The sequence below is a fragment of the Adiantum capillus-veneris genome, chromosome 18 (assembly GCF_014529385.1).
Source record: "Adiantum capillus-veneris isolate H3 chromosome 18, ASM1452938v2, whole genome shotgun sequence".
Taxonomy (NCBI): domain Eukaryota; kingdom Viridiplantae; phylum Streptophyta; class Polypodiopsida; order Polypodiales; family Pteridaceae; genus Adiantum; species Adiantum capillus-veneris.
Window position 1 is genome coordinate 118513362 of NC_140948.1, and position 144179 is coordinate 118657540.

The window sequence follows — 144179 nt, forward strand, 5'->3', positions numbered from 1 at the left end:
ACTTTGGCATGCACGTTTTGGGCTTCTGAATTTTTCTAGTTTGGTGCATTTCCAGAAATCTGAAATGGTTGCTGTTAAGTATGGAGCCTCCTTTACCCCTTGTATTTTTTTGTGGTAAAAACACACATCTGTAAGTCCCCCATTATGAGGAGAAGCCATCGTGCATGAAGAAAAATAACTCGTTGGAAAATAAAATCACTCACCGGAAACCAAAATTTTCACGGCCAATCTCGAGCAAAGCTCGAGATTGGCTTCGCCGGAATATTATGATCGGACGGCGGCCGAAAAGTGGTCGAAAAACGACTGGTCGATTGGCCGGTAGTCAATGGCCAGAGGCCGAATTCAAATGCGTACTTGTCTTCTCAAGGGCGGCCACACATGGGCGGATTGGAGGGTCCGATTTGGACTTATCTACACAAGGGTGGCTACACATGGTTGCCTCTCATGAGAGAGGCCATTTCTACACACATTTCTTAGTGTGAAGTTGAGAGTGAAGCAAGGTGGGAGCTCTATTAAGGGTAAAATCCCTTTGTAAACTACTTCTTGTTTTGAAGTACTAAAGCCATTGAGTGGCTGCTTTCCCGTGGACGTAGCCCACATTGGGTGAACCACGTATATCGTGTGTACTCTCTCTCTCTCTACTCTATAATCTCTTGTGTGTGAAATCTATCTCTCTCCATTAAGTAATCTACTCAAATATCTATTTAGCTACGTCTTATTTCCTAACAACTGGTATCAGAGCAAGGTTTGCTCATAGCTAAATTATCTTAAGGAAAGGATTCCTTGAAATGAGTGGGAGTTATGGTGGAGGAAGGGAAGCTCAAGATTGAGAAGTTCAATGGCAAAAACTACCCACATTAGAAGATGCAGATTGAAGACTATCTCTACCAGAAGGACCTGTATTTGACACTAGGCGGTCTTGCAAAGAAGCCCGCAACGATGGCAAATGAAGCATGGATTTTCCTTGATTGAAAGGCACTGGGAACAATCCGGTTAAGCTTAGCATCAACGGTGGCCTTCAACGTTTCAGTGATGAAGACCACGGAAGACTTGATGAAGTCACTTGATGACTTCTACGAGAAACCATCGGCATCCAATAAGGTATTTCTCATGAAGTGCTTGTTCAATCTAAAGATGGCAGAGAATGATTCTGTTGCAAAACACTTAATGACTTTAACACAAACATAAGTCAACTTCGATCGGTGAAAATCAATTTTGATGACGAAGTGCAAGCTCTCCTTATACTATCATCTCTACCGGATAGTTGTGACAGCCTTGTGATGGCTGTAAGTAATTCTATCTCTGGCACAAATACTCTTAAGTTTGATGATGTTGTGGGTATTCTCCTAAGCAAGGAAATGCAAAGGAGAAGCACAGGAGAATCATCAAGTGCTGCACTATCACTGGAAACAAGAGGAAGGTCTAAGGAGAGGTTCAAAAACCAAAAGGGTCGTGATCGCTCAAGGCGGAGCAAGTCACACACAAAGTCAGTTCTTGAATGTTGGAACTGCGGCAAGAAGGGCCGCGTCAAAAAGGATTGCTGGTCCAAGAAGAAGAAGGAGACAGAGTCTCAAGACAACAAGCCAAGATTGGACGCCAATGTGACAGGTAAAGTAGATCAAGATGCTCTAATTCTCTCATTAGAGAATGTGTCTAATTCCTGGATAGTAGATTCCGGGGCTTCATTCCATGTGACACCATGCAAGCAACATTTCCAAGATTACACCAAACGTAATTTTGGGTATGTATACTTGGGAGATGATGAAGCTTGTGAGATTGTCGGCAAAGGTACAGTTTCTGTCAAAACTGCTAATGGAAATGAATGGAAGCTTAAAGATGTTAGGCATGAATCCTTCTCTCCGTAAAAATTTGATCTCTACAGGACAATTAGACGATGAAGGTCACAACATTGCATTCGGAAACAAACGGTGGAAGATCTCAAAGGCATCTTTTGTGGTTGCCAAGGGAGAAAAGGTTAGTACACTTTACTTGTGTATTGCTAGCACACAACCTTCAGCTTGTGCAGCAACTACAAAAGTTGACAATACAGTGTGGCACTCCCGGCTTGGGCATATGAGTGCCAAAGGAATGCAAATCCTTCAAACAAAGAAGCTTCTACCAGGTTTGAAAGAAGTGGACTTAGAGTTCTGTGAAGATTGTGTTTATGGTAAACAAAAGAGGGTAAAATTTTAAAAATCAGGAAATGAAAGAAAAAATAAAAAACTTGAGTTGGTTCATTCTGATGTTTGGGGTCCTGCAATACACCATCACTTGGTGGCTCATTGTACTATGTAACATTCATAGACGATGCGACTAGAAAAACATGGGTTTATGTCATGAAGAATAAGTTCGATGTATTTTTCATATTTCAAAGGTGGAAAGCCTTTGTGGAAAATGAAACAAGTACCCATGTTAAATGCCTCAGATCCAACAATGGAGGTGAATATTGCAGCCAAGCTTTTGAAAGCTTTTGTGCTAGCAATGGCATTCGGAGGCAAAGGACAACCCCAAGGACACCTCAACAAAATGGGATTTTGGAAAGGATGAACAGGACAATCATGGAGCGAGCACAAAGCATGCGGCTACATGCAGGCCTAACGCTTGAGCTTTGGGCGAAAGCTGTAAGTACGTCTGTGTACTTAATCAACCAGTCACCCTCAACGGCATTGGATGGGGGAGTTCCAGTAGAGGCATGGACAGGTAAACCGGTGAATTATGCATTTCTCAAAGTGTTTGGGTGTGAGGCTTTCATGCACATAGATAGAAGCCTAAGATCAAAGCTAGATACAAAGTCCAACAAGTGTTTCTTCATTGGCTATCGAGAAGGTGACTTTGGGTATCGCCTATGGAATCCTGAAGATGGTAAAATCTTGAGTAGGGATGTAATTTTTAACGAAAAAAATATGTACAAAGATTACTTGGAAAGAAAACAAACAAAATAAATAGGTGATGAGTACATGGAGCTTGAGGACGGTGAAGACTCAAGGACTGCAAACGGTGACAATGTGCAACAACGTCAACCAAATGAGAAGCCTCAACCTATTCCCCGAAGATCTACAAGAGCAAGTAGACCTCCAGAAAGGTTTGTTCCTTCCTTCAACCATCTCTTGATCTCAGATTCTGGAGAGCCGGAATCATACGAAGAAGCTATGCAACATGAATCCAAAGAAGAATGGACGAAAAGCATGCAAGTGGAGATGGACTCACTACATCGCAACCAAACATGGGAGTTGGTTGAGTTGCCTAAAGGTAAGCGGGCACTTCAAAATAAATGGGTGTACAAGCTGAAGGAAGAAGAAGGTGGGAAGAAAAGGTACAAGTCTAAGCTTGTGGTAAAAGGGTTTTCTCAAAAGAAAGGTATTGACTTCAATGAAATATTTTTTCCTGTTGTAAAAATGAACGCAGTTAGGCTTGTCTTAAGACTTGTGGCTACTCATGATCTAAATCTCGAGCAAATGGGTGTAAACAGAGCATTCCCTCATGGTGACTCAGAGGAGGAAATGTACATGCTTCAATCAAAGGGGTATGAAGTAAAAGGTAAGAAGAAAATGGTTTGCAGATTAAAGAAGAGCTTGTATGGTTTAAAGCAAGCATCAAGACAATGGTACTTGAAGTTTGATCGATGGATGTTGGATCATGGATTCACAAGATGTAACTCGGATCACTGCGTCTACTCGAAGAATTTGAGAGATGGGAAATTCATCATCCTAATGTTGTATGTTGATGACATGTTGATTGCAAGTGCTAACATGCAGGACATCAAAGACCTAAAAGTGGAGCTATCTAAATATTTTTCAATGAAAGATTTAGGTGCTACAAAGAGGATACTTGGTATGAAAATATCAAGGGACAGGATGAAGAAGACAATAAAGCTATCTCAAGAGGATTACATCAAGAAGGTACTAGAAAGGTTTGCAATGAAAAATGCAAAACTAGTTTCTACACCTTTGGCTGGTCACTGTAAACTAACAAAGGATATGTGTCCAAAGACACAAGAGGAAATAGCCTATACGTCTAAAGTTCCATATGCTGCAGTGGTAGGTTCTCTAATGTATGCTATGGTCTGGACAAGGCCAGACATTGCACATGCAGTGGGAGTTGTGAGTAGGTTCATGGACAACCCAGGTAAAGATCATTGGCAAGATGTGAAGTGGATACTTAGGTATCTAAAAGGGACAACAACAAATGCTTTGTATTTTGGAGGAACTGATATTTTTCTTCAAAGGTATGCTGATGCAGATATGGCAGGTGACAAAGATACTCGAAGGAGCACTACGGGCTATGTCTTCACGGTTGGAGGCTCAACAGTAAGCTGGGCTTCAATGCTACAGAAAGTGGTCTCACTTTCTACCACGGAAGCAGAGTATGTAGCAATGATGGAGGCAAGCAAAGAAATTACGTGGCTTCAGATATTCTTAGAAGAGCTTGGATTCAAACAAGACAATTGTGTCTTGTACAGTGATAGCCAAAGTGCTATCCATCTTGCGAAGAACTCAGCCTTTCGTTCAAGAACAAAGCACATTGAGGTGAGATATCACTTCATACGCACTCTTTTGGAAGAGGGACAGCTAAAGTTAGGAAAGGTGCATACAAGTGAAAATCCTGCAGACATGTTTACAAAGGTGGTCAACAAGGAGAAGTTGAGCTTTTGATCATCTTCAATCGGCATTCAAGGATAAAAATCCAGGATGAAAAGCAGTCACAGGTTTGGTTTGGAGATCAGTCTCCAAGTGGGAGATTGTTAAGTATGGAGCCTGATTTACCCCTTGTAATTTTTTGTGGTAAAAACACACATTTATAAGGCCCCCATTATGAGGAGAAGCCATCGTGCATGAAGAAAACTAACTCGCCAAAAAATAAAATCACTCGCCGGAAACCAAAATTTTCACGGCCACCGAAATATTATGACCGGACGGCGGTCGAAAAGTGGTCGAAAAACGATCGGTCGGTTGGCCAGTGGTGGCCGGTAGTCAATGGTCAGTGGTCAGAAGTCAATGGCCAATGGCCGAATTCAAAAGCGGACTTGTCTTCTCAAGGATGGCTACACATGGGCGGATTGGAGGGTCCGATTTGGACTTATCTACACAAGGGCGGCTACACATGGTTGCCTCTCATGAGAGATGGCATCTCTTTTGGCCTATAAAAGGAGGCCATTTCTACACACATTTCATAGTGTGAAGTTGATGCAACAAGGTGAGTGTGAGGTGGTGAGAGTGAAGCAAGGAGGGAGCTCTATTAAGGGTATAATCCCTTTGTAAACTACTTCTTGTTTTGAAGTACTAAAGCCATTGAGTGGCTGCTTTCCGTGAACCACATTTATCGTGTGTACTCTCTCTCTCTCTCTCTCTCTCTCTCTCTCTCTCTCTCTCCTCTATAATCTCTTGTGTGTGAAATCTATCTCTCTCCATTAAGTAATCTACTCAAATATCTATTTAGCTACGTCTTATTTCCTAAAAGTTTCTTCTTTGCCACCTCTTGAAGCACCTATCAAACATGTTTGTGAAGGCTGTATTCTGGGTAAGATGCAACACTCAAAGTTTCCAAAGGATGGTTCAGTTAGGGCCACATGTAGGTTGGAGCTTGTGTATAGTGATGTTTGTGGACCCATGCAAACTCCGTCATTGGGCAATTACCTTTAAGTCGTGACTTTCATTGATGATTACTCCAGACATGCATGGGTGTATCCGCTTAAAGCGAAGCCCGAAGTGTTTATGTGCTTCAAATAATTTTTGGCTATGGCTGAAAATGTATCGAAATGTACTATGGGCACCCTCCATTCAGATTAAGGGGGTATATGTCTCATGAATTTAATGCATTTCTGGCTAGTCGGGATAAAAAACCCATGTGTAGTGCCTTATACGCCTCAACAAAATGGTTTTGTTGAGAGGAAAAATAGTTCACTTACAAAAGTGGCATGATGTATGGTCAAAAGTCAAGCTTTGCCGCATTTGTTTTGGCTTGAGGCCGAACAAAACTTTAACTAATGCACGGTTTGATGATTATCCATATCAAAAATCGAGGAACCAATGTCACTACAAGAAGAAAGTGCATCAAAAGTGGATTCCAAAATCCTTGATGGAAATGTAATCGCAACAAGCATCCTCATACGTGGCTCCCATACATGAAGAAAATAATCAGTCGAGAAGAACACAACCTTGTCAATGGGCTACCAACGCTCTAGTCAAGTGGATACCCAAGTCATCCCAAAAACAACAACCCAAGGGCAAAGAAACAGTAACTTTCCATAATCAGCAAAACCACAAAGGCAAAGTGCTAGAATGTTACCTTGTTGAGGATAGTAGCGACAGTGATGGTTCTTATGACATCCCCTACCAACAACTCAGATCATCATGATCACTAGCAGCTTCAATAACAACTAAGGACGGCCAAAAGAAAAGAACAACAAGTCAGAACCAAAAAGTTTGACAAATCTGGGTACCAAAGAGACAAATTGGCAAAAAGCAGGTATGGATCAAGAAGACGAGGATCTCTCATGAAAAATCACAAGATCCAATGCCAGGAGAACACCAGTCGAAGCCTGCAAGAACAACTAAGCAAATCCAAAAGTTGCAAGCTTCCGCAACTCAGATTTGGGTTTCAAAGAAGTTGATTCAAGCACAGAGAAGTCATGAGTTCATTTGGATTCCGAAATGATTAAAGTATCAACTAACAAAGCCTGAATTGCATCCTCAACCACGAGTACAAGAGCTGAAGCAAAGACCACTGAAGACTCACACAAAGACAAGGTGGATCCCAAAGAAGACCCTTCAAACACAAATGAAGCAAGGACAAGTATGGATTCCCAAACGAGCAGCATCACTGCAGTAGCCAGTAATCACAAAGAAGTGGGTCCCAAAGGAAATCAAAAACAGTGTCGTTACTGCACTGCCACTTGAATTCTTTCAATTCCTCCTACGATTACAGTACAGTTAGAAGACAACCAATCTTAGGAACAATGCCAAATCAACAACCAACCACAAGGCTAAAATGGATTCCAAAGAAAAATTGAACAGATAAGTAAGCCTTTGAAATACTCTACAACCTCCCATCAAGCGAACGACCCAGGAGCTTCAACAAAAACCACATTGCTTAGATAGGAAGTCTCATAAAAAAATGCCACTAAGAAAATTGCTTATACCCACATCTTGCACAACATAAATCTTTTCCATGCATTGATTGTGTATGCATAATAGGGCTACATTACAAGGCCTGCATAAGCACAATTTTTGATTGCCCAAGCACAACACATAACCTTGGTGATACCCTATCGTCAAAGAGGACTCCAAATAGGAGGGGGATAGACATTCTAAATGCGGACCTAATATATGAATATTAGAGGGCAATGTTGTAATGGAAATGGCCTATGAACTTTGAGAGTAGCGAAATTAGGAAATTAGATGAAGCATTTTTGTGAGATTACTTTGTGAGCATAGCGGGTGAACTTAATTGATGGTAGCAACATAAACATGGTACTTAGTTAACTTGGCATGAACAATAATTTTTCAAGAGAGAGAGTTTAGAGAACATGACAACAGTTGAGGACCGGATTCATACGGAGCCGGTCCCCCCTCCAATATGCATTTGTATTATAGTTTCTCCCATCAAGAGAGACTTGGTACAATACAATCTTTGTGTTCCTTGTGAGCTAGGTGATGCAATGAAGATGGAAAGCTTCACGCATCACAGACATAGCATAAACTTTGTAGAAAGCATTAACTATCCCAAGCCTCAGTCCCAAGGCCTCAAACACCTTCGAAGGTGGAGAGAGCTAGCGGGGAATGAGGGTAGGGAAGAGGAAGAAGAAACATTCCATAGGAGAAAGAAATAGTTCCTCACTTATCATCACTCTTCTTGCTAGCATACATAATAGCATAGTAATGAAGATGGAGAAGATGATAAGCTTAAGCATTGAAGCATGGCTCTTGGTTGGATTTGCATTCCATAGCCAAGAGTGTTGGTGCAGGCTCTCATTTTGCACAAGCTTGGAGAAGGAGGTGGAGTTCCTCTACTTTCACCAAGTGAGAATGAATCCACAAAATGAGTGTGTGAGAGGTGAATACCCCCCCACCACACCCCTTGCTTTCTTGGGGCGAGTTCTATTTTTTGCTCATGCCTCAAGCTCATTGGACCCCTCTCCCCCCTAGCGAATCGAATGCACCATGCATTTCAAGTACATGGGTAGTCTTTGGACAATTGTCCTCCTTGCCCCTTAGAAAGAGAGAGCTTGAAAATATGTAGATATTTTTTGAATGGAACTAGAAGCTCATTGGGCCCTTCTTTAGCCCAGCCAATAGCATTCAAGCACACCATGTGGCTAAGCATAGGGAGAGTGTGACATGTGTCCCATGTGTCCCTTGAGAAAAGGGTGCCCTTTGGGTGAGTGGGCGGTTAAGTCAAAGGTTCCCCTAGCTTTGGGGATTTCCCCCTCCTTTGTAGGGTCTCTTTTTGACTCAAGCACCTTATCCCCCATGCATAGGAAGCTTCTCAAGCACCTTCCTCATCAAGCATGACAAGCACCTCAAGCACCTTAGTCATCAAGCACGACAATCACCTCAAGCACCTTAGTCATCAAGCACGACAATCACCTCAAGCTTAGGTCGGGTTTCCACCTCAAGCTCAGCCCTAGCTTGCCTAAGGTCAAAGGACTTTTAACACTAACTATTGGAGGTCTTTAATGAAGCTACCCCTAATGTCTTTTAAGCTCCATTAGATGCACGTTGCTCTTCGATAGACTACCTCGTTTTGGACCTGTCTTGAGATGTAACCATCTCTTCTCTTGGTCCCCTGCTGAGATAAGTCTAGAAGCACTTATTGCACATTGCTCTTTGGTAGACCGCCGTCTCTTTTTGGACCCCCATTGAGATGTAACCATCTCTCCTTTTGGTCCCCTACTGAGATAGGTTTAGAAGCACTTATTACACATTGCTCTTTGGTAGAACATCTCCTTTTGGACCCGTATTGAGATGCAATCATCTCTCCTTTTGGTCCCCTGCTGAGATAGGTCTAGAAGCACATGTCTCTATTCTAACTCTTGTTCCCGTTTATTCTCCCACATTAAATGATCAGTTTAACATGAGAAAATCATTTGGGTTAGCTAGATATAAGATTTTATGACATTACCTCTCTCTTGAAATCATAGTCGTCCTCGACTATGAGGTACGGAAGATAAAGCCTAGTCATTATTCCATGTTTCTTAGTGGGTAGAGGATCCCTTTTTATCCTATGACATCATTCCAAGATGGATGACTAATCCATTTGGTGCTTGGGAGACGTGGCTGTCACAAGCATGAAAAATGTTTAGTCCATATCATACTTCCAAAGTAGAGTGACAAGTTCTACTTGGTGTTTAGGAGACGACGTCACCACAAACATGATTCTAAGCATGCATACTTCTTAAATTTGTGCACAATAAAAAGGGAACTAGTCTTTTAAGACAAAAACATTGTTCATTTAAAATTCAATTTAATATTCTTACTTTAAGGCATCATTGTAAGCATTGACAAGGTTCATATTATCCTTAAGCTAGATTCTTTGCATTCATTTAGCATCTTTAAAAGGATAATTCTTTAACTTGATAAGGTATCGTCAGATAATCTTACCATTTCTTTAATACCTTGTTTGCATGTCGTAGGATAGACTCAGATTGAAGTACTTCTTCTTGATCTTCGATTTTTGAAGGGTCTGCAACTATTGCATCTTTTGGTGGCGCTCCTTTGTAAGGCTTACATAGGCTTTTATGGAAACATTGTGCATGAGCCAAATGTTGGGCAACTTTAATTGATCAGCCATCTCATTGGTTGGCTTAAGAATTTAAAAAAGACCGTAGTATCTTTTTGCTACTTTAGCATAATACTCTTGGTGGCCCGTAGGATTCTTACCCGTAGTATGCCTTAGATGAGATTTGAGAAACTTTGGCAAGACCCAGTCATTTTCTTTAAAGACTAAGGCTCTTTTGTGCTTATTAGCAGCAGCAGGACTTTTTGCCTTTGTTGTGAGATGGATATAACCATTTTTAATCTTTGGAAAATATTCTTGTAAGTCTTGGTTATATTCATCAGTAGTAGCGAAGATCTTCCCATGTACTTTAAGTAGTAAGGGACTTTTGGATCTTCCCTCTTTAACCTTGAAAGGTGCTTTCCCCATAGAAGTATGTACAATGTTGTTGTACGCATACTCTATTAGAGGTGGGTACTTCTATCATTGAGAACATTGATCTACTTCCATGACATAGGCTTTTAGTAGATTCAGGAATCATTAGATTAGTTATTTCACTTTGGTCATTCATTTGTGGATGATAGGCTGAAAGAGAAATTTAATCTTCTTCCTAGATTCCAAAAGAGACCGTTCTAGAAATTATTGGTCATTCTAGGATCTTTGTCTGACACTATGGATGTTGGAAATCCATGATGCTTGAAAATTTGAGATCTGAAGAGGGTTACCATTTGATGTGTCTTAATAGTCTTTTTGATTGGCATAGAGTGTTTTTTCTTGTTAAGCCTGTCAGCTGAAACAATCCAAGTTGCTTCCCTCGATCAAATTTTAACTTTTGGTATACCACACATTTTGAAACATACTCTTGTATGTTTACTTTTCATGGTAGACCAACTGAAATACATTTCTACTCCTCGAAGAGTAAACTATGGAATCCCTCTTTGCCCCGCATAAGCAGAAGTATGGGATTCATACATGACTTTCTTATTGTATGGGTGATTAACACATAGCCTATTGCCGTTTGGAAGATAACCATCCTTCAAGGTGAATGGTTCTTTTTTCTTCCCTATTGCAAAGGTTGTAATTACGTACAAGTTTAAAGTCTTGGTCAGTAGCATACTCATCTATCATAAAAGATAGATCATTGTGAGATGCTATAGACATCACATTTACCCTTGGTTGTTGTGAAAGTACATCGACCACTTGATTGTGCTTGTTAGCAACATGAGCACTATGAAATTTAACTTAAAAAAGAAAATTTACCCACCTCATTTGTTTGTCGGAGAGCTTGGTTTGCATCATGAAGTTCTTGAGGCTTTGTGATCCATTCGTAGGATGAATGGAGTCCCCAAGAGATAGTGTTTCCACTTGTTTAGGGCATATAGAATAGCTAGTAGCTGTTTTTTGTATTTGCCCAATACTCACTTATTGAAGTTGAGTCTTTGACTCTCATATGCTATGCCATGCCCTTCTTGAAGCAAACTAGCTCCAAGGAAAACACCACAAGCATCACATTGGACCTTCAATGGCGTTGAGAGATCTATTAGTGTGAGCACACGTTGAGAGATAAGCTTCTCTTTAAGCTTATTCAAAAGCTTCTTGCACTTTTGCAGCCCATGAATACTTAACGTTATTTTTTGTTAAGTCATGTAATGGGATTGCTATTAGCGAGAATTCTTTTTATGAAGCATCTATAGTATGCACACATACCTATGAAGCTTTGTACCTCCTGTAGATTCCTTGGATTAGGCCATCCTTTTATTATCTCTAACTTTGTTGGCTCCATACCGGTGCCATCTTTAGAGATAATGTGACCTAAATATTGAATCTCTTGTAGGAAAGATTCACTTTTCTTTTTATTAATGAAAAGCTTATTCGCTCTCACAACTTGAAAGATTACCTGGAGGTGTCACTTGTACACATGCAAGAGGCATATCAAGCAACAAGGGTATCCTTGGGACAAGTGTCCCTCTTTCCCCTTTGAGAGAGAGGACTTGATAAATGCAAAAACAATTAACTAGATTAACTAATTTATCATCGGACCCCTTGGGAGGCCAACCAATAGGCTTTAGGCACACCATGAGGGCAGCATGGGTAGGGGCTTGACATGTGTCCTTTCCGCCTCTTGAGGCTTGGGCTTTCCTTGTGTGTGTGTGTGTGTGTTCTCTCTCATCCCCCTACCTTTAGGGCTCGCCCCCTCTTAAGTAGGGATTGGATTTGACTTTTTGAACACCTTACCCTCAAGCACCTTAGTCAGCAACTATGAGAAAGCACCTCAAGCTTGGGTAGTGTTCCCATAAGCACCTCAAGCTCCCTAGTCGGCAAGCACGACAAGCACCTCAAGCATCTTAGTCAGCAAGAACGACAAGCACCTCAAGCACCTTAGTCAGCAAGCATGACAAGCACATCAAACTTGGTCTGGGTTCGGTGATAGAACTAGGCTATTGAGAGTTGACATACTCGGCCATTCTTTGGGTAATCCAGCACATAATTGTTGCTTTTGCTCGGCAAAGTCTATCTTTTGAAAGACAATAGCATTGAGATATAAATGCCAAAACTTGGCCACATATTTGTGGATAGACTCATGAGTTCTAACTCCGCCATTCAGTAAGCACTTTGTCCTTTGCATCGTTTGCAAGGAATTGCTTCATGATGGAAACTTGTAGAGTTTTCCATGTATTTGGGGCTTCGTTGTTGCCACGAAGGCTAGCCCACCATTGACGAGCCAATTTTTAGAAGTGCATAGCTACATGGTGTAGCTTGCACGACTCCGTGAAGCCCTCGTCTCCAAAGGCTGCATCAAATTATTGGATGAAGGCCAATACTTTGTCAGTAGCACAAAAGGTGCCATCATAGGTGAGAAAAGAGATACTCTTTCCTCCCTCTTTGAACTTCTTGAGCTTTTGTGACCTTTGTCATGCACGATAAGATTTGTGGTGTCCTCCACTCTTGTATTCTCTAGGAGAATAACTATTGCTTTCGTCGGAAGAGGAGGAAGGTGAAGAAGAAGGAGAAGAGGGTAACCTCTTTCTTGTCCTTTTCTTTCTTTGTTTCCTCTCTTCCCTTTTTTAAGTGATGCGGAGAAGGACTATGGGTTGACCGTTTCCTGTTGAGAGGAGTTGGCGATTGTATAGTCCGCCATCTTCGTGGAGCCACATCTTTGAAGGAACTTAGGGATTCATTACTTTCTTGTTCTTTGGATTCCTCCTCTTGTGTTGGAGAGAGTCTTCTTTCGGGTGTCTCATCAAGAGGCCCCCTAAGCTCTCTCTCCTCTTGGAGAGGAAATGAAATCCCATAAGCAGCAAAAAGTTGTTGAGTAACTTGGGCTTGCAAAGAGGGGTTGCCCATAGCTTGTTGCAACCTAGTAACAAGATAATTAACAAACATGGGGGCATCATCATTAGCACCTTCATGTGCAAAATCAAAGTTGCCAATGTTTATTGGACTCTCTTAGTTATTGTCATCCATGTTAATTAAACTTATGTTTTTACTTCGTGTATGCTTTGGAAATTCAAAACCTTAGTTGCTACTCCTCTTAGCCTTGGAAAATAGGCACTTAAGTATCTACACCCACGGCTCGAATTGGTTAATTAAAGAAAGTAGTGGAGTGGGTCTAACATAGCAGAGTTGTCGAGGGATAGCTCCTTTCGGACTTCTTATGGTTCAATAATGGTAAAGCCGTAGGCAGACCTGAAAAGACTCCATTATTAAGACCAAAGCTCATCAGGTGTGCACCATATCCCACATAGTGGGCTCAACAAAACCGATAATAGATCCCAGTCCCACTTACCCTAATATAATTAACAAAATCAACCTTAATAGGCTTAAGGACCTCTCTTCTTAAGCAAGAAAAGAGAAACCAAATGCTCTGATACCAATGTAATGGAAATGGCCTATGAACTTTGAGAGTAGCGGAATTAGAAAATTAGATGAAGCACTTTTGTGAGATTACTTTGTGAGCATAGCGGGTGAGCTTGATTGATGGTAGCAACATAAACATGATACTTAGTTAACTTCGCATGAACAATACTTTTGAAAGAGAGAGAGTTAAGAGAACATGACAACAATTGAGGACCGGATTCATATGGAGCCAGTCCCCCCTCCGATAGACATTTGTATTATAGTTTCTCCCATCAAGAGAGACTTGATACAATACAATCTTTGTGTTCCTTGTGACCTAGGTGATGTAATGAAGATGGAAAGATTCATGCATCACAAACATAACATAAACTTTGTAGAAAGCATTAACTATCCCAAGCCTCAGTCCAAGGCCTCAAACACCTTCGAAGGTGGAGAGAGCTAGCGGGGAATGAGGGTAGGGAAGAGGAAGAATAAACATTCCATAGGAGAAAGAAATAGTTCCTCACTTATCATCACTCTTCCTGCTAGCATACATAATAGCATAGTAATGAAGATGGAGAAGATGGCAAGCTTAAGCATTGAAGCATGGCTCTTGGTTGGATTTGCATTCCATAGCCAAGAGTGTTGGTGTAGGCTCTCACTTCACACAAGCTTGGAGAAGGACATGGAGTTCCTCTACTTTCACCAAGTGAGAATGATCCACAAAATGAGTGTGTGAGGTGTGTATACCCCCCCAACACACCCCTTGCTTGCTTGGGGTGAGTTCTACTTTTTGCTCATGCCTCAAGCTCATTGGACCCCTCTCCCCCCTAGCCAATCATATGCACCATGCATTTCAAGTACATGGGTAGTCTTTGGATAAGTGTCCTCCTTACCCCTTAGAAAGAGAGAGCTTGAAAATATGTAGATATTTTTTGAATGGAACTAGAAGCTCATTGGGCCCTTCTTTAGCCCAGCCAATAGCATTCAAGCACACCATGTGGCTAAGCATAGGGAGAGTGTGACATGTGTCCCATGTGTCCCTTGAGAAAAGGGTGCCCTTTGGGTGAGTGGGAGGTTAAGTCAAAGATTCCTCTAGCTTTGGGGATTTCCCCCTCCTTTGTAGGGGATCTTTTTGACTCAAGCACCTTATCCCCCATGCATAGGAAGCTTCTCAAGCACCTTCCTCATCAAGCATGACAAGCACCTCAAGCACCTTAGTCATCAAGCATGACAAGCACCTCAAGCACCTTAGTCATCAAGCACGACAATCACCTCAAGCACCTCAGTCGGCAAGCACAACAAGCACCTCAAGCTTAGGTCAAGTTTCCACCTCAAGCTCAGCCCTAGCTTGCCTAAGGTCAAAGGACTTTTAACACTAACTATTGGAGGTCTTTAATGAAGCTAACCCTAATGTCTTTTAAGCTTCATTAGATGCACGAAACTCTTTGATAGACTACCTCTTTTTGGACCCGTATTGAGATGTAACCATCTCTTCTCTTGGTCCCCTGCTGAGATAAGTCTAGAAGCACTTATTGCACATTGCTCTTTGGTAGACCGCCGTCTCTTTTTGGACCCCCATTGAGATGCAGGAAGAAAGAGATCGCAAAAAGCAGCGAAGATAGAGCCCAATTCAAAGACCAACATAGGGACTAGTGACGATCCCGTATATATGAATGACGCTGAAGAGGATTCTGATTCAAGAGAAACCATGGAGACCTAAACGACCACTAAGATAGAAACCAACAAGGAAGATCTTCATGAGCCACAATGGTGAGGATCCAAGAAGAAGATAGGAACTTATCCAAACCTTACATAGGAAATTGAGCGAGTCAAGCAATTAAGGAGTTTGGTAGAAGATACCCAAAGGGATCTAGAACCAGCACCTAGGAAGATCCAGATTACAGACACCGTGTTTCCTACGCAACAACAACCTCACCAAGACCATAGACCCTTAGCCATACCTAGTGTCATCCAAGAAGAAAGTGACTTAAAGTCATGGGAAAGTGGACGTACTCACTTCTTGATGGAAAGAATGTTTACAGAGGGACTACTTGATCCTATCGAAGAAATGGAGATCCCATCTTCCCCACGTCAAGGGACTCAAGGCCAAAAGGTGCCATTAAACATTTCCAAATTGATGGATTTCATGTCTTCAGAAGTTAGAACCACCATCATGTCCAAACTATATAAAGACCCTGAGCTAGTCTCAGCTCTTCGAGCCTTTCTCAATGGAGAACTAAAGTTTGGGCGACCATAAGTTGCACAGATGGATGGAGCTGGGGAGATGCCAATGTAGGAGGAACACTTAGATCCACAACCCAACCTAGATAAGAACCTTGTTATAGAAATACATGTTAAAAAGTTGGGACAATACTTTGAGGGTGATGAATCCAATGCGACCATACCAATCACTACTAAGGGATTAACTATGAAGGGAATCCTTGATGGTGGCGTTGGGTTAGCATTGTGACTAAAAAATGCTGGGAAACTATGGGAAGACCTCACCTTGAGACCACAACCATAGTAGTGAAGATGGCCAATGGATCTATTGTTAAACCTATTGGGATGCTAGAAGATCTCAAGATCAAGTTCTTTGGACATAAAATAAGGATTACCTTCATTGTTATGGATTTCTCCAAACACACTATGGCATCGGAGATGATCTTAGGACGTCCTTTCATGAGGGAAGCAAAAATGGTGCATGACTAGTCTAAAAACCATGTCTACTTGCAGTTCCAAGATTCTGTCATTCGAGTGGATCTTGTAACTGGTCGATCACATCCTCTAGGAAACAGGTTTATAATTGATCATAGATCTGACACCACAGTTCACTCGGTCCCATTGCAGTATTGTTACACGTGTAAAGCGGACAGTGATGTTGGGGAAGATTCTCCTTATATGGATGTACTACCTGGAATGACTGAGTCTGACAATGTGGATTGGGTCCACCTAGCAGCAACCATAGACACTTGGGGAAATAGGGGGATAACCTGGGTAACACCTGAGGGGGATGAAATGCCACCACTCGTACCCTTAAATATGCTACAAGCAATGCATATAGCTTCTGACAAGAGTCATCCTAAGAAAACATACAAGTGGGTCCCTAAATCTTCTTTAGCGACCATGGTTGATGCTAAAAAACAGAAGCCCACATTTTTGGTGCCTTGTAAGAAACGTCCCACTCGCTCCAAGAAAAGTAAAAAAATGTGGCGTTGGATTCCTAAACGACTATTGGAAGCCCAAGGCTACTATCAAGGAAATGATCAAATCTGGGTGCCAAAATGTAGATTGTGTTCTTACCTGTCACCTGACCCATGTGAGCCCAATCTTGTAGCTCCAAAAAAAATTGACGATCATGGAAAGGAAAAAATCACAGAATGCTACACACCCGCTCCAGAGCTAGTTTGGGTATCGAAGAAAGAACGATTTGTTCTACCTAGCTCAGGAAGGGGGGAGTCCCATGAAGCTTCTAGCTCCTCATGTAGTGCATCCATAGAGGTAAAAGCTTCTTCACAGCCTCCACCTACAATAGTCGACCTCATAAAGCTACAAAGGAATCCACACACCTCCCAGTGTTCAAGAATTACCTGATGAACCACTTCAAGTTCTATCCTGGGAAAGTACCTTACCATCCTTGCAACTCGACGAGGCGCCTAAGATAATAGAAAACTACTGGCAAAAATCCTCACCTATTACCAACTGGAACAATTGGTTTCAAAGGGTGACGAGCACATTTCAAACGGTATGATCTACCCAAGGAAGGGGGGAGTGTTTGCTGACATCCATCATTCACTTGCTTCCCTCTCAACCTTCCTCCCTGACCTCTCAATCTCCCAATCTTAGGGAATGTATATATATAGCCTTATACTCACAAAAAACAAAAAATAATAAAGAGCAAGAGCAATTAGCAAACGAGTATGCACAATAAAAGTCAAAACATTGACCCAAACCTACACATTCACATCTCGTACACTGAAACAGAAACCTTTGTCATAAAACATCTTTGATCCTCATCACTCAAGTGATGGAGGGTAGGTAGGATTAATACAATAGGAGTGTTTCTGTTTTAGAGTTGAGTGATTAGCAAAGTTCTTTTTTCCCATTGATGTGCCTCCTAGAGGTATTCTTTGTGTTTCCTCGTGTGTACAGGAACGTGTTGTTGTGGTTAGGATTTGGACCTTCATGGAATCTTTCTCTCATCCACTTTTCAAATCAAGCGCGATCATCAACACAAACAAGTGTTTCTTGTCCATTAGCATTGCCCCTTATCTTTTTGCATCCATGTTTGTCTGCTTTAATTGTGATTGGTAGCATAATATTTAGTGCCTTTGTTTAACACCAAACATTAAATTCAATGGAATTTTTTTGTCATAATCACTTGTCTTACGGAAGCATAATTTGTAGCTCTAACGAAGGCCAACACAGAGATTATGTGGCTTCATAGATTCTTGGAGGAGCTTAGGTACAAACAACACAATTGTGTCTTGTATAGCGAGAGTCAAAGCGGATCCGGAAAGTCGATCAATAATCCGTAGCGGTGATGTTGTTTTTAATGAGACTAAGATGCATAGACATTCAGTGAAAGAGGTTGAATCCCGAAAAGTGACATTTTTTGACGTATTACCTCCTTTACAGACAACTCTAGAGTCAATTGCTACACCGACTAGTACGAGTTCTAATCATCTTAGGAGATCTCAAAGAGTCTCACATCTGCCATAACGATTTGTTCTAGGCGTGGATTTTGTTTTACTGACAGATAGTGGTAAGCCTTCTTGTTACAAAGAAGCCATGCTGGCTAATGATAAGGTTTAGTGGGAACATGCTATGAAGAGGAAGTTGTCTAGTATTCAAAAAAACAAAACTTGAGAATTGGTTCCATTGCCAAAAGGTAGGAAAGCACTGCCTTGTAAATGGGTTTACAAGATGTCAAGCAAAAATATGGTATAGATTTTCAAGAAATTTTTTTCTCCAGTGGTCAAGATGACGACACTGAGAATGTTGCTTGGTTTGGTTTCCACTTAAGATTTGGAGCTTGAGCAAATGGATGTCATTTCAGCTTTCTTACACGGAGATCTCGATGAGGAAATTTATATGTAGCAACCTGAAGGGTTTGTGTTGAAGGGCAAGGAACATTTAGTCTATAAGCTTCTGAAAAGTCTCTATGGCTTGAAGCAATCATCTAGACAATGATATCAAAAGTTTGATGCATCTATGTGTTCCCAAGGCTATAAGCGCAGTACTACGGATCCATGTCTTTATGTGAAAAGACAACCCAATGGAAAGCTAATTATGCTTATTCTTTATGTGGGTGACATGCTCATTGCTAGTCATTGGACATTGTTGAGCTCAAAATGCAGCTGAAGTGTCAGTTTGACATGAAAGATTTAGGAAATGCAAATCACATTTTGGGTATACGCATTACTCGAGACTGTAAGAAGAGATGTTATACTTATCTTAGAAGAATTATGTGCATAAAGCTCTTGAGCATTTCAACCTGCAGAAGAGGAAGGCATTGAGTACCCCATTGCTTGCATATTTGAAACTTAGCAAGAACTATTGTCCCAAATATGCTGAGGAAAAATCTACGATGTCTAAGGTTCCTTATGCTTCAGCTTGTGGTAGTCTCATGTATGCCATGGTGGCTACGAGATCTGACATTGTACATGCACTGGGAGTTGTCAGCAGATTTATTTCTAACCCTGGTAAAAAAGCATTGGGATGCTGTCAAGTCGATTCTCAGATACTTGAGTGGCACAATAGATAGACATTTATGCTATGGTTGTGGATATACAATCATTCCCCATATCACGTTGTGGTGCGACACTACTCGATATGGGGGGATGTCCATCGTAATCACCCCCTATATTGCGTTGTTACGTGACACTACAGTGTCACGCCACAATGAGATATGAAAGGACGTCCATTGTAATGACACTTCATATCGCGTTCTTGCGTGACATAAACCTCCACGTCGGACCACAATGCGATATCGAGGAACGTAGATAGTAGTCACATCTCCATATCGTGTAGTGGAGCAACAAAGTTATATGTCGCACCATAACGGGATATGCAGATGTGACTAGAAGCCTCTCACACTATTTGCGTTGTGGCACGACATAGGTAAATATTGCGACATAATGTGAGATGATAGGTGTGCTTTGTGAAGCCCGCCCCCCCCCCCCCCCCCCCCCCCCCTTGATCGCGTCGTGTTGCGACAAACACAAAATCACTCTTCCTCCCAATGTCACCTGCCATGTGTCACGCATGCGGTGACGCACACTTTCCAATGACAATGAACGAGGCAATCATTTGCAGGCCTTGCCATAATGAAAATTGCACGACTAGTAATGATAACGATGTCTACCTGAATATATAATATTCCTATTTACCATAGAGCCCACTCTTGTTTGAGCTCTCTCATCACCTCTAAGAGCCAACGTACCCAATTATCCTGTATGATTGCTCGTTCTTCTCCTTTTCCTGCAACCTTTCATTTTCCACAAGAAATTCAGGTTTTCATGGTTTGCACGAAGCAGACAGCTAGGAAGGTATACCTGCAAGGCAGCCAACCTTCAACTCCATGTGTTAGAAGGAAAACCTTGCCCAATTTATGGGCAACAATGCAGAGGCAAAGGTAATCTTGAATACAAACAGTTTAAGAGTTGCATCCATCTTTGAGAGAACATTCTTGCATTTACAAATTTAGTGTCCTTACTAGTTCTGGAAGAGAAGGAATTTGAAGAAGATTCCTTTACTTAGGAAAAAAATAATTTTGATTAGGTCTTCTTCAACAACAGAGAAAGAGAAAGAAGACGCGATACATGTCATGGAAGTCGTTGAGGAAAATGCAACCACTAAGCGCACAACATAATAATTTTCAGATAGTGAACACAGGTGTTCGAGAAAATTTTCGACGTAGAGGGAGCCAAAGAGATCATGGAAATGGCCAACATAACAATACAAGTCAACATGGGAATGTTGTATGCTAGAATTGTAGAAGACATGGTCACTTTGAATATGAATGTCTAGACATGAAACAATAAAATAATTATGCTACCACTAGTAAGAATGTAGATGAGTTTGAGAGGCTATTTGTGGTGAAAAACATGTTAAATATTATGTCTGTAAATCTAGAAAATCTGGTGATAATGTCTGGTATGTGGATTCAAGTATGTCAAATCACATGACCAGTCATAGTGAGTGGTTCAAGAAAATGTAAACTTTGCAAAGTCCTGGTTATGTAGAGATTGTGGATGATACTGCATCTTCCATTATGCATACAGAAAATGTATCATTGTCCATAAAATATGGCAAAGTAAAATACCTAGCTGATGTACTACATGTACCTAATATTACAAAGAATTTGGTTTTTATTGGTTAGATGTTTGAGTAGGGTTTGCAGAGCAGATTTAGTTATGATAGTCTCTATGTTGTCGCGTACAAAGAGAATAAAAATTTGGTTTCACAAAGAAAGAAAGAGAACAAAATAATTACTTTAGATGTAAATATGTATAAGGTGAATTGTGTCATGTTTGCATAAGGTGTAGAAGTTGTTGAAGATATAGAAATTTAGGACAATCAAATTGGTCATGTGAATTTACAACGATCGAAGACAATGCAAACTAAGACTGGTTTGCAAGCATTTAGAGTTGCTAAGAATGCAAAAAAAAATTGTGAAGCTTGTCAGTTTGGAAAGTAGGCAAAAAATTCATTTCCTTATGATAATATTGAGCAAGAGAACAAACACATAACAAAAATTGTTAGAGCAATGATGAATAAGAGGAACATGCCTCATTGTTATTGGGATAAGACTATTGCTACATACATTTATATTATGAGCAAGATCCCTACTACTGCTACATTGCATGATATGACAACTGAAGAGAAGTTCGGCGATGAAAATTTTGAGGTGTTAGGTTTCAAATTGTTTGGTTGTATTGCTTATGTGCATGTGCCAAATCAGTTAAGAAGCAAGCTTGATCTAAAGGGAGAATGTGTGTTCATAAGTTATTTCCTTGAGCAGAAAAGCTATAAGTGTTACAATCATGTCACCTCTAAAGTGAAGATGAGCGAAGATATTGTTTTTGATGAAATGGCAAGTTTGTATGCTGATGTGAAGGATGATTTAAGAGTTGATGTAAGAGAGAATGTGGCATAGAAAATACACTTTTGTAGTTATAGGTTATGAGTAGGTCGCAAGGGTCACTTAATGCAAGTTATGGTGAGAAGCCATGGAGTGGAAGGTTGAGTGAAAAACTGAGTCCTGCTAGCTCATCAGATGTATCAAGAAAAGAAAACAAAAAAGTTGATGATGTCCCTAAGCTACCAAATATGATTGCTGGTCATGGTGATAGTGGCAACAATGATTCTGGACAAATTTTAGATGCTTAGAATCATTGCACATCATGATGATGGTGACAACTATGGCTCAAAGGAGAGCTTAAATGCTTAAAATTTTGACATACCTTTTGTGAAGACTTTGGGTGTAAGAAGAATGCAAGCAGAGAATAAGGCACCTGAAAGTGATCCTAAACTACATAGATTTGAGATAGTGAGAAATCTTGTGCAGAGATACGTATAAAGCAAAGATTACATAGAAGGTAGAACCCACTTGTTTTGACAATGTTAAAAATGCAAAATGGGAGCAAGCTGTTGATGAGGAGATGGTTGTCCTTGATGCAAATGGAACATGGACGCTCGTATGTATGTGAGTGAGTACAAAATAAATCACAATTTTGATGGGCATTGTGAATAGATACAAAGCAAAGCTTATGGCCAAAGGTTATGCACAAATATATGGGATTAATTTTATCAAGAAATGTTCAATCCTATAGCCAAGATTACTAACGTTCGTGTATTTATTATAGTGGTTGCAGTTTTAAGATGGATGTTGAAACAAATGGACATAAAGAATGCTTTCTTGAATGGAGATTTGGATAAAGTTGTGTATATAATGTAACGACAAGGTGATATGAATATGACTCTATGTGACCTTGTATGTAGGTTAAAAAAAGAATATGAGTTTATGTGACCTTGTATGTAGGTTTAAAAAAACATTATATGGACTAAAACAAGCACCTAGAACTTGGTATAAAAAGATTGTGACATTCCTCATCTCTTTGGGCTTTTGGATTTCTGATGTAAATCATTATTTTTTTGTTAAAAAAGTGATGAAAGAATTGTGATTATTTGCATCTTTGTGGATGACTTGATTATTGGCAGGGATAATGTGGTTGAAGTAGAGAGTGTAAGCTTTACTTATGCAAGAATTTGAGATAAAAGAGCCGAGAGGTTTGCGTTACTTTTTGGACATTGATATTATTCACACAAAAGAGAGTATATAGTTGTCACAAAGATAATATGCTTTAAAAAAATTGACAAAGTAAGATGCGGTTGATTGTACACCTATTGCAATGCCCTTAGATCGGTATTTGAAGTTGGAAATGATACAAGCCAAGTACTTGAGAATGCTACCATGTACAAGAAGATTATGGATAGCTTGATCTATTGACTCTCACAATCATTAAGTTACACAGTTGGATTGGTGAGTCCATGGAGCAACATCTATATATCACATGGAGCAACAAGAAGCAACCTACGATTACTCTGTTGAGTGCAAAGACAATGTACGTGTTGCAATGGCGGCACGAGACTTTCTATTATATAAAAAAAGGTTGGTTCTTGTAATGATCACACTCCCACATGAGACAAAACCCGCCCATAATCTATATTAGCATAGTCATACACCTCTAACAAAATATACATGTGCATAAAACCAGGCATATTGACCATTCCTTTCAGTGACTTGAATATACACTTGACACAAACTAAAGGTGGGTTGCAAACTGACTCACTAAACCAAGTGAGTAGCTCAAATATCCCTTGATAATGGTGACATATATTAGGGCCACCCACAATCTTGTTCATTTGTGGATCCCAAGCTCATGCACATGTAGGCCACTACATTTTGAGAACTACCGTCTTGGTTACTTTTTTTCAGACATTGCAAATCATGCTGTCATTTCCCTTTTTGAGCATAATACTCAAGAGACTGGCAAGTAGAATATTCTTTGGAATATGAAGATTGGCAACCAGTGGCATGTATTATTGGGGATGTTTTATGCTTTCTACGCCTTGATAGGTGAGATTCTCTACAACACAAGCGCTAGAAGAGCACCAATTACAAGGAAAGTTGGAATTTAGTTGGCAATTTGAAATAAGAATTGTATGTATACACATTCAGAAAGGAAGGTGAATGCCAAAAAAGCGACTGGTTACCATTAATGCAAAAACCACTTTTACAAGGCCATGTTACGTGGTTCCTTTGGTCCCCAAATCATACAATCAGTGCCAATGGGCAGGTGATCGCTTGGATGGTTATAGTTTGGAAGCCCACCTTTGACATCTTCTGATTCTGCAAATGGGACTTCAAGAAGACTCACAGGTTTTAAAGTATCAAAGGACGAAAAAAATATGTAGTCCAATGTGCCAGTGAAGTCTGGGGTACAATTTGTAAAATGCGGTTCCTCCTTCATGGAAGCATACAAGCTATGGAGTGGCAGACAACCCTGGTCTGCCGATGATGCAGTTGCATCATCTAATACACTTTGATCAGCTGAAGTAAGGTAACTATAAACCTGCACAAAGTGAATGTGTTATCAGCATGCTTCACCTTTCCATAAGTAAATGTTGATACACGGCACAATAATCGAGTCATAATCTAGGCCCGTCTGTGAAAGAAAAATGTGCCCCCCCCCAACACGCAAATGCGCGCATGCACACACCTCACACACACACACACACACACACACACACACACACACACACACACACATTTTTTGTAAATCTGATTTGATTAATTTACAAGTGGGAAACCTCAAACTGAGGAAAACCCACGAAAAAGAAGAAATACAAAGAGCGGAGCACTATGAAACTCCGAGGGCTAGAAAGAGTCAAAGTAAATCCTGTATAAGCAAAATGCACACACACCTCTCTCTCTCTCTCTCTCTCTCTCTCACACACACACACACACACACACACACACACACGTGCATGCACACAATATAGTATCTCCATAGGTTAACCCTCTGAGCTCCATTGAGCCCTCAACATGAAACCCAATAGGTCTGAGCCTGACTGATCTTTACCCAGCCCTTGCCCAGATAGTGAACGCATGCACGCACCCACCCACGTGCACAAAACAAAGGAAAAGGAGAGAAGTCTCTCCCTAGCACTCAATGGCAAAGAGGTTGCATGCATACAGGTAACTAGCACTTACCAGAAAACTTGAACTGGTGCAATATATACCTGATCTCCAGGGGTAGAATTGAAATCGCCGCATATAACTACTGGTATCTTGATGCATAGCTTACTTGATAGCAAGCTCTGAAAACTGGAAACACGCGCTACAAGATGCTTTGCTTGTGCCAACTTGACATCTACCCAATCAGGATCCCTAGACAAAAACATCTTCAAGTAAGGAAAGACTATCCATGCTACATTTCCCGTAGCAATATATTGAAACCTCAATCAAGGCTTCAATAGTCTTAACATGATAATCGATACCGTTTACTTATAAGATAAACTCATTACCAAAGCCTCCAAAAACTACAATACCAGTAAATATGTGTGTTTGCAATTACGAATGTACTATCCAACGCGTGAGACACTCTAAAGGCTGCAATGATACCCACGCAATCCCTTTTCAGCCGTATTCTTGGATCATTTGGATCACCCCTGTCTATATCACAGCTATCAAAAAGAAAAATCAGGTTACTCTTCATTTCATTGAAAATATATTCTAATCTTAGGCGATATGATTCAAAGAAGGTATATCTTGCATGGACAGTGCAACCACCTGGGTCGTCTCCAGAAGAGTCGTCATTTGAGCTTGCAACAACCGCAAAAGTACTTGGATCCACATTAGATTCACCAGATTGAGGTACAAGATCATTATACTGGATAACTGCACTCTCTACCAGAGATAATCTGCCAAGAACGATGGAGCCAGCTTTAGCCACAATAGAAAACATTGTTCGGTTTTAGTCTTGAATGTAGAACCAACTAATTTGAATGATAGGCAAGCCAATGATATCTTGTTACATTACAGAAAGGTGCAAGGACCAACAGTGTCCACATTGTGAATTGGCTGTGTCCCAGTAACTTTTTGGCCATTAGCCCATGGAGATGCCTACATTCCGAGCCAAGAGATGGACACTTACACGTTGATATGTTCATTTTTTCACAATATTTGGCACGGCATGATCTCGTTTACAAGGATTGGGAGCCATTTCCATAATACGCTTCACGTTTCAAGCCATAGCTTTTGACACTGTCTTTTGGGCAGTTGGACTCTCATCAACTCTCATCCAACCCAAAGTGGTCCAACCCAAAGAGAAAGGTCTCTAACTGCTCCTCATCTGCCTTCCTTATATGCCCACCTGACCCTACACTCGGTTAGGATTACTATTTTCTCGCTCAAAAGGCTACGCTAGTACCTATATAAAGACTCTTTCGAGGGCATGTAAGGAGGAAAATTAATCATCAGTTTTTGGGCGATGTCTCTCTTTGAGCACTTATGAAGACAACGAAGGCTTTGAGCTTTCTTGAAGACGACGAAGGCTTGAGCACTTGTGAAGATCAAGAAGGCCTTGAGCACTTGCAACAACTTGTTGTATTGGCCATCTTTTGCAATATAAAAAAAATACCCTTCGGGTCTAGGGAAGGAATTTCGCCTTCCTGTGTCTCTTGTGTTTGGTTTCTCCCCCTCTATCTTTTCAAATAGAAATGTCTGCTATTGTGATTCACCATCTGTTCTTAACGTACAGAAAGGCTTCACTCAAACTCAAAAGTCCTTCACATTCACCACATGCAAAACATGCAACATATTATTCTTCAGGACAGGGTGCACGCACCTCTAATTTGAACAACAATGGTGGCACTAAGGCTAAAAGAGACAAGTGCTCAATTTCGTTTCCAGCACGACTTGACTCATTCCCGGGGAAGGCACTCTCAATCTCCTACTTTTCTTCCCATTTCCGAAGCCTGACAGACATTGATGGCAGTTTTTGGGTACCCTATATATCAGTTTTTGGGTACCCTATATATCAGTCTCTTGTAAGCCGGATGCAAGAGAGCCGCAAAGTAATGGATAGGTCTCTTCATCCAATCCCACCGCTTTGTGATTAGGAGGAGAATGTCGTCTCTCTTGGGAGAGTCCTCGAGGTAATCACTACAAGAAGAGAGAGGAAATGTACTAAGTAGAGAAACAAGCATGTAGAATTTAAATATATAGAGAATGACATATGTAATAATAAATATGTAGTTATACCGTGTTCCATCGGGAGCCCCATCTAGGATTGTAGACTTCTCAATCTCCTTGTAAGCTTCCTCCATGAAGTGCCATAGAAGCCCAATAGTTGCCCCTTCCATGTCGGTCATGCGGAGAGCCTTGTACAAGGGCAAGATCGCAACGACAAGACCCTTAATTTCTTGCCAAAACTCCTCCCGCAAGCAAAGCCGTTGGATGGCTTTTGCATCTTGTTGGGAAGCAGCGGACTCTCCATTCATCCACTCCTTAAACTCATCGGAGACCATGGTCTTTTGTATTTTGTTTTGCACATCATAGAGCCGCTCTAGAAGTAGCCACATGGCGGCAAAGCGAGTGGCCGATGGCTTCTTCAACTCAAGGTCGGAGTAGGTGCGGTAAATGGCAAGCACCCTCACTTTGCCGTTGATGAAATTGATGATAGAGAGTGCTTGGTTGAGGATATCTTTCACCCAACCTAGCTCCCCTATGTCTTCAAAGAGAAGGTCAAGGCAATGAGAGGCACATGGAGTCCATACTATGGATGGAAATTCCTTCTCTAGCCTCTTACTCATTGCCTTGCAATTTGAAGCATTGTCGGTAATCACTTGCACGACATGCTCCGCACCAACCTACACAAGAGGCATTTGTGACAAGAAGAGTTAAAACTTAAAAATTAAAACATAGGACTCATTGGCAATTGCTCAAGACATAAAGGCTCGATTTACGGTTTTACCTCAAGAATGGCTTGGCGGATGTGCTTCCAAATGAATGCCCCGGTCACTTTCTTCCCTCTCGAACCCGCATCCACCGCCCGTAAGAAGTACGTGCCAAGAGGACAAGAAACAAGAATGTTGATGATGCCCCTCTTCTTGCGGTCGCTCCATCCGTCGGAGAGGATAGAGCATCCATACTTTGCCCAACCCGCACGTACGGGCTCAAGTGACTTGTCAATCCTTGCCCTCTCTTCATCAAGCTTCTTTGTTCTCATGTCATGGTATGACACACCCGTCCACCCTTCGCATGGACCAACCGCCGCAATTGCTATGATCATCCTCTTCCATCGCTCCAACCGAAGAATGTTGAAGGAGAGATTGCATTCAATCACCGTGCGGGCAATCTCTATTTCCGCGATTCTTTGTCTCTCCTTGAGAAAAGACAAGGGGCCGGAGCATCCACCCACCGATTTCGCAAGAGAAGTTTGCTTTGCCATCTTCGGAGGCCGGCCACCATCACTTGAAGACCCCTTGGACTTCTTGGACTTCTTGGAGGAGGCACTACCATCACATGAGGCCGCGGTGGCACCGGTAGCCATGGACATAGTTGGAGAGGCCTCTTCCTCCGAATCGGAGCTATCAACATCCGGCGACACGAACTCATCCGAGGTGACTCTACCCTTGCGTGTCTTCAATGGAAGATACTTTCTCTTGCATTCCGCAAGGATATCTTCGGGGATATTAGGACATGGCCCCGCTTGTCCTCCCATCTTTGTCAAGTGGATGATGAGACGAGTGACGGAAGAGGTCATAGCTTTTGGGCAATATTTGCACCACCACTTGCAAGAGTTTTGCTTGCCCCCCACCCGCTCAAAATATCGGCAATGCTTCTCAAAGGCTTCATGAAGAGGAGGCAGCATTATGTAGTATGTAGCTAGTAGCTACTAGTATGATGTATGATGTATCAATAGATTAGAGAGAGAGAGAGAGAGAGAGAGAGAGAGAGAGAGAGAGAGAGAGAGAGGGAGAGAGAGAGACCCAAGGAAGCTTGAAGGAGAGACCCGTCACGGTGTCACCCAAGGGAGCTTGAAGGAGAGAGATGGTAGACCCAATGGAGACTCGAGAGCTTGAGAGCTTGAAGCTTCAATGGAAGCACATGGAGATGAGAGGGTAGAGCATTGAGAGGCTTAAGGCTAAAGCTTGTAGCTTGTAGTTGTAGGTTGTGTTGGATAACAAAGGGGAAGGGTTGCTTAAATAGGAGAGGAAGAGCATGTGAGGCTTGACATTTGAGCAATGGGCATTGGCCCTTGGGCAATAAGCATGGCAATGTGCCAATGGCCCATGCGCAATAAGCATGGCATTTGGCTTCAAAACTGCCCGCAAACGGCTCCAAAAGGCCTACAAACTGGACGTTGCAAAACGGTCAAAAAGCTGCCAACGGTCATAAACTGCCGAAAAAAGTCACCAGACGGAACGAACGGAACGCACGGGACGGGACGGGTCCGGCCGGACGGAACGAGAGGTTCCGTTCGACGTACGAAAACTACCTTGGTGGACAAGATTCTTTATCATGGTGCCCTCTGAGTCTAATCACTTCCGGCGAGGGATTGGACGGAAACACAAAGATAATTACAATCTGCAAAACTCTGGAACACTTTCACTTCAAAACATCTTGAATGAGAGAGAGAAAGAAAGAAAGAAAGAAAGATTTTTTAACGTCTATGTCAGGCCGAAATCGGCCTATGAGACAAAACAGATGTACATGGTGTGTATGTCATCCGTCTATCGGAAAGACAAATGAATGAAACAAAACTGATACAAAACTGAACTGAATGTAGGTAGTGGAGTATCTTAGGAGGGATGGAGCTCTATCTCTCTAGGGGTATATGCATGTCTATATGCTCAAGGTAGTACAATCATGAGAATGCATCAAGCTATCTAGCTCCATCCTGTACTAATGGGGGGATGTAAGATGTGGTACATGGGCGGGGCTGGTGCCAAGGCTACCCGGATGAAAGCTGTCGGGTCGGCCCTCATCTGAGCTACTCGCTCCTCAGTGGCACGGCGCTCCCGGGCTCGGATCTCCTCGATCTGTCGGTGGTGGGAGCTCGCGCCCCTGTAGCCTGTGACTCGTGGTCGTCGTCTAGCTTGGTTCACCTCCGCCTGTGGGAGTGTCACTCCCCTCTGAGTGTCTGGTGAGGGAGGGGCGGCAATCCTCTGAAAGAAGTCTGTGAGCTGCGACTGTCTCCCCTCTGTCTGTGTAGCTGTGTGTGGCTGTAGCAGTGTGTCCCGATGGCTCTGTATCTCTAGTAAGAAACGTCCGAGCTGTCTCTGATCTCGAGAGTCCATGATCTCTCGGAGAGTGGGCTGTCCTCTGAATAAGGACTCATACCTACCTCTGATCTCAGTGTATGCTCTGCATCTACATACAAAGTGCTCCTCACTCTCTACCTCCTCTGTGCAGGCCCTGCAGACTCGCTCCTCCCTGGGAACACCAGTGTGTCTCCCGATCTCAATCTCTAACCTGTGTGAAGCCACTCTCAGCTGACCAATCGCCACCCGTGAGCTATGTGGCATATATGTGTCCATATAGCGTGGTCTCTGTATGAACCCCCCAGACAATATGGTGAGAAACTGGTCTCTGTAATCTGACCAGTTTCTCACAGAGAGAGAGAGAGATGAAATGTAATGATATATTACGTCTTCAAAAGGCAAAAATGACCTATGAGACCATACCAATACAAATTAGTGAATCTGATACCATGTTTGGGTACAAAAAAGAGATGCTAAAAAATGAAACTGGAGTGCTACTAGCTGGTACTCTGTGGGACAAGTGTGATCACTGATACAATGGGTGCCTAGTACATGAGGGTAATATAATGGGTCATGAGTCTATCCTCATCTGTACTCTGGATGTCGAGATAGTATGGGTCAAATCCTCAGCTGCTTTTTCCGTCGATGTTGTGAAGCTCCTCTCCTTAGTTGCGGGGTACTTTGTGGGACATGTGTGATCATTGATACAATGGGTGCCTAGTACCAGAGGGTAATATAATGGGTCATGAGTCTATCCTCATCTGTACTCTGTATGTCGAGATAGTATGGCTCAAATCCTCAGCTGCTTTCTCCGTCGATGTTGTGAAGCTCCTCTCCTTAGTTGCGGGCGTCTTGATCTCCCTAGCTCCAGTGCTCGATCAATGAGGGTATTGCGAATGTGAGAATGAGCTGAGCTTTGCAGCGGTGGCTGCTATTGGTAATCTGTCTCTGGGATTGTCTCTCTTCATGTCTAAGCTGTCCCTGTGTCTGTGTACAAAGAGAGGGAATCCACGCGAGAGACAAGAGAGTGGCGGCGTTCCGACACTAGCCCCAAAGAGTGGCGTCCCTTTCGGTATTTCTTTATTATTGTTTTGTAAAGGTGCAACTTCCCAAGGGTCCAACTCTCCGAGACACTGCGTCTAGATGCTCTCAAAAGCGTGGCCCTTAAGATACTTATAAACTGTACAAGGGATGCCCAAAAGCAAAGCCCCAAAAGCACTAAGTACCAAAAGCATCTGCTTTATTTATGGTTTAGGCCCCTCGGCCAAGGTTTTGTAAGTTGGTTGTAACCCACTTTGTCTTTTAGGCCACTCGGCCGGTCTTCAATAAGTTGGCAAATCTTCTTGTTCTTCTGCTAGGGTTTAGGCCCCTTAGCCAGAATCTATTCCATTGGTTGGAACTTGGTGGTGCCACGTCATTGACTTGTCATGGGAAGTTACATTTGAGAGACGGTGTATTTGACGCAATGGTGAATTAGACTTGTCAGATTCCTTCTTCACTTTGAGGCCCCCAAATCCTTGGTCTTAATGTGCACTGTCATGGGGACGGGCACCACGTGCAACGGAAAAGAACAGACTTGGCGCCCCTTTCGGTATTTCTTTATATCGCTTCAACTCAGTACAAGCCAGTACTCCGCGCTCTGCACCTTCACCTACAAGCGTGCTAAAGACTGAGCCCTCTACACATATTTAAAGGCCCTTGGCCTATGAAAAGCAGTTACACAAAAAGCTTCAAACTCAAAAGCATTTGGTCCCAAAAAGCTGCCAATGCGTTTTGTGGAAATCCGTACAGCTGCCACGTGGCACTGTCAGCGCGAATCGCAGGACTGTCCTTACAACCTGCCACATCAATATGTCAGCGTGTTTTGCGGGGGTTCCGTACAGCAGCCACGTCATCAACTCTTTACGCTAGATCTTTTGGTGGGTTTTGCTCCTAGTTCCTTGGGCCCCATCGGACGGGGTTCCAGAAGTTGGTACGAACTTCTTCCGTTGCTTCTTCTTCTTCTTAGGGTTTAGGACCCTCGGCCGGGATATGCACGTTGGCTCCGTTCTTCAAGTGGCTTGACACATTAGCAATTTGCGACTCAAGTTAGCTAAAAACAACTCAAGTTAGCTAAAAAATTGCAAGACAAATGCTCACATATGCATGTTACAAGACATAGAAACATAAAGCCCCTAATGAATACTCCGCCTGCAAATAACCATCTGGGTCTACGCCATGAGCTATTTAACGACTCCCTCACTACTACTCCCGCAAATAACGTAAAAAGGTCTCGGCCATATGATATAGAGGCCTTTTACAACCAAACGCCCCCCACACCGTAGCCTGCGTCGTTTGGAGGTGCTAAGAGTAACCACTACTCAGACTTCTTAATACTCCCCCCGTAAATGACCACGGGCCATGAGTAACAACAACAATACTCCCCCCACAAATAAGTTATAACCACGAGGGTCCGGGCCATGAGTATGTGCAAGCATTCTTAAACATCATTTCTCACTACTCCACCCTTGAGTAAATCACCAAGCATTGAAACCAATATTAAAACTAGAGTCAAACAATTCAAATCGACACCAAGATAGGTTTAAAATAGATACCATCCATTTCAAACAAATTCAAAACAGGATCACCAAACAAATTCTTAAACAGAACTTAGAAAACTGCTAAATCAAATTGAAAAAGCATTCCCGACATTAGTCAAGCTCAAAAGTCGACAAGCCTTCCGCTTTGAAACCTGCACCAAAATTAGGGTTAGATTTCTTCCATAAGGTGGTAGCCAACCGTAGCATGGTCCATAAGCTCTTGAATAGTCGAAACAGGCCTCGACAGACAGTTTTCCTGTAGCGATGATGGTAGTCCCAAGACATACCAATCACGCTGGACCTCCGAGGCTATCAGCTTAAGAAGAGACACGTGTTACGAGATATCCAAAAATTTCAAGTTGTAATTTGCTAGGGTTTCTCTGGCAAGCCTTTCAGGATACCCCACTTTGCCAGAATCTGCACTCTGAAGGAAGACGCCACTTCAGGCAAAAATTTTCTTGAAAGCTTGCCAAGTCCTTGGAGTGTGCAGCTTGGTAGCTATAAACATCCACCAGTGCATGGCATTGCCGTTGAGAAAAACAGCGGCTTGAAAAAAAATCATTGACCCTTCTCTTGCAAGTGATCTTTATGACTTATGGCCTATAAGACCGAGCGGTGAAGAAGAGAGCGCGCGATGCGCGATGGAGTAAGGGTGGCAGTGGCTAATAAGCTTGGGGTCGGGACACGAAGATTCTTTATATACATTTAAAGATTCTTTATATAAATTTGGAAGAGCCAGTTTGCTCTGTCTGCTCTTTGGTAGGACCGATATGCTTTCAAAAAAGCACACGTCTGAAGCCCTGATACCACTGTCACAGGGACGGGCACCACGTGCCAACGGAAAAGAACAGACTTGACGTCCCTTTTAGTATTTCTTTAAATTGCTTCAACTTAGTACAAGCCTGTACTCCACCGCTCTGCACCTTCACTTGGAAGCGTCGCACAGATTGAGTCCTCTTCACATATTTAAAGACCCTTGGCCTATGAAAAGCAGTTACATGAAAAGCTTCAAACTCAAAAGCATTCGGTCTCAAAAAGTTGCCAATGCGTATCCGTACAGCTGCCACGTGGCACTGTCAGCGAGGATTGCAGGACTGTCCACAGCCTGCCACATCAGCATGTCACCGTGTTTTGCGGGGGTTTTGTACAACAGTCACATTGTCACTTTTTACGCCTGATTTTTTGGTGGGTTCTGCTTCTAGTTCCTTGGCCCCCATCCGGCAGGGTTCCATAAGTTGGTACAAACTTCTTCCGCTGCTACTGCTTCTTTTTTGTCGCTTCCTCTTCTGCTTCTTAGGGTTTAGGCCCCTCGGCCGGGATATGGAAGTTTGCTCCATTCTTCAGTGGCTTGACACGTCAGCAGTTTGTGACATGCACTCAAATTCTAAGAGGGGGTGTTAAAGAGTTTTTGAGGTCATCTCCTTGCTAGTTACTGTGGGCTTCTTTGTGATTGTACCCAAGCCTCACGAGGCTCTTCTGGTATCTTAGAGTTCTTGGGGGGATGTCCATATTTCATTTAGATAGGCCACAAAAGGGGCACTTGTGACTGGGCAGCTGCCTATTTCTACGGATGCCTCTTCATTTCTTTATTTGTGGGTCATGGGGTATTTATATAGGTCGATCATATCAAGATCATGAATAAATGACAATAGCATCATACTTACTAAATTGATGCAACCAAGAGTAAACAGGTGTCTGTCCCGGGACCGTGTATAAGGATGTTGCATATTGACCCCACATAAGGGGAAGTAATCATTGGGGGAAGGGAGTGCTCATGAAAGAAACGCCATGCCTCTCTTGAGTCCCTACTCAAGAACAACTGGTGTAAGTCTCGCTCCATGTGAGCGCGCTTTTTTTGTCGTAGCGTCGAAAGGCTATCCAAGATTGTCTGTGATTGATGACCCCTAGGAGAAGATCCCTCTTAAGCTATGCTCTTGTCTCCCTACACTCCTCATCATACCAATTGTTCTATGGCATACTCCCCAAATGGCATCTCTGATCAGGCTAAGTATGTGGATATGCCTCTGCTGCTACATCAAGCAATGTCGCACTCTGTAAATTGGTGATCTTCTCCACCGAGAGTCCTGGCTTGGATGTTCCCCGCAAATAACCATCTTGGTCCGGGCCATGAGCTGTTCAAAGACTCCCTCATCACTCCTCCCGCAAATAACCTAAAAAGGTCCGGGCCATGAGATATAGAGGCCTTTTACAGCCAAACACCCTCCAGACTGCAACCTACATCGATTGGAGGTTCAAGCATACAACCAAACGCTCCCAAGAAATCTCATCTGCGTCATTCCGAGGTTCACACAATACCAAAACAACATTTCTCACTACACCCAGGAGTAAATCACCAAGCATTGAAACCAGTATTAAAACCAGAGTCAAACAGTTCAAATCGACACCAAGACAGGTTTAAAACGAATACCATCCATTTCAAATAAATTCCAAACAAGATCACCCAACAAATTCTCAAACGAAATTCAAAAAACTGGTAATTCAAGCTGAAAAATCATTCTCGACATTGGTCGAGCTCGAAAGTCGACAGATCTTCTGTTCTGAAACCTGCACCAAAATAAGGGTTAGATTTCTTCCATAGGGTTGTAGCCGACCACTGCATGGTCCATTACCTCTTGAATAGTCAAAACAGGTCTCAGCAAACAGTGTTCCTCTGGCAATGATGGTAGTCCCAAGATTTAGCAATCACAGTGGACCTCCAAGGTTATCAGCTTGGGAAGAGACACCTATTGAAAGATGTCCCAAGATTGCAAGCTATAATCTGCTAGGGTTTCCGTGGCAAGCCTTTCACGATACCCCACTCTGCCAGAAGTTGCAAATCGAAGAAAGATGTCTCAACGCATGTAACTTTGGGGAAAAATTTTCTTGAAAGCTTGCCAAGTCCTTGGAGTGGGCGGCTTGGTATCTATAGGCATCCACCATTGCCTCTAAGAAATACAGCGGCTTGAAAAATCTTTGATCCGTCTCTTGCAAGTGATTTTTATGGCTTATGCCCTATAAGTCAGAGCGATGAAGACGGGAGCGCGACCGATGCGCGATGGAGTAAGGGTGGGAATGGCTAATAAGTCCGGGGTCGGAAATAAAGATTCTTCATAAAAATTTGCAAACGAAGATTCTTCATAAAAATTTGGAAGCACCGGTTTGCTCTGTCTGCTCTTTGGTAGGACCAGTATGCTTTCAGAAAAGCACACGGGTGAAGCTCTGATACCACTATCACGAGACGAGCACCACATGCCAACGAAAAAGATAAGACTAAATAACGTTAAGCACTTCACATAAAAACTAAATTGAAAGAGATGCACGACACACGAGACGAGGAGTGGTGGAGTTCCACCCCAAGACAGCATTGGCCCCAAACCTTGGTGCCCCTTTCGGTATTTCTTTATATTGTTTCAACAAGGAACGATGCCGGTACTCGCGCTCTGCACTATAGCGTGCCAAAGAATGAGCCCGTGGCACAAATTTAAAGGCCCTTCGCCTATGAAAAGCAGTTACATAAAAAGCTTCAATTCTAGAAGCATCCGGTCCCAAAAGCTGGCGCTCAAAAGCTGCCCTCGTAAATCACGGAAATCTGTACACCTACCACGTCAGCAACACAAACCGCGGAAGTCCATCTAGTCTGCCACGTGGCACTGTAACGCAAAACGCGGCATCCGTACAACTGCCACGTCATCAATTTTTACGCTATCTTTTGTGTGTGTGTGGGTCCAGCTTTATTTATTGTCTTTGTGTCACTTGGGCCCCATCGGACAAGATCCCATAAGTTGGCGGGAACTCCTCTTCAGAATAGGCCTCTCGGCAAGACTTTGCAAGTTGATAAAACTTTTTCGTTCTTCTTTTGCTGCTTCTTCACTTAGGGTTTAGGCCCCTCAGCCGGGATCTGCACAGTGGCTCTATTCTTCATCGGCTTGACACATCAACAGTTTGTGACAATGCGATGGAGTCTTGAACCTCTGTAGCTCGGAGATAGGGGGCGTCTCCTAGCTTTAACCGTCTCAGCGTGTTGAAGGGTGACCCCTCTGTGTGTCCGTGTGACAGGTGGAGGACAGGTGGCAATAGGGTTGTGATCCTCTAGTAGTCTGCAAACTGCAATTGTCTGCCCCCCTCTAGAGCTGCTACAAATGTCAGCAATGTCTCTCTATGTCTATGTATCTCCACTAGACAACGGCCTAGCTGGCGCTGATCTCTCGACTCCATGATCTGCCGTAGGGTGGCCTGTCCTTTGAAAAGAGCCTCATAGATGCTCTACATTTGCAGACAACGTGCTCCTTGACCTCAATCACCCTCTCTATGCAAAGCTGACAGAACTTCTCAGCTCGAGGGGTATGAGAAGCTCTTCCTCTCTCTATCTCTAGCTGGTGTGATTATACCCGAAGCTGACCAATGGCCACTTGTGAGCTATGTGGCATGTAAGTGTCCATGTAGTGTGGTCTCTAGAGGAAACCCTCATCTAGCCTGGTTAAGAAGTGCTCACTGCAATAAAGCATCTTCGAGGGAAGTGGCTGGCTAGGTGCCATCAATGTGTCTCTGATGTAGTGCTGCCATATATCCTGCCTGAGTACCATGTTCCTCTCACTGTGTGACAGCTAGATGAAGGGCGAGTCCGGGTCACACAGGGAGGGTGGTAATCTATCCATGTCTAGTCCATGTGCTCCAAATCACTCTCTCACCTACAAGTACCAAGCCTCCTGCGCGCCTAACTCTGAAAGCTGCTTGGGGGCCTCGAAGGCTCTGCGTGTGGATCTATCTGATGGCATCTTTTGCATCCTTTAAAAAAGGCTAATTGTGTGGGAAATAGCCTCGACTAGCATGGATGAGGTAGCTAACTCTGCTCCAATAATGTTGTGTGGTACTGAGGCCTTGATGGGGAACAAGCAAGATATCATACATAAATGCGGTCTCTCAGTCTGTGTCCATCAGGTGGCTGATAGTCCAAGAGCCCATACTACTACAGCATCCATCAAAGCTGAGGTGACCAAAGTGTCGAGGAGCCACCCCTTGGTGCGGAGCTCTTGACAGTGTGCCTGATGACATCTCTCTAGCATGGCCAAAGCCGCATATTCTCTAGTGAGTCTGTTAGAATCGCCTTTGCATGGTGAAGCGCCCCTGACAAAGGTGACTCCCAAGTATATATAAGACTCCACCTCTAGCTGTCCACCTGCAATCATAAAGGCTGTTGCACTCCTGATTGCCCTGGAAGTATGAAAGATCAAGACCTTGGTTTTCGCAAGATTCACTGTCAGCCCTCTCTGTGTACAAAAGTCGTCAAGAGCCTCGAGGTCTCACTGTAAACCCTCCTCTGACTCAAAAATAAAACAATGCCATCAACATAAAGCATGATATGTATTGGGGTACCTCCAAGGTCTGCACCCTCGAGAGAGAGTCAATCATAAACATCTTGGGCCTAAAGGACAAATCAATACATCAGTCTTGTTTATACCTTCCACTTCACGTGTGCCATAGATGGCACAAAAAATAACAATAATAATAACTACACCTCAAAGCTATCAAATAGGATGAGCTATATTTTACAAAATTCTCACGAGCCTCATAAATAAGAGAGATGATTGTAAAGCAAGCTGAAGTCTAGAATAAAAGAGCTCATACTTTTGAATGCAAAGGGTTAACAATGAGATCATTATACCACCAAATCAAGAACATATAATGTCAAGTGGATAACCGTGAACTGCGATAGAAAATGCCACAGCCATCCTTCTTCTTTCCAGGTCTTTTCACATAAATGCTGGAGTATCCATGGCTGTCCAACTGCCCCTTGAAAAAACTTTCAAACTCATCCAGCTCCTACTAAAGAAAGGGAGATGATGTGAGATAACAAGAAAATTATTCAACTTGCATACTGGCGTGCATGAGATCCATTCAAAGTCGGAAAAGGTCAATATATCAACCGCAGCCAGAAGCTTCAAATCAAAAGCCCACACAGACCATTGGCTCACACATATGCATAGGTTTTGTCTTGTTACATCACCAGTATAATGACACAATGCGTGTATGTGCAAATGCACTTTTGTCAGGAATATTGCATACACAGACACAACACAGTGCATTTAGACATACTCGTTCCTACAAATAAACAGTTAGAATCACCTGTAGACATAAAATATCTGCCTCAAAACTAAGCAGACGTTCTAGCAATGCCTTGGATCGCACCTTCCATCTGAAAAGCGAAAGAAAGTTTTTAGTTCAAACTGTGGTTTCAAATAACCTTCTAAAAACTTTCAATTGTCAAATGACTGTCAAATTTCATTAGTTCCTTTTAATGCCACAAACTTCAGTGTTCAAATTGCTACCTGAGACAAGGTGATGGAGAATGTGGAAAGTAGGCGCTTTTCACATAGGACTGCACTCAAGACACCAGCACAACATCTGTGACATGTTTCAACTAATAATAACCTAGGGTAAGAGAATTACACATTGCTAACCTGAGCGAGAATGTTGTATGAAACAAGCCTGAAAGAAGAAACTACCAACAAAGAGTACATCAGTTGCTATCAACTTTTAAAAACCAGTCACCAAATCAAATGGCACAATAACTCCAGTTTGTAGTTGGCTCACCCTCATCATCAATAGTACAACTGTTACTTGAATCGCCAAGTGGAGTGAAAATAGGTTTGTATCGAGGTGTGCTATTATTTGACACCATGCTGGCTCTCTGCAAATGTTTGTTCAATAATAAACCATCCACCTCGTTCCCACACGTCACAACACATATATACTTTATAATATAAAGTCCTATATAGCTACTTGTATATGTTTATGTAGCTAGGCAATAAAAAGTCATGCGGTAAACATGAGCACCAGGTTTCAACGATGCACGTTGAGAAGACTAGAAGATTTTACATTGCTCATGTAGCCATCGACATTCTCTTTTTTTTTTGGCAGGAAAAACAGGTGGTATTACTGTGTATTGATGGTCTTTGAGGATGCTTGAGTCAGCCTGTCCTCAGGCAACCCTGCAGGTGAAGAGAAATATGTACAAATGCTCCTCGTTCAAAGTGGCCTATAGGAGTCGCATAAAATGAACCAGGGTGGCAGAGAATAATGTCATGTAATCCTATCCTACGAAACTATGAGGAACGTAGTGGTACGAGCCCATTGCCTGCTGGAAGAGCCAACGGGAGCAACCCACTGGCTGCATAAAGCGTGAACCATCTCTGTCCACTGTTAAGAGTACATGCTGAATTGAACCGCTACCACCAAGAAAAAGTTTGCAATGCAGAAGCGTAAAGAGAGATAACATGTGAGAGAGAGAGAGAGAGAGAGAGAGAGAGAGAGATTCACCGAACCAAGAAACTCGCCAATAAATTAGACGCTTATTACAATAGGGGCGAGGTTTTCTAATATACCCCTCATTTGAATTGCCCAACCCAATTCATCATGTCAAAAAAGTACAAAATGCCTAAAAAATAGGATCACATGGGGAATTCGCTTAAGATGTATAGCTTTAACGCCCTCTTTGCAACTCTCAGTATGCAGGAAGACCAAGTGGATAAAGAAGTTCTAGTAGTACGTCTACTACTGGATACACCTGGGATTTGCAACCGTCAACTTGTCACTATAATGATGATGCCATCTTGAGCACCATTTGCTTCATAGAAAGTTGAACTACAGACCACAAAACTTCCAAGATTCTTCAAGACAATGAACTTTAAAACGTAATCCTGCCAACACCAATGAATTGTTTGCAGCACATCCGTAGTGTTTTATATACCCCATGTTGGTTCCTTGCTAGATGCAATGTGATTTGAACACAAACACAACGATCCAACCACTGATGACTTGAACTCCAACACACAAGTATAAATCAAGTATCAGAGCGCCCGCCACCACTTGCCCCTCTCTGTCGCTCACATGCCTTTTTCTAGCTAAAGCATGTTGTTGCACCTACCACAAGACTGGAAAGCTAGAGCTTTTGTCAGTGCCGCCAGCACCACACTAGTAGACTTGGTTGAGTCCCTAGTAGAATCATTGAAATTGCTTTCCTCATCAAGCTTGCCTTTGCCTTTGTCCGTTGGAGAGCTCTTGCCTTTGCCTTTGGATGTGCAATCCCGAGACAAATGACCATGCTTTCCACAACTATAACAACAGCTTCGGCGCTTCTTTTTAGTTTCCAATGTAGTATGTGCTGATTCATCACCTCTCTAAACTCGAACCTTCCTTGGGAGAGTAAGGCGGCTTCCGCTTAAATAGAAAACAAGCTGAGATTGTCAAAATTCAGCTTTTCCTTTGTGATCCGTAGACATAAATTGTAATGCCTTTGCAACCATTTCGTACTCCTCCCGCAACTTCGTAAGTACCAAGGTAGCCAAGTACTAGTAAATGCACTTTCCATAACCGAGATGCCACAAGACGGGCACCACGTGCCAATAGAAAAGAACAGACTGAACAGACTTTTAGCACTTCAATAACAACTGAACTGAGAGAGAGAGAGAGAGAGACGACACGCGACGCGGAGTGGCGAAATTCCACCCCAGAGAGTATTGGCCCCAAACCTTGGCGCCCCTTTCGGTATTTCTTTATATTGCATCAACTCAGTACAAGCCAATACTCCAAACTCTGCACCTTCTCCAAGAAGCATGCCAGAGAATAAGTCCTTAGCACATATTTAAAGGCCCTTGGCCTATGAAAAGCAATTTACATGAAAAGCCTGCAAACTCAAAAGCTTCTGGTCTAAAAGCAATGCCAAAAAGCTGCCAGCGTACAACTGCCACGTCAATAGTCAGCGCAAAACGCGAAAATCCATACAGCCTGCCACGTCAGCACTGTCAGCGTAATTTTAAAAAATCTGCCACGTCATCAGTTCCACGCTTTGTGTGTGTGAGGGTCCAGCTTTATTCTAATCCTTTATGTCACTTGGGGCCCCATCAGACGGGGTCCCTATAAGTTGTTAGGACTTCTTCTTCTGTTGCTTGTTCTTCTTAGGGTTTAGGCCCCTCAGCCAGGATCTGCAAGTTGGCTCCATTCTTCATGGCTTTGACACGTCAACAGTTTGTGACAGTAGATAACTCTCCAAGTAGGGTGACCACTTGTATCGTCCAATCTTGATCAAACATGTCTCCGAGCTTTGACCACTGTCACAAATTAGTGGCGTGGCAACCCCTAGGGGTTACGGCCACCAAGGGCCTTTAACAAATGGACTAACCAGCCGAAGACTCTCTACCCTACAAACGCGGAAGTAATGACGTGGACCAGCTTTACGGATCAGCCCGGACATCGTATAATCTCTCTCAAAATTGTGTTCAATTGTTTCAGTTTCTCTCACGTGTGTTGCTTCAGATCTTTGGCTTGGAGTGTCCAAGTCTATTACAATGGTATTAGAGCTTAGACCATTCTTCTTCTACGAAGGATCCGATCCCTTTACTTGCAGCACACATAGATTCAGTCGATGAATCCAGCCAAGAGGAAACTATTGCACCCGATCACTTGGGTGAAGAAGAAACCAATGGGAATTCCAACAAGAGCCGACCCCTTTTTGAGGAATCGGGAGAGGAGTATGGTCTACTTCCATCCTCAGCCTTTGAAAGAATGGAGATACAGCATCAACAACAGTCAACAATTGTGCTCGAGAGATGATACGATACTCCAAGGATCCCCAGTATGTGAAAATTTTGATGAAGCATCCACTTGACAAGGTGCACTCTCGATGGCATGCCACCATTCACTCGCCTCTCTAGTCCACTCTGAAGAAGAAACCCACACCGGCGTTATACAGACAGAAAGTGTACTCGAAGATGAATCTGACGAAGTTGTAGAGCGACAAGCCAGAGCAGACTCATGAAGACCAAGAAGCAGCCACAAACAAAGAGTCGAGAGCAACTATCCCGCCTACTTGGGTTGCAAATCTACCTTTGAGGTCGCCAATAAACCGAAGAAGCGTGTTTGCATCAAGGATGATCCCAGTTCATCATCATCCTCTTTTGACAGTTCAGAGAGTTCCTCTTCCTCTGACTCTAGTACGGGAGCAAAAAAGACCGAAAGCGGAGAAAGACTGTCACAAAGTGATGATGTGGCATGGCCAACTAGAAGAGAAATGGACGAGTGGACAAGAAAAACTCAATCCAGAAGAACCTTGAAGAAGTTGAGGCCAAGGGGACTAGAAGGGGGCTAGGATTTTTGTCACAAGGCGGGCACCACGTGCCAATAGAAAAGAACAGACTAAACAACTTTAAGCACTTCAAATAACAACTGAACTGAAATGGAGAGAGAGATGACACGCGACACGGAGTGGCGGAATTCCACCCCAGAGAGTATTGGCCCCAAACCTTGGCGCCCCTTTCGGTATTTCTTTATATTGCATCAACACAGTACAAGCCGGTACTCGAGACTCTGCACCTTCGTACTGAAGCATGCCAGAGAATGAGCCCTAGCCTCATATTTAAAGGCCCTTGGCCTGAAAAGCAGTTATAGTAAAAAGCCTTTAAAACTCAAAAGGTTCTGGTTCAAAAGCAAAGCCAAAAAGCTGCCAACGCAATTTACGAAAATCCGTACAGCCTGCCACGTCATCATGTCAGCGCAATTTTCGGAATCTGTCTGCTGCCTTAGGGTTAGGGTTAGGGTTTCTGCAGTTTTAGGGTTAGGGTTTCCAAAATTAGGGTTTGCAGGCTTTAGGGTTATGGTTTTCAGAATTAGGGTTTGCAGGTTTTAGGGTTTGGGTTTTCAGAATTAGGGTTTGCAGGTTTTAGGGTTAGGGTTTCCAGCATTAGGGTTTCAGCAGTTAGGGTTTCTTGCAGAAATTAGGGTTTAGGCCCCTCGGCCACATCTGTACGTTGACTCCATTCTTTAGGCTTTGACACGTCAGCAGTTTGTTACATCTCCCCTTCTTGAAAGAGAGTAATCGTCCGCGATTACAGCATACCTGCAGGCTGCAAAACAACTCAAGTTAGTTCAAAAAAATTCCGAGGGACATTCCGAGGGACAATCAGTTTGCTCTTTTTATTAAGGAGTTAGCTTCTCCTTTCTGCTCTTTTGATCAAGGAGTTATCTTCTCCTTTCTCCAGATCAGAACTCTTGATATTCCGGCGTAGTAAAATTAGCCATCACACCCAGACCGTACTGATCTTCCACGGGTGTCTTGATGCACTAAAATTACATACCCAGGCAATCTCATCCAATTAGGAATATTCAGTGGTTGGCACATCACAATGCAACACAAATGCTCACATATGCATGTTACAAGACATAGAAACATAAAGCTGCCGATGAACACTCCTTCCGCATAACCTAACAAGGTCCGAGCCAGGAGATATTCAACGACTCCCTCATCACTCCTCCCGCATAACCTAAAAAGGTCCGGGCCGGGAAATATAGAGGCCTTTTACAACCAAACGCCCCCCAGACCGCAGCCTGCGTTGTTTGGAGGTGCTGAGAGTAACCACTGCTCAGACTTCTTAATACTCCTCCCGCATAACCATCCAGGTCCGGGCCGGGAGTCACAACAACAATTATTTCACAAGCATACAACCAAACGCTCCCCAGGCATCGGCCTGCGTCGTTCAGAGGTTTTCAAACATACAACGAAACGCTCCCCAGGCATCGGCCTGCGTCGTTCCGAGATTCAAACAATACCAAAACAATATTTATCACTTCTCCACCCACGAGTAAAATCACCAATCATTGAAACGAGTATCAAACCAGAGTCAAACAATTCAAATCAGCACCAAAACAGGTTCAAAACAGATACCATCCATTTCAAACAAAGTTTCAAACAATACTTTCTTAAACAAAGTTCAAAAGTATCTAACTATAAAACAACTAGAGAGCTCATTCAGGATTTTGTTCGGACAACCAAACTTTGAGGACGACTTGCTTGCCCTTCTGCATCACGGTGATGGTTCGGTTCCGGACTTGGAGAGTCACATCATTCTTGTCATGTCAAGGCATGCCTAATAGAACGTCACAATTGCCCAACTTCATGATGTGGAAATCAGCTTTTCCATGATAATCTTGAATAGTCACTGGAAGAGCACCAATGAGCGGTACTACTTTCTGAGTTTGCCTTGTGGCTAGCTCAGCTTCAATTTCTCCACCCTCTGCATCATAATCAAAGTGCATCTGCTTTAAGAATTCTGGATGGATAAAGTTCTCTGTAGCTTCGGGGTCAAAGAAAATAAGGGCTTTGAAACCATTGACTTTGCCATATGCTCGACACAATTCGTTTGTACTCTCAAGGCGTATGCCATAAATATCAGGAACTAGTCCAATAGCGGGTCTAGCTCTCTTAGCAGGAGGTGGCATTGGGGTTCTGTCGACCGATGGTGCGGGCGTCGGCTCCTCTGGTCTATCAGTGCGTTTGGGACAATTAGAATGATTATGCCCTGTTTGAACATCCAAAGCATCGGCCTTCTTGTAGAAGGTGTCTCGTTGTTGAGGTGTCAAACGAAGCCTTTGCGGTTGATTTTCACGAGACTCTCGAGAATTTGTTCGTTGTTGCTGAGAGTTGTGGTTAGTGGCCGGAGATTCTTCTATGGTAAACTCTACCTTTCCCTTCATCAGTTTGTAGCCGACCGCGGCATGGTCCATAAGTTCTTGCATGGTAGAGACTTGCTTATATAGACAATATTCCTGCAATGGTGATGGTAGTCCAATGGTGTATCGCTCGCATTGGGCCTCCAAGGGAACAGAGCTAAAGAAGGACACCGGAAGGTACACATCGAGAAACCTTTGTTTATATTCGTCCATGGTTTCAGTGGCAAGCATTTTCAAGTTGCCCCATTCTGCCAAAATCCGCACTTCAAACATAAAAGTCATGTAACTACATGCAAAAACTGTCTTGAAAGCTTGCCAAGTCCTTGGAGCATGCGGTTGTGTCGCGATTGAACTCCACCATTGCATAGCATTATCTGTAAGAAATCCCGCTGCTCGAGAAATCTTGGATTCTTCTGTATAGTTCCCTAAAGCATAGATGTTGTCGAATTGTTGTAGGAACTGCAATGCTTTCTTGCGATCTTTCACCCGGAAAAAGTGAAAAATTTGACTGTCATGCCACCATCTTTGAAATCTTTGGGTTGGTTTGACGCATATCACGGGTATGGATAATAAGGGTATCCATATGGGCTCCAACCATTGTAGCCTGGTGGCGGTGGTGGTGGTGGAGATGGGGGGAATGGCTGTGACAAAGGTGGTTGCACTGGATCAGGGTCAGATGGCTGCACCATATTCCTGAAGACTCCCCCGATCGGGACAGATGGCTGAGAAGGTTGCCGGTTGGAAGCTCTCGTACTATCTGGTGCCAGAGGAGGTACCACCTGGGGCATCAGAGGGGGTAACATGGAGTTCAAAAATTGTTGAAAACCTTGCAGCATTGGAAGATTCTGTTGAGGATGCCATGAAAGAATGTCGTGAAGCTCGTTGAGCAGAAACTGCAAATATTCTGTTGAATCCATGAATTCCAAGTATTGGGTTCTTAATTGGCTTATGCCCTGTAAGACACTACGGTGAAGACGGGAGCGCGCCCGATGCGCGATGAAGTAAGGGTCGGAGTGGCCAATAAGTCCGGGTTGGAGGGCGAAGATATCCTCAAATAAAGCTCTGTCTGCTCTTTTGTGGGACCGGTATGCTTTCAGAAAAGCACACGCCTAATGCTCTGATACCACTATCACAAGACGGGCACCACATGCCAATAGAAAAGAACAGACTAAACAACTTTACGCCTCAGATCCGACAATGGAGGTGAATATTGCAGCCAAGCTTTTGAAAGCTTTTGTGCTAGCAATGGAATTCGGAGGCAAAGGACAACCCCAAGGACACCTCAACAAAATGGGATTTCGGAAAGGATGAACAGGACAATTATGGAACGAGCACGAAGCATGCGGCTACATGCAGGCCTATCGCTTGAACTTTGGGCGGAAGCTGTAAGTATGTCTGTGTACTTAATCAATCGGTCACCCTCAACGGCATTGGATGGGGGAGTTCCAGAAGAGGCATGGACAGGTAAACCGGTGAATTATGCATTTCTCAAAGTGTTTGGGTGTGAGGCAAAATAACAACTGAACTGAAATGGAGAGAGAGATGACACGCGACACGGAGTGGCGGAATTCCACCCCAGAGAGTATTGGCCCCAAACCTTGGCGCCCCTTTCAATATTTCTTTATATTGCATCAACACAGTACAAGCCGGTACTCGAGACTCTGCACCTTCGTACTGAAGCATGCCAGAGAATGAGCCCTAGCCTCATATTTAAAGGCCCTTGGCCTGAAAAGCAGTTATAGTAAAAAGCCTTTAAAACTCAAAAGCTTCTGGTTCAAAAGCAAAGCCAAAAAGCTGCCAACGCAATTTACGAAAATCCGTACAGCCTGCCATGTCATCATGTCAGCGCAATTTTCGGAATCTGTCTGCTGCCTTAGGGTTAGGGTAGGGTTTCTGCAGTTTTAGGGTTAGGGTTTCCAAAAATTAGGGTTTTCAGAATTAGGGTTTGCAGGTTTTAGGGTTAGGGTTCCCAGCATTAGGATTTCAGCAGTTAGGGTTTCTGGCAGAAATTAGGGTTTAGGCCCCTCGGCCACATCTGTACGTTGACTCCATTCTTTAGGCTTTGACACGTCAGTAGTTTGGTACAATTTTTAAAACCTAACCCACCAACTTCAAGAACTTATGAAGCATTGGCCGAAGGGCCTAAAACCCTAAAAATCAAGAGCTTGATCTCTGGCTGAGATTTCCATAAATCGCACTGACATGCTGATATGGCAATTTGTATGGAATTCCGCAATTTGCAATGTAGGTGCTGATGTGGCAGGCCGTACGAATTTTCGCATTTTGCGTTGCTGGCTGTTTTGGGCAGTTTTACGTAAGCTATAAGCAAAATTGCTTTTGGTTGCAGTGCTTTTGGAATAAGTGCTTTTGGGGCTCTACTTGTGGGTATCCCTTGTATAGTTTATAAGCGCCCTTGGGGTCACTCTTCTGCAAAGCATCTGGACGCAGAGTCTTAGAAAGAGTTGGACCCTGAGGAGTTGTACTTTGTGAGCAAAATAATAAAGAAATATACCGGAAGGGACGCCAATCTTTGGGGCTAGTGCGTCTTGGCTCGAAACTCCGCCGTGCCCATGCCGTGTCGACTCTCTCTCTCTCTCTCTCTCTCTCTCTCTCTCTCTCTAATCAAGTTCAATGATTTTGCAGTTTCTGTTCATGTGTTGCTATTGATTTCTCACTTGGAGTGTCCAAGCCTGTGATAGTGGTATCAAAGCTCAGAACGATTCTTCTTCTACGGAGGATTCGATCCCTTCTGCAGCACACATGGGTTCTCACAGAGAATATGACAGAGACGACACCCCTTCACGGGGAGATAAAGAAAAGCTTAAACCCAGCGTGGGAATTGAAGAAACCAACGGAGATTTAGGCGAATTTTCGGCAAAGAATTTTGCTCGAACAGAGTACAAACGTCAACTGCAGGTTGACGTGTAAAAAGATTGATCTAGTACTTCAGAAACCCAAAATATGTGAAGCATCTAAAGAATTACCCGATTGATGAGATTCACTTGAGATGGCAAAAGGCCGTCAATTCTCCTCCCAAAGCGAGAAGGACGCTGAAAGAAAAGTCAAGTACAAAAAAGCGAAAATTGTACAGAATTTGTTTGACAAAGCTCTTGTTAAGAATATGAATCGGTAACGAAAAGGTTTGAAGCACTCTCGGAAGAAGAAAAAACCAGTGGATTTCCCCAGTTATTTGGCTCGGAAGTCGACTTTGAAGGTGATAAGTACTAAGTAGATCCAAGAAGCGTGCTCATTTCGAGGGTGACCTGGGTTTTTCTTCGTCTTCAGAGAGTTCCCATAGTTCGTCGCCCTCTAATTCCAAAGAAGATGAGAAACTGCGGAAGAAGCAAAGAAAAAGCCAGAAAAGCAGATTTTTGAAAAAGTCTGGAAGGCATGGGAGGCCATCTAGCAGTTCAGAGGAGGAGAGCTAGTCTTATCCTGACATTGAACATGTCACACAACTACTGATGTGTCAAGCCACTGAAAGCAAGACCCAATCACACATGCAGAAGACTTGCGTAGCAACTGATGACATGGCACGACAGTCGGACACCCGCGAATCGTGCTGCAAGCTGCTGAAGTGGCAAGTGTACGGAATTTCGGGTTTCTCGCTGACTGGTGACATGGCAGTAGTACGGATTTCCGCAAATCGCGTTGTTAGCTTTTGAGCGTCAACTTTTGGACAGGATGCTTTTAGAACTTGAAGCTTTTTATGTAAACTGCTTTAGAGGCCAAGGGCCTTTAAATATGACCCATGGGCTCTCACTCTAGCAGTCTACCCGCAGGAGATGCAGAGCAGAGCCATGGGAGTTGTACCTTGTTGAAGCTATATAAAGAAATACCGAAAGGGGCGCCAATTTTTCGGGCCAATGCTCTCTTTTGGGGTGGAACTCCGCGTCTCGCGTGTCGTGCATCTCTTTCAGTTCAGTGTTATTTGAAGTGCTTAAAGTTGTTTAGTCTGTTATTTCCCGTTGGCACATGGTGCCGTCCCGTTACAGTGGTATCAACGCTTCAGGCGTGGGCTTTTCTGAAAGCATACCGGTCCTACCAAAGAGCAGACAAAGCAAGATGGCGCTTCCAAGTTCTACAAAAAAAATTATGAAAGAATCTTCTTGTATGGAAGTTTTCTTTTAGAGCATATCTCGTTGATGCTTCAAAGCAAGAGCTATCGGAGGCAGCCCTTAATGTTCTCTCAAATTCTAGATCTCTTGCCACAACAAAGCAAACCCTATCAACCTTGTCTTTCCTTGCCTTTTGGAGATCCAACCGTTCACTATCAAATTCTTAAAACTTTTGCTTAACCTTGCAACCTACTGCAAATTTTCTCATTTGTGACTTTATCTGTCTCCCTCTTTTAGAACTCTACATGGCGCCCTTTGTGGTATCTACTACATTGCAATTTGAATCTTTATGGAAGGCCCCATACAGAGCCCTCTAACTTCTAAGGTCCCAATTGTGGCTCTTAACTTTTAAGGTCCCCAGATTTGGTTATCAAGTCGCCCTTTTAAAATACCTTTTGAAGGCTCTTAGACTAAAATTCATTTTATGAAACCTAAGCCTTTCTTCCTCTAGGATTCTTTACCTCCTATAACCAAACCCCTGGCCCCTCTTACCAAGAACGACAAGGCACTAAGCTTCAATCCCTGACTCATCACATATATTTTGATTAATCTTGCTCAAATTGTTGACATAACCTTTGACATTGTTGATGACTGAGAGGAAGAGCCCTTTCTTAGCTGATTGGTTTTTGCCTACCATACTCTGTCCTTGTCTCTCAATGTATGCTATCGGTTGTAGAACATGCTAATCATGAGCCTTGCCCTATGAATTAGGGCATCCACCTAAGCCTCCTATAATTGGATATGTTTTCCAATATCAACCCCACCCTTGCCACCAAGTTGTTGATTGTTGAGAAACCCGCTCCCTTACATTTGCAAGAAAATAAACCTATTCCATAGCAAACCTCAAAACATTACCCTTACCCACACCCATGACCACAAACACAAAATCCCACCCTTTTTCTTATTCAATGTTTCCTTACGATACTGATTTCTTTAAACCCTTACCTTTTGCTACATGGATTCTCCCATCTCTTTGTTCGAGTTTTCTAAAACTTCATCCAGTTTAACTTTATGTAACAAGCTTATTGTATCTTGATCCAAGCTCATTGAGACCCCCCCCCCCCCCCCCCCCCCCCTCCCGATCCATCACTCTGTACACAGTTCCTGGACAGCCGCCCCTTCCCAACCCCCCCTGATCCATGCCCACACACATGTGCTTTTTTCATCGCTGAGATGGTGAGGAAGGCCATTGACAGGATGAGGACTGGGAGAGTATATGATCATGATGACTTAGTGGCTGAGCATTTCATGCATGCCAAAGATCTACTAGCAGAGCTTCTAGCAGTTATGTTTAACCGTGCCATGTGTGAGGGCTTGCTTGATAGTTGGAGCCTATCTACTATTGTACCTATCTTCAAGTCAGGAGACCCTATGGAGCCTGGGAATTATCGCTGCTTAATTCACACCTAGCAGTTTAGGATTCCTTAGCACAGTATTTTCATTTTGTCATTTTGTTATGTTTGTTACTCTGACTTTGTATCAGATCCACCACATTCTAACTTTCTGGTCTCATAGGTCACTTTGGCCTTTTGCAGACGTTAATATAACATTTCATTTTCATATCTCTCTCTCTCTCTCTCTCTCTCTCTCTCTCTCTCTCTCTCTCTCTCTCTCTCTCTCTCTCTCTCTCTCTCTCTCTCATCCTTTATGGATACACAGAGGACACCCACCTCATGTACTTTGATTTGTCTCATAGGCCAATTTCGGCCTCTTTATAGACGTTAAAAATCTCTCTCTCTCTCTCTCTCTCTCTCTCTCTCTCTCTCTCTCTCTCTCTCTCTCTCTCTCTCTCTTCTAGAACGTTTTCTTTGTTCGCAAGCCATTTGTTGAGGGTTCTCTCTCTCTCGACGGCTGCAAACGAAGGTAAAATCGAAGGCTGCAAACGACGTGTAGCCTTCCGAAAATTGCACGCGCTGCAGTTCTCCAGCAAACCATCGATTTTACCTTTTTACGTTCGAAAGGCACGCTGGCAAATCCTTCCAGGGTGGCAAGTGAGTCCACGCTGGACTTTGTGAGAGATTGCACACGCCCTGTAGATCCCTCTTTTAACAACAGAGAGGCCATTCTCTCTCTCCCTCTCCCTTCATACACCCGGCAAAATTCAAAAAATTCCAGCAGGAATTTGCATAGGAATTCCCACAATCTCGGCTTTTCCAGATTTTCCGAACTTTCGAATTTTCAAAAACCTGCATTTTTCAGAACTGCAGGGATTTTTACAAGGAATTTGGAAACTGCAGAATTCACAGAAATTGCACATTGACACGTACGGAAAGAAAATATATGCCATGTAGGATGAATGTAGAAACAAATGTATGCATAATGCGGTGCGTATAGGTCGCTCTCTCTTCTCTCTTAGAAAGTGAATCAAATTACTGAAACAAATAAGGCAAGAAAGATGGCGGCGCACTACATGGTCACAAGCAAGAGGATGACAACCATTGAAAGGGAGTTGAAAGAATGCAAAGCCCACATGGATGAGTGGACGAAAGAGAAGAATTTAATCCTTGAATGGAAAAAGAGGGAGGAACAGGCGAGGGAACTAGAACGCAAGGAGTTCCGGGATGAAATTCAAGCTTTAAAAGGTAGCATCTCAGCCCTTAGGAAGGAACTCAACGAAACCAAAGAGGGAGGACGCCTTGAAGATGGAGAAATTCAGCCATCAATGATCGATGAGCTGAATAGTATACGAGCACAAGTCAAAGAAATAAAGGAGGAAGGAGAAAAGAAGACCTCATGGGTGGAGGTTCTCTCCAAAACGCAAAAGAAGATGGATGAGGCTGAAAAATGGATTGAAGTTGTCAAGAAGGGAAAGGGCAAGGAAATCCCGACTACACCTGACATCATCAACAAGACACTTGAAGAGGAACAACGAAGAAGGGTACGCGCTCTACACATGAGAGTGACCGGCCTAAAAGATTCAGATAAGGTGGACCAAGAGGTGAAGAGCCTCATGTCCATGATGGGGGTGGAGAAGCCCTCGCACACACAAGCTTGGAGAGTGGGCAAGAAGAGTGAAGGTAATGGGGAGAGTTCAAAAGGACGGGCTCTCATTTTGCGCTTTCCCTCCATAGAAGAAAAGAAAGACTTTTTAAAGAAGAGGCCAACCCTCAAGAAAACAGGTATCTTTTTAGGAGATGATCTTACGCTCTCACAGCTTGCACATATGAGAGAGGTCATGCCAAAGATTATAGCAGCAAGGGAGAAGGGAAAGTTAGCTTTTTACAAAAATGGGCGAGTAGTGATTACAGAGCACCGCTCTACATGACGGTGCAAGACCTATGGGACCACTCTCAGGATGGCGGTTTGGAAGTGTAATGGTTCGTATAGACTTGATGTGGAGGCCTTTGAGGATAGCTTCAGAGACAGAGACATTGTTTTCTACTCAGAGACTCATCAGGCTCCGGGACAGTTGATGCCCCACATATCAGGATACAGATGGGCACATATCAGGATACAAATGGGAGACAGCTTGCCGGACAAGCACCAGATCTGCGCATGGGACTAGAGGATCAGGAGGTGTAGCAGTTCTTTTCAGAGAGGAGCTCCAACCACTACTGCACATAGTTCGGAGAGATGATCAGGCCAGATACTTGTGGGTGAGGCTGAGGGCAGAGACTGGACGTTTCTTGTACATCGCCATATGCTATTTTCCTCCCAGCACTTCAGTATATGCTTCACCCAGAGGACAGTCTCCTTACTCTGTACTTGATGATGATATCTGGGAGTTCTCCAGAGATGGAGACATCATACTCCTGGGGGATTTCAATGCCCGTACAAGCAGCTCACAGACGGTCTTCTATGACACCTCAGAGGAGATGCTTAGAGAGCTAGAGCCAGAGGCGATGGGACTTGAGAGATGCTCACACGATAGAGAGCATACAGAGTATGGGAGATACCTGAGGGAGATGACGACTACTCACAGTTTAGCCATACTGAATGGCTTACCGACTTTCCCATTGTCTACAAGTTTTACCGACTTTCCCATTGTCCAGCACTATAGACTATGTTTTGACACATCCGAGCTTTATCTCTCACATTGAGGATTTCACAGTGGGGCCCAGGCCTGTAGGGATAGCAGTAGATCATGCACTTTTGACATTATCAGTCTCGTTTCAGTACAGTACATCTCAAGCCTCACAGGGTGGTAGACATCCACGCTATACTTTTACACTAGAGACTGACTCAGTCTATGCAGAGGAGATACGTAGGCTTTTATGCACATCAAAGCCAGTATACACAGTGCAGGAGATCACATCTATGCTGACAGTGACATTACATGGGGCAGCGACAGAGGCATACCCACACACTCAGCTTGGTCAGAGACGTCGTTCTGGGCACATGCCTCAGAACAGCTCGTATGATGAGGAGTGTCGACAGAGTAGAGCTCCGATACAGCGCGAGCTTACATTGGGAGTGATCACCTATAGACAGTCTCGTATTGCTACACGACGACTAGTGCGACGGAAGAAGCGAGCCTTCTTGGTCCACGGAAGAAGCGAGCCTTCTTGGTCCAGATGGAGCAAGATTTATATCAGCTCTTCCTTAGTAGAGATTCATGAGAGGCTTGGCGTCTATTCCATGAGCAGTCTCCCCCACCAGTGATTACTTCTACAGAGATATGGGGGCAGTATGCAGCATCTTTATACACTGTACCTGGACAACCACCACTACCAGATCCACCACAGCCATGTCCGGCTACGAGCACCTTCTTTACCACTGAGATGGTAAAGGAGGCCATTGACAGGATGAAGACCAGACAGGCACAGGATCATCAGGGTTTGGTAGCAGAGCACATTATACATGCTGGGGATTTGTTGGCAGAGATGCTTGCACGGTTATTCAACCGTGTCATGTGTGAGGGATTCCCTGAGTCTTGGAGATTATATACTATTGTACCTATCTTTAAGACAGGAGACCCCACAGTGCCGGGGAATTACCGTACTATCATGGTAGGACACACATTGGCACGTTTATATGCATCCATCCTTGAGCATAGGCTGAGCAGTTGGGCAGAGATTATGGGCATACGGGCCCCTGGGCAAGCTGGTTTCAGGAGGGGTTTCTCCACACTAGATCATGTCTTTACACTCAGAGCTATCATTGAGGAGCGTCGAGCACATGGTAGACGGATATACTGCAGCTTTGTGGATTTCCGCAAAGCTTTTGACACAGTACCGAGGGCCAGATTGATGCGCCGACTTATAGAATTGGGGGTACCCACAGAGCTGATATGGGGGATTATGGCATTGTACATTTCAGTGATGGGCCATGTACGCACATCAGAGGGGATATCTGACATAGTTCACTCCACTATCGGAGTGAAACAGGGATGCCCACTGTCCTCTACTTTATTTGGTATGTATATTGATGAGGTCTTTGATTATATTGACAGAGGAGGAGATAGAGGTGCTCAGCTTGCTGGGACATGGATCCCTCTTTTATTGTATGCTGACGATATCGTGTTGATATCAGACTCACCAGAGGGTATGCAGAGACATTTGGACGCTTTGCATAGTTTTGCAGAGAATAGTGAATTGTCTGTCAACCTTGGTAAAACCAAGGTCATGGTATTTAATACCACGCCACAGTGGGTTAGGAGATCAGCACCTACTTTCACATATGGGCAGGACAATATGGAGTACACTGATGCATACACATATCTTGGGGTGGTCTTTAGTGGACCGAGGTTCACACTGAAAGTGGCAGCAGACACTAGATTGACTCATGCCTATGCAGCCCTAGGCGGTTTAGAGAGGATTTGTTCGCAGGTTCAGTTCCAGGAACCTCGAACAAAGCTATGGCTTTTCGACACTTTGGTCGCTTCAGTTATGCACTACGGGGTTCAGGTTTGGGGGCCGTCTATTGACAGTGCTTGATGGAGTAATATGGAGAGACCCTTGATATCTATGATTTCTAGGCTGATTAGAGCCAAGGCCTCAGTCCCACATGACATCATACGAGCGGAGCTGGCTGCCCCACCTATGGAGGTTGAGGCTCTCACCAGATCAGTATCATTTGTACACAGCTTATGGGACACCACCAGGGACAGGTATGCTAGGCTTGCTCTTGAGTCATCTAGACAGCTCGCATTACAGGGAGATACATCATGTTGGTATGCACAGATGAGCTCATGGTTTCAGAGGCACGGTTTCAGCATGGACAGGCTGCCCCCTTTCCAGTATTCTCTTGATGCACCATCTTTGGCTCTTACACGGATGGAGACTACTAGACTCATTCGGCAGGATCTTATCCAGCTTGATAGCAAGAGGACATGGATAGAGCCAGCACGGGAGTTGGGTACGAAGAGGGTTTTCTATAGAGAGCATCTTCTCCAACTCACGACAGACGGATTTGTCACACGGCCCAGTTACATGGACACACATCTATCTCATGGGTTACGATGTGCTATAGGCCAGATTCGCACATCTTCACATCAGCTTGGGATTGAGACAGGTAGATTCAGAGGCATACCAGCAGACAGTAGGATATGTCAGTTATGCCATGCAGAGCCAGAGATAGAGTTTCACTACATATGTCGTTGCACAGTCTACTATGAGATACGGGGACGCTTTCATTGTTTATTCAGAGATGGTTTTGACTCGCTAGATAGAGTAATGAGATATCAGGATCAAAGATGTCTCGGACTATTCCTACTTGAGATACAGAGACATAGAGACGCTCTATTGAGTGGGCAAAGATAGAGACAGTCCCAGAGACATCTCAGATTTCTTCTGTCTAGGTACCATAGAGGCAGAGGGGACACCACCATCACAGAGCTCGGTTCCCACCCATACACACACCAGCGGTACTCTCATTGATCGAGCTATAGAGTTAGGGAGATCGAGACGACCGCGACTGATGAGGAGGGGAGCCACGCAGCACCGGCGGAGATTGCGGCAGAGGATCCACAGGATTCTAGCACGACACCCAGAGTGTCAATCAGGATAGGCTTCATGCTACTGTTATATTGTATCATGGTGACATTTATCCCCACTTTGTACCTTTATGGCATGATACCATTGATCAGCCTACCAGCCACCCATAGGAGTCGGTAGCACTCCTATCAGTTTCCTTGTTTGTAGTTTTCTTTGTTTGTACCTAGACTTGGTACTAGACTCATCATTGTAATCAGTTGGTCTCATAGGTCATTTTGGCCTTTTGTAGACGTTAATATATCATTTCATTTCATTTTCATTTCTCTCTCTCTCTCCACACTTCTGCATCATCGACTTTGACATGGTATCAGAGCACTTGGCGTAGCTCGGTGATTGAAGGGCCTTGGCGTGGAGCAGCAGCCCTGAGAGGAGAAGAAGGCCCTTTGTTGCCGGTGTCCACTCCCCCCCAATCAGCGTTCTAAGACGCACAATTCCGGCGCCGAAGAGCTCTCGCTGCCTCCTGCAACATTTCAAAAAGCTGTTGAGACACGGTGCTTCTTCCCGCACCCCGCTCTGCTGCCGCCGGCGTTCAAACTTCACCCTCTATGCTCTACCGTTTTGCACCAGAGTTTTAAAACACACGCTTCCCCCCTGCCTGTCGGTACTCTCCTGCGGCCGACGGCATTTCGAAACGCCCACTGCGACATTGCTGCTCCCCTTTGTTTCAAGCGTTTCGAAACGCTGTTCAACAAGGCGACGACCCGTGCTGAGTGTTGTTGCTATGCGTTTTTTGAAACGCTGCTCTGCAGAGCCTTTGACGACTAGTCATTTCCCCCCTTTTCTTCTTCTTGCGTTTTTTTAAACGCTAGAGTTTGCAAAGGTTTTTTGGAATAAAAACAGTGGCTTCAAAGAGGGTCCCACAAGCAGTGTGGGGCATGGAGGAGACACTTGGTGCGGCTTGGGAGACGAAGAGGCGGGCAATTTTTGTTAAAGAGAGGGCTTGCAGAGGGCGCAGAGCAGCTGGGGAATAGCAGCCAAGCGGAACGACTTGGAGAATTTTTGGCTTGGTTCGTGCGGCCATTTTTTGGAGTGTGGGAAGGTAATGGATTACTAGATTTTGCAACTTCATCATGGCTACCCATTGCTCGAGCTGAGCAACAAATTGAACGGCAATAACTACGCTCATTGGAATTTGATCATGCAACTCTGGTTCTCACGGAAAGGCTTATGGGATGTTGTCGACGGCTCGGAGCCCCGTCCCACGAAAGATTCCTGCAACAAGTACATCCACCTTCAAGATGAGTGTCCATTGGGATGGGGCTAATGCGAAGGCAATGTTGGCCATTGCGGAATCTCTTACAAAAGACCTTTCTCCACCTATTCAGACTTTAACGATTGCCAAAGATATGTGGTTCACGCTCGTCGGAATGTTTTGATCGGGATTCTACGATGCGAGTAGTCACCTTCTTGGACAGTTATTTGCCATCTAGTTTCCACGAGGAAGTTCCATGCAATCATTTCTTGTGAAGGCTAAGTTATTCATGATCAACTATCAGTGATGAAAAGTGCACTGACGAGTACTCAGTTAGCTGCTTTGATTCTAACAAAGTTGCCTAAAGAGTATGAAACACTGGCTAGAACACTTCGGCTACAAGTCACGAAGGAAAAACTTGAATTTGATAATCTCAGCTCTTTTCTCATTGAGGCAAAGCCGTGTTGATAACTCAAAGCAAAATTAAGATTTCTGAGACAAAAAAAGCACATGGTGAAGCCCTTGCTGCTTCGGATTCTAGAAAGAGGATGAAGCACCATTGTTACAATTGTGGAAAGTGCAGTCATTTGGCTAAGGATTGCAAATCCAAAAGCAAAGACAAAGATTTTTTCTTGAATCCTCAAACTCGGAGCCTTGGCAAGAATTTTGTAGGATGAGTTGAGGATGGTGATGGGTTGCCACTGTCGAATCTTATCCAAGGAGCCACCCTCCTTGGGAATGAGGTAAATCAGACCCTCACTCAAGCTGTCAGGCATCTCTCCTGTGTGCAGGATGTACTGAAAAGCGTTGCAAAGATCTAAGCCAAGCAAGTCCCAGTACTCCAAGAAAAAGCTGGGAGTCAAACCATCCTCACCTGGACAGCTACTACGAGGAAGTGCTCTAAGGGCCGCGTGTAGCTCCTCTAGCTGAAGAAGCATCTCAAGCCTCTGGCGCATCTCCTCAGTCACAAGACAAGGCATCTGTGCCCACACCTGCTCTCTGCATGTATCCTGACGCTCTGACTGAGGCTCTGCAGACTGTAGATCCTCGTAAAAGTCAGTAGCAATTGCACGCATGTCCTCTTGCTCTGAAGCAACTGACCGTCGGGCCTCCTCAATTGGCTGACCTTGGCATGCGTATGTCAGGGTCCCACTGCCTCAAAGAAAGCGCCTGTCACCCACCTCGGTCCACTGAGATGCCTATTGATGGAAAGAAAACTCATAGCGCCTCTCCTCTCTGCTGACGAGCTCCTGGCGAGCCTGTTGCAACTGCACCTCCAACCAAGGACTGTCTAGATGCTGCTCCTGCATCCTCTGCAAGGAAGCAACGCCTCGTCGGAGACGTTGCTGCTCCTCTCTCGCTGCAGCCAGGCAAGCCGAAGACTCCTGAAGAAAGAGTCGACTAAGCTGAGCAAGTCCTCAAGCCACTCTGTCAGCAGGAGAATCCTGCATGTCTAAGCTCTCTGTCCAAAGAGCCACTATTCGCTCTCTAAGCACAGAGTCCAGCAAGACCCTCTCAAGGATGCGTAGCATCGTGCTTCCCCTCCTCTGCATATCTATCACTGTGAGGATCACTAGTATATGGTCCGAAAAGGAAGTCCCAGCAAGAATGTAAATTGTCCCTCCCAAGTCACAGAAGTGGTCACTAGTGTAGAAGTGATCTATCCGAGATAGATTCACTCCTCCCACTCTGCGGTCCGAACGAGAGAAGGCCAGGCTGTCTAGGGGCCTCACAAAGCTAGAATGTTGCCACACATCTTAAACCCAAAGAGTCATACAAAACCTCTCCCAAGCTGCCAGCTGAACTCCATGCACGGTAGTATGGCTACCTCCAATCCTATCAAAGGGGTCCTCCAACATGTTGAAGTCACCCCCAATGTACCATTGCTCTGCCTGCGGCAGAGACTCAACAGTCCGAGATCAAAACTCTGCACGTGCATTCGCCACATTGGGCGCATAGATGTTCAGGAAGCCCACGAGGCAACCCTGAACCTGCATAGTGATCCATTGAGCCCTGCCTAGCACAATAATCCCTCTGCCCACAATGGCCTGCTGCAAAGAATCCGCAATAGTCATACATACCCCTCCCTAGATGCCTCCAAGTCCAAATGCAGCTGACCAAAAAGTCTTATATCGTCCACGGAAAAGCTGTCCACAACGCCTAATGCAGCTCTCACACAGATGATGCTCCTATAGCATAAGAAGGTCAATCTCTCATCCCACAAGGCATCGCTGAAGCTCCTGATGCAGTCGGCCCCTCTGACGCTGAAACTAGGGCCCACCTAATCCCTGCACATTCCATGAGACGATCCTCATGGGGAGCGAGAGAGAACTGATGCTGCAGCAGCAGCTAACCGTGCTATCTTCAAGGCAAGCTTGGATGGGGAGCAATCCGCATCCGAGAGTCCCCGAGATAGGCGTGACTGCAAAGAGTGTCTAGCCCAAGACCAAGTAGAACGAGTCGTGCGCAAAGCAACCTCCTCTGTCCAGGAGTCCTCATGTATGTGTACATAACATGGCGGGCTCTACGTGTTAGCAAAGAAGTGAACCACAATGTGTCTACATCCTGCTGAGTCTGGAGGTGTTACAGAAAACTTGGCCAACGGCCACAGAGTCTGAACCAAGTCTGTAACCCCTAGGTCTCCCATGTGATGAGAGAACTCTAGGGCATGTGCTTGCAGCCACTCCAACATTGAGTCTAGAGTCCACTCAACATGGTCCCTGCCGCATAGGGGAAAAGAGAAGCCAACCGTTGAGTCCAAAGCCTCTATCCCCCTAGCTGCAAGGAACAGTACATGAACTCTGAAGCAGGCTGCCTCAAGGTCTGGTGAGGGGTCGTTGAGAAACCGTGTAAATTCTTAGGCAAAGAAATCCCGACGACGAATGTTAAACCTCGTCAGACCACGAGAAACTGCTGCAAAGGGGGACGTCTGCACCAGAAGAGGGGGTCGCAAGAAAGGTTGTCCCTCTCTCGCCAAGCGACTCATGGCAGAAGCGTTGCCAAGTGATCTCCTAGCAGCCGAGGAAGGCCCTGCCCCTTGGGACGGCTGTGGGGATGGAGGGAGGAGATGTGGGAACAGGGGGGCTCGAGGGAGAAGGGGGAGAGGGGGGGGAGGGGGAGCGGCAGAGGGAGGAGGGCAAGAAGGAGAGGCAGAGTGAGAGGGTGGAGGGGGAGGGGCGGAAGTGGAGAACTTGGGGGGAGGAGGGGCTGTCGAGGGTGAGGCTGAGGTGGAGGTTGGAGCAGGGACCTCGTCCTGCTAAAGAGGGTCGAATCGGTTCCCTTGGAAACCCACTGCTCTGCTGGGCAGGAGCCTGGGGACCACTCTGAGTGCCACGTTGGCGCGGTGGTCCCTGCCGACGTCGACCACGAACCTGCTGCCAACCCTCCTCCGCTTGAGCCCCAGGCTCGGAGGGTGGCTCTGCCTGCGTACTCTGTGACTCTATCTGCTGCTGTTGGCCAGCCCTTGAGGGCTGGGGCTGGGCCTGTGGTGTAGGTCGGGGTCTCCTCCGTGGACAGGCCTTCGCAAGATAACCCATCTGTCGACAAATGAAACACTGATTCGGGAGGCCCGAATACTCCACGCTCTGTCAACACCAACCCCCATTCACCCGAGGAAGTAGGATGACCTTCAGGAGAGTGTGGGTGTCCCTAACCAGAACACGTACTGAGGGGATGCCGGCCGCCTTAGCAGCTACATAGGCTGCCGTGCGAGGTGTCTCTAGGACAGTCCCAATCTTTGAGCCTATCCTGGAAAAAAGTGATAGGTACTCCCTCCTCAAACCAGGAAAGCAGACAGAGACGGAAAGGTCTGCCTCCTCTACTAGAACATCAATAACTGGATCAAAGCCATGCCTCCACTGTCGAAAGTAGGCTCGAACTGCTCGGATGGCCAGGGGGCTCATCGCGATGACCTTAAACGCCATCTCGGAAGTCTCAAACTCTATCTGATAATAGCCGCGTCCGAGGAACTGAACGTCCAAGATCTTGCCCACCTCTGCGAGAAGGCAGCCTGGAGAAGATCACGCAGCTCTCCTCTATTGGGTCTCGTGCCGAGAATCTTGCAGATGACGGAAGTCGCCTGAATGCGTTCCACCTCTACAGCTAAGCTTGATTGCTCTATTGCTGAGAGGGCAAGTCGAATGGTGGGCTCAGCGGGGTCAGGCGAGGGGACTTTATTGGAGTCCCTCTCTAGCGGAGCTTGAGCCTCCATCTGTCTCTGCTGCTGTGAAGAAAGGACGAAGAGCATAGTTACCCGGAACAGGAACAGGGAACAGGAACGGGAGGGTCCAGAACAGGACGGGAACAGGGAGGAGGAACGGGGCCGAAACGGTCGACTAAAGTAAGGCTTGAACTACCTCCATTCAGCTTAGTCCCAAATAAACTCCTAAACAACCCAAATTTGTTCCCAAATCTATCCCCAAACCTGCCCTCAAACTGCACCAAATATGTTCCTCAAACAACCCCAAATCTGCCCCCAAAAGCCTACTTTTACCCGTTCCGCCCCGCATTTCGCCGTTCGGACTCAGGTTCCCCCCATTCCGGAACACCGTTCCGATTACACCCCGTTTTGGAACGGCATTCCGTTCCCGACTCCGTTTCGGCAACAGGACTCGTTCGGAACGCCATTTCGGAACGTTTGGGCTGTGTTCTGCCCGTTCCCTGTTATAGTGGCGAAGAGGCGTCGGCGAATGGAGACCTCCTGCTGGACCGAGCACGTCGCAAGCGCTGTCGCGACCAATTAAGCAGGAACGAAGTGGGCGAGGAAGAGGACCAGGGATAATGTGCAGGCGGGCAGGGCAACGGGCAAGCAAGGCAACAGGGCAGGCGGGCAATGGGTAGGGAGCGGGCAGAAGCAGGGCAGGCGGGCAGGAGCAAGGTGGCGGGGTGAACAGGTAGGAGGGAGGGGGGGGGGGGGGGGGGGTGAGCTCGTTTTGCCCTAGTCTTTTCCACGGCGAGCTTAAGGGTTCTTGAGGTGCTTTATTAGGACAATCTCGTTTAATGTGACCTTTAGTGTGACACTCTGATGGGAATGGGATCGTGCTAGCTAGGGTGGATGAAAGAGAAACATCGTGCACACAAGTGAGTGTGTGTGGCTAGATTATCACTTAAGCAAATTAGGTTCCAAGATAAATTAACTTCGACTCATAAACACGATCTTGAGTATTTACTAAGCCATCACAAGTTCACCATAAACAAGGGAGATGTAATGCAAAATAGACTTGTGTTTATTCATTCATGAAATGAGCTTTAAGCATCTCTACAGCCTTGCACCACTGCATGTGGGATAAATCCGCCTTTCTTCTCCTTGACTCATACTCTTGTCCTCTAGGACAGCTCACGCTTTACAATCCTCCCCTTGAGGTGTGGACTAGGAAGAAGCTAAAGAAACTGACATCTCTGGTACACTCCAATCCACGAGACCATCCCCAATCCAAGAGACAAACTATCTCTAATCCAAGAGACACTAAAACACCTCCCCTCAAACAGATGTATAAAACTGAGACCAAGCTAGTCCAAGCTATCTCCAAATAAATACAACTGAAGGGGAAAGGCAAAATAAAAGAAACTAGAGAATGTCGTCGTAGACCAGAAGGCTATTGTCGCCTTCTTCTTCATCTTCATCTTTGTCTTCTTCTGCCAAATAAACTTTGGGCCTTGAATTTCTCTTGGTGCCAGCTCTGTCCCTTTTGGAACACTTGGAAGGGAGGTGACCCTTCTTCCCACAAACATTGCAAGTCTTCGATGCTAGACAGTCCTTTGCTATATGCCCTTCTTTGCCACACTTGAAACAAGTTTTGTTACTAGAACCAACTGCAAAAGCTCCTCCCCCTAAAGTAGCATTCCTCCCTTGCTTCTTCTCAAAGAGTTGACATCTTGAAAATCTGGTGTTGGATCCTTCTCTTCAATGATGGTCATGATATGGTCAAAGCTAGGTTGTAAGGTTGCTAGAAGAATTGCAATTTTGTCCTCTGGTACTGCACTATTTACATAAGCTAGTTGTGTGGTCATGCTTTTGAGGCGATTGACCAAGCTTGCAATATCTTCGTTATGTTCCATTTGTAATTTGTATAGATCTTTCTTTAAGCTCACTTTGCTCTTCTTTTTCCTAGCTCCAAAGTTTTTTTCTATGCAGCTGATGAGGTATCACAATCATCAATTAAGTGTACATAATTGTCATGTAGTGCAGTGATTATGATTCCTAATGCCTGCTCATCCTTGGCTTGATTTTGTGCACTCATAGCGCGTGTCAGTACTTGTACACCAGCAATGGATGTCATTATGATTCCTAATGCCTGCTCATCCTTGGCTTGATTTTGTGCACTCATAGCGCGTGTCAGTACTTGTGCACCAGCAATGGATGTCGGGTCAATGAGAGTTGGCTTGACTATTCCCCACAATTGCTTTTTCATTGAGTAGCCTTTCAACTTGGTTTGAGTATGAAAGCCCTTCCCGTTAAATTTCCGAAGCCCCTTCTCTTCGATTGCGCTAATAGAGAGGTCTTAGCTTAGGAGACTCCCCTAGCTCTTTACACGAGCACAAATGCCCCTTAGGAGATGATTGAAAAATATATTTATTTGCAATTTATTGTGCTTGGCTGTAAGATTTTGAAAGTTTTTAATGAGCGAAAGAGTAAGAGAAAATTCTTTTGAATTTTGTGAAGCTCCTCTTCACCGACGGTGAAGCCCCTCTTCACAAATGATGGTCTTTCTTTGAAGTGTCTTCGTTGAACGCCTTGAAATCCTTTTGCAATGCTTGCAATTCTTCTTTGATGCTCGGAAGAAGTTTCCTTGAATGTTGAGAAATTGTAATTGGATGCTTGCTCGTGGCCTCGCTTGCTGGCTATGGGACTACCTGCTTAATAGGGGTTTCTATTGATACTGCACGTGGGAACACTCTCCAAGCCTGAGGACCTTGGCCTCTTGGTGTCACTGTGGGAAAGACCTCTTGGCTTGCTTGTGGGTTTTATGGCACCACGCGGGAAGGGGACCTTTGTAAGCACGGCGTCGGGCAGCGAGTTGCCAACAGGCAGGCGCGGGATGCCACCCTTGCGGAGCCAAAAAGGGAAAATATTGACGTTAATGGTGATTGGCGTCCGATAGTGGCCAAAAAAAAGGTTTGTGCACGAACTGCCTTTAGCGGACACGACAGCAGATTCAACTGCATTTGACCGCCATTCTTAGGTCCGCCCAAGCCCCCCCTCCTTACAATTGGCAGGGATTGAGCCTTGGACCCCACAAAGGTCAACACCCTATTCTTACAGAGCTAGCCATGTGAGCCAAGCGTTTGCTTGTGTGAATCTTCCGAAAAATAAGATGTAGACTTTGATGTGCAGGAAAACTCACACACACACAACTGATAACAGCACATAGTGGACAATGGGTTGAGGGAGCTCCCGATGTCCAATTGTAGTGTTTGAGGGCTCTACGGGAAGATTGCAATGAGCCCTTCGAGATAATGTGAGCAATGCAAGGAGGAAGTGAACTCGATGAAATTGATTGAAGGGGCAAACTAACTAAAAATCGAGACAAAACACGACACAAGTGCGACCGAGAATGCAAGTTAGTGCAATTGTTAATGCGAAATTGCCTATTGGCGACTACTAATGACAACTAATCCTCCTTCATGAGCTTAATGAACGTGGGTAGTGGCACATCCTTGCAAGGATGCATATCCCATCGTTGATTAGCATTAAAAGGGTGATTAGGAAATGTGATTAAAAGAAAAGCTATGCAAAGCAAAGGATTGTTAATCCTACATAGCACACAAAATCACATTAGTAATCCTAGCTAGCACAACCAGGAGCTCTGATACCACTTGATGGGAATGGGATCGTGCTAGCTAGGGTGGATGAAAGAGAAACATCGTGCACACTGCACACTAGTGAGTGTGTGTGGCTAGATTATCACTTAAGCAAATTAGGTTCCAAGATCAATTAACTTAAACTCATAAACACGATCTTGAGTATTTGCTAAGCCATCACACGCTCACCATAAACAAGGGAGATGTAATGCAAAAATAGACTTGTGTTTATTCATTCATGAAATAAGCTTTAAGTAGCTCTACAGCCTTGCACCACTGCATGTGGGATAAATCCACCTTCCTTCGTAATTGATCGAATCTGCAATGAGGTTAGTGTCACTAGAGAAAGTATCAACTAACACATCATCCTTGTGAACAATCACATCATCTTCATGCAAATCATCATGCTTGTCATTATCATGCAATTCATCATGCATGCAATTCCTGTGTGTCATGCTTTGGAGAAGACAAGACTGAGAGAGTCTCCTTCTCCCAAATCTCTTTAAGTTGCGCCTGCACATTAGAGAAGAGTCGGAACAATGCGGCTTTCCTTTTGTTGTGCTCACGCTCTATTTCAGCTCTTCTTTCTTTGTGCTTGCGATCCATTTTTGCTTTTCTTTTTGCATCTCTTGCTTCGCGCTCTAACTTCCTGTCCATCATCATCTTGTCCAAAACCTCCATAAGGGTTGGTGCAATCCTTGGCATAGATGGGGAAGGGGGAGGGTCGGAAAAGCCTCCTGGTGGGGAAAACTCTTCTGCGCTACTCCCATGCTCACCACCTCCATGTGAAGTATCCATTCCATTTCGGGTGATGACAATCCACTGAAGTCTTGGGTTCTTAAGTTCACGAGGAACTTAGGTTCTTGTGGTTCTTGGTTCTTGGGTTCTTGGGGGTCTTGAGTCTTGAGGTTCTTGTGGTTCTTCTTTAGCTTGCAATCTGTGTTAGAGAAGGATCTTCTTTTCACCCGAGTCCAGCTCTTTTCCGCGGGTGCACCCCTCGGCGGCCTTGCGCTCACACCAAGGTTGCTTTTTCCCACCTCACGTCGATTGGCCGGCTGCTAAGTGCACGGTCCGCTCTCAATGAGTGAAAATGTAAGGTGCAGCGGAATGAATGTTGTTCTTTCTCGAGATGAGTGCTCCATACTGTGCTCAAGGTTCCTTTTGTTCTTATGGAAGGGAGAGCCTTCTGTTCTTAATGACAGCAATGATCACAAACAATAGAATGGACATTGTGCGTGAAAGTGTGTGAGACTGAGAGATAGAGAGAGAAGAGAATACGACACCAGAGACGTTGTAAAACACTCCTCCGAAGGCCCCACTCGTTGGCGAGAGTAGTCTACGATTGATTGCACAAATTGGTACAAAGGGGTGCATGTGACTGATGCAAGTCTAAGCTAGATCAATGAAGACGACGAAGATGATGAGACCGATCTAAGGGCTGAAAACCACAACTTGACCATCGCCTCCATAGGATTTGGTACAACTCGTGGCGTAGATGGGGAAGAGGGAGGGTCGGAAAAACCTCCTGGTGGGAAAAATTCTTCGTCGCCTCTCTCATGCTCATCACCTGTATGCAAAGTATCCATTCCGCTTCGGGTGATGACCATGTACTATGATATTTGGTTCTTAAGTTCACGAGGAACTTGGGTTCTTGCGGGTCTTGAGTTCTTGGGTTCTTAAGGGTCTTGAGGTTCTAGAGGGTCCTGAGTTCTTGAGGTTCTTGAGGGTCTTCTTTTGCTTGCAATCTGTGTTAGAGAAGGATCTTCTCTTCACCCGTGTTCTGCTCTTTTCCGCGGGCGCGCCCCTTGGCGGCCTTACGCTCACACCAAGGTTGCCTTTTCCCACCTCACGTCGATTGGCCGGCCGCTAAGTGCATGATCCGCTCTCAATGAGTGAAAAGAGGCACAAGGGGAGGCTGGACAAGCTCTTTCCTGGGATTCCTGTCACTCTTCAAAAAGACAATTAGGAATCAACACGCCAAAGTGAACTTGGGTTCGTGCGACCACAACAAGCAAAAAAAATTCTTGTGATTCTTGTGGTTCTTTCCTTGAGTGATACAGAACACTGCCAAAGCTCTGATACCAATGTAAGGTGCAGCGGAATGAATGTTGTTCTTTCTCAAGATGAGTGCTCCGTACTGTGCTCAAGGTTCCTTTTGTTCTTATGGAAGGGAGAGTCTTCCATTCTTAATGACAGAGTGCAATGATCACAAAGAATTGAATGGACATTGTGCGTGAAAGTGTGTGAAACTGAGAGATAGAGAGAGAGAGAGAGAGAGAAGAGAATACGACACTAGAGACGTTGTAAAACCCTCCTCCGAAGGCCCCACTCTCGTTGGCGAGAGTGATCTACGATGGATTGCACAAACTGGTACAAAGTGGATGCATGTGATTGATGCAAGTCTAGGCTAGATCGATGACGACGACGGGGATGACGAGAACGATCTAAGGGCTGAAAAGTGATGCTCTTGTCTTGCTGTCCAAAAACGCCAGGGCTGAAATCTACTGCTGCTGAAAACGCTGTTTTGCTGCCCACAAAAACGCTGATTTGCAGCCATGAAAAGACTCCAAAAAATGCTGGTTTGGCTGATCCGGAGTAGCTGAATGCTTGATGCTTTTGCCGCTGATTTGCTGCTGCTGTGTACCGCTGAAAACACTAGAAAAGAAGCGGTGACTGTATGCTGAAAAACGCCAGCAAAGGGGGGATTGTGGCGATAATGTAGGGATAGAAAACGCTAGGGCTGTGAGTCTTCTGGCGACGCCTGCTGAAAACGCTAAGTGCTGAAGTCTCCTGGCGATGATTCTTGCTGATGAAAACGCTAGAGATGGGGGATCGCCTGCTTGGAAGAAATCGCCCAAGGGGTGGAAGTCTTGCTGAGAGAGAGGGGGAACCTGCTGCCTATGGCCTGTGTTCTCCTTGCTCTTCTGCCAAATAGTGCTAGCCTTGGTTTGCTTATATATTATCTTACCCAATTTGCCCTACTCAGTTCCCAACAAAATTCACTTAAAATAATAAGTGAAAAATGTCAAAAATAGGGAAAATAAGTCAAATACACTCGAAAATTCCCCTTAAGGATTCTGATGGGAATGCTTATGATCATGCTGTGTGCAACCAGAGGATATGCATCTACATTAAGTGCCTGGGCATGCACGGTCTGCGAAAAGACTCACAAAAGTGCCAGAACACTTGCTAATCTAGACAGACTGGACTGACGGAACCCTTGTTATGAAGTAGCTTGTCCACGGACACATAGGGTTGGATGTGTCACGTGACAAAAAAGAGGCACAAGGGGAGGCTGGACAAGCCCTTCTTTCCTGGGTAACGGTTTCCTGTCACTCTTCAAAAACACGACTAGGAATCGACACGCCCAAGAGAACTTGGGTTACGTGAGACCGCAACAAGCAAAAAAATTTATGTGGTTCTTGTGGTTCTTTCCTTGAGTGATACAGAACACTGCCAAAGCTTTGATACCAATGTAAGGTGCAATGTTGAACGTTGCTCAAGATGAGTGCTCCGAACTGTGCTCAAGGGTTTCTTTTACTTACGGAAGAGAGAGCCTTTCGTTCCTTTAGTGAGAGAGTGCAATGGACACAAACAAAGTGAATAGACATTGTGAATGAAGGTGCTGAGACTGAGAGATAGAGAGAGAAGAATACGACACCAGAATGTTGTCATACCCTCCTCCGAAGGCCCCACTCTGTATGGCGAGAGCGGTCTAGTTATGATTGCACAAATCTCTACAATGCTTGGACTTGCCGACGATATCGACGACGACAAGGACAACGACAAGACGGGCTGAAATCTGGAAATGCTAAGGGCTGAAATCTGCAAAACTTGTATTTGCTGAATTCTGACTCTATGTCGGTGATGATGTCGATGGCGACGATGCGATGACGACGCGCTGAAAACGCAGATGCTGAAATCTGCGTTTTCCAAGCTGAATCTGCAAACTCCGCGGGATCTGATCGTGCAACGAGGATCTGTTGCGGGAAGGTGAGGTCTGCGAGGTTTGGGGACTCTATTGTAGTATCTGACTGCTGAAAACTGAAAACGCTCGTCCTAGGGCTGAATCTGTCACGATGGAGTTGCAAAACACTGAGGCTGATCTGCAAACCAAAAACGCTAGGCTGAATTCTGCTTCCTGCGGTGCAAATCTGCTAAAGCTGGTGATCTGCTGTCTTCTGGGGAAGCTGCAAGTGCAAAAACGCTGGCTAATCTTATGCAAAAACGCTAGGCCTTCTGGTGAGTGAAAACGCTAGAGTTGTCGCGGGGGGAAGTCTTGCTGAGAAGTTGCTACTGCCTCTTCTCCCAGAAAGTGCTAGCGCTAGATTTCTTGATATACTTGCTTAGCAAAATTGCCCTACATAGTTTCCAACAAAAGTCACTTAAAAATAATAAGTGAAAAATGTCAAAAATAAGGAAAATAGGTTCTGTGCACTGGAAAATGCTCCTGATGGATTCTGATGGTAATGCTGATGATCATGCTGTGTGCAACCAAAGGATATGCATCTACTCTAAGTGTCTGAACATGCACGGTCTGCGAACAGACTCACAAAAGTGTCAGATCACTTCCTGTGCTAGACTGACTTGATTGAACTGAACCCTGGTCATGTTGTAGCTTGTCCACGGACACATAGGGTTGGATGTGTCACGTGACACATACTCTTGTACTCTAGCACAAAGCTCAAACTTTACAAAAACATCTTGTGTCTCGTGCATATTCGGCTCGTTCTTCAAGAGTTAACATACCTTCTAAGATTCCTTGAGCAGATTTTTCATCTGGTGTCAACTTAGGGGTTTCCTGAGTTTTAACCTTTCCTTTATCATCATTGTGAGAATTTATTTTTTTTCCAAGAAAAAGATCCTTCTATTAGTTAATGAAACTGCCCATAGGGCTACAACCACCTCTACAAGAGAGGGCTATGATGGGGAGACTCTCCCGATGAAAAAACAGCATATGTACAATGAGGCTAAATGAAGAGATGGGAGGAGGGAAAAGCCACACAGGTGGACGGTAGTGCCATCTGTGCACACCCTGAACCATGGTGAAAAAAGGCCCAAGACGCCAGAGTCGAAAGAAAGCCTCTCTGCGCTCTCGCATGCGGTCGGAACTGCCATGGAGTCTCTCGAATTGTCCTCTGAGAGTATGGATCAGCTCTAGCCAAAGATCCCGAACAGTCTCTGCTGGTGGTACTGGGCGAGCCTCAAAGATGCAAAAGCAGCGGGCCCGCCAGATGAACCAGAGTGTCAAGCCATTGATGAGTTCCCAACACTCCTCTCTCTCACTGCACCACTCTTTTGGAGTAAGCTCTGTAGCAGGCTGGAGTGTAGGTTGACCCCCTTGCATCACTATCATCCTGCTGGTGGAAGATAGCTCAAACTGAAGTGACGGGCCCGTGAGAGTGGACCAAGAAGCTGTCCCCCAAGTGTACTGCCGAGCTGTGGAAAGAGCTGGCATAAGCCGAAGGACACGAAGCCACACCTGCTGTGCCAAAGGACAGCCCAAAGACAGTGACGCTGACTCTCCACAAGATGGTCACAAGTTGCACATGCGGCCGAGAGACCACTATGCACTAGCCAGCTCCCAACTGCTGTAGCTCTATGTGCGACCAGCCACTGAAACGAGGTGACTCACCTCGGTTGTCTGGAGTCCCACAACCTCTCCCAGAAGGCTGCCAAGAACTCAGCTGTGAGACCCTCCTCCTTCCAATGAGGTGCTACAGCAAGACGAGCCTCTCTCTGTGCTGCCAGTATGTGATGTCCCAATAGAACAATGTACTGAAAGAAAGGGACACCTGGATGGTCTGCAGAGGAGAAAGGGTCCCTCCAAAGCCACTCTCCAAGATACCACTGTACTCGTGCCAGTGGACAGCTCTCCCAAGCCCACAGTCTCCAGTGGCCAGTCTCAAGAGTTGCTGGGTCGGGATCTATGACACAAGTCCTCCCACAGATGCCCACCACGCGGATCCTCTTAAAAAAGCACTCTGCCACTTGCGGGGCCTCTAGTGCAACTCGGTGTAGGTGTCCCTCACCCTGTAGCTCGAAAAACAGGGAGGGTATAGTCTCTGAGCAAGCCCGAACTAAGATGAGAACCTCAAATCGCATGAAGGCTCCCATCCATCTGGGCGCTGCTGACCCGAGAGGTGTGAGCCACTCAGCTGGTACTACCTCTGAGATGTCCTGACACATGCTCTGCACCCCTCTCATGCCCTGTAGCTGAATGCCCTGAAGCTCCTCTGACAAGCCTGAAAACTGTAACCAGTCACTTAGAGAGCGTGCTGGACCCTCTGCCATGGGACCCTAGGAAACATGAGGCCGACTACCAACCAAGTGGCCTCTCTGAGTGCTAAACATGGGGTTCCAAACAAGGGGCTGTCTCAAGCACTCATCCGTGCAAGTAGGCCGACGCTCCTCCAGGCCTCGTCGCAGTTGCTCCCAAGATCGGAGCAGACTCACAGCTAAGCGGTCCTCCAGTCTCCTGCTCAAGCCAACTCTGCGCATCTCTGTGAAAATCCATCGAGTCGAGGGTCGCCAGGGGCCTCTAGCCTGAGGCACCCTAGCACTTATCCATTGAAGCAAGAACTCCTCCCAGGGCTCCTCAACTGGAAGAAGTCCTCTGACGATGAACTTCCCTAGAAGGGCTCTGCTCTGCTGTGCTGGGTCTATGATCCCCAACCCTCCCTGAGAACAAGGAAGAGTGATGACCTGCCATGCCACTTTGGCCCGGGCTATCTGAGCGTCCCGCCCTGAACAAAAGAAGTTCCTGATCAGCCTCTCTACCTGGCTGATACAAGAACTCGAGAAGATCCAACAAGAAGTGATGTACCACATAGTAGCCAACAACACCTAGTTGGCCACTACAACTCTGCCTGCCAAAGAAAATCGTGCGGAGCTCCAATGTAACAACTTCCTCCTAATAGACAGGAGGAGAGGAGCAATCTGCTGCTTGGGAGTCAAGTCCAAACTAACATGACAGCCCAAGTACCGAACTGCACTCCCTGGGGAATCCACCTGAAACCCTCACCTGACATCCAATCGGGCGTAGGAGCACTACCAACAGAGAAAGCCACTGTATTTCTCCAGTTGATCAGTGCACCAGATGCACAACAGAAAGTCTCAAGAGCATGCTCACACCTGTGTAGGTTGGCCTCCTAGCCATCCAAGTACAAGGCTGAGTCATCTGCAAACTCAGTGTCCAGTAGCTCATCTCCCTAAATAAGGAGCGCTAAGCCACGTAAGCCAATCTGCTGTGAAACCAAAAACCTGCTCATCACCTCAGCATAGAACAGAAAGGGGAAGGGGGCAAGAGGGCAGCCCTGTCTGACCGAACGTGTGAGCATGAAACGATCGCCTCTACCTCCTGACAAAAGCACCTGACTGTGTGCCCATCTGTACAAAGCTGACACCCCTCTGATCCAAGCATCTGAGAAGCCCATCCTGCGTAGAGTGCCCTCCAAAAAATCCCAGTCGACTCTGTCGTAGGCCTTCTCAAAATCGAGAAGAAGAATCACCAAATCCTCACCACGGAGCCGCGCGAGGACAGAAGCCTCCCAAAAAGTAAAGATGTTGTCAAGGATACTACGCTCCTTGACAAAACTTGTCTAAGTCCCATGTATAAAGGCTCTCTAGAATTGGCTGAATCCTCAAACTCAGAGCCTTGGCAAGAATTTTGTAGGCTGAGTTGAGGATGGTGATGGGACGCCTCTGCCGAATCTCATCCAAGGAGCCACCCTCCTTGGGAATGAGGTAAATCAGGCCCTCACTCATGCTGTCAGGCATCTCACCTGTGTGCAAGATATATTGAAAAGCACTACAGAGATCTGAGCCAAGCAAGTCCCAGTACTCCAAGAAAAAGCTGGGAGTCAAGCCATCCTCACCAGTGTGCAGCTCCTCTAGCTGTAGAGGCAGCTCAAGCCTCTGACGCATCTCCTCAGTCACAAGACAAGGCATCTGTGCCCACACCTACTCTCTGCATGCATCCTGACGCTCTGACTGGGGCTCTGCATACAGTAATTCACAGTAAAAGTCAGTAGCAACTGCACGCATGTCCTCTGGCTCTGAAGCAACTGACCCGTCGGGCCTCCTCTGACTGACCTTGGCATGCGTATGCCGAGGTCCCACTGCCTCAAAGAAAGCGCCTGTCACTCTGTCACCCACTTGGGTCCATTGAAACTCATAGCGCCTCTCCTCTGTGCTGACGAGCTCCTGGCGAGCTTGCTGTAACTGCTCCTCCAACCAAGGACTGTTTGGATGTTGCTCCTGCATTCTTTGCAAGGAAGCAACGCCCCGTCGGAGACAATGCTCCTCCTCTCTCACTGTAGCCAGGCGAGCCGAAGACTCTTGAAAAAAGAAACGACTAAGCTGAGCAAATCCTTAGGCCACTCTGTCAGCAGCAGAATCGTGCATGTATAAGCTCTCTGTCCAAAGAGCCTCCACTTGCTCTCTGAGCGCTGATTCCATCAAGACCCTCTCAGGGATGCGTAGCATCGTGCTCTCCCTCCTTTGCCTATCTATCACTGTGAGGATCACTGGTGCATGGTCCGAAAAGGAAGCCCCTGCCAGAATGCCAACTGTCCCATCCAAGTCACAGAAGTGGTCACTAGTGTAGAAGCAATCTATCTGAGATAGATTCACGCCTCCCACTCTGAGGTCCGAACGAGAGAAGGCCAGGCTGTCTAGGGGCCTCACAAAGCTAGAATGCTGCCACACATCTGAAACCCGCAAAGTCATACAAAACCTCTCCCAAGCTGCCAACTCAACTCCATGCACAGTAGTATGGATGCCACCAATCCTGTCAGAGGGTTCCTCCAACATGTTGAAGTCACCCCCTATGCACCATTGCTCTGCCTGCAGCAGAGACTCAACAATCTGAGACCAAAACTCTGCACGTGCACTCGCCACATTGGGCGCATAGATGTTCAGGAAGCCCATGAGACAACCCTAAACCTGCATAGTGATCCACTGAGCCCTGTCTGGCACAATAATCCCTCTGCCCACAATGGCCTGCTGCAAAGAATCTGCAATAGTCATACATACCCCGCCTTGGATGCCTCCAGGTCCAAATGCAGCTGACCAAAAAGTCTCATATCGTCCACGCAAAAGCTGACCACAATGTCTAATGCTGCTCTCACACAGATGATGCTCCTGTAGCATAAGAAGGTCAATCTCTCCTCTTACAAGACATCGCTGGAGTTCTTGATGAAGTAGGCCCCGCTGACACTAAAACTGGGGCCCACGTAATCCCTGTACATTCCATGAGACTATCCTCATGGGGAGCGAGAGAGAATTGATGCTACCGCAGCACCTAACCGTGCTATCTTCGAGGCAAGCTTGGATGGGGAGTAATCCGCATCCAAGCGTCCTCGAGATAGGCGTGACTGCATAGATTGTCTAGCCCAAGCCCAAGTAGACCAAGTTGTGCGTAAAGCAACATCCTCTGTCTAGGAGTCCTCATGTATGTGTACATAGCATGGCGGGCTCTGCGTATCAGCAAAAAAGTAAACCACAATGTGTCTACATCCTACTGCGTCTAGAGGTGCCACAACAAACTTGGCCAATGGCCAAAGAGTCTTTAGCAAGTCTGTAACCCGTAGGTCTCCCATGTGATGAGAGAACTCTAGGGCCTGTGTCTGCAACCACTCCAACACTGAGTCTAAAGTCCACTCAGCCTGGTCCTGCCGCATAGGGGAAAGGAGAAGCCAACTGCTGAGTCCAAGGCTTCTATCCCACTAGCTGCAAGAAACAACACATGGAACTCTGAAGCAGGCTGCCTCAAGGTCTGGTGAGGGGTCGCCGAGAAACCGTGTAAAGTCGTAGGCAAAGAAATCCCACGATGACGAATGTCAAAGCTCGTAAGACCACGAGGAAATGCTGCAAAGGGAGATGCCTGTACTAGAAGAGGGGGTCGCAAGAAAGGCTGTCCCTCTCTCGCCAAGCGACTCGTGGCAAAGGCGCTGCCAAGAGATCTCCTAGCAGCCGAGGAGGGCTGCGGGACTGAAGCGGGAGGAGGTGAGGGAGCAGGGGGAGAAGGGGGAGAGGGAGGGCGAGGGGGATCGGCAAAGGTGGGAGGGCTAGATGGAGAGGCAAAGGGAGAAGGAGGAGGGGGCGAGGCGGAAAAGGGGGGAAACTTGGGGGGGGGGGGGGGGGGGGGGGGGGGGGGGGGGGGGGGGGGCTGAAACCTAAGGTGGAGGATGGAGCACGGACCTCGTCTTGCTGTAGAGGGTCGAAACGGTTCCCACAGGGAACCCACTGCTGTTGGGCAGGAGCCTGATGACCACTCTGAGTGCCAGGCTGGCGTGATGGCCCCTGCCGACGTCGACCACGAACCAGCTGCCAGCCCTCCTCCACTTGACCCTAGGCTCGGAGGGTGGCTCTGCCTGCGTACTCTGTGGCTCTGCCTGCTGCTGCTGGCCAACCCTTGAGGAATGGGGCTAGGCCTGTGGAGTAGGTCGGGGTTTCCTCCGTGGACAGGCCTTCGCAAGATGGCCCATCTATCGACAAATGAAACACTGATTCGGGAGGCCCGAATACTCCACGCTTTGTCTGAACCAACCCCCACTCACCCGAGGAAGTAGTATGACCTTCGGGAGAGTGTGGGTGTCCCTAACCAGAACTTAAACTGAGGAAATGCCGGCTGCCTTGCCAACTACTGAGGCTACCGTGCGAGGTGTCTCCAGGACAGTCCCAATCTTTGAGCCTATTCTGGACAAAAATGGTAGGTACTCCCTCCTCAAACCAAGAAAGCAGACGGAGATGGGAAGGTCTACCTCCTCTACCAGAACATCCGAAGTTGGTCAAAACCGTGTCTCCATTGTCAAAAGTGGGCTCGAACTGCTCGGATGGTCAGGGGGCTCATCGCGATGACCTTGGACGCCATCTTGGAGATCTCACACTATTTGATAGTAGCCGCGTCCGAGGAACTGGACATCCAAGATCTTGCCCACCTCTGCAAGAAGGCGGGCCTGGAGAAGGTCACGCAGCTCTCCTCTGTTGAGTCTGGTGCCAAGAATCTTGCAGATGATGAAAGTCGCCTACAGGCGTTCCACCTCTGCGGCTAGGCTCGCTTGCTCTGTCGGAGTGAGAGCAAGTCGAATGGTGGGCTCAGCGGGGTCGGGCGAGGGGACTATATCAAAGTCTCTGTGGCGGAGCTTGAGCCTCTATCTGTGTTTGCTGCTATGGTGGAGAAGGAGTGGATGACGTAATTTCTCTCCAAAAAGACCCCGACTAGCACTCTCAAGAAACCAGCACTGCCAGAGCCACACGAAACCTTCGGGGAGAGAACGATAGAAAACAAAATGAGCGGGGGGGGGGGGGGGGGACAGCGCGGGGCGGGCTGGAAGCAGCAACGGGTGAGGGCAACGCGAGGCGGGCAGGAAACGGCAGCGGGCAGCGAGGGCTATGGGCGGGCACAAATGGCGAGGCTAGCAACAGGGAGGGGCAGCGCAAGGAGAAGGCGGGGGGCAGCGCGCGCACAGCAGGGAATGATGGAAGCGCTAGGGCCGGGGGGGGAGCTAGCGATGGCAAGAGGGGGGGAACAGGTGCAGGTGAGGGGAGCGTGCGGCAGCAACAGCAAGCAGTCTATTTGTGAAGGTTTTTAGTTTGGAAAGCAGGCCATCATTGTGAGAATTCTGTGCTCTAGAAGAAGATTGAGAAGAAGAATTACCGTCATGCTTACCAGTGGTTTTACCGTGCTTACCATTCAGTTGGTCCTGAGGGATACTTGACTTGTTCTCCTTCGTCTTACCTTTGTTGTGTTTCATTTCTTGTGCCAAAGCAATTCTAACAGCGTCAGTGTGGTCTGTAGGGCTGAAAACTTGTATATCGAACTTGGTGTACTCGTCTAACCCAATAAGGAAAGCCTCTTTTCGTTCGGTATTCAATTTGCTGCAATTGGACGCCAATCTGCAAAATACAATTAGGAAAAGACATAAGAAGAGTGTCATTTTGCTTTACACCACGCCAATATTCTTTTCACCAATCAAGGTATTGTGGTGGCATGAAACGAGCCTTGAGATTGTCTTGAAAACAAGGTTGCATCCGTACATACGTACGGATTCTATCCGTAAAGTACGGATCCGTACGTACGTATAGGATCCATACGAGTGTTTTCTTTTTTTTTAATCCCTGACGTATTTGAGCCGATTGGGTCTATTTTCGAAAAACGCCTTCTACGGCTAAGTCTTGAGAGCGATTGGTTAGAAATTAGCAGTACTGAGCACTCTGCAGTCGACCAACATGTGCTCCTCTCTTGCAGGTGCCACATAAAATGCCTCGGAAACCCAACCCAATGTGGGACACGCACACCCACGTGATCTAAATAGTTAGAACACCGGGTCAGCAAGGATCGGGTACTCGTCAGTGGCAGTGCAAGTATTGTGGGGAAAGCAAGACAAGTACTATTACTCGTGTTCTCAAGCATCTTTTTTTTTTTTCCGAGAAAAAGATCCTTCTATTAGTTACTGAAACTGCCCATAGGGCTACAACCACCTCTTCAAGAGAGGGATACAACAACCATGATGGGAGACTCTCCCAATGAAAAAACCAGCATATGTACAATGGGGCTAAATCAAGAAATGAGGGGAGGGAAAAGCCACACAGGTGGTCGGTAGTGCCATCGGAGTACACCCTGGACCATGGTGTAGAAAGGCCCAGGACGCCAGAGTCGAAGGAAAGCCTCTCTGGACTCCCACATGCGGTCGGAGCTGCCCTGTAGTCCCTCGAGCTGTCATCTGAGAGTGTGGATCAGCTCTAGCCAAAAATCGCGAACAGTCTCTGCTGGTGGCACAGGGCGAGCCTCAGAGATGCGGAAGCAACGGGCCCGCCAGATGAACCAAAGGGTCAGGCCACTGATGAGCGCCCAACACTCCTCTCTCTCACTACACCACTCCTATGGAGTAAGCTCTGTGGCAAGCTGGAGTGTAGGTCGCCCCTCTTGCATCACTATCATCCTGCTGGTGGAAGATAGCTCAAACTGAAGTGCCGGGCCCGTGAGGGTGGACCAAGCCGCTGCTCCCCAAGTGTACAGTCGAGCCATGGAGAGAGCAGGCATTAGCCGAAGAACTCGAAGCCACACCTATTGTGCCGAAGGATAGTCCCAAAGACAGTGACGCTGACCCTCCACAAGATGGTCACAAGCTGCACATGCGGCCGAGAGACCACTATGCACTAGCCAGATCCCAACTGTTGTAGCTCTATGTGCGACCAGCCACTGAAACAAGGTGACTCACCTCGGCTGTCTGGAGTCCCATAACCTCTCCCAAAAGGCTGCCAAGAACTCAACTGTGAGACCCTCCTCCTGCCAATGAGGTGCTGCAGCGGGGCGGGCCTCTCTCTGTGCTGCTAGTATATGACGTCCCAATCGAACAGTGTACTGAAAGAACGGGACACCTAGGTGGTTTGCAGAAGAGAAGGGGTCCCTCCAGAGCCACTCACCAGGATCCCACTGTACTCGTGCCAGTGGACAGCACTCCCAAGCCCACAGCCTCCAGTGTCCAGTCTCAAGAGCTGCTGGGTGTTCTCAAGCATCTTATAGGGATAGGTACTACAAATCATTGCGAAGATCCCACCTCAAATCAGGAAAAACCTAATTCGAGAGCATTTCTCCGCAGCATCGAGTGCACCTTCGAGGGGGTCTTCGATTTCACAGGATGCCTTGCAAGATGCATTACTTGGGGACCTTGGTGACATTCCAAGAGATGGAGGGATGGGTTCTGGCTCTCAGACTATTGTGCCCTGCAATGCCAGCACTAGTAGGAAAAGAGCTCGTGTAGCAGGGCATGACGAGGAGAGTCGGGATGACCTGTCTACAACTCCCACCAATGCACCGAGGTAGACCACGTTGCCTTCACGCGTAAACTCTCAATCTTGGGTGAGAGAGACAAAAGATAGAGATTGCTCGCACTCTTGTAGAGTGCAATATTGCGTTCAATGTGCTTCGAACAGATCAATGGAAGAGGATGGTCAGAGTCGTTTCTCAGGTTGGCCCCATGGAGTCGTGGACTGGCTTGGATTACAACAAGACGCATACAAGTATGCCTTGGTACGTACTTTCTGAGAGCCGTGGATGCCGGAAAGGCAGGTGAGAAGATCACTGTAGAGTTCATCTACAAACATATTCGTCAAGACATTCTTGAGGTGGGAAAGGAGAATGTGGTGCATGTAAAGTCAATCTCCCCATCTCTTCTCCTTGTGTTTTTTAGTTCAATCTCTACTATTTCAAGAGAACCACCTCTGCAGACTTGTATATCTACGAGTCTACATTGATTACAATGCATTATTTGGCTACTTGCAGGCTGTTATAGATAATGCTAGCAATTGCAAGGCCATGGGTGAGATGGTAGAGATGGATTTCCCTCTCCATCCCTTCTACAAGGAGCCCGAGCTTTTTGGAGACACGGCCTTGCTGACCCTTCGTTTGGAGTACCTCAATCTCATGTTCAGCGAGGATGAGCAGCTGATCATAGATGGGGAGATGTCGAGCTTCATGAACAACTTGGGTCCTACTCTCAAGAGGAGTGTTGCAGTGAGACCCAAGGCTACCAAGCTTACCCTCAATTGGTGGCAAAACTATGGAAGACAAGGTCTTCCACAGATCTGCAAGCTAGCTCTACGTATTCTCTCTCAAGTACTCAAGTTGTAACATGTTTGTGAGTTGTACCTAAAATGTTGAGCTTGTGCACTTTTGTCCTCTAAAGATTTGCACCTTCTGTACATTGCCATCGGGATTGTTCAGCTAGTGCTTGTGAGCGCAATTGGAGTGCATATTCCTTGGTGCACACGAAGATCGGGAACAAATTGAGCACGACCCAGCTAGAGAAGTTGGTGTAATGCCAAGCGAACATGAGGCTAGTGCGCTCTTTCCATGCTTTGGGAAATCCCAAGCAGGTTTGAACTTTGTTCCATGCTACAATCCACTAAAGGCTCGTAGATAGACTAGATTGAATTACTTGAAGTATCTTTAAATCTTTATGGAATTTTGTTAATGTTGGTGCAGAGTGATCCTACGGAGGTGAAGATGGTTCCAAACACTACAGTAGAGGAGATAGATACTCGTATCAGAGACGAGCAGGAGGAGATACTACGAGCTTCATAGAGAGTTGGAGAGTGTGGATAGGCAAGTCACCAAGTCACGCGCTCGGGCCTTGAGCATCCCTCTCCAACAGGAGGCTGCAAATCCTGCCAGGGCAGTGAGAAAGCATTCGAAGTGGAAAGCTTCTAGTACGCAGGCCTCGCGTTCGAGCGAACCCGGCTGTTTGTCTCCTCCAGACTTCAAAGCAGGTCTTTACAATTGCTTGTTTTCTTGTTAGTCGCAAAGTAAGCATTAAATTGATGCAACCAGAATGAATCACAAATACATCCATCTTACCATCATACTTACTAAACATCAACTTCTTCAGTGACTGGATTGTTGGAATCTTCGTCTCTACCTGTGCTACATGATGACTCACCAACCTCCTTGAGTGGCCGGACTTCGAGGAGAGTACTTGTAGGACCAACTCCTACATGCATTGGTCTCTCTGTGCCTCTCACTCTATCTCCATAGCCGCTCGCTTCTCTCCGACCGCTATGCATTGAGCCTTGCGTGCTTGCTCACGCTCGAGCTCCATAGCTGCCCTTCTTTCTTCAGTCGCTCACCATTGAGCTTCGCGTGCTTGCTCACGCTCGAGCTCCATAGTTGCCCTTTGCTTCACATGCTTGCTCATGCTCAAGCTCCATAGCTGCCCTTCTTTCTTCACGGTCGCGATCCATGGTGGCAAGTTGAGCTTCTTGTTGTAGCATCATCTTCATCATCGACTTGACCAAGGCCTCCATAGGGTTTGGTGCAATCTGTGGCGTAGATGGGTATGGGGGAGAATCGGGAAACAATCCTCTTGGTGTAGAAACTTCGTCTTCTCCAACTCCACTCTCATCACCTTCACGCAAAGTATCCATTCCGCTTTCGGTGATGACCATGCACTGAGTTCTTGGGGTTCTTGGGTTCCCGAGGTTCTTGAGTTCTTGAGGTTCTTGGCTTGCAATCTGCGTTTAAGAAGGTTTTCCTCTTACCCAAGCTCAACTCCTTTCTCCGGGTGCACCCCTTGGCAGCCTTGTGCTCACACCAAGGTTGCTTTTTCCCACCTCACGTCGATTGGCTTGCCACTCACTGCAAGGTCCGCTCTCAATGAGTTGAAAAGAGGAACGAAGGGAGGCTGGACAAGCCCTTCTTTCTTGGGTTACCTGCCACTCTTCAAAAACACACATTAGGGATCGACACGCCCAAGTGATCTTAGGTTACGAGCGACCACAACAAGCAAAAAATATTATTGTGGTTCTTTGTATTCTTTCCTTGAGTGACGATACCAAACACTGCCAAAAGCTCTGATACCAATGTAATGTGCAGCGGAAGTGAATAGTGGTGTAAGCTCCGGATGAGTAATCAGTGAGTGCTCAAGGTTCCTTTTACTTTAGAGGAAAGGAGAGCCTTCCTTGCTTAGAGAGAGAATGTGCAATGACCAAAACAAGAGTGGAATGCAAACTGTGTGAGAGAGAGAGAGAGACGACACCAGATGGGATCCCAAACCCCCCTCCCAGGGTCCCCCCCCTCTATTGCTAGCGAGGTATTTGGCTTTAGATTGCACAAAGGTCTAGTACAATGCTTCTAGATGATGTGGTCTTGATGACGACGATGACAATGACGATGACGACGACATTGTCGACAACCACGACGATGTCGACGACGACAATGACGAACGCTGATGGCTGAAAATGGAAACACTAGGTTCTGATGCTGTGGAACTGCTACTACTGCGAGGCAAAGGCTGATTTGCTACCGCCAAGACCTGCAAGGGCTGAGAATGCATAAACGCTATCTACTTAGGGCTGAAAACTGAAAACGCTAGAACATCTACGGTGACAAGAATGTCTATGGCGACGTTCTGCTACCGGATGGTGCAGTACGGCGAGGCTGAGGGGTAATTTTCTGCCCAAAACGCCAAGGCTGAAAACGCTGGTTCTTGCGGCTAAAAACGCTGGTACTTGCTGAGAAAACACTTGAGAGCCTGCGGCTTGCTGTGCTCTATCTGTCTTCTGCCTCTTCCTAGCGCCCAAGGGGCTCCCTTTATAGCTGCCAGAAGTGTTGAAGTTCAGGCATCTCAAGTGAACTACCCCAATATTTACTTTGGCTTTTCAGTATTTATTTTACTTATTTGTCAAAGTCTTGGGTAGGGCAATTTACTGGGATTGCTATATAAGCAACCCCTTGCCTCCATTGTATACACATTCAGTTATTTATTGCCAAGGTTGTTGGTTCAGGAGACTCTCTCTCTCTCTCTCTCTCTCTCTCTCTCTCTCTCTCTCTCTCTCTCCCCTTGGTCTCTACACTTCAGCATCATCGACTTTGACATGGTATCAGAGCTTCTTGGTGGAGCTTAGTGCTTGAAGCCCTTGGCGTGGAGGAGCAGTTCTTGGAGAAGAGATCCCCTTGAGAAGAAGAGTTCCACTGTCGCCGGCACCTTCACTCACTGCAGTGTTTTGGAACACAGGCGTCGCTCTTCCCCTCCCTTTGCTGACTGCCAGTGCCTCGAGCCTCCTGCCTTTCAAAACGATGGGTCCACAACGGTCAGCAACACAAGGGCTGCAGCGTTTTAAAACGCTGCCCCCTGCGACTGTGTGACCCCCCTTCTCACTAGCGTTCTGAGACGCTCACAACCCCGCCATACAGTGCCCTACCCCCCCTCCTTGCGTGTTTTGAGACGCCCCCCCTCTGACAGGCAACCTTCCCCTTTGTGGGTCGAGTAGTCTCCCCAACAGCCCCATGATTTGGAAAATGATAAGTCATTTATTAATAAATGATTTATAAGAGGTGTTTCATATGCGGTTGGGAAAAAAGGTTCATGCAGTAGAAAATGCTCATGCTGGGTACTGGGTCATGATGCTAATGATCCTGGGTTGTGCAATCAGAGGGTATGCAGCTACTCTAAGTGCTTGGACATGCACGGCCTGCGTACAGACTCACAGCAGTGCCAAAACACTTCCTAGGCTACCTAAACCCTAGAAATAGGAACAGCTTGTCCACATGCACATAGGGTTAGATGTGCACGTGACAGAGTATGTTGCGGAGCTCATCGAGGAGAAACTGCAGATACTCTATAGAATCCAGAAGCGCAATTGTAATCTGTATGTTCTTGGTAGGACCAATGCTTTAAGAAAAGCACACGACAGGAACTCTGATGCCATTGTAACAAGACCGCACCACGTGCCAACACAGAAGAGCAAATTGAACAGATTTTAGGCGCTTCAAAACAATTTAACTGAAAGAGATACAGTGCACACGAGACACGGAGTGGTGGAGTTCCACCCCAAAAAAGCACTTGCCCCAAACTATGGCGCCCCATGGTATTTCTTTATATTGCTTCAACTCAGTACAACACCTGCAGCACAACTCTGCATCTCCCGAGGGAAGGATGCTAGAGAGTGAGCCTGCACTTCATATTTGAAGGCCCTTGGCCATCAAAAGCAGTTTACATGAAAAGCATCATCTCCAAAAGCACCTAGTCCCCAAAAGCTAGTGCTCCCTGGCTGCCACGTCAATGGTCATCGCAAAACGCTGGCATCCGTACATTTGCCACGTCATGACTCATCAGCCATTACGCAAGTTTAATATTGTGTGTGTAAGGACATGGCTCCTACGGGCAAGGCCACCGGCACGGCCGGACAGTGTGTATGCTAGGGGGAGGCTATAAGATAGCATGGTCGGGTGGAGACTAGCACACGGCATTACTCTCGTCCTTTCAATGATATCAGAGAGCTATCCTTGGGAAAGGGGAAAAACGGGTTGCATGTGCATGCGACGCGCAAGTCCTTTCTCACGATCTGCAGGTAGGGACAGCGACGCCCCCGCAGCACAGCAAAAAGAAGGCAGGGATAGAGTGTCACGTGACACATCCAACCCTATGTGTCCGTGGACAAGCTACAGCACAAGGGTTCAGTCAGTCCAGTCAGTCTAGATTTAGAAGTGTTCTGGCACTTTAGTGAGTCTGTTCGCAGACCGTGCATGACCAGTCACTTAGTGTAGATGCATATCCTCTGGTTGCACACAGCATGATCATAAGCATTCTCATCAGAATCCTTCAAGGGAATTTTCCAATGCAATTAGCCTATTTTCCCTATTTTTGACATTTTTCACTAGTTATTTTTAAGTGACTTTTGTTGGAAAGTAGGTAGGGCAAATTGAGTAAGTTTGTGTATAAGCAAACCTAGACTAGCACTAATTGGCAGAAGAGGCAGCAGGAGCAGCTTGCTCAACAGGCAACTTCTCAACAGGACCCCTCAGAGACCTAGCGTTTGCAAGAGACAGCAATACACTAGCGTTTTTGGGATCAAGACTAGCCTGGCGTTTTTGTTCAGCAGATCAGCCTCGGCTACCACAAGACAGCAAGAGCCTTAGCGTTTTTGCAGTAGAACATCACATCAGCCTAGCGTTTTGCATTTTGCAGAACAACCGGCGACAGCAGCAGAATTTCAGCCCTAGCGTTTTTGGTTTGCATCACAACATCAGCGTTTTTGCAGATCATCGCGACGGAACATCAAGAACCACTAGCGTTTTCAGTTTTCAGCCTTTAGACATCGCAGATCAACTCCCGAACCTCGCAGATCTCACCTTCCCATGTTCCTCGCCGCACGGTCAGTTTCCGGAAGGTTTACAGTTTCAGCCCGGAAAACGCAGATTTCAGCATCTGCGTTTTCAGCGCGTCGTCGTCGCATTGTCATCATCGACATCGTCATCGACATAGAGTTAGAATTCAGCAGATAAAGATTTGCAGATTTCAGCCATTAGCGTTTTCAGATTTCAGCCCGTCTCGTCGTCCTCCTCATCATCGTCGACATCATCGGCAAGTCCAAGCATTGTAGAGATTTGTGCAATCATAAGTAGACCGCTCTCGCCATAAAGAGTGAGGCCTTCGGAGGAGGGTTTTACAACGTCTCTGGTGTCGTATTCTCTCTCTATCTCTCGATCTCATACACTTGCACGCACAGTGTCCATTCACTTTGTTTGTGATCATTGCACTCTCTCATTAAGAACGGACGGCTCTCCCTTCCATAAGAACAAAAGGAACCTTGAGCACAATTCGGAGCACTCATCTTGAGCAAAGTTCAAACATTCATTCCGTTGCACCTAACATTGGTATCAGAGCTTTGGCAGTGTTCTGTATCACTCAAGGAAAGAACAACAAGAACCACATAATTTTTTTTGTTTGTTGCGGTCGCGCGTAACCCAAGTCCTCTTGGGCGTGTCGATTCCTAATCTTGTTTTTGGAGAGTGACAGGAAACCCAAGAAAGAAGGGCTTGTCCAGCCTCCACTTGTGCCTCTTTTCACTCATTGAGAGCGGACCGTGCACTTAGCGGACAGGTGTGCCCGCAGAAAAGAGTAGAACTCGGGTAAAGAGAAGATTCTTCTCGAACGCAGATTGCAAGCGAAAGAAGAACCTCATGACCCTCAAGAACCCCAAGAACCAAGACCCCAAGAACCCAAGTTCCTCGTGAACTTAAGAACCAAGACTCCCAAGAACCCAAGTTCCTCGTAAACTTAAGAACCAAGACTCCCAAGAACCCAAGTTCCTCGTGAACTTAAGAACCCACGACCACACAAACCCACAAGAACCCTCGACTTTAGTGGATAGTCATCACTCGAAGCAGAATGGATACTTCGCTTGGAGGTGATGAGCATGAGAGAGGCGAAGAAGAATTTTCCCCACCATGAGGTTTTTCCGACCCTCCCCCTTCCCCATCTACGTCAAGGATTGCACTAACTCCTACGGAGGCTTTCGACAAGATGGTGATGGACATGTGGTTAGAACGCGAAGCAAGACAAGCAGAAATGGATCACAGACACCCAAAAAGAAAAGCAGAAATGGATCGCAGACACGCAAAAAGCAAAGCAGAAAGAAAGGCAGCCAAAGCAAGACAAGAACAGAGCGACCGACACATGCAAGAGTTCTTGCGACTCTTTTCTCAAGTGCACGCACAGATGCAAGAGATTCAGGAGACGGAGACTCTCTCAGTCTCTTCTTCTCCCAAGCATGACACACACAATTTGCATGATGATTTGAATGACAATGATTTGCATGGTGATTTGAATGACAATGATATGCATGATGATTTGGATGTTAATGAGCATGATGATTTGCATGATCAAGATGTGATTTCTCACAAGCATGATGATTTGCATGATCAAGATGTGATTTCTCACAAGCATGATGAGTTGCATGAAGATGATGTGATTGTTCACAAGGATGATGTGTTAGTTGATGCTTTTTCTAGCGAAGCTAACCTCGTTGCAGATTCGATCAATCACGAAGGATCGATCTTGGCTCTCGAGCCTAGGTCCAAAGAACCTCCTCAGGAAGAACCAATCTTGGCTCTCGAGCCTCGGTCCAAAGAACCCTCACAGCAAGTATTATGTGTTCGCATGATTAGTGAGCAAGCATTGTACGAGCATTTCATTCGTGAGCGTTTCCTGTATTTTCAGCAGTCAGCGGAGTTTCCGAAAATCTCCGTACAGCTGCCACGTCATCAGCTGCCACGCAATGTTGTCAGTGTGTGTGTGTGGGTCCTGTTATATTCTAATCCTTTATGTCACTTGGGGCCCCATCGGACGGGGTCCCCATAAGTTGGTAGGACTTCTTCTTCTTTTACCTGTACTTCTTAGGGTTTAGGCCCCTTGGCCGACATCTGCAAGTTGGCTCCCTTCTTTAGGGCTTTGACACGTCAGCAGTTTGTGACACAGAGCGCCTCAAGGTAGGTGGCCTTTTACATCCTATAGAGATTCCACAAGGTAAGTGGGAGAGTATCTCTATGGATTTTGTAGTAGGACTACCTACTACAAATCGTGGCCATGATGCCATATAGGTAATTGTAGACCGTCTAACAAAGATGGGGCGATTCATTCCCACTAAGACTACGGTTAAGATACTAGAATTAGCACGGCTATTTGTAGAGCATATATATAGACTCTACAGCCTTCCAGCTAGTATCATTAGTGACAGAGATCGCAAGTTCGATAATCACGTTTAGAGAGCTGTGTTTCAAAAGTTTGAAACTACACTTAATCTTAGTACAGTTGATCATCCAAAAACAGATGGTCAAACCGAAAGAGTTGATCAAGTGCTAGAGAATATGCTACGAGCGTACGTTAGCAAGAAGCAAACCAATTGAGAAGACTACTTGTCTATATTGGAATTTGCTTATAATAGTTCAAAGCATGTGACTATAGGGTTTAGTCCATTTATGCTTTCATATGGTTTTCAACCTAGATCACCCGTTACGGTGGGGTTGGCTAAGGAGAAGATACAACAAGCGAAGGATTTTCTCCAAGACCATTTTGATATGCTTCGAGTTGCTCGACAAAATGTTAAGCAAGCTCAAGATCGATATAAGAACTACACAGATGAGCATCATCGTCTTGCTACTCTTGAGAGGAGACAAAGTTTCCCTCAAGGTTCAGAAGCATTCAGAAAGTCTGAAGACGCGAAAAGTTGCTAAACTTTCACCACCCTATTGTGGATCGTTTACCATTCTCAAACGTATAGGTCAAGTGGCCTATAAGTTAGCTCTTCCCGAGCACTCACGAGTTCATCCTGTATAAAATGTTAGCCGTTTACGAAAACAGCTAGGACAAAATGATAATGTCATTGACACAGGTGTGTTAGTTGACCTTATCGAACCGCCAAGCATCCCTCATGAACCCAAAACGATTTTAAATTCTCATGAGCTTCGCACCAGACATCATGTCAGACGACGGGTGTTGGTAAAATGGCTAGATAGACCTAAAGAAGGTTCTACATGGAAGAATGTCTCCGCACTTAAGAAACGTTTTCCTACGTTCGTTTTTGAGGACGAAAACGATTCTCCAAGGGGGGAGTAATGTAAGGACATGGGTCCTACAGGCAAGGCCACCAACATGGCCGGCTAGTGTGTATGCTAGGGGGAGGCTATAAGATAGCATGGTTGGGTGGAGACTAGCACACGGCATTACTCTTGTCCTTTCAATGTGTATGTGTGCCTTTTATTTTAGGCCCCATCAAACGGGGGTACCATAAGTTGTTGGGGGTTAGGATTTTAATCCTAACCCTGTAGGCCACTCGGCGAGGATCTGTAAGTCAGCAATTTGTGACAAAACTCGTCATCCTAAAGTCTAGTCCAGAATTTGTTGTCGGACCGCATAGGTCTTGTCTCGATGTTGTCAACAATGCATTTGCATAGAAACCACAATCACATAATCAATTTCCAAATGAGCGTAGTTTTCTCATGTAAGGTTGTCACTAGTGTTCTAACATGGGGAGCCATCTAACCTCCAAGCTATAAAAAAAATGTAGAACTAATAAAAACACCGGCCGCGTGAGGGAAACGCTGGGAGTACTCGTTAGAAACGCCAATCAACACAAAACTTCGAGCCATACAACCTACATGTGGACAACCCCTGGGCGCAAGGGCTCCTCACACACGCATAGGTCTTCACTCCTTTGCTCCTCACGCATACGCTCCACTCTTTACCTCCACAACCTCCTCGCAGCAAGCACAACTTGGGATTCACGAGCTTGAGCTCTGATACCATGTAAAAGTTTGCAATGCAGAAGCGTAGAGAGAGATCACACGAGAGTGGAAGAGAAAAAGCAAGAGAGATTCACGAACCAACAAGCTCAGCAATGAAATTGATAATTACTACAATGAGGGCTAGCGTTTCTTACATACCCCTCAACTCAATTGCCCCACCCAATGCATCATGTCAAATAACTAGAAAACACCTTAAAATCACAAAATAAATAAGTAGGATCACATAGGGCATTCACTTGAGATGTATAACGCATGCATGCATCTAGCCTTCCATATCATCCATAAAGCAACAGCAAACACGTTGGAGAAAATAATCTCACGAGGATGCAATTCAAAACCATGTATGGTGTTTGGTACCATGTCCAAAGTACCACGTCTGTAAAACTTGCCATTCAGCAAGTAATATACATGTACAGAAAAATGTTGGGGGTATGGCTTCTTGGCAGAGGCATTGAGAGAGCCTATTATGGCCAATAGTGAGCGTTTCACCTTCCTCCCTAAGTTGGACGTAGATACTTCACAGCATGCTCCTTGTATAATTTGTAATATATAGATTGCATGCATTGGGCAGCGGGCACATACAGATCGCGCTGTTAGCTATCTTTTGGGCACAATGTAATTGCATGATCCATCTTACGTGGAGACATGGGGTATTGGACGTGTTAGTTCGTATCGTAAGCCAAATTGGCCTTTCCCATTTTTTTGAATATACAACATTCTTGTTTGTGGCTTCATGTACTGAATTTTCAAAAATTTGACATTTTTGCACAACTTCTCTAAAATATAGGGCCGGGAATTTTCCTTTTCCAGTTGCTCCCGACTGATATTGTTAAATTCCAAAGCAGCACAATTGCAAGCTGAGGCACATTTTTCCCAAACATTGCTAATATGATGATCAACAAGTAGTACTTCACCCTCCACCCTCAGATCTCCCTAGGTTGGACGTAGATACTTCATAGCAATCTTCATGTCCAATTACGCGATGCATTGGGCAGGGGTACACAGAGATGTCACTAGCTATCATGTGGGCACAACATATTATCTTATCCACCTTACGGGACATCGGACCCTTTAATTGTTTATCCTTTCCTAGACGCATCTTAAGATGAACAACGCCTTCCTATACAGATATCTTAAGAATTTGACCCACAATTTGAGATTTTTGCACCATTTGAAGCAGGGAAATTTCCTTTCCCACTTGCTCTCAACCGGCATTGGTGAGGTAAGTTGAGGCCCATTTTTCCCTAAATACTGCCTGTAATATGATTAATTTACGAGACGACTCTCTCTCTCTCTCACACACACACACACACAAACCTAAATACGCACCTGGATGAAAACAGTAGAGGAACACCTAGCGGTGGCGGCAGCGGCGGCGGTATTGAGAGCGAGGAAGGGAGCACGTTCTAGAGCGAACATACTACCGGAGAGAGCTGGTCGAGGGAAATTTTAATGTCGGAGAGAGATGGTCGAGGGAAATTTTAATGTTATGAATAGTAGGGGGTACCAGCTGGCGTAAAATCATAAAATCTCTCATTAGAAGAGAATATCCCCTTCGCATTGGATCACACAGAAGGTCGCGCATAAGAGGGAGCAGGCACGCAAAGAGGAGGCGGGGCAGGGCTGAGGTGTGGTTGGGGGGGCGATTGCAGAGCGAGAGAAGTAGGGGGGGCAGACTCCCCAACACACATGCATCGATGCCATCTTGGTTTACAACAGTAGTAAGTGGTGAACCGACGCATGCGGAAAGAGGACGGGCGATCGGGCCAGGAAGGTGGCGATTGAGCGTGCAGAAGAGGCAGGCCCTTTTTTTAAAATGTACAGAGAAGGTCTCTTTGCAACCGCGACAACTGCGCCAGTGGTTACGGCAGCAGTTGTCTAATCGAAAGTTGATATGCACGAGTTCGAATTGCTTCTCGGTTTTGGCTTGAGGGGGGGGGGATCTTTCAAGATTCTTTCAAGATTATGGGTAAATATAATAAACATCCTGCCAATCCTGGAAAATCAGAAAATCGTTCATTAACTTTAGGAGGCAAAAAGAAGGGTGATAGTAGAAGTGGACGTGTCCACACACGTGGAGGAAGCGACTCTCTCTCCGATAGTTTTCTACGACTTCAAAATTCTCTTCTTCTTCTTCTTCCTCTCCACGCGACGTCTGCAGGACTCCCTCACGCACGTGCGCGTTGCCATGTGCATCATGCCCCAGAAGCGAAGCTGATAGGGGGCTTGCCCGGCCAGCCGTCGGCAGGTGGTGACCTTCGAGCAATACGGCATCTCTCTCAACAGAGGACTGGTTTTTTCTCACCGACTATGAGAAACCCCTATTTCTTTCATGCGCAGGGAGTGCTACTGTCTCTCTCTCTCTCTCACAGGTTGAGGCGAGTATGAAGGCAGGCCCTTCTCTCTCTCTTTCATCTGATCTCATCCCGCACTCTGGCAGGGTTGTCTTGGGTTGAGTATGAGCGAGATGAGGGTAGGGCAGGCCCTTCTCATCTCATCTCGGACAGCAGTCTGTCGGAGGGGCTATCTTGGGTCGAGGGTAAAGACAGGCAGTTCAAGGGTTGCCTTGCGCTGCGCAACGGTTCTCTGGCAATGGCCTTTTTTTTTTTTTTGGGGGGGGGGGGGGGGGGGGGGGATCTTACTAGAGCATCACAAAAGTAATGGTTTTCTTTTTAAACGTCACAGTAGGTGAGTAGGTAAGCTGTAATAAAGTCAAGTAATGTTACTACAAGTAATTTGAGAGAGAGAGAGAGAGAGATTTTACTGAGGTCAAGTAAAATGGCCTAACGAATGTACCACCTCCGTAAGCATGTGGTAGCAAGTGATTTGACCAATAGAAATTCAAGTTTTTGCTCCAAATAGAATGTCAAGTGGGACTCAAAACGGTTTCCTTTCCCAAGTTTTGAATAAGAAAGACTTTTCTTTCTTGGAGGTTTGCACACCCATAAATGGTATATGTCAAAAACTCCAATCACAAAGCATGTCCAAATTAAGGGGGTCCAAAAGCTAGGACGTAGGACGACATCCAGCAAGATGAAACCACATAGAGGAAACAAAGGCCCATATTCTCTTGGCAAGAGGATGGAGCCATGTAGTCTTTTCTGAAAGCGGTGGAAAATCACGTGCCATAAGAAAGATGACGACGAAGTAGACTTTCTAGCAATGCAAGCCCTCCCACCATAGCCCAATAAAGAAACATCGTCGCATTATGAGTAGAGTATGCCAGCCTCAAGCCAATATATCTCTCCGCTGGTAGCTTCTTTTAAACCCGTTGAGCCTTGTTGGTCTTGTCAGGCAATCAATGCTTCTATTTTAGGTTTAACCTAAGGGGATGACCTTAGTATATAAGGTACCTAGGTCATTTTGTACAGAACTTTTATCATAATCAAGTTTTAAGCTGCCGTCGACTGTGTGTGAGAGAGGAAGAGAGAGAGAGTGAGCTTCATCCTGGCGCTACTCCCCGCTTGTTCATCACATTGTAGATCCGACTGCACCATTGCACTAGCCTCGGCAAGATCTACGCAACAACGCCAAGCATTCCTCGCGGAATGGAGCAAACGTGCTCGCGCATCTACGAGCTCTTTGCGGTTGTAAGTATATCAAACGATGTCTGTTTTTTGCAGTCGTTAGAATCATAGCGACATAAGCTACGCAAAGGTACTCATAGATTTCACTTTCGGGCACTTCTAAAATCCGACTTTGTCTTTATACGTGTTTTTCGCAGATGGGTTTAGAGCTAGGGTTTTGAGTGTAGAGACTTTGGGACAGGTGTATCCTGGATGGTGTTCTTTAAGTTTCATATGATTATGGTATGATTTGATGGGTTTCCTTCCGTTGTGTGTATGTGGGTTGGGTGGTGTAGTTGAGAGCAGTGAGACTCTAGGTTGTGGTTTAGTTGGCCTTCCAGAGTGTTGTATATGTAGGATGGTCTTAGCCTGACAAGCTAAAGAGATTTCTTATGTGTGCCTATCGTGTCATCTGTGTCCTCAATTGACATTATGTTGATCTAGGTTGTGTTGCATGCACTTTATGGGTGGTGTGATTCGCTCCCGCAACATTGGCGCCATTGTCGGAGATACAAGGACTTAGGTAGGTATTCCTACTAACACTTGTGTGATGGTTGCTTGCTTTAGTTTCGGCTAAAGAAAGCATTTTTCTTCTTAAGTGGATCCGAAAGTGGTTATTCCGAGATCAAGTGGATAGCCAGGAAACGTGTCTTGCCGAGGGTCTTCGACTAGGTAGATCTAATTAGGATTTGTAGATTAGAGTAATTGTTGGTGGTCGAGTGGTTTGTGAGGTGATAAAAGCGGTTTCTAGTCTGTGTGTGGCATTGAAGCATTTGTCTACTCACAGATGCAAAACCCCATATGATTTGTAGGAGTAGCTTTAGGTAAGTGATCTGATTATGATCTAGAGCTATTCATTATTGATTTATTTGTTAAAGTGCTTGTTTGCATTCATGATCTGCTTTTGAGGAAAGAATGCAATAAAAAGAGTTATGTTGACATTTTTGCATGATTGATTAGTGTTGAGTATATAAGAGGGCATGTGCAAGAGTTCTGTGTGCAAAAACTAAAATTCTGTAAACTTGGACTTTTTACGCGTATAAAGTCTCAAGGGGCATCTGGAGACCAAATTGTAAAAATCTGACTGCACCAGTGTGTTCAGAAGGGGGGTTTTACCCCAAGTATACATTGAGACTAGAGTTTTGACCTACTCTGGACACCCAAAAGGCAAAAGGTGGAGTGTCTGAAACATTGTGAGTACATTTTTGCATGTGTCAAGAGTGCTTGAAAACCAATGCTAGAGACTTGGGGATGCTTGTAAATGATTTCCGACCAAAAATTCATCAGCAAACATCATACGCGTATGAAGTCTCAAGGGTGATTTTGGTAGCAATTTTGAAGTTTTGACATTATATACCCATCTTTTGCATGTTGTGTTGAGCACACCCACCAAATTTGATATCATTTGGACATATAGATTGAGAGTTAAGGGGATTTTACTCTTTTAGGAGATTTCCTTGTCAAACGTGCTGATTTATGCAATTTTGACATCCAAAATTTGTTGTGAGCATATATCCTTGTTCTACACACTAAGGGGCACCTCTGGTAGAAAGAAAACTAAAATTTGAGCAAAAGACTTTATACACATGAGAGTCTCAGGGCCAGATCTGGGGTCAAAACTTACATCTGAGTGTACCCTTGTGATCTACAGCATTTATGGAGCATGTAGGCCATTTTTTTTTAATTTGGATCACTTTTGGGCTTGCAGAGACCATAAGACACATCTAGGCAAGTTAATACTTGCTCAAAAAATATCAAAATTCAAACTTGTTTTGCGAGCTGCCAGTATAGAGAGGAACCTCTGGAGTGAATCTCACTTCATTCTGTGACCAGCTAGACATCATATGCGTATGATGTCTAAAGGGCACTTTTAGAGATCAAAATTGAGATCTGAGCATACCACAGTGTAAAGCACCACAAGACAAGCTTACTGAGCAGAATTTGAGCAAAAGACATTATACGCGTATGATGTCTCAAGGACAAATATGAAAGTCAAATTTCACCTTTGACCACATAGGGGGTTGGGAATGATGTGTTAAGCTTGCTTGCAAAATTTCAACTCATTTGGACAGATACTTTTGCATTTAAAGAGAATTTTGCAGATACAAGATTGTAAACGTGAAAAAGTAGTGATCTTGAGCACTTTTGACATCCAAAATTTGATGTGATCACATATTTTTGTTGTATGCATCAAGAAGTACCTTGGGTAGAAATCTAAGTGAAATTTGTGTTACCATATACATGTGGTAGTGATGTGTGTGAACACACTAGGACCGCCGGGGCATTTTTTCCCTCTTTAGGAGGTTTTTCTCCCCGTGCATTGTATATACACCCATCACTCTAGGGCTATCTATCTTTCCATTGCACACTAAGTAATACACTCTCAATTGTGTGCCTTGAGCTTCCTTTGTCTTCTCCAAGCTGTGTGCGTTTCTCTGCAACCCTAATTCCAATAATTGGTATCAGAGCAGGTTGCGTCCTCCCGGGCTTAGTCGCCAGCTTCTCTAGTACACGCCTGCTCACTTTCTCCGATTTTAGTGAGCTTTGGCGAGCGTTCACAGGTCAACAAATATATCAGGCAAGTTTGTAGAGCTTGGTCTGCTCAGATTTTTGATTTGGGCTCATTTCGGCCTCCGTTTCCACTACAGGCAGTACTACACGGGCTATTTTGTCATTTTGTGCAAAATTTCTGTCAGTGCCGTTTTTTGCATAACAGGTGCCTTATAGTCTTCTACAGTTTGTGCTATATAGCACGTGTTGTTCCCGCTTCGTTTCTCCTATTTTTGGGCAGTTTTCACATCAGGTGCAGCATTTACCATGGTTGACAACAACACAGATGTGTTCAAGATGTTTGCTGCTGAGGATAGGTTGGATGGGGACATTGATGTACGTCCTGGTTCTGAGGATGTAGGCGATGTTGAGGATGTTGCAGGTCTTGCTGCAAGGATTGTTGTTGTTAGAGTTGTTTTGCCTACGGCAGAACAAGCTCGTTGGGATGTAAAGGATGCATAGGCTCATGCATTGATTGTGTTGTCTGTGAAGCGCACTATTGTTCCTCACATCCGTTCAGCAAAATCTGCAAAACAGGCTTGGGATATTCTAGTAGGTCTTTATGCAAGCCGCAATGAGGCTAACATTGCTTTGCTGCGTAAAGAGCTGGAGTCGAAGATTATGCATGAGGAAGATGATATGGACACTTTCCTTGCTAGTGTCAAGGATATCAATGAGCAACTTATTTCTGCAGGTGAAGTCATTTCAGACAGTTCCCTTGTGCAAACTGTTCTTGATGCCTTACCAGATTCCTACCAGACTTTTGCTAGTACTTGGAGACTGATGACCCAAGGAAATCCTGAAGTTGTCAAGTTTGATGCATTATGCACATTGTTGTTGCAAGAGTCACTTTCTAGAAAAAACAGGACTAGGCAGCGTGCAGCTGAACAGGCTTTTATTGCTTCTCAAAGAAAGGGTGGTAACAGTAATGCAGCCACTTCTTATGGTTTTGCTGCGAGTGGCAAAAATTATGTTCCTAATGATTCTGCTGGCAGCAATTTATCTGAAAATTCTGGTGATAAGGGCAAAAAGAAGATGCGTTGCCATTATTGTAAAGCTAATGATCACTTGATCAAGTCGTGTCCTAAGTTGAAGGCCAAAGAGGCTAAGAAGAAAGAGGGTGGTTCCACTACAAATGCTGGTTCCACTACAAATGCAGCCATTGTTGAGTCTTTTGTGAAATGAGACTGTAATGCTGATGTTGATGCAAAATGTGCTTTTAGCGCAGAGTGTACTTACAATCCTGTTGTCCATGATGCATGCTTGTCAGTTGTTGCAGATTCACATGTGTGGTATTTCGACAGTGGTGCTACAAAGCACATTACCTCACATCGTGAATTGTTTACCTCTCTCGAGTCTATCCCTCATGGGAATTCAGTCACTTGTGCCAACAATGCCTCTTATCCAGTTCAGGGAGTTGGAAAGATTGTGCTTACTGCTGCTAATGGCAGTTCTTTCACACTTGTTAATGCACTTTATGTAGCTGAGATCAAGAAGAATCTCTTGTCTATATCTGCACTTGCTAGACTTGGACTTGTAGTCAAATTTGTGGATGACAGATGTACAGTTCATGATCTCAGTTTTGGTGATGAAATTGTTGCATATGTCCTTTTGTGCCGTGGGCTGTATAAGCTCACTTTGTATGACAAGTGTGGACAAAATTTTGCAAATGTTCTTGCAGATTCAAGGGCTATTTCAGATGCAAAACTTTGGCATGCACGTTTTGGTCATCTGAATTTTGCCAGTTTACTGCGTTTGCAGAAATCTGATATGGTTGCTTCTTTGCCACCTCTTGAAGCACCTGTCAAACATGTTTGTGAAGGTTGTATTTTGGGTAAGATGCAGCATTCTAAGTTTCCAAAGGATGGTTCAGTTCGGGCCACATGCAGGTTGCAGCTTGTGCATAGTGATGTTTGTGGGCCCATGCAAACTCCGTCCTTGGGCAATTACCTGTACTTCGTGACTTTCATTGATGATTACTCCAGGCATGCATGGGTATTTCCGCTTAAAGCGAAGTCTGAAGTTTTTATGTGCTTCAAAAAACTTCTGGCTATGGCTGAAAATGTCTCGAAATGTACTATGGGCACCCTCCGTTCCGATTGAGGGGGGGAGTATATGTCTCATGAATTTAATGCATTTCTGGCTAGTCGTGGGATAAAACACCGTACAGTGGCTTATACACCTCAGCAAAATGGTGTTGCTGAGAGGAAAAACAGGTCACTTATGAAAATGGCACGATGTATGGTCAAAAGTCAAGCTTTGCCGCATTCTTTTTGGCTTGAGACCATCATGTGTGCGACTTATGTACTTAACAGGTGTCCTACGAAAGCTTTGCAGTCTATTACTCCATATGAAGCATGGCATGATAGAAAGCCTTCTATTGAGCACATGCGTGTTTTTGGTTGTTTGGCATATGCTTTGGTGCCACAAACACAGCGCAGAAAATTGGATGATAAGGCTGTCAAAAGTATTTTTGTTGGTTATAGTGCTGAAAGCAAAGGTTACAGGTTGTATCATCCGCAAACAAAACGTATTCTGGTTTCACGGGATGTAGTGTTTGTGGAAGATTCTATTCAGCCCTTACTGTCATGTACTAGAGATAATAATGTAAGCTCATAGGACATTTAGTCAAAATAAAGGTCAAATTCAGAAACTGAAACTTGTAGTGGGTAGAGGACATCAAGGAGAGCTCACATACCAAATTTTGTCAAATTCTAAGCACATAGGCTTTATACGGGTATGATGTCTCCAGCCCTAATTTGGAGGTGAAAACTCACACTGAGCTCACAAAAGTGTTTGGCAGCATAAAAGAAACCTAGTGACCAGGTTTCAACAAATTTGGGTCACATTTGGTCAAGATACAAGCAAAAATCCTTGGTCTTGAAACTGTTTTGAGTGTTGTTTCAAGTGCAGTTCACCAAAACTGCTCTAACTTTTGATAGACAACTCCAAATTGAGTCAGATATAGCTAGGAAGAAAGCTTACGGGCAATAGGACACACCTAGTTTTGGTTTTAGAGCTGAATTTTTCCATGTTTCCTAAATACAAACTTTTAGGGTACCCAAAACTAGTTTCCTGAGACCAAAAGAGTTACAAATGTTTGACTTTTGAGAGACCTGATCAAGGGCCAAAGGTACTTATTAAGGACTATCCTGAGAGTAGAGAGTGGACCTGACATTAAGAAAGCTAAGATCATCACAATGGAAAGCCAATCTACCGATCATTTTGTAGATATGACCAGAGGTATGGAAAGCCAAGCTAGAAGTGATGAAATGCCAATCTATCCACACTTTGATACAAACCCACACAATGCACTAGAAAGAGGTGGATATTTGGTCAATGAAGGACCACAAATACTTCCACCAAGCATGAGAATTCCTACGAGAATTCCAAAAAGGGAGCCACCTAGATTCGCTTCTAGAGCGATAACGAGATATTAAATGATCACAGAGATGGTAGACATGCCTTCCTCAAGTGAATCTTCCTAATGGACCATGGTTGTACTCGGATGCAGCCATAGAACATGACTTTTATAGAGATGGAATTACGGCCACAATAGGACCATATGTACCATCACCACCTCTTATAACTTACTCCTATCCAAATCAGAGCAAAACCTTGAGAAGATACGATACTGAGAGTGAGAGTGACACATCTTCTCAGAGGAGTGATTCACCAAGAACCCAACCCACAATAAAGCCAGAGGTATCTAGTGAGAAAATGAAGGTTATAGAAGGATTAGCTTAGAGACTTGCTTCTCTAGTCAAATCTGACCTCCAAGAGCCTCTATGGTGTGAAATTGAAAGAAAATGGACAAACCATACGAGGGAAGAGTGTTGCTATGCCATGGAATATGCTAGGGAGAGGTATGTACAACCTATCCTAGTAGCACCTACTCCACCTAGATACGCTTTGGGGAATGTGCCAGGACCAGTAGGAGTTTCAAGACCACAACTTGTCTTTAGACAACAAACTACACTACCAGGTGCTAGAATGCCTATAGACATGAGATATACGCAGATGATGGAATCATCCAACAAACAAGTGCTAGTACCAGTGTGCGCGTATGTCGCACGTGTCAATGCAAGGAACTTGCCGATACACCGTGTGCGAGCCACAAATGGCTCCAAGCACACAACAAGCTTAAACTAGTAAGCTCAAAGATGCCGATGGTGTGTAACTCACCGCTCTATGCTTGCTTCGTGGAGGATTCCTCGCCGCGAAGAAGAGGGAGACGCCGCTACGCCACGCTCAACCGCCTTGCCGCCATCGTGCCGCCGCAATGCTCGATCTCACTCACTCTCTCTCTCTCTCTCTCTCTCTCTCTCACACACACACACACACACACACACACACACACACACACACACACACACACACACACATACACACACACACACACACACACAAGGAGATGAAGAAGAAGAAGATGGAGATGGAGCAAGAGCACTCTTCAATTGCACAAATGAGAGAATGAGTGATTTTAGGTTTAGTTGACTTTTCAATGAGCTCTCCCCATTCACACTTGGGCGCCCATGCTTAGCCAAGTAATCCCTTGAATGTTCTAGTTAGAGTGTGCCTCTCATCGGCGATCACTCTTACCCTTTTCCTATTGGACCGACCTGACTCTACCAAGTAAATAATACAACGTCCGACGTAAGTGATATGGTGTCCGTGAGCCGTGAGGGTTAACATGCCCCCCTTCCTGATGTAGATTCCGTCCTCGGAAGCTATTGAGTTGAAGCTCGTTGGTCGAGGTGGAAGAGCATTTGAGATGAATGTCCTTAGCCTTCTTCAATCACTGCAAAATCAAACAACATTGGCACAGTAATTGCATTCTCATATAGAATTAAAAATCATATGCAGTTGTAGGGAGACAATGTGATTGGTAACAGAATTTTAAACCATTTGTCAGCAATAAAGATTAAATTTCAATATAATCAAATGCATAAACAGATGTAAAGGTAAATAATTAAACAAGTATGGGGTCGCTAATTTAACAGTCGAAAAGCACTAAAGATTGACTATTAATACCATGGGTAAGCTTCTTAATTTTCTCTGGTCAATTAAGTTGTTTAATCGTGAGAGCCAAGTATTTCATGTTCGAGGGTTGACTAGAGGCTATACCTAAAAGACCTTGTAATTAAGCTATGATAAAAGGAATTTCTCATGAAATCATCGCCTAACTGATTACCTTTTCTTTGACCCCCCAAAGTCTTTTCACAGTGATTCAATTTTGATGTGTGTGCTTATTTTGTATGCCTTGGGTTTTTTGCTTTTCAAGAAAAAGCACCCACACTGGGAACCTCTAGGGCTCTAGTACCATAGGCGATACCTGTGAGTGAAGTACCCAATCAAGCTGAGATTTTTCTTCCAGCTTAAGATTTTACATTGTGGCACTTTGATTTTTTGTTTGTTCATTTTCAGCATTTTAATTTTGTAACTTTGGGGGGTCATATAACATTGTTACACCTTCCCAGGCTCATCACACTAGTAAACTCCCTTTATAATACTTAAGCTAAAGGTCAATAGGAACTAAGCCCAGTAGAAAGCCCTAGTACATTTCACACAATGCTGTCTAAATCAATTAAGAACCTAAGTAACCATTAATTATTAGGAAGGCATTCCCCATGGTATTAAGAGAAGATATGTAACACCTAACTTGGTCAAAGTAGAAAGTGAGACCACTTTCTGCAGCTTTGAAGCCCAACTTATTGTCATATGTCCAATTATGAAGACGTAGCTAGTTGTGCTCCTGCGAGTATCTTCGTCACCTGCCATATATGCATCAACATACCCTTGCAAGAAAATATCAGTGCCTTCAAAACACAAAGCATTCGTGGTTTTCTCCTTTAGATACCATAGTATCCACTTCACACCTTGCCAATGCTCTTTACCGAGATTATTCATAAACCTACTTACAAATCCCACTGCATATGCAATATCCAGCATTTTCCAAACCATAGCGTATATTAGAGAACCTACCGCTACAACATATGGAACTTTAGACATGTAGACTATCACCTCTTGTGTCTTTGGATACAAATCTTTGGTTAGATTAACGTGACTAGCCAAAGGTGTAGAAACTAGTTTTGCATCTTGCATTGCAAACTTTTCTAATAACTTCCTGTTGTAATCCTCTTGAGATAGCTTAAATGTCTTCTTTATCTTGTCCCTTGATATCTTCATACCAATACCTAAATCTTTTATTGAAAAAAATTTACACAACTCCTCTTTTAGGTCTTCCCATCTCCCAAATTCTTCGTGTAGACATAGTGATCTGAGTTGTATCTTTTGAATCCATAATCTAACATCCATCGATCAAACTTTAAGTACCACTGTCATGATGCTTGCTCTAGAGCATACAAGTTTATCTTTAACCTGCATACCATTTTCTCCTTATCCTTTTCTTCATACCCTTTCCATTAAAGCGTGTAAATCTCTTCCTCCAAGTCACCATGAGGGAATGCCATATTTACATCCATTTGCTCAAGATTTTAAATCATGAGCAGTCATAAGGCTTAAGACAAGCTTGATTAAATTCATTTTCACAACGTGAGAAAATATTTCATGAAAATCATACCTTTATTTTGAGAAAACCGCTTTTCCATAAGCCTTGACTTATACCTTTTCTTCCCTCCTTCTTCTTCCTTTAGTTTGTATACCCATTTGTTTTGTAGTGTCTGCTTACCTTTAGGCAATTCAACCAGATCCCATGTTTGGTTGCGATGTAATGAGTCTAGACATCTTCGCTTGCATGCTCTTCATCCCTCCTTGGATTCGTGTTGCATAGCTTCTTCGTATGACTCTAACTCTTTAGAATCTCATACCAAGGGATGATTGAAGGAAGGAACGAACCTTTCTAGAGGTTTACTTGCTCTTGTAGATCTTTGGGACATAGGTTGAGGTTCCTCATTTGGCCGACATTGTTGCAAGTTTTCATCACTTGCACTACTTGAGTCTTCACTGTCCTTGACTCTATGTACTTATCACCTGTACCTTTTATTTGTTTTCTTTCCAAGTAATCTTTGTACATATTTTGTTTGTTGAAAATTACATCCATACTCCTAAAGATTTTACCATCTTGGAGATTCCATAGGTGTTATCCAAAGTCCACTTCTCCATAGCCAATGAAGCCTACACTTCTTGGACTTTGCATCTAGCTTTGACATCAGACTTCTTTCTATGTGCATGAAAGCCTTGCATCCAAACACTTTGAGAAATGCATAATTCATTGGTTTACATGTCCATGCCTCTTCTAAAACTTCTCTATCCAATGCCGTCGAGGGTGACCGATTGATTAAGTATACAAACATACTTACTACTTTTGCCCAAAGCACAAGGGCTAGGCCTGCATGAAACGGCATGATTCGTACTCACTCCATGATTGTTGTTCATCCTTTTCAAAACTCTATTTCATCGAGGTGTCCTTGGTGTTGTCTTTTGCCTTCAAATGCCATTGCTAGCACAGAAGCTTTCAAAAGCTTGGGCTGCAATATTCACCTTCATTGTCGAATCTGAGGTATTTAAGCTTGGTACCTACTTCGTTTTCCATAAACGCTTTCCACCTTTGAAATATGAAAAACACATCAGATTTATTCTTCATTGCATAAACCCATGTTTTTCTTATTGCATCATCAATGAAAGTTACATAGTACAATGAACCACCAAGAAATGGTGTACTCGTAGGACCCCATACATCAGAATGAACCAATTCAAGTTTTTTATCTTTTCTTTCACTTCCTACGTTTAGAAATTTATCCTCTTTTGTTTATCGTAAACATAATCCTCACAGAACTCTAAGTCTACTTCTTTCAAACCTAGTAGAAGCTTCTTCAATTGAAGGATTTATATTCCTTTGGCACTCATATGCCTAAGTCGATAATGCCACACTGCACCATCGACTTCTGTAGCTATTTCACAAGTTGAAGATTGTGCGTTGACCGTACACAAGTATAGAGTACCAACCTTTTCTCATTTTGCAACCACAAAAGATCCTTTTGAGATCTTCCAACGTTTGTTTCCAAATGTAATGTTGTGACCTTCATCATCGAGCTAACTCGTAGAGATCAAGTTTTTAGGAAGAGAGGAAACATGCCTAACATCTTTAAGCTTCCATTCATTTCCATTTGTAGTTTTGACACAAACTGTACCTTTTTTGACAATTTCACAAACTTCATCATCTCCCAAGTATACATACCCCATATTACCTTTGGTGTAATCTTAGAAATACTGCTTATGTGGTGTTGCATGGAATGAAGCTCCGTAGTCGACTATCCAAGGATTAGACACATTGTCTAGTGAAAAAATTAGAGTATCTTGCTCTACTTTACCTGCCAGATTGGCCTCCAATGTTAGCTTGTTGTCTTAAGACTCCAAATTCTTTTTCTTCTTGGACCATCAATCCTTCTTGACGTGGCTTTTCTTACCATAATTTTAGCACTCCATAACTAACTTTGTGCATGACTTGCTCCACTTTGGGCGTCACGACCCTTTTTTATTTTTGAACCTCTCATTCGGTCTTCCTCTTGTTTTCATTGACAGTGCAACACATGATGATTCATCCATGCTTCTCCTTTGCATTTCCTTGCTTAGAAGAGCGCCCACAACATGATCAAACTTAAGAGTATTTGTGCCAAAGATAGAGTTACTTACAACCATCACAAGGTTGTCCGAACTATCCGGCAAAGGCAATAGTATAAGAAGAGCTTGCACTTTGTTCTTAAAGTTAATCTTCACCAAACAAAGTTGACTTATGTTGGTATTGAAGTCATTTAGGTGTTCTGCCATCGAACCACTCTCTGCCATTTTCAAATTGAGCAACCACTTTATGAGAAATACCTTAATGGATGCCGATGGTTTCTCGTAGAGGTCGTCAAGCAACTTCATCGAGTCCTCCATGGTCTTGATCTCCGAAACATTGAAGGCCACCTTTGACGCCAGACACAGCTAGACTGTTCCCAGTGCCTTTCGGTCAAGGGCGATCCATGCCTCATTCGCCATTATCGCGGGCTTCTTTGCAAGACCACCTAGTGGCAAATAAAGATCCTTTTGGTAGAGGTAGTCTTCAATCTGCATCTTTCAGTGTTGGTAGTTTTGCCATTGAACTTCTTGAACTTGAGCTTGTCTTCCTCCACCATTATTCCCACTCGATTTAAGGAATCATTTTCTTAAGATATTTTAACTAGGAGCAAACCTTATTTTGATACCAGTTGTTAGGAAATAGAGGCGTAGCTAAGTAGAGACTACAGTGGTTTACCTAGTGGAGAGAGATAATTTTCACACACAAAAGAGAGAGAGAGAGAGAGAGAGAGAGAGAGAGAGAGATCACACTCAATATACCTGGATTACCCAATGTCGGTTACGTCCACGGAAAAGCAGTCACTCAATGGATTTGCACTTCAAACTAGAAGTAGGTTACAAAGGGATTTATACCCTTAATGGAACTCCCACCTTGCTTCATTCTCAACACCTCACACACACCTAATGGGGACGTTATAAATGTGCGTTTTTGAGACTAAAAATAACAAGGGGTGAATCAAGCTCCATACTTTAACACATATCGCGTTGTGGTGCGACACTTTACACTCCACAATGTCATATGGGAGGTGACTACGATGGACGTCTCTCCATATCGCGTTGTGGAGTGACACTGAAGTACCACACCACAATGCAATATGAAGGCAAGTCGATAGTAACCTCATGTACTATTCGCATTGTAGCGTGACATTTACCTTTCTTGTAGACACAGCACATTCTCGCATTTTGGCATGACACAAATAAGTGAAGAGCTCGTGTGCATACCTAGTGAGGGGTCATAGAGCACAGACCTCCTCCTCGCATTATGGCACGACACTCATTGGCACTAATTTTGGCATTATTACCAAGCATTAAAAATTGGAACACAAAGACGCAGTTAAAGAAACAAGATAGTATATGACAATTACATAATTTCAAAGAAAGATCTACAATGAATCCTCCAATAGACAAGTCCAAGGGGTGACCGATAGACTATCTTGTTTATCCCTTCCTATTATTCTCCTCCTTCCTTTATCGTTGATGGTTTCTTATTTGCATTGCTTTCTCGCGGAGCCTTCACCTCCTTCTTTGCTTTGTTTTTCTTCTTCAAATCCTTTTGAAATGCTTTCGCTTCGGCCAACGTTTCTCAACCTCCTTCATGTCCGCCATCATCTTTTGAGAGAGCTTTGCTTTGCCACTCTTGTCCTTCGTACCCGTGATTTGTAGATGTGGGTGAGTCAAAGATAGTGCACTCAAGGTGCTTTTATATGAGAGCATAAAGACCTCTACTGGTGGATAAATTCTCAAATCGTTTAAAGTGTAAATTATTTAAATTGTCCAATGTCATTGATGGTTGTGAATATATAAATTTTCCATGTAACTGTAGGAACATCTCCATTTGGTATCAACACCTACTTTGACTGACATAAGGAGAAAAGGACATTGCATGCATTCCTGCACGCTGTTTGTAAAGGAATGTCTTTTAAGTTATTTGTTTGCCTAATTCTATTTATATTTCTGCATAATGAGTTAACATCCACGAACATAATTACTCAAGCTTGCATAGGAAACTCATGTACAAGAGGCCGCTACATATCACAAGCCATCCACTTTAAAAAAACATGAGGATGGTTTATACACCTTTCAATCAGTAAGACAGCTTCAGGCAAACCTCTGTACCATCAAGTAACTAGCATTTTGTTGAAATCCACTTAGAATGTGTGACAGGGATTCACCCCAACGAAGAATATAAGTACACAGAAGGGACCAAATTCATTCAAAAGGCATTAAGCTAAGTAAATGGTGGGCCAGAGATTATCATACATACATATACTAACTGAGGCATGGCAGCACCTCCTCGATGACCGAAAGTTGTGATCAAAAGTCCTAACAATAAGAGGAGGCAGGCAACAGCTTCAAACATCCCTTGCTCTTGCAAAGACTACACCACTATATATTCCTCTTATATAAAGACAAACATCTTCTGCATGAAAGTACTTACGAAGACCGGCAATTACTTGCGCTTGTGGGAAAAATTCATGTACAAGAGAGCAATCCACTTTTCAAAACATGCGGCCGGTTTATACACAGTAAGACAGCTTCAGGCAAATGTCTGTACCACCAAATAACCAGCATCCACTTAAAGAATGTGTGATAAGGAATCGCCCCAATGTAGAATATATGTACACAGAAGGGATCAAATTCATTCAAAAGCATTGAGCTCAGTGAATGGGGGCCCAGAAATTATCATGATACATACATATACTAAGTGAGGCATGGTAGCACCTCCTAAATGACCTAAAGTTCTGATACAAGAGAATATACAGGTAAGTTTTAGAGGATACACTACCACCTGTCGAATAGGGCCACACCAGTCTTAGGAAGAGGTTCTTCTTCTAATTCAGGTTCAGGCTGTGGTTCAGGAGGACGGAATTCAGGTGAGTCAAGATCTGCTAGATTCTTCAAGTCCACAAAAGACAAATTATCAAACCTGGTTATGACCAAGTCTGCCGCTCCAAGCTCATAAATAGGATGCTTGCCTGCCACTGCTATGCACTTCATAAAGGTGTCATGAGCTGCTTCTACACTTGAATTGGAATTACCAATCACAATACACCTTTCTGGAATCATGCCAAGGAGCTGCGCAGCATACATATACATCTCTGGGTCTGGCTTTCCTCTATAGACATCCTCTGCAGAAACAATGCAGCTGAACTCACCTTCTAGCCCCACAGCCTCAACAGCCTTTTCAATGATCTTTCTAGGCTTTGTAGAAGCAATAGCAATGGGAATCTTCAGCTTCTTCAAAGTAAGCACAAACTCTCGTGCACCTGGTTTTTGTCTGTAAATTCCACCTTGCAACTCCTGGAATATCTCCTCCCCGCGTAAGGCCAATCTCCTCATCTCCTTAGGATTCCTGGACCAACAAAGGACCTCAGAAATTGCTTGCTCTCTCTTCATGCCTTCTGCTTTCTTCAAAATGAAGGCAGGTGGCGGACGGCGCCCTTCCTCTTGAGCAAGGGTAAGCCACGCCTCTCTCTCAAGCTTACTGTCATCTTCCACAATGACCCCATCCCATTCCATGATAACACCAAGCCATCCACATCCCATCCTATGTAGACGCAGCAATGGATTGTGTAATGAAACATCATCCGCATTGTTCCTGGGAGGGGACGGCAAAGACAACTCACCTTGATCATTGTCAAAAAGAGACGGTATGTCGAGCTTGAATGGATCCTCCCTTCTCTCCTTCTGTGCTTCCTCTGCGAGCTCCATGGCAAATGCTCGAATGAAACCATGGCCTGATCTCCAGTGCCTTGTTCTGAGAGAATGGGACAAGCCATTAAACTTGTGTACGGGGTGCCATGGCAGCATCAAGATGAGATCCCGTCTTCGACCGATCTGCTTGCTAGAAAATCTGCAGAAGTGACCCGGGCCGGGGCGAGTCCAGGAGGAAGAAGAGGAAGCGACAACGCCTGAGGAAGGTAAGTGGATGTCATCTGCAGAGAGGGACAAGCCACTCCTGGCGAAGATGGTAGCCATGTCGAGAGGTAAATCTAGGGTTACAGAGGCGATGGCGGGAAAGAAGGGAGGCTACAGTGTTAGAGGAGGTAAGAGATAGGGTTTGCAGAGAGTGTCGCAGAAATAAAACCTGGCGGCGATGGCGGTTCGAGCGTTACAGAAAGGAAGTGTTGCAAGGCAGGCTGAATACGAAAGCCATGGTGCACTGCCGACCACGCCACGTTCACACGCGACTTCTCATACGAGAGGAAGAAAGCAAAACGAACTTCATTTTGATGACTTGGTCGGAACCGCGACCACATGTTGCCCCCTACAAAAAATCTCTTAATATTCGCTATAAAATCTTCAAAAATTACAATCTCTCGTTGGTTGGTTGGTTGGCCGTCCGCCCACTGTATTACCGGATACGTCTGTGCACAACGGCAACCCTTTCAAAACAATAAGAAAGCAACAAAGCACCATGTGTGTTATACTCTACCATTGTAGTGTGCTTTGTTCAAATACATGCCATGCTTTCTTTACCTGTCTCCAAGTTTTCTTAAAGAGGTTAGACCTTTCATTCACACCTATGAGGAGTTTATACTTACACCCAACGCACAAGCTTGTCAACCGTACCAAGTAGAAATAATTACTTCGAATCCCTCTTCATGTTAAAGCAACTCTTTCACCCCTCATGGTACTTTATTAGGTTATTTATCATGAAATCTTGTGTTTGCATGAATGCTCTGAGATTCCACCACCTAATCTGGAAAAAAAAACATGCAAATGTTGGAACAATGAAGCAAAAAATAGGGAGAGTGATGCAATGAGCAATCACTATAGTTGTAATCTCATAGAAAGGGAGACCAAAGAGTTTAAATGATTGCATGGGTTGCTCCTTGAACAAACATAAATCTCCACTCAAAATGCTCAAAGTAATTAAAGGAAGCATTGCTCCATTCTCTTAATCTTGAATAGTCTTTAAACACAAATGTACTCTTGCAGAGCACACACAAGTCTTTGGTGTATTCCAATGTCTCCAAAGAAAGGTGCAACTGATGCAGCAATGCAATTTTAGCTCATTGGGTAAATTTAGTGGTGAAGTACCCCAGAGAAGTAAGGAGGGATTCACCTTGATTCCAAGCCTACACTCCAAGCTTGAATGTTTGCGTTCATTGGGTAAATTTAGTGGTGAAGTACCCCAGAGAAGTAAGGAGGGATTCACCTTGATTCCAAGCCTACACTCCAAGCATTGAATGTTTGTGTTCATCCAACTAGAAAGTAGCACACCCGAGAAATTTTTGACATTTACTACAACTTTTTGGAAGGTAAGCAACAAATCAATGCACTTGTTTAAGTTAGTGCCAACAACCATGCATTTCTCACTGTCATCTAGCAAAAGCAACAAAGATGTTCGTGTCATTTTTTTCAACTGAAGGGCACTCCAATGATATCACACATGTTGGTCTACCAAATATGGAATTTGCAAAACTACATTTATAATATGATTTTAGAATGACATGGTGTTGAGGGATTTTTGTTGTTGGATGATGATTGGGACGAACGCACCGTTGATGAATTAGGATATGATGGATACTGATTATTCTAGTTGTATGGGATACTAGAAGATGTAGCATGTGGGCGACTCAAATAAGATGGTTCAAAATTCTATATTATGTCTCTGTTATGCAATGTTAAGTCTCGCAAGTTAAAATTTTTGCCTTGGAAGTCATTTACTTGACACATAGCAACTGAGGACTTTCTTAACTGGGCGGAATACAATTGAAGCCAGTTTATGGAGGTATTGCTTTGTGTTAGTCAAAGTACATTGAGACATTGTTGCAAACATTCGGCCTTGAAGATTGCACGTCTATTGTTACTCCTATGGAGACAAGTTTGAAGTTTATTCTTCATGATATTGGAGGAAAATTTGATGTCACTATCTATCAAGAGGCTGTTAGTTGCCTAATCTATGTATGCATTACGAGGCCAAATGTGTATGCATCGTCGCAGGTGAGCAGATTTTTGTATAGCCCAAAGTCTACACATTGGAATGCAGTTAAGTGGATATTTTGCCTCTTGATTGGTACTATACATGAAATGGGATTGGCCTGTGAACTTTGAGAATAGCGGAATTAAGAGAATTAGAGTGAGCATTTTTGTGAGATTACTTTGAGAACATAGGGGGTGAACTTAATTGATGGTAGCAACATAAACATAGTACTTAATTAACTTGGCATGAACAATACTTTTGCAAGAAAGAGAGTATTGAAGAACATGACAATAGTTGAGGACTAGATTTACTTGGATCCGGTCCCCCCTCCAAACGGCGTTTGTATTATAGATTCTCCTTTCAAGAGAGACTTTGTTACAATACAATCTTTGTGTTCCTTGTGACCTTGGTGATGCTATGAAGATGGAAAGATTTATGCATCATGTGCTTAACATAAACTTTGCAAAAAGCATTAACTATCCCGAGCCTCAGTCCCAAGGCCTCAAACACCTTCGAAGGTGGAGAGAGCTAGCGGGGAATGAGGGTAGGGAAGAGGAAAAAGAAACATTCCATAGGAGAAAGAAATAGTTTCTCACTTATCGTCACTCTTCTTCCTTAGCATAGCATAATAGCATAGTAATGAAGATGAAGAAGATGGCAAGCTTAAGCATTGAAGCATGGCTCTTGGTTGGATTTGCATTCCATAGCCAAGAGTGTTGGTGTAGGCTCTCCACTTCTCTACAAGCTTGAAGAAGGAGATGGAGCTCTTGCACTTTGCACTCCACACAATGAGAGAATGTGTGTGTGTGTGTGTGTGTGTGTGTGGGAGAGTATACCCCCCCTCTCATGCTTGGTCCACACCTCTCTCTCTCTCTCTCTCTCTCTCTCTCTCTCTCTCTCATTATTTTATTATTTCATTTGGACATGTGTCCTCTTTTTCCTTTTTGAAAGAAAGAACTTAATTATTTATTTTTATGTATCTAAATTCTCATTGGACCCCTTTAAAACCTAACCAATAGCATTCAAGCACATCATGAGGGCCACATGTGGAGAATCATTTGAACATGTGTCTTTTATGCTTATTAAGTCATTTGGTTGAATTGAATACTTCAAGGACTTAGTCAATCAAGCAAGCATGTGTCTTTTATGCTTCTTAAATCATTTGTTTTGAATTGAATACTTCAAGCCTTAATCAATTAAGCATGGACGTTCATGCCTCTTGAGAATTTATCTTTGAATTTAACATTTCAAAAACCTTAGTCATTTAAGCATAAAAATCACCTCAAACTTCGGGCAAAGTTCCCACAACCACTTTAAGCGTCTTAGCACCTCATGCTTGGGTACGATTCCACATCAAGGTTAGCCCTAGCTTGCGCAAGGTCAAAGGACTTTTTAACACTAACTTTTGGAGATCTTTAATGAAGCTAACCCTAAGGTCTTTTAAGCTCCATTAGATGCACGTTGCTCTTTGATAGCCCACCTCCGTTTGGACCCCTTTTGAGATGTAACCATCTCTCCTCTTGATCCCTTACTGAGGTAAATCTAGAAGCACTTATTGCACATTGCTCTTTGGTAGACCGTCTCCTTTTGGACCCCTATTGAGATGCAACCATTTCTCCTTTTGGCCCCCTGTTGAGATAGTTCTAAAAGCACATGTATATTTACTAACTCTTGTTCCTCTTTTATCTTCCCATATGCCTAGGGCCACACATATGAACTTTGGGCCACCACATGGTTCAACATCATACCCAACGTGGAACCCAAGGGCTTCCTATGCGCCGAGCCCAATGCATATACCTACTCCACATGTAGTCTCTGGAGTGCCATCATCCATGGTGCCTGCTCACTTCGGTGACTTGGCAACATTTGCTCAAGCTATTGGTCGATCTATTACTGAGAATATGCGTAACATGCCTGATAGAGAGCCTAGAAGTAAGGTAGTACAAATAGCCAAGCTCACACAAAAATTTAGTGGAGACGGGGATGTGAGAAAGCATATCGAAGTGTTTGAACAAATATGCGATTCTCTAGGAGAACACAATGACCTGCATAAGAGTAATGTTTTAAGCCTAACCTTAAGTGGGAAGGCAGGGGATTGGTATAGAACCCTAAGGGTGGAAGAAAAAACGATTTACTCTACTCTTAGGAGACTGTTCTTGAAAGAATACATACGAAAGGGAGTGCTTTGGGGTGTAGCCTCTCAGCTCCAGAAAGCCCAACGAGAGGAAGGAGAGTCGGTGAGAGACTTTATTAGTCGACTAAAGCATTTAAATTCTCGTTGTAATCCAAATGAGCACTTCAATCATAATCAATTGCTTGATAGATTCATTAGGGGATTACGACATGAGGATATCTATAATGGCCTAATCATTAGAGATATCACCACTTGCGAAGCAGTCACCACCAATGCGATCCAATTGGAGGATAATTTAATGATTCAAGGAGAAAGAGTGTCTCTTGAGCCTAAATCTATTAGCTCGCAAGCATCGGGGCATCAGCCAATGACCCTAAAGCCTATTGCTAAGGAGCCAAAGATATCTGAGATGACTTTAGCAGATCTCACCAAGGCTATTCAAGAGAGTCTTAGAGACAATTGTGCTCCGCAAAACAATCATATGTATCCAAGAAGGGAGCAACAATGGTTCTCAGAATGCTATGGACCGCATAGTACCAGTGAATGCCCTACTTTTAGAGTAAAATTCAATGGGAACTGCAATGCTTGTGGGAGGTATGGTCATCAAGCTAAGGATTGCATAGTATTTAAGCGCGCGATGGCCAATAGACCAACCTTAGCATGGACAGACACACCTCGAGTGCCTGCATTGATGCCGGTCCCACCTCTTGAACAAACAGCACAACACATGGTCCCTAGGGCCCAAAATGTTGTTCAAACAACACCTTTACCACCTCCAGTGCTAGGACCGCAACCACCACATCCGAGAATCACTTCAGTGAATCAAGTGGGTTGTGAGTCATCTATTGCTTGTTTGGAAGACTGTGAGGAAGATATAGATCCTAATATTGCCTATGAGCTGGATGTGCTTGAAGAAAGTCCACAATACTACATGGAGGACTATTGGGGACAAGTCAAACCTGTATATCAAGTAGCTGCTCTTGCGGCAAGAGGCCAAAATATCAATTACACTGCTAAGAGACCACCTCTTCAATGCTATGAGTGTGGAGGTCCACATCGTGTAGCCGAGTGTCCTATTAGGCTACAAAACAACGCCACACTAATGCAAACCAGTCAAGCGAGCACGTCTACAATGCCGATACTCATGTGTAATCGATGTAGCATAGATCATTTGATTGCTCAATGTCCAAATAATCCAAATGCACTGAAGATCACGCTATTAAACTTGATTGAAGTTATCGAGGAGCCATCACAAAGTACAGTTATGGTACCAGTAAACGTACTCACACAATCGATGCTCCAAAAACAAAATTATATTCTTGAGGAAAGAGACACGGCATCAATTGCCCAATCTCAAAAAAAGAAGAAAACATGAAGGAAGAGATCGCAAAAAGCAGCGAAGTCAGACCCCAGTTCAAAGACCAACATAAGAACTGGTGACGACCCCGTATATATGAACGACACTGAAGAAGATGCCGATTCAGGTGAAACCATGGAGACCAAAATGACCACTAAGATAGAAACCAACAAGGAAGATCTTCGTGAGCCCCAATGGCCAGGATCCAAGAAGAAGATAAGAACTTATCCAAACCCTACAGAGGAGATTGAGCGAGTCAAGCAATTAAGGAGTTTGGTAGAAGATACCCAAAGGGATCTAGAACCAGCACCTAGGCAGATCCAGATTACCGACACAGTGTTCCCTACGCAACAACAACCTCACCAAGTCCATAGACCCTTAGCCATACCTAGTGTCATCCAAGAAGAAAGTGACTTAAAGTCATGGGAAAGTGGACGTACTCACTTCTTGATGGAAAGAATGTTTACAGAGGGACTACTTGATCCTATCGAAGAATGGAGATCCCATCTTCCCCACGTCAAGGGACTGAAGTCCAAAAGGTGTCGTTAAACATTACCAAATTGATGGATTTCATGTCTTCGGAAGTTAGAACCACCATCATGTCCAAACTATATAAAGACCCTGAGCTAGTCTCAGCTCTTCAAGCCTTCCTCAATGGAGAACTGAAGTTTGGGCTACCACAATTTGCCCAGATGGATGGAGCTGGGGAGATGCCAATAGAGGAGGAACACTTAGATCCACAACCCAACCTAGATGAGAACCTTGTTATAGAAATACCTGTTAACAAGTTGGGACAATACTTTGAGAGTGATGAATCCAATGCGACCATACCAATCACTACTAAGGGATTAACTGTGAAGGGAATCCTTGATGGTGGCGTTAGGGTTAGCATTGTGACTAAAAATTGCTGGGAAACTATGGGAAGACCTCACCTTGCGACCACAACCATAGTAGTGAAGATGGCCAATGGGTCTATCGTTAAACCTATTAAGATGCTAGAAGATCTCAAGATCAAGGTCTTTGGACATAAAATAAGGATTACCTTCATTGTTATGGATTTCTCCAAATACACTATGGCATCGGAGACGATCTTAGGACGTCCTTTCATGAGGGAAGCAAAAATGGTGCATGACTGGTCTAAAAACCATGTCTACTTGCAGTTCCAAGATTCTATCATTTGAGTGGATCTTGTAACTGGTCGAGCACATCCTCTAGGAAATAGGTTTATAATTGATCATAGATATGACACCACGGTTCACTCGGCCCCATTGCAGTATTGTTATACGTGTAAAGCGGACACTAATGTTGGGGAAGATTCTCCTTATATGGATGTACTACCTGGGATGACTGAGTCAAACAATGTGGATTGGGTCCACCTAGTAGCAACCATAGACACTTGGGGAAATAGTTGGACAACCTGGGTAACACATGAGGGGGATGAAATGCCACCACTCGTACCCTTAAATATGCTAGAAGCAATGCATGTAGCTTTTGACGAGACTCATCCTAATATAACGAAGAAAACATACAAGTGGGTCCCTAAAGCTTCTTTAGTGACCATAGTTAGTGCTAAAAAACAAAAGCCTTGTAAGAAACGTCCCACTCACTACAAGAAATAACGTGGCGTTGGATTCCTAAACGACTATTGAAACCCAAGGCTACTATCAAGGAAATGATCAAATCTGGGTGCCAAAACGTAGATTGTGTTCTTACTTGTTACCTGACCCATGTGAGCCCAATCCTGTAGCTCCAAAACAAATAAAGATCGCGGAAAGAAAAAAATCACGGAATGCTACACACCTGCTCCAGAGCTAGTTTGGGTACCAAAGAAAGAACGATTTGTTCCACCTAGCTCAAGAACAGGGGAGTCCCATGAAACTTCTAGCTCCTCGTGTAATGTATCCATAGAGGTAAAAGCTTCTCGACAGCCTTGTAAGAAACGTCCCACTCGCTACAAGAAATAACGTGGCGTTGGATTCCTAAACGACTATTGGAAACCCAAGGCTACTATCAAGGAAATGATCAAATCTGGGTGCCAAAACGTAGATTGTGTTCTTACTTGTCACCTGACCCATGTGAGCCCAATCATGTAGCTTCAAAACAAATTAAAGATCGTGGAAAGAAAAAAATAACGGAATGCTACACACCTGCTCCAGAGCTAGTTTGGGTACCAAAGAAAGAACGATTTATTCCACCTAGCTCAAGAACAGGGGAGTCCCATGAAGCTTCTAGCTCCTCATGTAATGCATCCATAGAGGTAAAAGCTTCTGACAGCGTCCACCTACAATAGTGGACCTCCATAAAGCTACAAAGGAATCCACACCTCCCATTGTTCAAGAATCACCTGATGAACCACTTCAAGTTCGATCCTGGGAGAGTACCTTACCACCCTTGCAACTCGACGAGGCACCTAAGGTAATAGAAAACTAATGGCAAAAATCCTCACCTAGTACCAGCTGGAACAATTGGTTTCATAGGGTGACGAGCACATTTCAAACGATATGATCTACCCAAGGAAGGGGGGAGTGTTTGCTGACATCCATCATTCACTTGCTTCTCTCTCAACCTTCCTCCCTGACCTCTCAATCTCCCAATCTTAGCGAATGTATATATAAAGTGTTATACTCACAAAAAACAAAAATAATAAAGAGCAAGAGCAATTAGCAAACGAGTATGCACAATAAAAGTCAAAACAATGACACAGACCTACACATTCACATCCAGTACACTGAAACAGAAACCTATGTCATAAAACACCTTTGATCCTCATCACTCAAGTGATGGAGGGTAGGTGGGATTAGTACAATAGAAGTGTTTCTGTTTTAGAGTTTAGTGATTAACAAAGTTCTTTTTTCCCACTGATGTGCCTCCTAGAGGTACTCTTTGTGTTTCCTAGTGTGTACAAGAAGGTGTTGTTGTGTTAGGATTTGGACCTTCATGGAATCTTTGTCTCGTTCACACTTCAAATCAAGCGCGACCATCAACACAAACAGGTGTTTCTTGTCCATTAACATTGCCCCTTATCTTTTTGCATCCTATTTGTCTGCTTTAATTGTGATTGGTAGCATAATATTCAACGCATTTTCTTGGTATCAAACATTAAATTCAATGTAATTTTTTGTCATAAGCACTTGTCTAGGTTTAAAAATCAAGCAGTCCGACGAAGTTAGTTTGACCAAGCTAGGTGTTAGATTTTCTTAATACCATGGGGAATGCCTTCCGAATAATCAATGGTTACTTAGGTTCTTAATCCGATTTAGGCAGCATTGTGTGAAATGTACTAGGGCTTTCTAGTGGGCTTAGTCTCTATTGACCTTTAGCTTAAGTATTATAAAGGGAGTTTACTAGTGTGATGAGCCTGGGAAGGTGTAACAATGTTATATGACCTCCCAAAAGTTACTAAATTAAACTGCTAAAAACGAACAAACAAAAGCAAATCAAAGTGCCACAATGTAAAATCTTAAGCTGGAAGAGAAATCTCAGCTTGATTTGGTACTTCACTCACATGTATCGCCTATGGTACTAGAGCCCTAGAGGTTCCCAGTGTGGGCGCTTTTCCTTGAAAAGCAAAAAACCAAAGGCATACAAAATAAGCACACACATCAAAATTGAAACAATGTGAAAGACTTTAGGGGGTCAAAGAAAACGTAATCAGTCAGGCGATGATTTCATGAGAAATTCCTTTTATTGTAGCTTAACTACAAGGTCTTCTAGGTATAGCCTCTAGTTAGCCCTCGAACATGAAATACTTGGCTCTCGCGATTAAACAACTTAATTGACCAAAGAAAATTAAGAAGTTACCCATGGTATTAATAGTCGTTCTTTAGTGTCTTTCGACCGTTAAATTAGCGACCCCGGACTTGTTTAATTTTTTACCTTTACTTTTGTTTATGCATTTGATAAAATTGCAATTTAATGTTTATTGCTGAAAAATGGTTTAAATTTCTGTTACCAATCAATTTGTCTGCCTACAAATCCATATGCTTTTTAATTGTATATGCGAATGCAATTACTGTGCCAATGTTGTTTGATTTTGCAGTGAATGAAGGAGGCTAAGGACATTCATCTCAAAAGCTCTTCCACCTTGACGAAAGTGCTTTAACTCAATAGCTTCCGAGGACGGAATCTACATCAGGAAGGGGGGCATGTTAACCCTCATGGCTCACGGACACCCTATCACCTACGATGGATGTTGTATTATTTACTTGGTAGAGTCAAGTACCGGGCTTGTCGGTCCAATAGGAAAAGGGTAAGAGTGATCGTCGATGAGAGGCGCACTCTAACTGGAACATTCAAGGGATTATTTGGCTAAGCATGGGCGCCCAAGTGTGAATGGGGCGAGCTCATATAAAAGTCAACTAAACCTAAAATTCAGTCATTCTCTCATTTGTGCAATTGAAGAGTGCTCTTGCTCCATCTCCATCTTCTTCTTCTTCATCTCCTTGTGTGTATGTGTATGTGAGATAGAGAGAGAGAGAGAGAGAGAGAGAGAGAGAGAGAGAGAGAGAGAGAGAGAGAGAGAGAGAGAGAGAGAGTGTGCAATCGAGCATTGCGGCAGCACGACGGCGACGAGGCGGTCGAGCGCGGCGTAGCGGCTTCTCCCTCTTCTTCACGGCGAGGAATCCTCCACGATAGGAAGCGTAGAGCGGTGAGTGACACACCAATGCCATCTTTGAGCTTACTAGTTTAGGCTTGCTGTGTGCTTGGAGCCATTTGTGGCTCGCACACAGTGTATCGACAAGTTCCTTGCATTGACACGTGCAACATACGCACACATTGAGACTCTGTGATCCATTCGTAAGATGAATGGAGCCCCGAAGAGATAGTGCTTCCATGTGTCTAGGGCATGTAGAACAACTAAAAGCTCTTTTTCATATATTTCCAAGACCCGTTCTTCGACATTGCGCCTTCGGCTCTCATATGCTATGGCATGCCCTTCTTGAAGCAAAACTGCTCCAAGGCAATCACCACAAGCATCACATTGGACCTCAAATGGCTTTGAGAGATCGGGAAACATAAGGACTAGTTGAGAGGTAAGCTTCTCTTTGAGCTTGTCAAAAGCATTTTGTCATTTAGCAGTCCATGAGTACTTAACGTTCTTCTTTGTTAAGTCATGCAATGGTCCTGTTATTTGAGAGAATTTTGCTATGAAGCGTTTATAGTATGCACACATACCAATAAAGCTTCTTAGCTCATGTAGATTCCTTGGATTAGGCAATGCTTTTATTACCTCCAACTTTGATGGATTCATAAATATACCATCTTGATAGATAATGTGACCTAAATATTGAATCTCTTGTAGGGAAAATTCACTTATTTTTAATTAATGAAAAGCGTATTCTCTCTCACAACTTGAAAGATTACCTGGAGGTGTCACTTGTACTCCTCATGAGAATTTGAGTGGCCTGAAGATTTTTGTCCATCGTAAGTTTGAATGCAGCTGAAGTGTTTGTCAGTGATTGTATTTAGTGCTCTAAAGTCGACACATCTGATATGTGTCATCTTTCTTTTGCACTAAAAGTACTGGTGAATAGAATAGAGAGGAGCTAGGCCTCACCATCCCTTTTTCCACCAAATCATGCAATTGCCTCATGATCTCCTTTTGTTGAGCTTGTGAAACTCAATAAGGAGGTTTATTAGAAGGTGAGCTTCCTAGTAGAATCTCTATTGCATGGTCTCATCATCCCCTCGTTTTGGAGATATCTCACTAGGGATGTCATCATTGAAAACATCTTGGAATCCATTTAGGAAACTAGAAAACTCTAATTCCTCTTGATATTATCCTAGGGGCACCATGTTTCAACCGCATGGCTACCAACATGAAGTTCCCTAAAAGGATAATCTACTTCACCTACAGCGAAAAGAGCATGTATATAGATGATAATGAGTCCGGTCGTACTATACCACTTGTAAATTCACTTGCTTTTGATAAGTCAATGAAAAGCTCAGTTTCCTCGTACATGATTTTTGTCAAAGAGTCTCTAAATGATACTAATGCTTTAAATAAAGAAAGTGGTTGGAATCAAGAAGAATTAGACTTGTCTAATTTTCTAAATGGATTCCAAGATGTTTTTATCGATGATATCCCTATGGACTTACCTCCAAAATGAGGGGATGATGACCATTGAATTGAGCTCCTACCAAGAAGCTCACCGCCTAACAAGCCTCCTTATCGAGTTTCCCAAGCTCAACAAGAGGAGATCATGAGGCAAGTACAAGAATTGGTAGAAAATGGGATGGTGAGGCTTAGCTCCTCTCCCTTTTGTTCTCCAGTCCTTTTAGTGCAAAAGAAAGATGGTACATACCGCATGTGTGTGGACTACGGAGCACTAAACCATATCACTATCAACAATAGATTTCTCGTACCGCAGGTATAAGATCTGTTTGATAAGCTACAAGGTGCGACCTACTTCAGTAGGATTGACCTTAAAAGTGGTTATCATCAAATAAGGATAGTGAATGAAGATATCCTAAAGATCGTATTCTGTACAGCGTTTGGTCTTTATGAATATCTTGTCATGCCTTTTGGTTTGACGAATGCTCCAGCCACGTTTACCTCCCAACCAGTGCTTATGCTTCTGGATTTCTCAAAGCCATTTGAGGTCCAATGTGATGCTTGTGGTGATTTCCTTGGAGTAGTCTTTCTTCAAGAAGGGCATGCCATAGCATATGAGAGCCGAAGGCTCAATATGATGAACAGGTCTTAGGCATATATGAAAAAGAGATTTTAGTTGCTCTACATGCCCTAGACACATGGAAGCACTATCTATTGGGGACTCCATTTATTTTGCAAATAGACCACCAAAGTCTCAAGTACTTCATGATGCAAACTAAATTTTGTAACAAACAAATGAGGTGGGAAAATTTTCTTTCACAATTTTATTTTCGTATTGCTGACATTGCTGGTAAGCACAATCAAGTGGCCGATGCACTTTCACGGAAACCAAGAGTCAATGTGGTGTCTATAGAAACACAATGATCTATCTTCTATGATAGATGAGTATGCTAATGACCCTGACTTTAAAGACATAATGTCAGCCATTGCATTGGGGAAGAAAGAAGAATCATTCACCTTGCAGGATGGTTATCTTCTCCATGGAAATAGGCTACGTGTTACCCACTCCCTTCGTGATAAAGTCATGTATGAATCCCATGCTCCTCCCTATGCGGGGCATAGAGGCATTCAACCCACTCTTCAAGGAGTAGAGAGGTACTTCTATTGGCCTACCATGAAATTAGACATACAAGAGTATGTTTCAAAATGTGTGGTATACCAAAAAACCAAGTATGATAGAGGGAAGCAACCTGGATTACTCCAACCATTGCCAATCCCTAATTCACCATGGGAGAGTATATCCATGCATTTTATCTTTGGATTACCCAAGTCTATCCATGGGAATACGGGAATATAGACAATAGTAGATAGGTTTAGGAAGCAAGCACACTTTATTCCTATCAAAAAGACTATTGAGGCACACCAAATGGCAACCCTCTTCATATCCCAGATTTTCAAACACCATGGATTGCTAACATCCATCGTGTTAGATAGATATCCTAGAATGATCAGTAATTTTTGGAAGGGTCTCTTTGATAATCTAGGTACAAGATTGAATTTCTCTTCGGCCTATCACCCACAAACAGATGGCCAAAGTGAGATAGCCAATTTTACAATTCTCGATCTGCTAAAGACTTATGTTACAGATGTAGATCAACGCTCACAATGGGAGAAATACTTACCCCTTGTTGAGTATGCCTACAATAATATTGTCCATACTACTACAGGAAAAGCTTCTTTTCACATCATAGAGGAAAGACCTAAAAGTCTCTTGCTAGTTAAATTACATGGGAAGATCTTTTTTACCAATGAGTATAGACGCGACCTACAAGAATTTTTTCAAAAGATTAAGGAGGCTACATCCATCTCTCAACAAAGGCAAAATGATGATTCTGATAAGAACAGAAGGGCCTTAACATTCAAAGAAAATGATTGGATCTTACTCAAGTTTCCCAAGGATCGATTAAGGCAAACAATGGGCAAAAATCATGCGGGCCATCAAAAGTATTATACTAAACTAGCAAAAAGATACTATGTTCCTTTTCAAATCTTGAACCCAATCAATGAAATGGCTTATCCTCTCAATTTTCCCAACCATTGGCTCATACACAATGCTTTTCATGTGAGCCTACTTAAGCCCTACAAAGGAAAGCCACCAAGTGAATCAACTATTGCAGACCCCCCAGAAATCGAAGATTAAGAAGAGGTGCTACAACACAAAGCTATCCTTCAGCATGAGGACAAGGTACTACAACATGGTAAGATTATCCGACGGTATCTTATTAAGCTCAAAAAATATCCTTTTGAAGATGCTAGATGGGTGCAAGGAATACAACTTAAGGATAGTATGAACCTTGTCAATGCTTACAATGCTACATTAGAGTAAGCAAATGTACATGTTTCTTTTAAACGGTCAATGTTTTTGTCTTTAGACTAATTCTCTTCTTATTGTGCATAAATTTAAGTAGTATGCATGCTTAGAATCATGTTTGTGACGACATCTCTCAAACACCAAGTAGACTTTGTCACTTTACTTTGGGAGAATGAAATGGACTCAAGAGTAGACATGCTTGCGGCAGCTAAGTCTCCTAAGCCCCAAATGGATTAGTCATCCATTTTGAGATGATGTCGTAGGGTAAAAAGGGATCCTCTACCCGCTAAGAAACATCAACTAATGACTAAGGCTTTATCTCTTCTACCTCATAGTCGAGGACGACTATGATTTCAAGAGAGAGGTAATGTCATAAAATCTAATATCTAACCAATCCAAATGTTTCTCTCATATTAAACTAATCATTTAATGTGGGAGAATAAACGGAAATGAGGGTTAGAATATAGACATGTGCTTATGGATATATCTCAACATGGCGCCAAGGTTAAAGGCGTCCAAATGAGAGATGATATGTCAAAGAGAAAGGCTAGCTAAATGGGGCTTAAAGACCTTAGGGTTAGCTTCATTAAAGGCCTCCAAAGGTTAGTGTTAAAAGTCCTTTGACCTTAGGCAAGCTAGGGCTCTGCTTAAGGTGGGAACCCGACCCAAGCTTGAGGTGCTTGTCGTGCTTGTTGACTAAGGTTCTTGAGGTGCTTGTCGTTCTTGTTGACTAAGGTTCTTGAGATGCTTGTCTTGCTTGCTTACTAAGGTTCTTAAAGTGCTTGAGGTGCTTAATGACTAAGGTGCTAAGGTGCTCCATGACTAAGGTTCTTGAGGGGCTTAAGGTGTTCCCAAAGTCAACCACAATCCCTACTCATGGGGGAGCGAGCCCTTATTGTAGGGGCAAGAGAGAGAACACACACACCCTCACACAGGGCAATCCTAGTCTAAAGAAGCAACAAGGACACATGTCAAGTTCCTCTCCATGTTTCCCTCATGGTGTGCCTAAAACCTATTGGTTGGCCTCTCAAGGGGTCCAATGATAATTTAGCTAATTTAATTATTTGTGTATGCATTTATCAAGTTCTCTCTGTCGAAGGGGAAAGGGGGACACTTGTCCCAAGGCTAGCATGATTGCTTTATTTACACTATGCATGTGATTGGCTAGGCTTATAGGGGTCCAATCAACTTCCAACTTGAGCTACAATGAGGGGTCGACCAAGGAAGCTAGGGGCTCGCTTGCAGGGTATACTCTCCCACACACACACACACACACACACACACACACACACACACACACACACACACACACACACACACACTCATTGTGTGGTGCAAGGAAGCTAGGGGCTTGCTTGCAGGGTATACTCTCCCATACACACACACACACACACACACACACACACACACTTATAGAGGTCCAATCAACTTCCAGCTTGAGCTACAATGAGGGGTCGACCAAGGAAGCTAGGGGCTTGCTTGTAGGGTATACTCTTCCCCCCCCCCCCCCCACACACACACACTCATTGTGTGGTCCAAAGGGCAAGAGCTCCATCTCCTTCTCCAAGCTTGTTGAGAAGTTGAGAACCTACACCAACACTCTTGGCTAAGGAATGAAAATCCAACCAAGAGACATGCTTCAATGCTTAAGCTTGCCATTTTCTCCATCTTCATTACTATGCTAGTATGCTAGGCTAAGCAAGAAGAGTGATGATAAGTAAGGAACTATTTCTTTCTCCTATGAATGTTTCTTCTTCCTCTTCCCTACCCTCATTCCCCACTAGCTCTCTCCACCTTTGAAGGTGTTTGAGGCCTTGGACTGAGGCCGAGGACGGTTAATTCTTTTACAGGTTTATGTTATGCTTGTGATGCATGAAGCTTTCCATCTTCATTGCATCACTTAGGTCACAAGGAACACAAAGATTTTAATGTACCAAGTCTCTCTTTATGGGAGAATCTATAATACAAAATCCTATTGGAGGGGGGACCGGCTCCACATAAATCCGGTCCTCAATTGTTGTCATGTTCTCTCATTCTCTCTCTTGCAAAAGTATTGTTCATGCCAAGTTAATTGAGTATAATGGTTGTCTTGCTACCGCTAATTAAGTTCACCTGCTATGTTTTCAAAGTAGTCTCATAAAAATGTTCACTATAATTCTCTTAATTCCGTTATTCTCAATGTTCATAGGCCATTTCTATTACCCGAATTAATATCCATATTATTCAAACTGTTTCCATCATATACGTAAGTTACAAAACCACACTATCAATTTTGGTGGCCAGCCACATGCAATATCATTTTTTTATTAGTGTTGCTTAAATTGGTAGATCACCACCAAATGGACGCACTGCCTAAACTGGTGAATCTCACGACAAAGTTGGTGTTGCTTAAACCAAAAAATCAACACCAAAATCAAAATTATACACTCCCTAAACCGGCAAATTTGTGCACATGTGACCAATGGACTAGGCATGGCATAAGCTGCAATACATTACCATTAAATCAAATTTTTAAAAATTTATAAGTTCTAGTACAAGAAAACTTGCATCCTTAATAGCCATTGTCAAAAACACCCTCGCTTATTTTTGTGGCATGACTTTACTTGCAAACATTATACTTTAGAGTAAACTAGTTAAGGTAAACTTTTATGCAACAAAATCACCGATTGGAATTGACTCCTTCAAAAGGACTTATCAAGAAGTATGGGAGTGGAGATGTATATATCTCCTCTGTCTCAAATCATATATCCAATTAAGTTCAAGGTAAAGCTGCATAACATTGTAACTAAAATTGACCATTAGAACGACAAACATGAGGACAAGTCAAAAATTAATTTGCTTGAAAATTTGAAGGTCTAGGATGTGTGAAAAAAATTTATTATACTTGATCTTCTAGCAACCAACAATCTGGATTTGAGAAAAAATGCCACAAATGTAAGATAGCTCTAAAGTACATGATGATAATCCCTAGAGTAAAGGCGTGAGAAAGCTTGTTAATGTTGTGATGTAGAATACACAAACTGCATCGTAAACATAAGGGCTTTTTTTTTTTGCTTTTCTCGAGAGGATTAGAAATTATCCACAATAACTTAAGGTATTATCTATAAAATGCTAATAGAAGTCCTTATAGTTAAGATAGTTAACATAGTTATGCCAATGGCTCTTAAGGAAGCCTTTGTAGATGTAGAATTGTATGACATGCTTTGGACTAAGTTTTCTTTGTCATATTGTGAGCTCATTGAGAAAGAAGAATACCTGAAGGATTTCCTTCATTTGAAGAGATCTAGCAAAGGTTCATTCAATTTCATTTGACAAATTCATTTCAATAACCTTCATATTTTACCTTCATGAGAGGAATGTAACTAAAGTAAATACTAAATTCACAATTAGTATATGATTGAATTTGATATTTCTCAAGAAAACAATAAAAATATAGAGAGGATGCAAAAGTGGACCACATGAGTAGTTTTAATTGTATCATTATGTGCAATTGAATCTTATGTATCTTTATGCAGCTCTCGTCTTTGAAATCATACACGATTTCTTTAAAGCTATTGCATTGTATTCAAACCTTATGATGTATGTGTGGATATGACTATGTAGACAAACTCACGAACTGTTACCATATACATGTGGTAGTGATGTGTGTGAACACACTAGGACCGTCGGGGCATTTTTTCCCTCTTTAGGAGGTTTTTCCCCCCGAGCATTATATATACGCCCATCACTCTAGGGCTATCTATCTTTCCATTGCATACTAAGAAACACACTCTCTATTGTGTGCCTTGAGCTTCCTTCGTCTTCTCCAAGCTATGTGCGTTTCTCTGCAACCCTAATTCCAACAATTGGTATCATAGCAAGTTGCATCCTCCCGGGCTTAGTCGCCAGCTGCTCCAGCACACGCCTGCTCACTTTCTTCGATTTCAGTGAGCTTTGGCAAGCATTCGCAGTTCGACAAAAAATTTGGGAAAGCTCGTAGAGCTTAGTCTGCTCAGATTTTTGATTCCGGCTCATTTCATCCTTCGTTTCCACTACAAGCAGTGCTGCACAGGCTATTTCGTCATTTTGTGTAGAGTTTCTCTCAGTGCCGTTTTCTGCAGAACAGGTGCCTCATAGTCTTCTACGGTTTGTGCTATATAGCACGTGTTGTTCCCACTCCGTTTCTCCTATTTTGGTGCAGTTTTCACATCAGGTGCAACATTTACCATGGCTGACAACAACACAGATGTGTTCAAGATGTTTGCTGCTCAGGACAGGTTGGATGGGGACAACTACCCTATGTGGGCTTATATGATGCAACATGTTCTTGTGCCAAAGGGCGTCTGGAACATTGTGCAGGGCATTGATGTACGTCCTGGTTCTAAGATGTAGGCGATGTTGAGGATGTTGCAGGTCTTGCTGCAACGATTGCTGTTGTTAGAGTTGTTTTGCCTACGGCAGAACAAGCTCGTTGGGACGTAAAGGATGCGTAGGCTCATGCATTGATTGCGTTGTCTGTGAAGCGCACCATTGTTCCTCACATCCGTTCAGCAAAATCTGCAAAACAGGCTTGGGATATTCTAGCAGGTCTTTATGCAAGCCACAATGAGGCTAAAATTGCTTTGCTACGTAAAGAGCTGGAGTCGAAGATTATGCATGAGGAAGATGATATGGACACTTTCCTTGCTAGTGTCAAGGATATCAATGAGCAACTTATTTCTACACGTGAAGTCATTTCAGACAGTTCCCTTGTGCAGACTGTTCTTGATGCCTTACCAGATTCCTACCATACTTTTGCTAGTACTTGGAGACTGATCACCCAAGGAAGTCGTGAAGTTGTCAAGTTTGATGCATCATGCACATTGTTGTTGCAAGAGTCACTTTCTAGAAAAAACAGGACTAGGCAGCGTGCAGTTGAACAGGCTTTTATTGCTTCTCAAAGAAAGGGTGGTAACAGTAATGCAGCCACTTCTTATGGTTCTGCTGCGAGTGGCAAAAATTATGTTCCTAATGATTCTGCTGGCAGCAATTCATCTGGAAATTCTGGTGATAAGGACAAAAAGAAGATGCGTTGCCATTATTGTAAAGCTAATGATCACTTGATCAAGTCGTGTCCTAAGTTGAAGGCCAAAGAGGCTAAGAAGAAAGAGGGTGGTTCCACTGCAAATGCTGGTTCCACTACAAATGCAGCCATTGTTGAGTCTTTTGTGAAATGAGACTGTAATGCTGATGTTGATGCAAAATGGGCTTTTAGCGCAGAGTGCACTTACAATCCTGTTGTCCATGATGCATGCTTGTCAGTTTTGCTGCAGATTCACATGTGTGGTATTTTGACAGTGGTGCTCATAGCACATTACCTCACATCGTGAATTGTTTACCTCTCTCGAGTCTGTCCCTGATGGGAATTCAGTCACTTGTGCCAACAATGCCTCTTATCCGGTTTAGGGAGTTGGAAAGATTGTACTTACTACTGCAAATGGCAGTTCCTTCACACTTGTTGATGCACTTTATGTACCTGGGATCAAGAAGAATCTCTTGTCTGTATCCGCACTTGCTAGACTTGGACTTGTAGTCAAATTTGTCGATGACAGATGTACAATTCATGATCTCAGTTTTGGTGATGAAATTGTTTCATTTGGCCTTTTGTGCCGTGGGCTGTATAAGCTCACTTTGTATGACAAGTGTGGAAAAAATTTTGCAAATGTTGTTGCAGATTCAAGGGCTATTTCAGATGCAAAACTTTGGCATGCACGTTTTGGTCATCTGAATTTTGCCAATTTGCTGCGCTTGCAAAAATGTGATATGGTTGCTTTTTTGCCGCCTCTTGAAGCACCTGTCAAACATGTTTGTGAAGGATGTATTTTAGGTAAAATGTAGCGTTCTAAGTTTCCAAAGGATGGTTCAGTTCGGGCCACATGCAGGTTGCAGCTTGTGCATAGTGATGTTTGTGGGCCCATGCAAACTCCGTCCTTGGGCACTTACCTGTACTTCGTGACTTTCATTAATGATTACTCCACGCATGCATGGGTATTTCCACTTAAAGCGAAGTCCGAAGTTTTTATGTGCTTCAAACAATTTTTTGCTATGGCTGAAAATGTCTCGAAATGTACTATGGGCATCCTCCGTTCTGATCGAGGGGGGGAGTATATGTCTCATGAATTTAATGCATTTCTGGCTAGTCGTGGGATAAAACACCAATGTATAGTGCCTTATACACCTCAGCAAAATGGTGTTGCTGAGAGGAAAAACTGGTCAGTGACGAAAATGGCAAGATGTATGGTCAAAAGTCAAGCCTTGCCGCATTCTTTTTGGCTTGAGGCCATCATGTGTGCCACTTATGGACTTAACAGGTGTCCTACGAAAGCTTTGCAGTCTATTATTCCATATGAAGCATGGCATGATAGAAAGCCTTCTATTGAGCACATGCGTGTTTTTGGCTCTTTGTCATATGCTTTGGTGCCACAAACACAGCGCAAAAAATTGGATGGTAAGACTGTCAAATGTATTTTTGTTGGTTATAGTGCTGAAAGCAAAGGTTACAGGTTATATCATCCGCAAACAAAGTGTATTCTGGTTTCACGGGATGTAGTGTTTGTGGAAGATTCTGTTCAACCCTTACTGTCATGTACTAGAGACAGTAATGTAAGCTCACAGGACAGTTATGACACTTTGTTGGCTCTTTTCAGTGGTGGAAATACGAATGTAATTTCCAATGAGGCAAATGTACAGCCTATGGGTTTCTGAAAATGTTATACATCAACCTATTACTGATGCAGATGTACATGATGTACTTGATGAGGAAAGGGCTAAAAATGAGCAGGCTAGAGGTATGCCAAAATTTTTGGTGCACACTTTGCGTGACAATAAATTGGATGCACCTTTGTCTAGTCCTACTCCTTCAGGCTCTCGCCATGCATCTTATGCATCAGATTGTTATGCTTTGGCTGTGTCTAGCTTACATGATGTTGAGGAGCCTTTGTCTTTTGATGAAGCACAAAATTCAAAAAATTGGATGGCTGCCTTGCAATCTGAATATGATGCACTTATAGAAAATGACACATGGACTTTATGTGATTTGCCTCCTAGCAAAAAGGCCATTAGTACGAAGTGGATTTACAAGTTGAAATGCAAGCCGGATGGTGAGATCAATCGCCATAAGGCTCGACTTGTTGCAAAGGGTTATGCACAACAAAAAGGCATAAATTATTAAGAGACTTTTTCTCCCACTTGTCATATGACTACTGTGCGTTTTCTATGTGCATTGGCAGCTCATTTTGGTTGGGATGTACATCAATCTGACATTGTTACTACTTTCTTAAATGGTGACATATTTGAGGAAGTTTATGCAACGCAGCCTCGCGGTTTTGTCATAAAAGGACAAGAGGACAAAGTGTGCAAATGTAAGAAGCCTTTGTATGGGTTGAAGCAATCTCCTCGTGCTTGGTATGAGAAAGCTGACACTCATTTGGTTAAACGAGGATTTTGTAACAGTCCAACAGAAAACACATTGTATGTAAAGCGTGAGGGTGATGTACTTCTCATTGTGGTTCTTTATGTCGATGATTTGTTGATCACTGGACCAAATGAGAGACATATTGCTGAATTTAAGGCTGATATGAATGCTACTTTCAAGATGAAAGATTTGGGGTTGTTGCATCATTACTTGGGTATACAGTTTAAGCAGTGTGATGGTGGTATTGCCTTGTGTCAGAAAAGTCACATAGAGACATTGCTATGTAAGTTTGGACTTGAGGATTGCAAACCTATTGCCACTCCCATGGAAACAGGTTTGAAGTTGAGTCTACATGATGCTAGCGATCCTGCTGATGTCACTCTTTACCAAACTACTGTTGGTTGTCTCATTTATGTATGCAACACGAGGCCAGACATTCAGTTTTCAGTCTCACAAGTCAGCAGATGTTAAGTATGGAGCCTGATTTACCCCTTGTAATTTTCTGTGGTAAAAACGCACATTTGTAAGGCCCCCATTCTGAGGAGAAGACATCGTGCATGAAGGAAAATCACTCGTCGGAAATAAAAAATTTCACGGCCAAAATTCAGGGGACGGACGATGGAATATTCCTTTTCACCGGAATATTATGGCCGGACGGTGGCCGCGGAAAGTGGTCAGAAAATGACCGGCCGGTTGGCTAGTGGCCGGTAGTCAATGGCCGGTGGCCGAATTCAAAAGCGGACTTGTCTTCCCAAGGGCGGCCACACATGGGCAGATTGGAGGGTCCGATTTGGACTTATCTACACAAGGGCGGCTACACATGGCTGCCTCTCATGAGAGAGGACAGCCCTTTTGGCCTATAAAAGGGGCCATTTCTAGACACATAATACAGTGTGAAGTTGATGCAACAAGGTGAGTGTGAGGTGGTGAGAGTGAAGCAAGGCAAGAGCTCTATTAAGGGTTTAATCCCTTTGTAAACTACTTCTTGTTTTGAAGTACTAAAGCCATTGAGTGGCTGCTTTCCCATGGACGTAGCCCACATTGGGTGAACCACATATATTGTGTGTACTCTCTCTCTATCTCTACTCTATAATCTCTTGTGTGTGAAATCTATCTCTCTCCATTAAGTAATCTACTTAGATATCTATTTACCTACGTCTTATTTCCTAACAATTGGTATCAGAGCAAAATTTGCTCGTAGCTAAAGTATCTCAAGGAAAGGATTCCTTGAATTGAGTGGGAGCTATGGCGGAGGAAGGGAAGCTCAAGATTGAGAAGTTCAATGGCAAAAACTACCAACATTGGAAGATACTGATTGAAGACTATCTCTACCAAAAGGACCTCTATTTGCCACTAGGGGGTCTTGTGAAGAAGCCTGCAACAATGGCGGATGAAGCATGGATTGTCCTTGATCGAAAGGCACTGGGAACAATCCGGTTAAACTTGGCGTCAATGGTGGCCTTCAATGTTTCGAAGATGAAGACCACGGAGGACTTGATGAAGTCACTTGACGACTTCTACGAGAAACCATCGGCATCCAATAAGGTATTTCTTATGAAGCGCTTGTTCAATCTAAAGATGGCAGAGAATGGTTCAGTTGCAGAACACCTAAATGACTTTAACACAAACATAAGTCAACTTCGATCAGAGAAAATCAATTTCGACGATGAAGAGCGAGCTCTCCTTATACTACCGTCTCTATCGGATAGTTGGGACAGCCTTGTGATGGCTGTAAGTAATTCTATTTCTGGCACAAGTACTCTTAAGTTTGATGATGTTATGGGTGTTCTCCTAAGCGAGGAAATACGAAGGAGAAGCACAGGAGAATCATCAAGTGCTGCACTATCAATGGAAACAAGAGGAAGGCCTAAGGAGAGGTTCAAAAACCAAAAGGGTCGTGATCGCTCAAGACAGAGCAAGTCACGCACAAAGTCAGTTCTTGAATATTGGAATTGCGGCAAGAAGGGCCACGTCAAGAAGGATTGCTGGTCCAAGAAGAAGAAGGAGACTGAGTCTCAAGACAACAAGCCAACATCGGAGCCCAATGTGGCAGGTAAAGTAGAGCAAGATGCTCTAGTTCTCTCATTACACAATGTGTCTAATTCCTGGATAGTAGATTCCGGGGCTTCATTCCATGCGACACTACACAAGCAACATTTCCAAGATTACACCAAAGGTAATTTTGGGTATGTATACTTGGGAGATGATGAAGCTTGTGAGATTGTTGGCAAAGGTACAGTTTCTGTCAAAACTGCTACGGAAATGAATGGAAGCTTAAAGATGTTAGATATGTTCCTTCTCTTCGGAAAAAATTGATCTCTACAGAACAATTGGATGATGAAGGTCACAACATTGCATTCAGAGACAAACGGTGGAAGATCTCAAAGGGATCTTTGGTGGTTGCCAAGGGAGAAAAGGTCGGTACACTTTACTTGTGTACTGTTAGCACGCAACCTTCAGCTTGTGCAGCAACTACAAAAGTTGACAATGCGGTGTGGCACTACCGGCTTGGGCATATGAGTGCCAAAGGAATGCAAATCCTTCAAACAGAGAATCTTCTACCAGGTTTGAAAGAAGTGGACTTAGAATTCTGTGAAGATTATGTTTATGGTAAGGGTAAAATTCTAAAAATCAGAAAATGAAAGAAAAAATAAAAAACTTGAGTTGGTTCATTTCTATGTTTGGGGTCCTGCAAGTACACCATCACTTGGTGGCTCATTGTACTATGTAACATTCATAGACGATGCGAGTAGAAAAACATGGGTTTATGTCATGAAGAATAAGTCCAATGTATTTTCCATATTTCAAAGGTGGAAAGCCTTTGTGGAGAATGAAACAGGTACCAAGGTTAAATGCCTCAGATCCGACAATGGAGGTGAATATTGCAGCCAAGCTTTTGAAAGCTTTTGTGCTAGCAATGGCATTCAGAGGCAAAGGACAACCCCAAGGATACCTCAACAAAATGGGATTTTGGAAAGGATGAACGGGACAATCATGGAGCGAGCACGAAGCATGCAGCTACATGCAAGCCTACAGCTTGAGCTTTGGGCGGAAGCTGTAAGTACGTCTCTGTACTTAATCAACCGGTCACCCTCAACGGCATTGGATGGGGGAGTTCCAGAAGAGGCATGGACAGGTAAACCGGTGAATTATGTATTTCTCAAAGTGTTTGGGTGTGAGGCTTTCATGCACATAGATAGAAGCCTAAGATCAAAGCTAGATGCAAAGTCCAAAGAGTGTTTCTTCATTGGCTATGGAGAAGGTGGCTTTGGGTATCGCCTATGGAATCCTGAAGATGGTAAAATCTTAAGGAGTAGGGATGTAATTTTAAACGAACAAAATATGTACAAAGATTACTTGGAAAAAAAACAAACAAAAGAAACAGGTGATGAGTACATGGAGCTTGAGGACAGTGAAGACTCAAGGACTGAACAGTGACAATGTGCAACAACGTCAACCAATTGAGGAGCCTCAACCTATTCCCCGAAGATCTACAAGAGCACGTAGACCTCCAGAAAGGTTTGTTCCTTCCTTCAACCATCTCTTGATCTCATATTCTGAAGAGCCGAAATCATACAAAGAAGCTATGCAACATGAATCCAAAGAAAAATGGACAAAGAGCATGCAAGTAGAGATGGACTCACTACATCGCAACCAAACATGGGAGTTGGTTGAGTTGCCTAAAGGTAAGCGGGCACTTCAAAACGTATTGGGTGTACAAGCTGAAGGAAGAAGAAGGTGGGAAGAAAAGGTACAAGTCTAGGCTTGTGGTAAAAGGGTTTTTTCAAAAGAAAGGTATTGACTTCAATGAAATATTTTCTCCTGTTGTAAAAATGAACTCAATTAGGCTTGTCTTAAGCCTTGTGGCTACTCATGATCTAAATCTTGAGCAAATGGATGTAAATACGGCATTTTCTCACAGTGACTTAGAGGAGGAAATTTACATACTTCAACCAAAGGGGTATGAAGTAAAAGGTAAGGAGAAATAGTTTGCAGATTAAAGAAGAGCTTGTATGGTTTAAAACAAGCATCAAGACAATGGTACTTGAAGTTTGATCGATGGATGTTGGATCATGGATTCATAAGATGCAACTCGGATCACTGCGTCTACACGAAGAATTTGGGAGATGGGAAATTCATCATCCTAATGTTGTATGTTGATGACATGCTGATTGCAAGTGCTAACATGCAGGACATCAAAGACCTAAAAGAGGAGCTGTCTAAATCTTTTTCAATGAAATATTTAGGTGTTGCAAAGAGGATACTTGGTATGAAAAATATCAAGGGACGGGACGAAGAAGACAATAAATCTATCTCAAGAGGATTACATCAAGAAGGTACTAGAAAGATTTGCAATGCAAAATGCAAAACCAGTTTCTACACCTTTGGCTAGTCACTTTAAACTAACGAAGGATATGTGTCCAAAGACACAAGAGGAGATAGCCTATATGTCTAAAATTTCCATATGCTGCAACGGTAGGTTCTCTAATGTATGCTATGGTCTGGACAAGGCCAGATATTGCACATGCAGTGGGAGTTGTGAGTAGGTTCATGGACAACCCAAGTAAAGAGCACTGGCAAGCTGTGAAGTGGATACTTAGGTATCTAAAAGGGACAACAACAAATGCTTTGTATTTTGGAGGAACTGATATTTTTCTAGAAGGGTATGCTGATGCAGATATGGTAGGTGACAAAGATACTCGAAGGAGCACTAGTGGCTATGTGTTCACGGTTGGAGGCACACCAGTAAGCTGGGCTTCAAAGCTACAGAAAGTGGTCTCACTTTCTACCACAGAAGTAGAGTATGTAGCAATGACGGAGGCAAGCAAATAAATTATGTGGCTTCACAGATTCTTAGAAGAGCTTGGATTCAAGCACGACAATTGTGTTTTATACAGTGATAGCCAAAGCGCTATCCATCTTGCAAAGAACTCAGCCTTTCATTCAAGGGCAAAGCACATTGAGGTGAGATATCACTTCATACACACTCTTTTGGAAGAGGGACAACTAAACCTAGCAAAGGTGCATACAAGTGAAAATCTTGCAGACATGTTTACAAAGGTGGACAACAAGGAGAAGTTGAGCTTTTGCTCATCTTCAATCAGCATTCAAGGATAAGAAGCCAGGATGGAAAGCAGTCACACGTTTGGTTTGGAGATCAGTCTCCAAGTGGGAGATTGTTAAGTATGGAGCCTGATTTACCCCTTGTAATTTCTCTGGTAAAAACGCACATTTGTAAAGCCCCCATTATGAGGAGAAGCCATCGTGCGTGAAGGAAAATCACTCGCCGAAAATAAAAAATTTTACAGCCAAAATTCAGGGGCCGGACGGCGGAATATTCCTTTTCATCGGAATATTATGGCCGGAAAGTGGTCAGAAAACGGCCGGTAGTCAATGACCGGTGGCCGAATTCAACAGCGGACTTGTCTTCCCAAGGGCCGCCACACATGGGCGGATTGGAGGGTCCGATTTGGACTTATCTACACAAGGGCAGCTACACATGGCTGCCTCTCATGCGAGAGGGCAGCCCTTTTGGCCTATAAAAGGAGGCCATTTCTAGACACATGATACAATGTGAAGTTGATGCAACAAGGTGAGTGTGAGGTGGTGAGAGTGAAGCAAGGCGGGAGCTCTATTAAGGGTATAATCCCTTTGTAAACTACTTCTTGTTTTGAAGTACTAAAGCCATTGAGTGGCTGCTTTCCCGTGGACGTAGCCCACATTGGGTGAACCGCGTATATCGTGTCTCTCTCTCTCTCTCTCTCTCTCTCTCTCTCTCTCTCTCTCTAATCTATAATCTCTTGTGTGTGAAATCTATCTCTCTCCATTAAGTAATCTACTCAAATATCTATTTACCTACGTCTTATTTCCTAACAAAGCATTGGCAGGCTGTCAAGAGGATTTTCCGCTACCTTAGTGGCACTTTACATCTTGGCTTGTTTTATCCCAAGGGGGGATCATTACCGCCAGACTTACATGCTTTTTCGGACTCAGATTGGGCTGGTTGTTTTGACACACGAGTGTCCACAAGTGGTTTTTGTTTCATGCTTGGCAGTTCATCTATATCATGGTTGAGCAAGAAGCAACCTATTGTGGCCACTTCGAGTTGTGAGGTTGAGTACAGGGCAGTCTTCACAGCTACGGTTGTGTGTGTATGGCTCAGACGCCTTATGGCTGATTTGGGTGTTGGACAGGACACTGCCAACACTATCTACACTGACAGTCAAAGCGCATTGGCAGTTGCAAGGAACCCGGTTTTTCATGCTCGCACAAAGCACATTGAGGTGCATTACCACTATGTCAAGGAGAGGCTCTCGGCAAGAGAGATCAGCTTGGCTTATGTGCCAACACAGGACAACCTTGTAGATCTTTTCACAAAGGCATTGTCTTGTGAGAATCTTGAAGCTTCCCGCAAAGCTTTGGGATTACTCCCCTTTGTGGACTGATCATGTCCTCAGGGCATGGCACTTCCCTTTACTCATGTGCAAGCTCTCCTTCACCGCATCACTCCCGGAGGGATTTGTTACCATATACATGTGGTAGTGATGTGTGTGAACACACTAGGACCGTCGGGGCATTTTTTCTCTCTTTAGGAGGTTTTTTCCCCCGAGCATTATATATACGCCCATCACTCTAGGGCTATCTATCTTTCCATTGAATACTAAGAAAGCCACTCTCTATTCTGTGCCTTGAGCTTCCTTTGTCTTCTCCAAGCTGTGTGCGTTTCTCTGCAACCCTAATTCCAACAAACTACCAACGGTGCCTTTCCTTACTACACACCCATCCAAATAATTTTTATAATATCCAATAGCTTCCAAGCCTAATCTATTTCTATATTTTCATGAAAGAAGAGTATGTGTTCATTAAATTACATCACTTTGTTTTTTCTAAAATCAAGGGCTTACTTGAATAGATTTGTTAGACGAGTCATATCCATATAAATGAAGCAAAACTTGCATACAATGCTCGCCACAAAAACCTAGATATAGTGCAATTTTTAACCTCTAATTATTAGCTTAAGTTACAAAATGTAGGGATCTTGCGAGAATACAAGAAAAATTATTGAAATTTCCATGTATAGGTTTTGCAACTTTTAAAAATTTTCAAACATTGCATGCATAGCAAATTTGTTGAGTGTTTTCCCTATCCAATTTTTTGTGTGTTTGCCAAGCTAAACAAGGTTGGAAGCTTGGAGGAGAATCACTTTGAGAGTCCAAGGCTTTGTTGCAATACTACTATAATGTGTGTTGTTCAAGAGACTGAACGTGGAAAGGAGGGTGGTCATTTCAAGAGAATAGAGAGAGAGAGAGAGAGAGAGAGAGAGAGAGAGAGAGAGAGAGAGAGAGAGAGCTAGAGTTTTTAAATAGAGGTGTCTCTATTATTGATAGGAGAACGTTATCTATGTGAATCCGATATTGGCCGCCGTTAGTCATGAGATGCAGTCCAATGATTGACATTACTTCCACATGTCAACCATTCTATATTAAACTTTAGTGTATCTACATGAATACCATTACAAAATATATGCAAGTAAAGGAAAATCCGAAATGGAAAAAAAATCCTTTTCTTATTCATGTGATGCATAGAACATGGAAAATTCTTATGATTTTCTTTTTATTTTTTTTAGTTTTGGTGAGCTTCTAGAAAGCCAAGAAATTTGCTTAGATGGTTCAAGCTTGTGCAAAGCATCCTGCCATGTCGATTCCCCTCTTGGTTGAGCCTTAGACTTGTAAGTCTTTGGGAACACAAGCTTTGAAGAATCCTTTTTGTGCAAATTTAACATACAAACCATGTGTTACCCGTGTGAGGCATGGAGTCAAGTGAAGATTCACCATTGAGCTTGAAGAGTAGGCATCCCATATTTGTGCTTTATAGAGCTTTTGTGATGAGCTTGCCTTAGTTAAGAAGAAGCAAGCAAGTTGAAGATGGTACTTGCATGCATAAGATCACTCATATGTGTGGGCTAAAAATAACCACAAACAAAAAAGGGTTGAAAATGTCCTTGTTGATAATGTTGGATGATGTCAAGGCCGTGATCAAGAGATAATCATTTCTTTTAGAACTAACAAAGTGTTTAGCTTGGCTTATGTGCCTGTGCAGGGTAGCTTTGTCGATGTTTTCACAAAGGCTATGTCTTGTAAGAATTTTGAAGATTTTTCTAAATATTTGGGCTTACTCCTCTTTATGGATTGATCAGATAGGGTGTAACGCTCCTATACATGAGTGTGTGAAGAGTGTGTGCACGAATGCATGTGTGTTCGGCGTGTTGTGCAAGGAAGGAGAATCCAAAGAGTTTTGGGTGGAGCTCTAAGTGAGGATTAGATCCCTCACTACTCCTCATTGATATATGTTAAAAATGAACAGAGGTAAGGTTAGTAAGATCAGTAAGATGGATGTCCGATAAGTTGTCTTTGAAGTCGCGGAGCGGAGCGTGGGTCGACTCTCTCTCACACACACACACACAGTGAGCTTACACAGTACAGTACGCAGAGAACTGTTAGAAGGGTTATCTACCAATTCCTTTGTATTCACAAAGTATATGTTAGTATATACAAAGAGTTAGAGGTAAGTGAGTTAGGCGGGCGGCCGGCCATATCCGCATAAGAGGCCACTTGGGCTTTAATCCCAACAACCTCCCACTTAAAGTCCAATGTGGCACTTTAAGTAAATGTAAATCTATGAACATAAATGTACAAAGATTTACATGGCTGCCATCTATCCAATGCCCAATAACTCACGACAATGCACAAAGCCCTCTTCTGGAAGTCTCTTTGTGAGTAGATCAGCAGGATTGTCCTTGGTGTGGATCTTCAGCAGTTGTATCTGCTTGTCTTCAAGTACTTCCCTAATGAAGTGATATTTGACATCAATATGCTTAGTCTTCGAATGGAACACTGGATTCTTTGCCAATTGTATAGCACTTTGACTATCACAATATAACTCTGGCATATCTACTTTGATTCCCAAGTCTGCAACCAATCTACCAAGCCAAATAGCTTCTTTGCATGCCTCATTTGCTGCAACATACTCAGCTTCTGTAGTAGACTGCGTAACACAATCTTGTAATCGAGATCGCCATGATATGGCACCTCCAGCCAATGTAAAGACATAGCCTGATGTAGATCTCCTCTTATCCAAGTCTCCTGCATAATCTGAGTCAGTGTATCCTCTGACACTCAAATCCTGACTACCATAGCATATGCGCATACTCTTTGTATGTTTTAAGTATCTCATGATACCTTTCACTGCCTCCCAATGTTTCTTGCCGGGATTTGACATATATCTGCTAACCACTCCCACTGCAAATGCAATATCCGGACGTGTAGCAATCATTGCATACATCAAACTACCCACTGCAGAGGCATATGGAATCTTATCCATTTCAGCCTTTTCTTCCTCAGACACAGGACAATCTTGTTTGCTAAGTTTCACATATGGTGGCAATGGAACACTCAATGCCTTTCCCTTCTCCATATTGAAACGTTGCAAAACCTTGTCAATATACTCTGTTTGAGATAACCAAATCAACTTCTTTGATCTGTCTCTCTCAATGCGCATACCAAGTATATGACTTGCCTCACCCATGTCTTTCATGTCAAACGATTTTGCCATCTTTGACTTCAAAGCTGAAATTTCTTCCAAGTGTTTGCCAGCAATCAACATGTCATCCACATACAAAATAAGGATCAGCCAACTGCCATCCTTAGCCTTCTTTGTATATAGACAGTGATCGAACTCACTACGTTTGTAGCCTTGAGAAAGCATAAACTGGTGGAACTTATGGTACCATGCCCTCGGTGATTGTTTTAAGCCATAAAGACTCTTTAACAACTGGCATACCAAATGTTCCATGCCTTTCTCAACAAACCCTTCTGGCTGCTGCATGTAAATTTCCACATCTAAATCACCATGCAAGAACGCTGTCTTGACATCCATTTGGTGCAACACCAAATCCAATATAGCAACCAATGCAAGAAAGCATCTCAATGTAGTCATCTTGACCACTGGAGAGAAGACTTCATCAAAGTCAATGCCTTGTTCTTGCTTAAAGCCCTTGGCAACAAGCCTTGCTTTGTACTTTGGCTGACTATCATGAGCGGTGATCTTATACCTGTAAACCCATTTACAAGGTAGAGCCTTTTTGCCCTGTGGTAATTTAACCAACTTCCATGTCTGGTTTTTATGCAGAGCTGTCATCTCTGACTGCATGGCCAACTGCCATTTTTTCGCGTCAACCACTTGTAATGCTTCCTTGTAACAAGATGGTTCTCCGCAATCTGTGAGCATGACATAATTTAGAGATGGCACATAACGATCAGGTGGTTTGGAGACACGCTCAGAACGTCTCACCACAACTGATTCTGGCTCTCTAGCCACTATAGGCTGTTCCTGAGCCTAACTATGTTGTCTTGATGTGCTAGCACTAGGTCCATCTTCCCTGAAGACAACTCTTCTGATCTCCTCTGTCTTCTTTGGCTTAGCGTGAAACTTGGCTTCATTGAAATGCACATCATTGCTACGAATAAGCTTTCTGGACTCAGGATCCCAAAGCCGGTAACCCATCTCGCCCGATTCTCCGTAGCCAAGAAATATACACTTCTTGCTCTTTGGTTCTAACTTATTTCTGAACTCCTTAGGAATATGGCTATAAGCTTCACAACCAAAGACTCTGAGATGCTTATACGAAGGTGCCTTGCCTGTCCATAGCATCTCGGCCACTGCACTCTTATCCAGAACCCTACTAGGAGACCTGTTGATCAAATGGACTGCTGTAGCCATTGCTTCCGCCCAAAATCCATCAGGCAGCTCAGCATTTGACAACATGCTTCTGACCTTCTCTTGTATGGTCCTATTCATACGTTCTGCAACCCCATTCTGTGAAGGATTATATGGTGCAGTAAGTTCCCGCTTAATCCCTTTTGCTTCACAAAAGTCTTGAAAAGCTTTGGAAACGTATTCTCCACCATTGTCAGTTCTCAAGCACTTCAGCTTCTGACCACTCTGATTCTCCACCAGTTGCAAGAATGTCTTAAAGACCTTGAGCACCTCATCCTTGTGCTTCAAGAAGTAAACCCATACTTTGCGAGAATAGTCATCTATGAATGTGCAAAAGTACGCTGCTCCCCCTAGTGACAAACTAGGCATTGGTCCGCATAGATCACTGTGTACAAGAGCTAACCGTTCGTCCCTACGATTCCTCTTTGATCTGTGCGGTTCCTGTGTTTGCTTACCATAAACACAATGCTCACAAAACTCGAAATCTTGAAATGAAAATCCAGGCAAATAACCATAATGAGAAAGTATTTCCATTCCTCTTTTTGACATATGTCCCAACCTACGATGCCACAGTGACACACTTGGCTGCTCAATCACATTAATTACATGGTTTTTAACCTCTGAAACATGTAAAGTGTACAGAGTTCCTGACTTGCTGCCATGTGCTACAGTCATCGAACCTTTGGAGATCTTCCAAGCGCTGTTCCCAAAAACTGTCACATAACCCGCATCATCCAACTTCCCTGTACTAATCAAGCTCTTTCGGATTGCTGGAACATGTCTGACATTCTTAAGCCATAAAGAAGAGCCATTCTGAAACTTCAACTGCACATCTCCCACTCCAAGTATGTCACAAACCTGCTCATTGCCAAGTCTGACATAATCTTTAGTAGCCACATATGATGTAAACCACTCTTTGTGCGGAGAAACATGTAAAGATGCCCCTGAGTCGATAATCCAATCACTCATAGCATGTCCATCCTCTGCAGTCAAGAAAACAGAATCAAGATTTCTTGTAAGGAAGATGTCACCAGCTGCTATACCAGAATCACTATCTGAACCAGATCCTGTGACATTCACCTCTTCAATCTTCACTGAACTCTTCTTTTCATCTTGCTCAAAACTCTTTGTTTTGCCTTTTTCTTGTTTCCACTTCGTACAGTCTCGCTTCATGTGACCCTTCTTGCCACAATGGTAGCATTCTATGTCATCCTTTGACTTCGAATCACGAGACTTACTTCGGTTTTGTGCCTTCTTACCCTTCTTTTCTTTAAACGGTTGTCTCCCTCGAACGACCAAAGCGCTATTGCCTTTGCCTTTGTCAATGTTCTTCCTGTTCACTTCCTCTGTGAGCAAGCTGCCTTCTACATTGGCACTTGTAAGACCTTCTGGCGCGACAGAATTACTTAACGCTGTACGAAAAGTATCCCAACTGTCTGGCAAAGTGATTAAGAGAAACATAGCCTTCACTGAATCTGGAAAGACTATCTCCTGTGCTGTTAACTGGCTGAAAATTGTGTGAAATTCATTCAGATGATTTGACATGGCTGTCCCTTCCTTCATCTTCAAATCCACCAATTTTTTGAGCCAGTAAATCTGAGAAGCAGCACTTTGTTTCTCGTACATACCACATAGCTTTTGCCATACGCCATACGCTGTAGTCTCTTCTGCTACGTTGAAGTAAACATTTTCTGCCAGTGTCAGCATGATTGTGGAACAAGCTAACTCGTCAAGCTCTTCCCACTCATCTTCAGCCATACCTTCTGGTCTCTCCCCTTTGAGCTTCAGTGGCTTCACTTGTTTTTTCTGCACCAAAACTTGCCAAATCTGCTTCTTCCAGAATGGAAAGTTTGTGCCATCCAGCTTCTTTATGTTGTAAAGAGTCTCACTTTGAGAAGATGCCATATCTGCCAAACTGTTTACTCCTGAGAAAAATCCGGCAGAGTTTCCCCTGTAAACTAGCCTCTGTACACAGTAAACAAGCTGTAATCAACAAGCTGAACACCTCTCCTCAGGAACTGTCAGTATTTTGAAAATTTTTGACAGAGTCTCCCCTGTAAACTGAGCTCTGGGAACCAAAAGATAGCTCAAAAACAATCATAAATAGCTGACCAGTGACAAATCCTGTAAGCATACACTGTCTCCTCTCTGAGCGATGACAGAACCTGTATCTGTCTCAAGACTGAACCCTGAACAATGCCTCAACGGCCTGACGCATAAGATGCAATCCAGTGTCTACACAAAGTCATACATCCTAAGGGATAAAATTCGCCGAAGAGGATGCGTGTAGAGGGGAACTCCAGCAACCTAATCCACCTCACACTGGGTAACCCAGCCCCCAGTGCTTGGCTTCAAAAAACCTCATACATGACCCTCTCAGATGGCTCAGCAAACTGCCCAGAACTAGCATACATCCTATATCAGACCAATCACTGTCCTATGACCGCTGCGGCGGTCTGTCTGCTAGCGTGACTCACAACTAGCAGACCCACAATCACAGTACATCAATCTGCAATACATGCCAATGGTGTCAAGCCGTCGTATGGCCACACCTCCCCTGGAACCTGGCAAGCACAAGAAGTAGCAATGCAGACTGCAATATATATATCTGATGATATATATGTGTACCTGGTCTATAGATGATGCTCTGAAGACGAATAAGTGATGTATGTCGATGTCGATATTGATGTCGACCACCTCCTGCTTGTCAATCTACACAAGACGGATTTCTTTGCGGCTGAAAATCTATCTTCTGCTGTAGTGCTCAGAACGAAATTCTGAGGGCATAAACGGCTTCGAAAGGGGGGTAAAACCGCAGGTCGCCTGCTGGAAACGCTCCCGGAACGCCGAGTGTGAATTTTCGAACTCCGGATCCAGAATCTGCCGGAAAAGTGCGCGCGCGGGCGATTGCGCAAATCCGCACTGAACCAAGGCTCTGATACCAATTGAAGTCGCGGAGCGGAGCGTGGGTCGACTCTCTCACACACACACACACACAGTGAGCTTACACAGTACAGTACGCAGAGAACTGTTAGAAGGGTTATCTACCAATTCCTTTGTATTCACAAAGTATATGTTAGTATATACAAAGAGTTAGAGGTAAGTGAGTTAGGCGGCCGGCCGGCCATATCCGCATAAGAGGCCACTTGGGCTTTAATCCCAACAGTCTTGAACCCCAACAATCTTCCAATTGAAGGCCAACATGGCCAAGTGGCTATATGTGTAAGTATTACATCCGTACAACCGTGAAGCATTCAAGTGGCTTCACCCTACACCCATCATCTCCATGCAATGTGCAAAACACTATGAGGGTAGGCTCTTTGTTATAGCACCTACAAGGTTGTCACTTGTATAAACCTTGACTAGCTAAATTTGCTTGCCAGCCAATATGTCACTTATCCTTATAGCGGACTTCTATACGTTTTAACTTGGAGTGAAACTTCTTTGCTAATGCAATCGCACTTTGACTATCACAATGCAACAATGGAGTTTGCATGATGTTAAGATCTCTTGCTAGGCGAGCTAACCACACAGCTTCCTTGCTAGCATCAAAAGCTGCCACATACTCCGCCTTTGTGGTGGAAGATGATGTACAACTTTGAAGACATGATCTCCATGACAACGTTGCTTCAGCAAATAGGAAAACATAGCCAGATGTGGATTTTTAACTATCCACACAACCCCCATAAACCGCATCCGTGTAACCCACAATGGATAGCACATGTCTATCATACCTTTCAAATATCCCAAGATGTGCTTCACTGCTTCTCAATGTTTTTCTCCAAGATTTGCCACAAATCTGCCCACTCACATTACAACAGTAATGTCTTGTCCCTTGGCCACCATGGCGCACATAAAACTACCAACTGCTGAAGAATATGACACCTTGGTCATTTCTTCTTTCTCAGCATCAGATTTGGGAGCATCATTCTTGCTAAATTTTACATATTCTTTCATTGGGGTTCTCAATGTAGCTATCCCCCCTGCATATTAAAACATTGCAAGACCTTGTGGATATACATTTCCTGAGACAACTCCAATATTCTACATTTCTCCCTCTTGATACACATACCAAGAAAGTGACTTGCACCTCTCAAATCCTTCTTAGAAACGTGTGTGCTAAGTGATTTCTTCAAGATGGAAATCTTGTCTTTAGACTTCCCAGCAATGAGCATATCATCGACATAAACCATCAAGATGATAAGTGAACCATCGTTCAACTTCTAGGTATCCAAGCAATGATCTTCTTGGCTCCTTTCATACACTTGGGACAGTATGTACTTGTCAAACTTCATGTGCCACTACCTTGAGCCTTGTTTTAGGCCATACAATTCCTTACGCAATCTACACAACAACTCTGCCCTCATAGGCGTCTGAGGTTTGACGTCTAAACCCTTTGGCTATTTCATGTAGACATCCTCATCAAGATCCCCATGGAGGAAATTCATCTTCACGTCCATCTAGACAAGTTCCATGTCCTCGGTGGCTACTAATCCAAGCACAAGATGCAACATAGTCATCTTGACCACTAGAGAAAAAATCTCATCAAAATCCAGGACTTTCTTTTGCTTGAACCCCCTAGTAACCAATCTAGCCTTGTACTTAGGCTTGGGATCTTCTACCGTGTACTCTTTCTTATGTACCCATTTGCAAGGCAAGGCTTGTTTTCCCTCTGACAATTTTGTCAATTCCCAAGTTTTATTAGCCATAATTGAGTTGCACTCATATTTGTATTGCCTACTCCCACTTCATGCTATCTTACATGTCAATAGCCTCTTGGTAGCAGGTAGGCTCTCCATAGTCAGTGACCAATAGATAGTCT

At 44.0% G+C, this 144179-nt stretch overlaps 3 protein-coding genes across 6 annotated transcripts; all 3 read right to left on the reverse strand.

Moving 5' to 3' along the window:
• Positions 1-23736: 23736 nt before the first annotated feature.
• Positions 23737-90444, reverse strand: LOC147436283 (carbon catabolite repressor protein 4 homolog 4-like). Of its 3 annotated transcripts, XM_086489213.1 has the most exons (10): positions 89934-90427; positions 39060-39156; positions 38927-38967; positions 38795-38844; positions 38592-38661; positions 38167-38288; positions 25412-25542; positions 25171-25294; positions 24862-25009; positions 23737-24191 (listed from the first exon to the last, which is right to left on the reverse strand). In XM_086489213.1, exons 1-10 carry the CDS (start codon positions 90021-90023, stop codon positions 23853-23855), a joined length of 1212 nt encoding a protein of 403 aa, XP_086345339.1. In that variant the 5' UTR covers positions 90024-90427; the 3' UTR covers positions 23737-23852. The 3 variants fall into 3 exon arrangements, with proteins under 3 accessions (XP_086345339.1, XP_086345337.1, XP_086345338.1); XM_086489211.1 differs by having other exon boundaries at positions 25171-25542; positions 89934-90444; XM_086489212.1 differs by lacking the exon at positions 89934-90427 and adding an exon at positions 39345-39737 and having other exon boundaries at positions 25171-25542.
• LOC147436284 (uncharacterized) lies at positions 25559-38111 on the reverse strand. 2 transcript variants are annotated; one of them, XM_086489210.1, is made up of 3 exons: positions 27597-38111; positions 26885-27492; positions 25559-26785 (listed from the first exon to the last, which is right to left on the reverse strand). In XM_086489210.1, the coding sequence occupies exons 1-3, from the start codon at positions 28494-28496 to the stop codon at positions 26638-26640; spliced, it is 1656 nt and encodes a 551-aa protein (XP_086345336.1). In that variant the 5' UTR covers positions 28497-38111; the 3' UTR covers positions 25559-26637. The 2 variants fall into 2 exon arrangements, with proteins under 2 accessions (XP_086345336.1, XP_086345335.1); XM_086489209.1 differs by having other exon boundaries at positions 25559-27492.
• A 15410-nt stretch (positions 90445-105854) lies between the features above and the next one.
• Positions 105855-107507, reverse strand: LOC147436285 (Haloacid dehalogenase-like hydrolase (HAD) superfamily protein). Its single transcript, XM_086489214.1, has one exon. The coding sequence runs from the start codon at positions 107279-107281 to the stop codon at positions 106085-106087; it is 1197 nt and encodes a 398-aa protein (XP_086345340.1). The 5' UTR covers positions 107282-107507; the 3' UTR covers positions 105855-106084.
• Between the last annotated feature and the right edge of the window lie 36672 nt (positions 107508-144179).

What these genes read in the sequence shown, in the direction of transcription:
- LOC147436284 (XM_086489209.1), bottom strand. Translation starts at nt 28,496, where the DNA reads ATGCTGCCTCCTCTTCATGAAGCCTTTGAGAAGCATTGCCGATATTTT. An exon ending in TCCGCCAAGCCATTCTTGAG is followed by an intron (nt 27,493 to 27,596) that starts GTAAAACCGTAA and finishes CCTCTTGTGTAG; the next exon opens with GTTGGTGCGGAGCATGTCGT.
- LOC147436283 (XM_086489211.1), bottom strand. Translation starts at nt 90,023, where the DNA reads ATGTTCGCTCTAGAACGTGCTCCCTTCCTCGCTCTCAATACCGCCGCC. An exon ending in CATACAACATTCTCGCTCAG is followed by an intron (nt 38,845 to 38,926) that starts GTTAGCAATGTG and finishes TCTTGAGTGCAG; the next exon opens with TCCTATGTGAAAAGCGCCTA. An exon ending in TCTCCATCACCTTGTCTCAG is followed by an intron (nt 38,662 to 38,794) that starts GTAGCAATTTGA and finishes TTCGCTTTTCAG; the next exon opens with ATGGAAGGTGCGATCCAAGG.
- LOC147436285 (XM_086489214.1), bottom strand. Translation starts at nt 107,281, where the DNA reads ATGGCTACCATCTTCGCCAGGAGTGGCTTGTCCCTCTCTGCAGATGAC.